The sequence below is a fragment of the Miniopterus schreibersii genome, assembly GCF_964146895.1.
Source record: "Miniopterus schreibersii genome assembly, chromosome: 10".
In the NCBI taxonomy this organism is placed as follows: domain Eukaryota; kingdom Metazoa; phylum Chordata; class Mammalia; order Chiroptera; family Miniopteridae; genus Miniopterus; species Miniopterus schreibersii.
Window position 1 is genome coordinate 57474672 of NC_138110.1, and position 120619 is coordinate 57595290.

General features: G+C 43.7%; 2 protein-coding genes across 5 annotated transcripts; one reads left to right on the plus strand and one right to left on the minus strand.

The window, feature by feature from the left end:
- Positions 1 to 14689: 14689 nt before the first annotated feature.
- Positions 14690 to 66100, minus strand: RPRD1B (regulation of nuclear pre-mRNA domain containing 1B). 3 transcript variants are annotated; one of them, XM_081149802.1, is made up of 8 exons: positions 65520 to 66070; positions 65168 to 65308; positions 60118 to 60247; positions 51362 to 51495; positions 43951 to 44063; positions 43395 to 43521; positions 36920 to 37095; positions 14690 to 17263 (listed from the first exon to the last, which is right to left on the minus strand). In XM_081149802.1, the coding sequence occupies exons 1-8, from the start codon at positions 65668 to 65670 to the stop codon at positions 17114 to 17116; spliced, it is 1122 nt and encodes a 373-aa protein (XP_081005928.1). In that variant the 5' UTR covers positions 65671 to 66070; the 3' UTR covers positions 14690 to 17113. The 3 variants fall into 3 exon arrangements, with proteins under 3 accessions (XP_081005928.1, XP_081005930.1, XP_081005929.1); XM_081149803.1 differs by lacking the exon at positions 14690 to 17263 and adding an exon at positions 25180 to 25289; XM_081149804.1 differs by lacking the exon at positions 65168 to 65308 and having other exon boundaries at positions 65520 to 66100.
- Positions 66086 to 106124, plus strand: TTI1 (TELO2 interacting protein 1). 2 transcript variants are annotated; one of them, XM_081149800.1, is made up of 8 exons: positions 66086 to 66220; positions 77848 to 80185; positions 84773 to 84979; positions 87877 to 88025; positions 90937 to 91077; positions 93030 to 93234; positions 93523 to 93610; positions 105371 to 106124. In XM_081149800.1, the coding sequence occupies exons 2-8, from the start codon at positions 77884 to 77886 to the stop codon at positions 105552 to 105554; spliced, it is 3276 nt and encodes a 1091-aa protein (XP_081005926.1). In that variant the 5' UTR covers positions 66086 to 66220; positions 77848 to 77883; the 3' UTR covers positions 105555 to 106124. The 2 variants fall into 2 exon arrangements, with proteins under 2 accessions (XP_081005926.1, XP_081005927.1); XM_081149801.1 differs by lacking the exons at positions 90937 to 91077; positions 93030 to 93234; positions 93523 to 93610; positions 105371 to 106124 and adding an exon at positions 90115 to 90186 and having other exon boundaries at positions 66174 to 66220.
- Positions 106125 to 120619: the final 14495 nt, after the last annotated feature.

The window sequence follows — 120619 nt, forward strand, 5'->3', positions numbered from 1 at the left end:
CATGGAGCAGTAGAGCTGCTGTCTTTGGAGTCAGACAGCCCTGAACTTTCCAGCTACGGGATCTCAGACCTCAGTTTGCTCACTTGCGGAATGGGGCTAACAGGCATTCCCACTTTCTCAGGGTTATTAAGGGTCGAATGAGATGGTGATTGTAAGGGCTCATCACACAGGGGCTGCTCCATACACGTTGGCTGCGGTTATGGGCAGCCTCTGGGGTCGGGATTCTCAACACAGCAGAGCTGGAGCCACGAGCTCGGGAAGATGTTGCAGCCCAGGAGGTGAGGCAGGCCTGACCCTGCCTGGGACACGGACACGGACACGGACACGGACACTGCCGTCGCCTCACTGGCTCTATTGCAGCTGGCACATTGAGGGCAGATGCAGAGCGTGAGGCTGCTAATAAATCTGTCAGTTTCCAGAATGCCCCTGCTCTGGGCCCTGCTCTGACAGGCACCACAGGACGGCCGACAGCTGGCAGCAGACCCAAATGTAGGCTGAGCCAGCAGATAACTCCGTAATGGACTGCCCTCAAGCTGGAGGCATTAACCTTGCTGCTGACCCCCTCCTCCCGCCCCAGACCTGGGCTCTGGGGTTAACCCTTCCCTTCCCGGGCCCAGGGGAGCTGAGAGCACAGCTTACGTGAGGGAGGGCTGTATTGATTATCTACTGCCACCTAACAAATTACTACCAAATTAGCAACTGGAAACAGCAAATAGTAGCTCTCAGTTTCTGTGGGGCAGGAATCTGAAACGCGCTTCCCTGGTGGTTCTGACTCAAGGTTTTTCACGAGGTTTCAGTCGAGGTGCCAATCTTGGTGGCAGTCATCTCTCAAGACTCACTCACCTGGGCCTCGCCACAAGGCCACCTCTTGTCAAGGCAGCTGGCCTCCCCCAGCGCGAGCAGTGAAGAGAGAGCAAGAGGCCCACCCAAGATGGAAGGCGCAGTCCTTTTATAACCCAACCCCTCATCCCCACTGCTGACGTACTTTGTTCGCTCACTGCAAGTCACTAAGTCCACACTCAGGAGGGAATTACACAGGGTGTGAAACACAGGAATAGGGGGTCATTGGGGGCCATCTCAGAGGCTGCCTACATCGGGGGGCTGCTCCTGCGACACACACACAGATCTGAGGCCAGCTCACTTTCAGGTGCACCTGCCCAGAGAGCCAGGAATTGACTCCTCATTTCATCTGCTCCCAAGTCCTGTTAATTCAGGAACCTAAATAGCTTTCAAGTCTGACCACTTGCTCTCTCTTGATTGTCTCAGTTCTGGCCAGGCCCTCATTATATTGCACCCGGATGTGGTCACCATGTCACCACTTCCTCCCTTGTCACCTCGGTATCTATTCTGCTCCCCTCAATCACCACCCATCCCTTCTACTATCACCTGAGTCTTCCTAATAGTAGTCAGAGGAGTCTTTTCAGATCGGACCCTGCCTTTCCTTGCTGAAAACCCTTCTGAGGCTCCCCACACTCTCAGCATGAGGACCCAAGTTCTCTTTAGGCAAAAAGATGCTGCGAGGTCTGGCTCACCCCGAGCCTTGACAGCCTCACCCCGCAACAACACTGTCTCCTTTCAGTGCATTGAACGTGCTTTGTGCCCTCCTGGTACAGACTTTGCACATGCTGTTCCTCTTCCAGGAATGCTTTTCTTGTCTCCTTCTCCTAGGTGACCCCTATCACCCTTTGGATCTTGGCTCAAGGGTTGCTTCCTTGAATGAGCTGCCCCCATCTAGCCCTGACTCAGTTCCAGTCTCCTGTTGAAAACTCGTCATAGCTCTTGGTGAGGCACACTGTTCCTTTATCTGGTTGGTCACTGTCTACACCCACTCCCTACCCCCCAAGACTGTAAGGGCAGGGACTGTATCTGGTTTTGCCAGCTGCGCCCATAGTGCCCATCACCAGTGGGTACGTAAGTAACATCTGTTGAATTTTTTAAAAATTAAAATTCTTGTGCAGATGATAAAACTACAACTTGAAAAACATAAATTTGTTAGAATCACAGATCTCCAGGGCTTACAGGAGACTCAGAAACCAGTCAGCCAACCTCCTTGTTTTGGGAAGAGGAAACTGAGGCCGAGACAGGGAAGGGCTTCCCGGGCTACAGAGCGAGTGAGAACAGCAAGGAGAGGCCAGGCCTCTGGTGACCCCTCACCTGCCACTGTCCATCTGTCATGAGCCCCATTTGCCTTCTATCACCGCCTAAAGCTCCCCACTGGCACCTGGCAAATGCTAGCGGATCACCGCCATCAGCCCTGATACCTTGGCGCAGACTCAGAAACCTCCTTTCTGGTAAATTCTTCTCTTAGCTTTGGAACTACTTAAAAATGCATGACGGGCCCTGAAAACAGCCATTTCACCCCAAATCAAGAACCAGCCCTGCCTTTGAAAAGTCTCCATTTTGGGCTCCTCCCACATGGAGCCCTAGACCCTTTGAGCAGGCAGGGACTGAGGTGACCTGGGCCAGTGGCAGAAGAAACTGAGGCCAGAGAAGGCCAGTGACTTTCCTGAGAAGGTCGCACAGGGAATCAGTGACAGGGCAGAGACCGCGATCCAGGCCTCCCCCTCTCAGGCCAGTGCTCCTGCCTCTGCAGCCGGTTGCAAGAAGTGGATGGGATTGATTTAAGGCACCTGCAGGCTCTGATCCGAGGCTAACAGATCCTTCTTAGCATCAGGGCTCCCTCCTCAGACTACGGTCAGCTTTGCAGACTCCTGTCTCAGAGCCTCTGCAGAGAGTTACTCTCGACGTGCAAAAGCGGCAAACTAGCATTTCAAAACAAGCAAACAACAAGCAAACACACCAAGACTGCAAACAAACCGGTATTGCAAAAACAAAGTGGTATTTAAAAAATTCCCCGCTCGCATTCAAATTTTTGCCAGCATTTAAAAATCGGAGAGGTTTTTACAAATCCAGATTTCCATCTTCTCAGAGAAAAATCAGACCACCTGGCAACACTCATTCTGCCTCCTGTCATGCCAACACTTGGCTGAACTGCGGAGTGGTTGTCACACACGCACCTGTCCACAGCTGCCCAAACTCCCACCTTTCCATCGCCTTCTCAGGCCACGAAGGCACTTGAGTTTGTGGCATCTATTCTACCGGATTTGAGAATCACCTCTGTAACCTGTTCCCTGGATAAGTGGTCCCATTGGTTCTGTTTCATGCCTCCAGGAATGGGGAGTTCACTACCAGTCTGTTCCATGGCTGGTCAAGAAGATGGTGGTGGGAAGGGAGAGCTTGATATAACAGGTCATGCCAGAATGTAATTCCAGAGCCTATAAACTTTAATTGCCTCATAACCAGGTCTCTCACGCTTGTTTTGGCCGAGGCAGGTAATAGGGCCACTCTTGGGAATGACTTCACAGATTTCTAGGCCACGGAAATGAAGTCCAGATGCCATTGCATTCTGGGCAAACTAGGGGCCAGGTCTGGATGGCCCTTTTGAAGTTTCAAAGACGGCCACCGCTGATATCAAAAAAAGGGGTTGGAGGTCTGTCTTTGGGTTCTTGAGCAATGGCAGCTCTCAGATTGCCTTTCTGACCTCACCAGGGGCTGTCGCCACCACCCATGTTTCATAATCTATGGGAGGAGTGTGTGGGGGGGTCCTCTAGCCATGTGAGGCCGCTGAGCACTTCATCAAGAGGCAGCCTGGGGAATCTGGGCAGATACTCTTAATAGAGTTCCTGGCGAGCGTCAAACTTTGGAGCTTTAAAATAGCAATGGCTTCGTTCCCACCACACTTATCAGTAGTCATACCTCAAAGCCAGCAGAATTACTAGAGTCTGGGACTATTAGCTCTGGGAGGGGCCTCCTATGTTTTATCTCGTCCTACTCTCTACCTGCATCACCAAGCTCCCTATAGCACCCAAGACAAGAAGAGTAGGCCAGCCCGGCGGGGCAACAAATCTCCCTGAAAATGAGCCAGAAGTAGCTCCCCACTAAACTTCCAGCTCCTGCCCTCAGAGTAAGAATCAGGCCTGTCTTCATCTATAGCCCATGAGCACCACCAAACTTGCCCTCCCCTTGCCTGCAGACTAACCCACTCCAGGTCATCTATTCCATCCTGGGAGGCCTTGATGCTGAAGCCCGGCCACCCTCCTGCAATTAGCCAGTGTCCCTTTTCAGCACCTTCACATCAGTTGTGACTTTAAGTGGACATAGTTCTAAAAAAATAATAATAATAAAATAAAATAAGTGGACGTAGTTCTTGCTCCAGGACCTCCAGAGAAGAAAGGCTGAGCCCAGCTGTGCCACATCCTAGGCTCACATGCCCAGAGTTTGCACAGATTGTTCCGTTTCAGCAAACAGATTGTATTTATTTAACAAATACTTAGTTAGCTCAGCTTACTTTAGCAATATTGATTCATTAAATTCCCATAACCCTCTGAAAGAGAGTCCATTACTCTCATCCCCAGAGTACAAAGGGAGGTGAAGTCACTTGGCCAAAGTGCCAGTTAAGTGGGGAGGTTGGGAATCAAACTCAGGTCACTGGAGTCTGCAGCTGGTGCTCGTAATCAGTGCTGCCTCTCCATGTAGTTGTCAGGGTTAGACATGGGGATTGAAGGCTTCCAGGGAGATCTGGAAATACCAAGTGTTCCTGATTAGTCTGCCCCATCCTGACTTCTCCGCAGTGATGGAGTTGGGACTTCACCTGAGTTCCAAAATCAGGCTCTTCGCTCTAGCCTAGAGCATGCTGAGTGAACTAATCTGACTTAACTGAAGTAGAATCCTCTAGGGCAGCAATATCACAAAGATCCTCTTCAGAGAAGTGGCTGGCTTGGAGTCCACATGCATATCTGACAGGACACAATTACCCGGTGGGTCCCTGGGCCAGGGAGGTAACTACCCAGCCTAGGCATCTGACATTTTAAAAGTGCAAAAAAAAAAAAAAAAGTGCACGTCAGTAGACTCACCCCTGGGCGCCGCTTGGGGGTGGGGGTGCGGGTTGAGCAGAGTCCTTCTGATTGAGGCCAAAAGAGAAAATAAGAATAAAAATAAATAAAAGTGCAAGTTAGGAAAAATAAATGGAGACGCCATTCATTCATAGCCCAATGATCCAGAAGTCATCATGGTCTCTTGGCTGAAGTGCACATTACATTAATCCAAATACGGGCAAACTCTTTCTTGCAAGAGGCCAGGCAGTAAACATGTTGGGAAAGGCAGTCATACACAGCCTGGTGACCTTCGCACAGTTGCATAAGAGCGCACCCGGGACCTGAAACTTTCCTCACAGGAGGATGAGGAGCCCTCACTGCCTGTGCTGGTGAATCTCCTTGGTGGGGAATATCTTTCCCCCACTAACAGGCTGCATGTGTACTTTTTTGTGCGTCCTACGGCACCTGGAGAACCCTGCTGCTGTATCTGCTCCCAGCAGGAGGAACCAGGGGCCTCCATCTGCAGCACCAGAGCGGAGGGGTGTGTCTACATGAGTTGTGTTTTTCTTGGTGACTTTGACACCTGAAACCACGCACTTTAAAAATCTTACCATCTCTGCCTTTTATTTTTTTAAAAATATGTCTTTATTGATTTCAGAGAGAGGAAGGGAGAGGGAGGGAGAGAGAGAAACATCAGTGATGAGAGAGTCATTGATCAGCTGCCTCCTGTGTGCCCCCAACTGGGCATCGAGCCCGCAACCCGGGCATGTGCCCTGACCAGGAATCGAATCAGCATCTCCTGGATCCTAGGTCAACGCTCAACCACTGAGCCATGCCGGCCGGGCCCATCTCTGCGTTTTGAGATATTTGGACTATTTAGATTTTATACGATTGCTGATAGGATCAGGTTTTAGTGTATCTTGCTATTTGTTTCCTGTTTGTCTCATCTGTCCTTTTTGTCTGCCTTCTTTGGGAACAATTGGGTAATTTTTATGATTTTACTGCCTCTCCTTTGTTGACTTATAGCTACAACGCTATTTTTAAATTTATCTTTATTGTTGAAAGTATTGCACATGTCCCCCTTTTTCTCCTGCCCATTGACACTCCCCCCACTCTTGCGCCCCCCAGGCCTCCACCACACTATTTTCGGTGTCCATGGGTTATGAATAGATGCATGTAAGTTCCTCGGTTACTGTCTTCCCACTGCACCACCCTTCCCTCTGAGATTCGTCAATCTGTTCCATTAAGCTATAACTCTTTGTTATTCTAGTGGCTACTTTAAGTTTTTAAATGTACATCTTTAACTTACCACGTTCTACCTTTAAGTGACATAATACTCCATAAATACTATATCTTTATAATGATATACTTCCATTTCTCCTTCTTCTGACTTAGTTATTCTTGTCATACATTTTGCTTTCCTGTTATAAACCCTAAATATGTTATTTCTGTTTAAATATTCAATTATTTTTTAAAGAAATTTAAATAATAAAATAAAATTATATACTTCTCTCCCCAAATAGTTATCGTCTTTAGTGCTCTTCATTCCTTTGTGTAGATCCAGATTTTCATCTGGTATCATTTTTCTTCTGTCTGAACAACTTCCTTTTTAACATTTCTTCTTTTTTTAAAAAATGGATTATCTCAGAGAGAGGAAGGGAAAAGAGAGAGAGAGAAACACCGATGTGGGAGAAAAAGATCCATCAGTTGCCTCCCGCACACGCCCCGACCAGGTTTTGAACTTGCAACCTGGGTACGCATCCTGACTGGGAATCGAACCCACCACCTTCTGGTGTGTGGGAGGCAGTCCAACCAACAGCCACGCCGGCCAGGACTCTCAACATTTCTTGTTGTTCGGGTCCACTGGTGATAAGTTCTTTCAGCTTTTGCTGCTTTGGAAAAGTTTATGTCGCCTTCATTTTTGAAAGAACTTTTTTGCTAAATACAAAATTCTAGGTTGACAGGGTTTCCCCCACCTCTCAATGCTTTAGAGATGTCAGGCCATCCTTTTGGGCCTGCAGAGTTTCTGACGAGACGTCTGTGGCCTTTCCGATCTTCATTCCTGTTTATGTTTCTTTTCACTCTTTATCACTGGGTCAGCAGTTTGGCTATGATGTGTCTTAGCATGTGTAGTGTTTTTTCACTTATTCTTCCTGAGGTTTGCTGAGCTTCTTGGATCTGTGACTTTATAGTTTTCATCATATTTTGGAAATTACCATTATTTCTTCAAATATATTTTCTATCTCTTTCCCTTTCCTCTCCTGTTCTATATTTTTGACACTTGGTATTATCCCTACAGGTTGTTCTGTTTATTTCTTTAATTTAACTGATATTTTCTTCTGCAATGTCCAATATGCTGTTAATCCCATTCAGTTTATTAATTTCAGATATTGTATTTTCATCTCTAAAAATTTGATTTGGATTTTAAATACATATATAGCCTATGTCTTTCCTTATTGTGTTCATGATTTCCTTTATATCCTTGACTATTTATTATGTGAATAGTAGCTGTTTAATGTCTGCTGGCTAACTTTATAGTGCGTCACTTAGGACCTATTGATTTTTCTCCTAGCTCTGGCCATTCTTTTATTTGCATGTCTGGTGACTATTTGTTGAACGCCAAACATAGTAAATTTTACATTGTTGAATCCTGGGTTTTATTGTGTTTCTTCAAACAATGTTGGACTTTATTCTGCGAAGAAGTTAAGTTACTGGCAGATCAGATTGAGGCTAATTATTAAGTTTTTATTGGCAGGCTGAGAGCAGCCTTTACGCTAGTACTAATTTAGCCCCACTACAAAGGCATGACCTTTTTGAGGATTCTACCTAATGCTCTGTGTATTACAAGCCTCTCCACCCTAGTTAGCAGGAACTACAACTATTCCCAGACCTATGTGAGCTCAGGGAATTATCTGGCCTACTGCTTTCTGTTTGTTCTTTCCCTGGACTCATGGAGTTTCATCCCACACACACGTTCTGATCAGAACTCACTTAAGGATCAAGATTTTCAGCTTTGTCTCTGAGCAGCTACCTCTTTTCTGTTATTTCTCCCTGCAGATTCTAGCCACATCAGCCTTCCTGAACTCTGATCTCTGTCTCCTCAGTGCAGCGATACAGTGGGCCTCTGGGTCCCCATCTCTGGGCTGCAGATTGGAAGCACCCTCAACGAGAAAGATGGGGTAATCCTCTCTTCCCTGTTGGTTTCCCTTTTCTCAGGGCCTCACAGGTCTGTGCTTCCTGATGTCCAGTGTCTGAAAACATTTGTCTTAAATATTTTGTCTGCTTTTCTAGTTGTTTATGGTGGAGGGCCATTCCCATAGCACCTAATCCTTTGTGGGTAGAACTCTACATTAGTTGTTTTCGTTATTGGTTTATACTTTAAAATGTTATTTAACTAATAGATGGTGATTCGTCAAAGATTGTTAGAGACCTTTAAGGAAATTATGTTTGGAGTTAGTTCATGAATATTTTTGTTTTATAATTCTACCAGGAAGCCAGGCTCTGTCAAGATTGTTATAAAATGTTGAGCTAGGCCTGGCCCACGTGGCTCAGTGGTTGAGTGTCGACCTATGAGCCAGGTAGTCACGGTTCGATTCCCGGTCAGGGCACATGCCCAGGTTTCAGGCTCAATACCCAGTGTGTGCAGGAGGCAGCCGATCAGTGACTCTCTCATCATTGATGTTTCCATTTCTCTCTCCCTTCCCTTCCTCTTTGGGAAATCAATAAAAAAATTTTTTTTAAATGTAGAGCTAGGAAATGATCTTCAAGGCTAACCTGAATAATCAAAAATTAACCATTACAGGCTTACCTTGGTTTATTGCATTTCACTGTATTGTGCTTCACAGATATTGCGATTTTTACAAACTAAAGGTTTGTGGCAACCCTGGGTCAAGCAAGTCTATTAACACCATTTTTCCAACAGGCTCAGATGATGCTTAGCATTTTTTTAACAATAGAGTATTTTTTTTTATCAGGCATGTACATTGTTTTTTTTAGACATAATGCTATTACAAACTTAACAGACTACAGTATAGTATAAATATAACTTTTACGTGTACTAGAAACCAAAAAAATTGTGACTCACTTTATTGCCATACTCGCTTTATTGTGGTGGTCCAGAACCAAAGCCACAACATCCCCAAGGTACGCCTGTGCTTAAGCTAATTCTGAAATTCACTTTTAAAAGTGTTCGAAATTTTGACAAAGGTGCCAAGACCATTCAAAGGGAAAGAACAATCTCTTCTACAAATCGTGCTGGGGTAAAGTTGAACTCTAGAATTCAAGAATAAAGTTGAGGAAGTGCAAGAATAAAGATGAACTCACTCATACCATACACAAAAGTTAACTCAGTGGATCAAACACCTAAGCACAAGAGCTAAAAGCATAAAATCCTAGAAGAATATACAGGAGTAAACCTTCATGACCTTGGATTTGGCAGTGTTTACTTAGACGTGAGACCAGAGCACAGGCAACAAAAGAAAACTTAATTAAATAATTAAAAACTTAATTTTGAAGTCACCCAAATTAAAACTTATAGACATCAAAGGAAACTATCAAGAGTAAAAAGACACCCACGGGTGAGAGAAAATATCTGCAAACCATGTATGTGATAAGGGCCTATTATTCAGGACACATACAGAACTCCTATAACTCCACAACCACCCAATTCAAAAATGGGCAAAGAACTTGAATAGACATCTCTTCAAAGAAGAGATACAAATGGTCAACAAGCACGGAAGACACTCGATGTCCTCAGTCACTGGGGAAATGCAAATCAAAGCCACAAGGAGGTATCACTTCATACCCACTAGGAGGGTTATTGTCATGGACCGAGTCGTGTTCCCTCGCAAAACACTGTATGCTGAGGTCCCAACCACCAGTATCTGTACATGTGACCTTATTTGGAAATCAGGTCTTCACAGGTTTAACAAAGTTAAGATGAGGTTGTTAAGGTGGACCTTAATCCAATATGACTGGTGTACTTATAAGAAGGAGTTAAATTTGGACAAAAACCCAGAAGGAGGTGGAGGCAGAAGCCAGGGAATGATAGATGCCTGGGCTGCAAGAAGCTGACAGGCGCGGGAGGGTCCTCCCCTAGAGCATGGTTCTGCAAATGCCTTGATTTCCGATTTCTAGCCTCCAGAACTGAGACAAGAAATTTGTTGTTCTAAGCCACCCAGTTTGTGGTACTTTATTACAGAGCCCTAGAGCACTAACAAAGGTATAATTTTTAAAATGGAAATAACAAGTGTTGGAATATGTTAATGGCTAGTTTTGTATCAACTTGGCAGGGCCATGGTGCCCAGATATTTGGTAAAACATTATTTTGGATGTGTCTGTGAAGGTGTTTTTTGGATGACATTAATGTGGGTGTTCCTCATCTAATCAGTCAAAGATCTTAATAAAACTGACATCCTGGCCCTTGAGCGAGAAGGAATTTCTGCCAGCAGACTGCCTGCCTTTGGGCTTGAACTGCAGCTCTTTCCTAGGTCTCTAGCTGCTGGGCCTCCCCTATAGACTTTGGACTTACCAAGCCTCATCAATTGTGTAAGCCAATTCCTTGAAATAAATCTGACCCTCTCTCTACATATGCACGCCCTGTTTGGGTTCTAATTCTCTGAAGAGCTCTGACTAACACAGCAAGGACATAGAGAAATTGGAACCTTCATACATTGCTGATAGAAAGGAAAATGGTGCAGCCACTATGGAAAATCATATGATGAGTTAATGAGTTAAACATAGAGTCACCATATGATCCAGCAATTCTACTCCTAGGTATGTACCCACAGGAATTGAAAATAGGTATTCAAACAAAAATGTGTACAAGAATGTTCACAGCAGCCCTACTGACAATACCCAAAAGGTAGAAACAATCCAAATATCCATCAACTGATAGATAAATAAATATGGCATATCCATACAATGAAATATTATTCAACCATAAAAAGGAATAAAATCCGGACAATACTAACTACCACATGGATAAACTTCGAAAACACTGCTGAGTGAAAGAAGAGAGGCTAAAAGGTCACATCGCGTAGATTCAATTTATATTATATGTTCAGAACAGGCAATTTCATAAAGACAAAAAGGTTAGTGGCTGCCAGGGTGGGGGGCTCAGCGGAATGAGAGTGACTGCTAATGGCTGTGGGGTTTCCTTTCGAGGGGTGAAAATGTTCTGGAACTAGATCGTGGTGATGTTCGCATATCACGAATACTAAACGCCACTGATTCACACTGTTTAAATGGCTAAAATGGTACATTTATGTAATGTGTATTTTACCACAATAATAAAACCATGTGTCCCAAGTACACGCAGAAGGGTGATTCACAAATTCACTAAGTAAGAAGCCAGCCACAGCTGTGGAAGCGAACGTTCCAAGTTCACACCAACAGAACAATGAAGCGAGAATCAATCATGTGGGTAACCATCGCAATGAATAAGCAGGCTTGTGCAACTCCATTCACAAAGCAACTTGATTTTCATTTTTATATTTCTTTGCTAATCCTCACCAGAGGCTATTTTTTCCACTGACTTTTTTTTTAGAGTGTGGAAAGGAGGGAGGTAGGGGGGAGAAGGAGGGGGTGGAGAGAGGAGGGAGAGACACATCGATTGGTGGCCTCCTGCACGGGCCCTGACGGGCTGGGGATCAAACCTGTAACCCAGGCACATGCCCTTGACCGGGAATCAGACCGTCTGGTGTGTGGGCTGATACTCTAACCACTGAACCACACTGGCCAGGGCCACAGAGCAGCTTTATTTTTGTTTCCATCTGTCCCTTAAAATCCAATCTGTGGGGCTTGTACACCTGCTAGCTCTGGAAGAAAACTCAGGTCTCCACAACTTCCCGAGTCAATCTTATTTAGTAATAACAGTAGTAGAAAGTCCCATAGTTACCCTTAAGGTGCAAAACAGCTCCAATCCAGAAATTTAAATGTTCAAGCCCATGTTATAATCAAAAATAGCTTACCCCTGGAAGCTGAGCTCTTCTGGGCCTGCTCAGGGCAGCGGCAGGGAGGAAAGGCAGGCGCCGCAGAGGAAGTCCCTGCTCGAGGTGTTGTGGCTGGGCACCGGCTCGGCCCCTTTCACTACTTTCTCGAGTGTGCTCCTCCGACACCCTGGGAGGCTCATCCTCGCCCAGGCGCCTCTCAGGCATGGTGCCTACCCCTTGTGTCTTTATTTTCTGCCTGTTGCTCGGCACGGCCAGTCAGTTCACCCCCATGAGCCAGGCCCTGGCTCTTGGTCAGGCTCCGAGATGACCCTCGCCGGCTCCCCAGCGTGCCGCCCACGCCTGGCCCGCAGGAGGCAGGCTCTAGGAGTGGAGGCTGCACCCACCTCTCCCTGGCTCCATCCTCAAAGCTCCTGGCCAGCCGCTGGCATCTCAGCCTTTAGGTTTTCCCAGGCAGGGGTCCAGTCCACCGGATCACCTCCCTACACCAAACATACTAAGCTCCGCTGAGGCCCCTTGCCCAGCCTTGCGGTCAGAGGCAGGTGGCATTTGCTGCCCTCCCTTAGGAGACTCAAAACTCACAAATGGTTCTCTTCAAAGAAATCCTCGCCCAAAAACGCCTTCCTTCAACTCTAACTCCTCTTTAATACCCTTAATGTGGGTGACCAGGGTTCAAGGCGGCTACAGGTTTTTGACCATCTCCATTGTAAAAATAGCATATGGTGTAGGCATGTGGTATCTACTGCTGCCTTACAAAAAAAATCTATTTTAAACTCCTGTTACATGTGAATTTAAATGCCTACTTTCATTGCTGAATGTACCAACAGCTACCATTGAGCCCCTAATTTGTCCCACACATGGTACTAGGCCCTTTTTACAAACATCTCATGTAAAGTTTATGTTTCTAACTACTTTATCATTTTCCTAACTAGGAATTATGGTAACTGGCATTTAAAAATCTGTGGAGTGCATTGTTAGTAAGATTTTCGGTAGAAAAATTATTTTGAAGCCTAGTCATGGAACTTCACACGTGGAGAGGATTCCAGAGGTTGTTGAGTGACCCTCACTCATTTCCTCAAGAAGCTGCGGGGTCCTGAAAGGCTGGAGGTTGAGGGACTTGCCAAGGTCATCGCAGTGAGAGATGTGGGTTATCACTGGGCACAGCTGCCTCTCATTCATAAAAAAATATTAGATAAATGCTGATTTATACTGCTAATTTTAATATTTATCAAACCAGTGGTAGAAATGAATTTCTAACACAAACTATTTCAGCGTCTAAAAAATTGAACTGGGCTTGCAACACCACATAAAGCTGTAGGGATCCCAATCTACTATGTGGAAGAACGGATTCTTAATTGAATCTGTGCCTCAGAGTGGGAGAGGAATTGTTAAATGGAAATCTTGTGGAGGTGGCAATGAGAATGAGTGGAGCCAGATGAATGATCCCAGGAGAAAGTAAGATAGCAAACCAGGCTGGAAAAGAGCTTTTTCTTAAAGATCTGAAATAGACCAAATGCAGATTGTTTGTGCCCAATGAATTAAGATCTTTACTCCCCATCTTCCCAGTCTTGGCAGGCTTCTGTGTTATGATCCTTTTAGATGACGATCTCCAGGGTTTCATATATGCTTTCTACACGTTAGCACAATGGTGATATTATTCATTGATATGGGAACCTAGGACATGCCATCCAGCGTTGACTTCGGCCCTGCATTCTTCTCATGCAACACAACAATCATGAGATTTTAGGGTTGGCAGAGAGCCTAGAAATAACTGAGTCCACTACCACATTTCAAAGATAAGAAAACTGAGGCCCAGAGGGACAAACTTGGCCCAGGAAGGTCACACAGAGAGCTAATGGCTCTAATCACGAAAGTTAAGCATTTTGACAGATTCATGGACTCTTGGGTAGTTCCATCTTCAGCTCTGAGGACCTTAGAGTCACATTTTGTAGCCTGAAGTGCTAATTAAACTGGAGGAATTATGGACTTACTATTTATAGGTAGGAGTGAAGACATTAACTAGGCCATGAAACCAGGGGACACAGAAGGAGATCTTGTCTCTCGAGATCCACACATTACATTGAACCTTTATATTTTAAGACAGAACCTGGGTAATGCAGTCTCCTCTCCTAACTCTGGACTCCAGCTTGAGTTGCATTTAGTCTTGAAGGACCAACCACTGCAGTTTTCTGCATCAGGAGATAAATGGGTAACCCTACTCCTGGCAAATGCTGCCCTCACCCAGTGGAAAGGTTAAAACCATCTTTCCAAACACCAATTACTTCAAAAGGAACTATTTAAAAACATCTATTATTTTGAGTTTTAACCAAAAATACTTAGTCAACACGCTTCACTGAATTTAAAAGTGAAAAGGAGAAAGGAAACCCAGCAAAAATGTTTTTAAAGGCATGCCACTTGGGCTTGAATTACCTTGCCTCTTTCCTCTCACTGCTCAGAGTGACTTTCACTGTACTGCCAAAATCAAATCTCTCAGGAGGCCTGGTGGTGCAAACAAAAGCTCTGGAATCAAAGAACTTGCAAGTCTTAACCTGTCAGAGACTGTGGTACTGGGGAGAAAGTCATTCAAATTCTCTCCACTGGTACCCACTTCCCTACGAGGATAAAACTGCGGAGGTGCCTCTTCTGGGTGCTGTGTGGGCTGCCTAATTAAAGCTAATTAGGCCCCTGGAAAATACCTTGTAAATGCTGAGTATTTATGGGCCACTAAGGGCCACAAAAACTCCTAGGGGACAAGATTCTGTGCAGACAGCACAATCCCTATTGGTGATTTCTAATTACCCACTGCTCACAAAGAGAGCACTGAGTGTTCTGCAAAAGGGCAGGGAAAGGAAACATCACACAATGTCGTCCAACAACACCATCTTTATTCAAAAATATATATCTATGAGACATTTCAGAATATACTGCTGCCACCAAAGACAGCCTATACTTCTAAATAAAGTCCTAAATTAATATACAAATTTAAGCTTTAAAAATATTCTTTAAGAAAAAAAGGGGGAAGAACGGAGACTTTCTGAGGAATACGACCTAAAGGAAAGGTCCTTTGAGGTCTACCGATGCCCTAGGTAAAGAAGAAAAACAGAACAAAAGCCCTCTCCCCCCAACCAGATCCTTAAATTAAACAAATGAAGTAAAGCACACTTGGGGAGGATGTGGAACAATCAGATTTAAAAAACAAAAGCATTTCATTAAAAAACAAAACACCAAAACTAACCTCCTCACAGGAAGTCCACTAGTAGTAACAGGTGATAAGAGGCCAACACATTCATTTACATAATTGCTAGTTTCATTTCTTGCTCTTGCTGTAATAATTATGCACCAATGGCTGGTTAGGCTCAATCGGATAAAACATCAGTGTGCAAGATTCATTCTGTTTTAACATTTCATCTAGCCGATCAGAACAGCATCTACCATGCCCTTTTTTAGGCTGGTTTGTGGCTAGTAAAACTTTGCTTCCTTGGTGAAAGCACACAGAATGTCCGGGGTCTGTTCAGAAGCATGCTTGGGTAGGACTGAAGCAGCACACGCATGGGGAGGGGCACCTGTGCACAAACAGCAAAGACTGGAACTCATCTCGCAATGTTAGTAAAGTCACCACTGCCCTATGGCCTCTGGGAGGGAAACTTTATACAGAGACTCATTAATTTAACCATGACAGGACAATGGGCAGTGTCAGTAAGAAACACACAGTCCATACTCAAATCTGAAAGATAGCTTAAATGCTACTAGGCTCTACACAGAGTTAAACCGAGTACCTGCGATGACTTTCCACTGTTCTCACTGGCAGGCAGGAGGGCTCCTTCAAGGGAAGCCTGCTGTACTTTTAAAAACATAGGTTATGTTTTAACATGTTTAGCATGTAAAATTACATGTAATTGGCTTTTTGGTAATCCTCAGAATAATGGAGAATCTGAAGCCCCCTCCACTGGATCCCTTTTTATAGCTTTGGGATTTCAGCCTCTGGGCTATTAATTCCTATTACACTATTGGGGCAAATTGTTTTCTGCCCTTTCCAATGTCAAAAATAAGCCTGCCAAATTAGAATGATTTATAGCTAGCAGGCCTAACCTTTACTAAAAGCAAGGTAAAAATCCTCTCTAACTACATAATATAGTAGTAATGTCAACTGGCATGATAATAGAATTAAAACCCAAAATTAATATCCCCAACTTTCCCCCTTCCCCTGCCCAAGATGAGCTAGTCAATAACATCTGTTGCAAAGTACTCCTGGGCACGGGGACACGTGCAAGGGCGTGAACTGACAGGCAGATGAACACGCAGTATCATATTTGCAAGGGAGATATTCAAGTTTAGTCACCGTCCTGAGGACACATGCCCACACAGTGAATTAACTGTTAGTGTGTGCCCTACTCCCCAAGAGAAAGGGCCAAAGCAACACCCACACAGGCCCAGGCTCTCAGCATGCCGTTAGCTTTCGGGGCCCACCACTGCCATTTCTAACACGCACCTTCACAACCAACTGGGGTCAAAAGATTGTTTTTAGGAACGTGCTCAATGACATTGGGTGGGTCTTTGATAAGGGCAGCCTGGGAAGGCTGTGTGTAGGAACCTGAAGCAAGTTACTTAGTTTTAACTCATCCTTGTAATTCCTATTACTCTGTCTCTGAACTATGATTTTATGTCCCAGATCAGCTCCGAATTTTCTTGCTAGACTCTCTAGTCTGCTTACAAAACAAATGCACCTAAACCCTTGACTATACATCGCTAGAAGTAATGGTAAGGGAGAATCATATTTGGCAAACTCCTTATGACAAAGCTGCTCGACAGCTGTGCCTCCCTTTGAGGTTGATGGAGTCAGGAGAGCCAATGATTCCAGGGCGAGCCCCTCAGTGGAAGCCTGACTCAACCTGAATGAGCCCAGCTCAGACAGAAGCTGCTTTTGTGACACAATGCCATCATCAAGGACAAGATTCTTCTGAAACCATCCAGAAGTACACATGATTTTCATAACTTCTTGAGTATAAAGAGAGAGCTAAAAATGGAAAACCAACAGGGGCATAAAAACACAAAGTGGGAGAGTTTGTATTCTTTCCAAATATCAACCTAAACTGGATTCCACTTGCCACGGTTCTGAATTGTGCTCAACAGGAGAGGCTGGAGAGGAGAACCAGAGTCTGTGGTTCTTTCTGGAGGCTGGGGGCCAGGCGGAAGGAGGGATAGAACCAGGGGCTACAAGGTTACTTCCAACCATGACTTGCCCTCTTCTTTCTGCTGGTAGAGATGGGAATCTGGGGCATGGCACCTGCCCTAGTCAGTAGAAAACAGGTCACCAGCAGAGGGCAGGGGGGCCAAGCCCCCTGTGACGTTGGGCAGCAATGAGAGGTCTGGCAAGCTCTGAATATGGGACTTCAGTTCCTTGCGGACCTGGGTTACCCGAGCAAGCTTCTGTTTATATTCCTAAAAGACAAAGAGAAAACAATGCGTTAAGTCTTTGGTGCTGGCAGTCAGGTCCAAGGAGCCAGTACAGACACTTGCGCCCTCGTGTTTCACTTCCCTCCCACCACACCATCCCCCCCACTCAGCTAAAGGACAGTGCGGGTGCTTTCAAACTCTCAAAAGACAACTTTATATACACAACCCAAGGACATGGACAATGGTGGGGAGAGGGACTGGGGAGGGGGAAGGAACGGGGTGGAACGCGTCAATGGGGAGAAAAAGGGACATCTGTAATATTTTAAACAATAATAAAATTTAAAATAAAAAAAAATTTTTAAAAAGACAACTTTATATGAAAAAGAAAAGCAGATTTCAATACTGCTAACAGCATGAAATGCTATTTCACTTAGCACTTGATATTTGGGAGTAAAAAGAAGTGACATTTTGTATTTGCAATGTCTTTTATTTGGTTCTTAGCTATTTCAAAATGCCTTATAAAATAAAATATAGACACTTATGGTTTATAATTGTTTTGAAGGCTACACCTAGACATGGCTAGAAAAAGCACTATAAAACTATACTTTCTGTGTTAAATTTAAGAGATTAAACCAGATTTATCATTTTCGCAATGACTACACGAGCTCAAAACACCCAATGCCACTACCTGTGTCCAGGACTTCCTTATTCCATCCCTGAGTAACCAAACAAGTCCCTGAGGGGGCTTCTAGTCTCCCCTACACAAACCAGCTTATCTTTCCAAAGCCCAGCTTTCATCAAGTCACCCCCCCATCCCGAGAAAGAAGAAAGGCACCGCACCATCTCCACGACTGCGCAGAGCTCAAGAGCTTCTAAAATGAGCTCCTGCCACCCGTGTTCCTCACACCTTCCCACGCCCTGATGCACAGGCCACTGCCAGCAGGGCCATTTGTTCAGGGTTCTCCTCAAACCCAGAGGGGAACACAATCTAGACATATGTCTTTATTTTCCTGGTCCCAGGCAAAGTCCTGCCTCCCTGAGTCCCACTTCTCTAGGAAAATCTTCCCTCCTCACCCAGGAGACTGGTCCCCATCTCCGCCTGCTCTGGAATGCTCCTGGGCACTGAGTGTACACCTGGGCCCCTAGCAGGCTGCTCTTAGGTACTCTCTCCGTACATGTTAGACTTCCATGTTCCTCTGAACTATGACTCCCCTGATGGCGGGAGCTGAGTATACTGCTTTCTTTCCCCAGCTCCCAGCGCAGGCCCTCTTGGTAGATCTGTACAGAACCACCACCAGCCATGTGAAGTCTGTGTTTATGGCCCCCGTGGGGCTTGTCTTTTTTCCCTCTAGCTATGCCACCCTCCTTAGTGTTCCCGCAAAGACAAGGATGCTCCTGAGACTGGGTCCTTGCTGACTAATGCCTCTCTTGCAGGAACATAACAGAGAGCACTGGGCTAAGACTCAAAGACCTGGGTTTAGTTCTGGCTCTGACCCTAACGTGCTGTGTGACTGTGGACATGTTTTCTCTCTTCCTTCATCCTCACCTTCCTTATCTGAAAATAAAGGAACTGGGTCACCTATAAGATCTTTCTTTAGGCTCTAGATTCCTTTGTGCCAACACCTTACGCACTCTTGGAGAGGCAGAGGCTTTGAGGGCATTAGCACTCCTGAGAAGAGTGATGAGACAGGAAATAAGTTCAATGAAGAACACTCAGTTCAAGTTGTAAGATGAAGTCCAAGCAAGGAGTGGGAGAGGGGAATCAGGCATCGGGCAGGGAGGCTCTGCCCTCACATTCCCTCAGGCAGGCAGCCTTCCCTTGAAATGATGGCTGCTCACACAGGTCATCAAATGAAGAGACAGGGAAAGAAAGTAAACTCTCTTGGTACCCCATTTCTTTCCATTTGTATAATTAATACAACTAAAACCATGACATATAAGTTATTAATAAAGACTCCCCATCAAACTTGAAAGCTTCAGGAGGCTAGAACCAGACCCATCTACTTTCACCCAGCATCCACCATGCCCAGCAGGGCTCTAAACAGTACGTGTCCAACACCATTGCCCAAAGAATTAATAATATATAAAACATAATATTATGAGCAAGTACACAACATTAATCAGCTTTAAATCTTAAACTGAAGACTATTTTCAAATGTGAGCATCTAAAACGTCAAGGTTCCCTGTCCTTCCCTCTACAAACATTTTTCTTCCTTGGTTTTACGTACTTCAAGGGAAATTAATAGAGAAGACCAACTCTCTATTACTAGACATGGATTCATTTAATTCACTTCTCCTGAATTTTAGGTAGAAAAAGGGTAAACTAGTTACTAAATAGCTACCCCTTACTCCCTTCCCAAATCCTCTGACCAGAGCTGACAAATGAAAGCTGCCTCAACTTGGAGCCATGCTCTCCTGGCAGCCACAGGGCACTTTAGTTGAAGGAATTCCTCAAGAACAGTCTGAAAGTCACTGAGTCTCTAGTGAGCTAAGCTGGGATTAGAATCCGAGGCTTCTCACTCTTGGGTGATCCTCAGACTGATTTAGCTAGTCCATCTGAGGTAAAAGGCAGCTCTGCCCAGCCGGTGTGGCTCGTGGTGGGACTGACCCAGGAACCAGGAGGTACCAGGTTCGATTCCAGGTCAGAGCCCATGCTTGGGTTCTGGGCTCAGTCCCCAGCAGGGACATGCGAAGGCAGCCAATTGGTGCTTCTCGCTGTCCTTTCCTTTTCCTCTCTCTAAGATCAATTAAGACATTAAAATTAAAAATAAAAAAGGAAGAGAAAATGCGCCCTTCTTTAAGAAGAAAAAAAGGAAAGGCAGCTGATCGGCTTAGACACCACCTTAAGTTCAAATAACTCTCTCCCAGGCAACCTTTAAAACAAACAAACAGAAATCCCATTTGCTCTTCTCGGGTGGGGTTATCTCCTCATAATTAGGCTACTATTGTAGTACCCTATATCATAAAAAATCCTTCATTTTAATAAAAAGAAATACATTCCACATGAAAGTCCTCTCTGCAGGCCACTCTGAAAGCTGAGGGGTCCTGCCCACACCTCCTCATGCTGTTGGTTACTCTTTCCATAGGGAATTCTAGTTGAGAGCAGATGCATGAGCCTAGGTATAGGGCTGTACTAGGAAAGAAAGGGACAGTCACTGACAAGGGTTAAAAAACACGGAGTTGCAAGATCCAAGGTTAACACACACAAGTCAATCGCTTTGCTATATACCAGCAATGAACTGATATTTGAAATTAAAACACAGTCTTTATATTAGCAGCCAAAATAATGAAATACTCAGGTAAGTATGTACAAGATTGTATGAAGAAACTACAAAACTCCGATAACAACAGAGGACTAAATAATTGCAGAGAGATTCTATGTTCATGGTGAGGAAGACTCAATACTGTTATGATGTGAGTTCTTCCCAACTTTATCTATAGATCCAATGCATCCCAATCAAAATCACAGCAATTTTGTGGAAACAGACAAACTGATTCTAAAGTTTATAGTGAGAGGGGAAAGACTCAGAATAGCCAAAACAATATTGAAAAAAACAAAATCAGAACTACCTGACTCCAAGACTTACTATAAAGCTACAGTAATCAAGACAGTGTGGTGCTGGCAAAAGAACAGACAAATAGATCAATGCAGCAGAATGGAGAGCCCAGAAATAAACCTGTATAAATAGAGTCCACTGAACTTTGGCAAAGAAACAAAGGCAATACAGTGGAGAAAAGATAGTGTTTTCAACAACTGGTGCTGGAACTGGACACCCACGTGCAAAAAAACAAATCTAGACATAGGTCTTACATCCTTTATAAAAATTAACTCAAAATGAATCACAGGTAAAAATGTAAAGCACAAAACTATAAAACTCCTAGAAGACAACATAGAGAAAATCTAGATGATTTTTAATTTTGTGATGACTTTTTAGATTCAACACCACAGGCATGACCCATGAAAGAACTAACAAGCTAGACTTTATTAAAATGAAAAAATTCCTGCTCTGTGAAAGATACTGTCAAGAGCATGTTAGCAAAAGACATCAGAGAAATGCAAATTAAAACAATGAGATATCACTACATACCTATTAGAATGGTCAAAATCCAGAACACAACACCAAATGCTGACAAGGATGTGGAGCAACAGGAACTCCCATACGTTGTTGGTGGGAATGCAAAATGGTACAGCTACTATGGAAGACAGTCTGGTGGTCTCTTACAAAACTAAACATACTCTTACCATAGGATCCTGCAATTATGCTCATTGGTATTTAAGCAAAGGAACTGAAAACTTATGTCCACACAAAAGCCTGCACATGAGTGTTTACAGCAGCATTACTCATTAATTGCAAAAACTTGGAAGCAACCAAGATGTCCTCCAGTAGGTGAACGAATAAGTAAACTTTGGTATACCCAAACAACAGAATATTATTCAACACTAAAAAGAAATGAGCTATCAAGCCATAAAAAGACATGGAAGAACCTTAAAAACATAAGACTAAGTGAAAGAAGCCAACCTGAAAAGGCTAAGAGTCCAACTACATGACATTCTAGAAAAGGCAAAATTATGGAGAGAGGAGTTGGAGAGGGTAGGGATGAATAGACAGAGCACAGAGGCACAGAGAATTTTTAGGGTAGTGAATATACTGTAATGATGGATATGTCCAAATCTGTAGAATGTACACCAATGTAAACCCTAATGTAAACTATGAACTTTGGGTCATTAGGATGTGTCAGTGTAGATTCATTAATGGTGACAAATGTACCATTCTGGTGGGGGATGCTGATAGTGGGGGACACGGGAAATCCCTGTACATTCCTCTTAATTTTGTTGAAATTGCTCTAAAAAATAGCCTTAAAAAAAACCCTATGGGCCAAGTGGTGTAAGTGCACCAGCAACAGTGTGTAGGTATTTTATATACTCTGAATACCCAAATACAGGCAAAGATTGTCTTTAAAACTATTAAAACGTGTTACTTGTTTATGCCTTGAGGAGAGATGAGCAGGTTAGAATTCACAGCAAGCTCTGACTAGGTCAAACTGAGGCTGTAGTAATTTTATAGTCCCTAAAGAGATTCAGTGGTAACTGACTGTGATCTCCCCCACCTCTGCCACTTTTCAAAAAAGATTTAGCCTTTTTCCATATAAAGTCATCTATAGTTTTATATGTTTCCATAGACCAACAAAAAAATTAAGAGTGAATCCAAACAAATCTATCACCCAAATACAACAACTCCCGCCTTCAATTCTTCCCCTTCTTATGCTGCCTTGGCTGGGTCACAGCACTCCCTCAATAGCTGCCTTTCCAGTTTTCTCTTTGGTTCTAGACAGGTTAAGGAAACAGACCTCAAGAAAATCAGAACATCTTTGTTCTCAACCTACCAGCCTGCCTTCTGGTTAAAGTGTGATCCACAAGCTCTGCTGCTACAAGGTTCTAAACTGCCCTCAGCAACTCCTGTTCTCAGAAGAAATCCAGGCTGCTGCTTTTCCACCCCCCTTCTTTTTGTAAAAAAATATGTCTTTATTGATTTCAGAGAGAGGAAGGGAGAGGGAGAAAGAGAGATAGAAAGATGAATAATGAGAGTGTCACTGACTTGCTGCCTCCTGCATGTCCCTCACTGGGGATGGAGCCCACAACCCGGGCCTGTGCCCTGACCAGGAATTGAACCACAATATCCTGGATCCTAGGTCGATGCTAAACCGCTGAGCCATGTCTGGCCACGCCAGGCTTCTTCTCACGATAAAAAAAAAAAGTTAACTTCAGTGTGATGAGACCGTTCAAATTCTTCTGACTCGCTTAAGTGTGCTGCGTCCCACAATCTCTTTAGCACACGAGCACCAGTCAGGTTGAGAAATGATGTGGGGCAAGGTGGTTACATGTGCCTTGTGTGAAATACCTTACACTTGTGTGTGATAGAGCACTAAGCCTTTAATCTAGCACTCATGCTACCTGCCTGGTACAGGAGTTCGAAGGATCAAGACACAATTTCCATCAGCAGGATGACACTGCTGCACTGCTCCTGCTCTTCACTCTTCTCTCCCTATCGGCTAATTCATCTCAACCACAGTTCACATCTCTTTCTTGTATTCTCGTCTTCAGGCACTTGCCTTTCCTCCACTACCAATCTTAAAACACCTTGCTGATCAGCTATTTCGAGCCAGAACTCCCCTGGGTGGCCGGCTACTTTTCTTTTAGTAGTTCCGGCAGCCCATGGCTCTCCCTCATTGCTCCACAGACCAATGTCTTGTTCTTCTTAACAGTTCAGCTGTAGATACCTGTTGTAGTAATTATCTTGGTAAATATGATGCTGAGAATCAAGAAAAGGCTGTAAGATGGATAATACAGTCTGTTGTGACTTTCTGCCCTCACCCATATATATCTCAAAGTTGCAAATTACAGCCACTCTCACTTTTACAAAGCATCCTAAAACTCCGTATTTTATTATTTTTGCCAGATTATACGTCTCTTGGATCTGACGCGTCCTCTCCATGGAATCACTGCTTCGAGCAATAACTGCTGTTTTGGTATATATAAAGATTTAAATTTCGAGATAAAGTGATCCAAAAGAGGTCAATGACATTTGGGAATGGAAACACGAGTTAGTTCGTGACCAGTGAACAACAGGCAAGCAAAAGACAAGGCAAACTCAAGCGGTCTTGTTGCTTTTTCTTTCCTGTTCATGTATAATTTATAGTCGGGTGGTGGTAGAGGTGAGGGGTTGAGCTGAGTCCTCCACCTGGCTACATGTACTTACTGCAACGAATTCTACCTCACCCCAGAGAGGCCGCGGGGAGCCGTGAAACAGGTAAGAGTTCTATCAGACTTCTGCTGCTACCCTTGTATCTGGATCCTTGAGGAGGAGGTGGAGGGGAAAGTGGGCATCTGTGATAAACTGCCTGCGCTTATCTGGCTGCCAAGACATGTTTAAAATGAAGAGGGTCAAGGCCCAATATGTAGTTCTGAGATAATGCCTAGGATTTATGCTCCTGGCAAAGCTTTGGAATCTCAGCTCATAGGCTGTCCAAAGTTGCAGGAGAAAGTGTCTCTGACATCACCCTGCTCCAGTGGATCCAGCCGACACTGTGTGAACACAGCCCATTACAGACCACCAAGACAAGTGGCTGAAAGGAGCGAGGCTTACACATTCTTTGCCATTTTTGGTTAGAGCAGTAAGCCAGACCAGATGCTGCAGACCAGCTCTGGGATAAGAGGGTTAAAAACGATCAAAGGCTGACATTGCAATGACCCTTCTGCAGGAATTTCATTTTCAAAACAAACAAAATTGTAAGCATTTCCTCTAGCAACTCATGTAAGAAATACTGAGCAAAATGTAAACATTGTCAAGCCTATATTTTTCTTGCTAGGAAGTATTTACGTAAGAAAAATTGTGTTAGAAATAACACCACAGGCAGGGGCTTGAGTTGATGAAACAAGATTTCCAGTATTAAGACTCATGTTTTCCTTTATCTTGCCCTCCTGGGCTACAGGGCATATGGTACATAAAAATTACCCATTGTTCGGCTACTCCTAGTTAAGAGTCCTGAAGGGTCATTATGCATGAAGCAATTTATGAAGGACTTGTTTTAAAGGTGACCTGCCACACTGAATTTAAGTCAAAGAACTGCTTCATCACACGAAGGCTGGGAAAGCCGAGCAGAGGGGGGAAACTGGCTCTCACTCCAACATTAAAATGCCCACTCAGCACCCCCTCATCCTGCCAGGAGGCTTCTCTCCAGCCAATAAGGCTCACAAGGACCTATGCTTAGAAATCACAGCTTCTACTTAAAACCACAACTTAATTTTTTTCTTTCTTCCCTTCTCTTTCATTTGTTTTTTGCTTATTTGTTTGTTTTCAAGGAAAATACAACATATAAATCTTTGGACTGAAAATAAAAATGCCACTTCTAATTTTTCTTCAAGGATCTATGCAGGAACAGACGACCATCACTGACCTGCACCTTTCTCCCAGCAAGCTCCACGCTCCCATATGACTTAGTGGCAGCTGCGACATTTCAAAATGATACATTCTGGGGTGTCACAGCAAGGCTGGAGCTGCTGAGTAAGATGCTGGGGAAGATACAAGGAAAGAGGAAGTTGTCGCTCCAATTCCAGTGCTCAGGGCTTCTCAGCTCCATTACCAAAACCAGTAATAAAGGCACACACAAAGTATTTCCCAGAAGGAAAAAAGAAAAAATGGCTACGACGAGAGAAATGTTCTCAGAGCAATCCACCCACCCACTGGAGGACTCAAACAAGAACGGGCTTTTTAGGCTTGAAGTCACCACAAACCAAGTGTTTTCTTTCCCCCCAGAGAACCCTTTACACAGGGTTCACAGGAAGCTTATATTGCTGCCACCAAACCCCTCTGACAGGGATTTGCAAAAGCAAGGAAGAATAAAGAGTTAGTACTTACACATAACTAAAGTAACAAAAATAAAATCAATTTTAGGACTGGGCAAATATAATTATAAAGATAAATAATTACCAACTTAAACAGATGTCCATTAAATGCCTTGAAAGAGACTTATTTTAAAAAGCACATGGGCCTTCAAAAATGTTTACATTACAGCCCGGCTGAGCGTGGCTCAACGGTTGAGCATCAACCTAGGATCCAGGCGATCGGGGTTTGATTCCAGGTCAGGGCACATGCCCAGGTTGTGGGCTCGATCCCCAGCAGGGGGCGTGCAGGAGGCAGCTGATCAATGACTCTCATCATTGATGTTTCTCTCTCTCTCCCTTCCTCTCTCTGAAATCAATATATATTTAAAAAAAAAAGTTTACATTACGTATGTAACAGGTCCCTCATTATATAAGACCAAACACTAACGCACAAGAACTATTTATTAGTTGTAATTAGCTATCTATCTCTTATCAAAGTTAACTGTCAAAAAATTTAGTTTTACGCAAGTAACAAAGCCCCACAAACTGGCTTCCTTTGGGACCACTTGAATAGAAAGCCAGGTTACTGATGTTGTGTGGACATACATCAAAGGCAGACCTTTCAGCTGTTTCTCCTTCTGAGCCAAACACTGGTAGTCCAGCATTCCTGGGGAGCAGCTGAGAAGCAAAGGGTAGAAAGGAGAGGCACCCTTCTCACACAAAATATTTTGAGCACAGTTTACTACAGTTTTAGGTGCTAGAAGGTCTGCCTGGGGTAAGGCAGTCAGTCTGTAGGTTACTGCACTGTATTTGAATACAGCTCTCTCTACAAGTAATAAAAAGACGTCAATTCCTTTCCACTAGCAAACAAAAAAGGAGAGAGGCTGCTATGATAGAACAGAAAAATACTCCAAGTTGGAAAAATCCAAGTTCAAATCCTACCCTACCACTTGCCTATAGTGACATGACTTCACTGTGTGAGGCTTAGTGTCCTTATAAATAAGACAGGATTAGAAATCATGTCTACACCATGGGGTGGGGTTTGAATGAGACCAGGCACTTGCTAAACTGTTCAATTTGAATTAGCGGATCTGAAGGGGGAAAGAACACTCCTCCTATGTTTATTATTTTATGAGCATTATTTAATCTAATTTATATGTTAGAGTTGAATAAAAAGAGAATTGCTAATGGGAAACAAAACCTTCCTCTCTCAAACTATTTGAGTGTGTCCTGAAACTTCAGCACACTTACTAGAAGATGGCTTGAGAAAATGAAAGGACCCCTGACCTCCAAGATGGGGGAAAAAGTCACAATTAGGTGGCACCCTAGTCCAATCCTATCAATCTAAGGCGAAGAGAGAAGAAAAAATTTGTGTACAGAGTAAAGCCTAGATCTTGTGGGAACATTCTCAACGTGGAAGGAGTCCCCATCAAAGGTACACAGGTGACTCGAACAACATGGGGTAGGAGCGCCAACTCCCCAAGCAGTTGAAAACCTGCATATAACTTTTTACTCCCCCCCAACTGCTCAAGTCCCTTATATAAAATGGAAAGAACAATGCATTGTCAGCCCCCCACATCCATGGATTCCCAATTATGGACCAAAAATACTGTTTCTGATCCTGCAGATGGCTGAATTTTCTAATGCAAAACCCCAGCATACAAAGGGCCAACTGTATATTTATTTATTTTTAAATCTGAGTATAAATGGACTCACACAGTTCAAATCTGTGTTATTCAAAGGTCAACTGTACTCTGACCTAGCCTAGAGATGAACCGAGCTGCCACCTGAGATCATGACACTGTCACTGGGGTAGGACTGGTGATGAAAGAATGACAATACAGAGAGGATTTTATGATCTGGTCAGAGAAATAACCAAATAGCCCATAAACAGAATGACAAACTGCATGGTGCTCTGAAAGAAAGACAGAGAGCTATGACAGTATGTATGGGGATGGGGATGGGGATGGGGTTGGGGGGAGATGTAGCTTTAGCAGGGGTGGGGAACGTCTGGCCTGCAGGCCATATACGGTCTGTCCCTGCCAAGGCCTCACCGAAGAGAAGCAGTTCCAGCCATCACACTGGGGGTGAGTTAATTAAATGTTCGACCAAATATAGCACGCTAATTTTTAAGTTGCTAATTTTGTATGGCCTGAGAATAATGTTACAAATATCCAAATGGTCCCTGGCAGAATAAAGGTTCCCCACCCCTGCTTTACAGGGTAGAGATGGGAGTGGGATGTCGGGGAAAAACTCTCTGACTTGGGATATAAGATGAACAGGAATCAACCAGGTAAGGTTAACTGGTGGGACATAAGGGCAGAGAGTTCTGGGCAGAGGGATTAGCACAGGTAAACCAGAGACAAAAAAGGCCAGCACAGAAGACATGCAATGGAGCACAGCAGGAGATATGTGGCTGATGAGGTCAGCAGGAGCCAAGTAATGGGGTGTGTGTAGCAGGGGAGACCATCAAGGATTTGGGCCTATGTTCTAGGAGTAATGAAAACCCATTTAAGTGTTGAAGCAGGGGAATGACATGCTCAGTGCTGCATTTTGAAAACATCATAGGGCTGCCATGTGAAGAATGGATTGCAGGACATAGGAACAAATGCAGATGGAGCAGTAATGAGGCTACTGCAGGGGATCAGATGACTTTGGACTAAGGTGGTAGAAGTGGAGACAGAGACAAAGACAAGAAGAACAGATTCAAGAAAAACGGAGGAGATGAAAATCACAATGGCTTGGTGGTTACTCCAATATGAAAAACGTATGATGGGAGGTCGTACGGCAGACGTGCAGCAGAGGAGCTGAGGGAGAGTCTAGGGTAAGAGGAGGCTGAACTGACTGATTTGGGAGATGAGGAAAATAGGGGAGAAACACTGGATGAGGCCTAGTGTCTGGTTTTGATGAATGGCGATGCAATTCTCCAACGAGACAGGGAAAGAGAAGGAAAGGAAAGGTTACAAGGAAGGCCATATTAAGTTTGAGGTGTCTGTGGAAATAAGATATATGGGTCTAAACTACAAGGAAGCGTCTGGGCTAGAGATCTATATTTAAGCCATCAGTATGCCACTCAAGCAAAAGGTCCAGAATGAGAAAAAGGAAACAGGAATCAACATTAACAGGACAACGATGGAGAAAAGCTTATTAAAGGGTAAAAACAACAGAAACTAGAGCTAACAGAGAGTGGGTATAAGAAATTGGAGACGGAAAAACAATAAAGGGTAATAAATAGTATTAAATGCCACAGAAAGGGCCAAGAGGAGAAAGTGAGCCGAGACAGAATGAGAAGTATCTCTTGGTTTTTGAAATTACCGCAGGTGGGGGATTCTGAAGACAGCTCCTTCAGAGGAATGTAGGTATGCATGCCATGCTGCAATGGGTTCAAAAGTAGAGGCAGCAAGGGAAAACAGATACTGTCATAGTTAAAAAGGGAGAGCGGTAGTGGTGCAGGGTGTGCTTGTGTGAATGAGATCTTAAAATATATGTATATATCATAGAGGCAAAGCATGCTGTCTGTGAGGACACCTTCAGCCAGTCTACTGGAGACTTCTTCCGCAGAAAGGAAAATAAGTTGGCCTTCAAGGCCCTGCATGATAAGGAAAAGCAGATACTAAAAACTTCATGTCAAACAAGTACTGGAACCTGTTTGTCCCAAGTGAATATAAGGTTGTTGCCTTATAAATGAAAAACCAAAGCAAAGATAAAAGGCCATAAGGGTCACTGGCCTCCCCGAGAAAGCAGAAGGAACCTGGCATGGGCATTACAGATGCTCACCACTGGATCACAACTGGGGTAATAGTAGCTTTATGGGAATCACTCCTGCTAAGTCTATGCCCAGAATAAAAACGCTGGGCAAAACAGGACTTGAAAAAGCACCAAATACATCATACCTGACATCATGAAGGAAAAGAGGGATATGTCCATTCAAAATCACTACCCAAATTCCAAGAATGCTTAGAAAGCCACTGGTAAATTTTTGTTGAGCTGAAATTCGCAAAGTTACTCTGCTTAAAATCTTCAAAGTAGCTAATGGAAAGAGAACTGCCCACACTTTTTCCTAAAGGTGCTTACATGATCTGAATATGGAAGAGAACAAATAGGGAGGCCAGCAAAGCCCTAAGGACAGCTGGCTGGTACCACCACTCCAGCACTTGAGGCAAGCCACGCCCCAGAGCTCGTGGGCTTCATTGGCAAAGGTTTTTGACTCCTGGTTGTAACCATGAACATTTTTACCCTAATCATGGAAAAAGACTTTCTGACTTTATTTCAAGCCCCGAATTTCATGGAGAGGAAAACAAAGTTAGAGATGTAATTTTCAAGACTGCAAAGTACACCAATTTGACTTTCTTCAAAGGTCACAACTTGAAGTGGGAGTAGGAAGCCCTCCGTAACAGCACGGGCACACTTTGGAGATGCTGTGGGTTCATCTGCAGACCACAATAAAGTGAGTTGTAATCTTTTCGCTGGTGGAGGGTCTTCCTTTCAGTTTGTAAAAATCACAACATCTGTGAAGTGCAACAAAGCGAAGCACAGTAAAACGAGGTGTGCCTGTAGTAGGGATACTCATAAAGTCTAAAATTAGATCTTCGCTTAAAATAGCATGTACCCATTGGGTCAAATGGACACTCAGACACGAGCTCAAATTTCTGTAATTTGAACTCTGCTCTCAAAGTTATGCTAACTGAAGTTGATGTTATAATAAGTATGTGCTATTTTTCCCACAGCTGCTTCAAATGTAAACAGATAATTTAAAACTCAGAAGAGAGGTCCAGTTGTCTAATTAAACTATTCACTGTTCTTTCCTTCATAAAACAAAGATTAGTCTTTACATAACATGTGTGTATGTATGTATATGTCTACACACACATTATCTTCTGTTTATAAAACTCAATGAAATTCTAGAGTGCTTAAGGTGCTTTGGGGAAAAACACCAAAAAAACAAGAATGTCTAAGATACTGGTGGCAAAGACCTTGAAATATATACGACCTCAGCATACTATAAGAGAGGCAGATAGCTGCACATACACCTAGAATCTATATTTAGAAATTTACAGGGAAAAAAATAATCCAAATATTGAAAGCTAGTCCAAAGGAAATTAAAAAAAAAGAAACACATAAGCTCAATAAAAATAACCATTGAATACCCAACTACAGGTATTCAGTCGTTTAAAATGCTTATAAAGTTTTTGTTCATATGGGAACATGATCTAGCGGGGAAAAAAGGCATGAGAGAAAACTGTACACACATTATGATCATTTTAATTTTAAAATAGGAAGGAAAATAAAGGAACTATACCAAAATTAAAAGTAGTTATCTCTGGACAGTGAGATATGATTTTTCACCCTCAAGTTTCCTGTGATGTGTTTCTTTTATAATCAGAATAAAAGAAATAAAGAAAGAACTGACTAAGGATTACTGTTCTGACAGATGAGCCCAGTGACAAGGGGCCAAGATGATGTTTTGGCTTTACATGTATATACATACTTTACAAATATAAAAAACTAGTACTACATACACCAGCTAAAACTCAGTGGAGCTGTTCCAGAAAGGAGGAGGAACCACCAAAAGTTGGGCTATACATATGAAAACAATGCTATGGCTAAAAGCACATAATTCTAGGTGTTGAAATCATGTCACTTTTTTGATGGGAAGTCTCATGCCCTTAGGTTAACCAGTATGCAAAGTACATTATAATGTGTCTTCTTTTTCCTGGAGTGAAGAGACGAACAAACATTGTGATATAGAAAGAATACACATGCACATGCACCTTGATGTTCTAGCTGTAAATCTGGCCTGAGCTATAAGGGTCAGTGGTGACTGACATGAAAGGAATCTAAGGCCCCAACATACAGCCTCTAAACTCCGTATTACTCACAGAAACACAACTCAAGAAAAGTCTTCACCTACTGGAGGAAAACCTGGGGGGGAAAAGGCTCCTATATCAAAGCAGGGATGAAAAAGCAGAGTGCAAACCATGGCCTGCTATGTAAGGAAGGATGAATACAAGACCCCATGACCACCTGACCAGTATAAGCAGACTGACCTTTTCAACAACTGTTCTAACAGCCCATGGTGCTGATAGCACTGTTAGTGTTGGGAGGGAAGAATTATATGTGAAGGAAAGGCAGTGAGTGCAAAGGACTAATGGACAGGTGGGCCAGGCTACAGAGCTGTGAGAGGCAGCTGTAGGCAGAGCCTCTCAGTTCCTTCCTAGAGTCAGGAGTCAGGAGATTGGGGTTGTGGTCCTTGTGATCTCCTGTCACCTTAACTGCTCATAGAAGCCTGGAGCTTTGTTTCCTCATCTAAAATGAGGATTAGATCACCAGGTCCCATCTGTTCCTAATGGACAATGAGATACTGGCCTTGATGGCCAGTCATGGGAATTGGGGAGAATTTACTCCAAAGTTGATTCTGTCTCCACCTATTGCCTATCCCATTACTGAAATGAATGCTTCTAACCATTTGCATCCTGCAGGAAGGTGGGGGATGCTGCCAAAAACAACAGATGGCCATCAGTTTGGTTTAGTACTCCCGCAGCTATAGCCAAAGAATTTCTCAAGTTGTTATAACCAAATTACAAACAGAAATATGAAGAATCACAAGGCACTTGGGCCATTTCCCTTTTCCCAGCTGTGTTGTCTGAAGTATAAGGCTCTACTCCTGAGTACTTATTACAACCAAGGGGGAGGTGCCAAGCTGAGGGAAAACAGCAGCAGTTTTAAGTTCAATGAGCCAATCCTCCCCCTCAGAGCAAAAACATGCAAAGTCACAGGGAGAACCAGGTATTTAGAATCTTGGTAGCAGAATGGGTACTCTCAAGCTTTAGAAAGGTATATACTAGAGGCCACTCTGGAACACATGATGCAACCATTTTAATCCCCCTACATAAGATGTCATTTCTTTAAAACAAGATTCTTGCGAATTGTTGAAATGATTCAACTTTAGTTACTCTTCTGTGTAGGATGTCTTCCGGCTGCTGACCTTATGGAATTAAATTTAGAAGTAACAAAACAACAAACAAAAACACAAACCTGACCGAGTTACCAAGATGTCTGCCTTGGATTCTATTCCTGGTCTGTGGCTAACTCCCATCTCTGGGTCTTGAGTTTCTTCACCAATTTGGAAGTCAGACTACATGATCTCTAGTTACATCCAGCTCAATAATCCTGTTAAAGGCTTCACTTAGACATCCGGGCCTCTATGTGCCAAAGCTGGCTGTCATGACTGTGCCCTAGTAACTTTGTTGAGCACACATGCATATGTACTTATTACCTTCTAGAGGTGGGATCAACACAGCCTACTGAAAGGTGACATGCATTACTGCCTTGTACAGTGGTCCCTGACACCTACAGCACATAAACAGGGCTTTTATAATATCAAATGCATCAGTAAGTGGCACCCTAGCATACTTTTAAAAAATTCTGCAGCAGAAATTAAAGATCTGAAAAATGGAAAGAAATCTCATGCTCATGGATTGAAGACTTAAGATTGTGAAGATGGCGAAGAGTCCCCAAAGCCATCTACAGATTCAATGCAATCCCTATTAAAATTCCAACAGCCTTTTTTGTAGAAATGAAAAAGCTGATCCTCAAATTCATATGGAATTGCAAGAGGCCTCTGATAGCCAAAATAATATTGAGAGAGAAGAATAAAATTTGAAGACTCACATTTTCTGATACTAAAATGAAGCTATAGTGATCAAAATAGTGTGACACCAACATAGGATAGACAGATCAGTGGAATAGAATGGAGAGTCCAGAAATAACCTCATATATCTCTAGCCAATTGAGTTTTGATAAAAGTGCCCAGCATTCATTCAGTGAGGGAAAGAACAGTCTCTTCCACAGATGGTGCTAGGACAACTGGATATCTACACGCAAAGAATGAAGTTGGTCCCTACCTCACATCATATACAAAAATTAACTCAAAATGTACCAGTGACCTAAATAAATATAAAAGCTAAAACTATAAAACTCCTAGAAAAAAATATATGAGTAAATTTTCACATCCTGAGATTTGGTAATGGATTCTTACACATGATACCAAAACACAAGTAACAACAACAGACATATATTGGAACTCATCAAAATTAAAAACTTACATGTTTCAAAAAGAGCATTATTAAGAAAGTGATTAAGACACAGAATGGGAAAAAACATTTGCAAATCATATAGCTGATGAGTCTGTTACCTAAAAAGTATAAAGAATTCTTGCAATTCAACAATAAACAACCCAATTAAAAAATGAGCAAAGGACTTGAATAGACATTTCTAAAAAAAAAAAGATATACAAATTGCCAACAAGTACAAGCAAAGATGCTCAATCAGTAGTCACTAGGAAAACGCAAATCAAAATCACAATGAGTTACCACTTCTTATGTACTAGGATGGCTGGGATTTTTAAAAAAAGACAGTAACAGGTGTTGACTTGGATGTGGAGAAACTGGAAATCCCATACATTGCTGGTGAGAATGTAAAATAGTGCACCTGCTGTGGGAAACCGTTTGGTGGTTCCTCAAAAAAATTGAAGACAGAATTACCGTATGACTCTAATTCCATTCCTAGGCATACATATACCTAAGAGAAATAAAAACTTGTACACAGTGTTTACAGCAGTATTATTCACAATGGCCAAAAGAGAGAAACAATCCACATATACAACAGATGAATGGACAAACTGTTGCATATTCAAACAATGAACAATTTAACCATAAAAAAGAATGAGGTATTGATAAATGCTTAAATGTGGACGAACCTCAAAATCATTATGATAAGTGAAAGAAACCAAATGCAACTTTATGAGGTATCCAGAATAGGCAAATCCATACACAGTAAGCAGACTGGTGGCTGCCAGGGGCTAGGAGAAGGCAGGGCACAAGGTGTGACTGGTTAATGGGTTTGGAGTTTTCTTTTGGTATAATAAAATGTGAAATGTTTTGGACTATAAAATGGTTACTTTTAATGTTCTGTGTATTTCTCAATTAAAAAATATCTGCAGAAAAACCACTTTTCAAACTTAAAACCCTCTTCTACACAGAAAAAGATTATATCAAGTGCTGAATTCCACTCACAAAACAAATATTTATAAACTTTTATAAAGAAAAAATGAGTTAAGAAATTAGAACTTTGGGAAGAAAATAGGCTCTTAAATAATTACATTCCCAAAGTTCTAAGAATTCCATGTATTTATACACTGAAGGCAATGAAGCGATGAAAATGTAAGATTTCATTAGCATTCTGATGTGGCAGTTTTAAAAACAAGAATGGGCAGTATTAAAAATGAATGTTGAAAAAAGATAGATGTGCTTTATGTGCTGTCCTCATCAATAAGAGTCTTTTGGAAGATTTGGAAGAATTCATAGTAATAATGTATCTTTCAAGTGGCACATATTAGCAAGTTTTACCACCACCATGAGGAGATAATGAAATAGGATCAGTCTATTATGGGATGTGAGAGAAAAATCTTAGAATCTAGAGAGCAGACTGTTCACATTTTTAGCAAGCATAAGGAAAGAACTGAAACCTCTCTCAACATCTTATGTTGTATCTAGTCATTTGCTTTTTTTAAATGCAGGAAATTTAGCTCCATTTTTACAAAAATTGATTTTGCTCAAATGGCTGAGAGACATGGTTTGGGATAGAAATCTTTAGTTCAGAATCTGTACTTTCCAGTGGTGGGTCCTTCCTGCTCTGATTCTTAAGAAATGGAATTCCAATGCCTAGATAAGTAGTGAAATTTGGGCTGGAAAGCTACAGAACTGACCCCAATCTCTGATCGTCCCTCTGCCTTAATGACCCCTCATGGCATCTAGCAAACCAGAATAATCCCCCCATATAAGGAGAAAAGTGCAACTGTGAGGAAGGGAAATGAACAAAGAGTTAATCCACTCTACCAACCCAATATCTTTCTCAAAGACTGTCCTCTATGGTTGCATGACACCCAACAACAGCTGCTCACGATAATCAATGTCTGACAGATCAGAGAAAGCCCTTAATGTGCCGCCGCCAAGGGGGCAGTTCAACAGATGGCATGGTGACTTACAACCAGAATCATTAATTACACTCTCTTATTAGTCCCAGGGCACAATGCTGAAAATGCTTTCTCAGTGAAAGACGAGCATTTCAGATAAATGACCGTCTGGTACTGCCTGCGAAGCTCCCTTTAGGATTTTTGGTGAGCGTCAATTTCTAAATCTAAGCCGTACTATTTTTGCAGCTGTTTCCCATCTCCCACTTTCAAGCTGGCTAGGAATATGAAGTTCCCAATACCCACTACCCATCATCACTCCCATAATCACTGCAGGTAAGGATAGGATGAAAAGTGTCCATCATTCAATTCCCCCCTCAAGTCAGATGACTGTGTTCAAAGGCAAACATAATCTCAGCCACAGGACTAGCACAATTTTCCCTCCCTAGGTACCAGAGAACAGTGTTTCCTGAGTCAGGGTGGGCTTATCCCCTCTCTCCCTCATCTACTCTGGTATTTCTTGTAATATGTGATTGATTCTCCAACTCAAAACTGTCCCCTTGTCCCAAACCACTGGCTGCAACTCTTCTTCATGTCTCTTTTTAAAAAAGAGATGCAGACACTACTGAAAAGGAAGCCTAGTAGCCTGGGGCAAGCAAAAGTTCCCAAAGGCCCACACTGGAGGCTGTTATCCCAAGGGACTAAGCACGATGTTGAACCACCATGTACTTAATTAAGAAGCCAAATAAATGCATGGTGAGGAACTAGTTCTTAAGCCCCTTCCCAAAGGTATTCAGACTAATGTCAACTCAGGGTAAAAATTAGTTCCTTCTCAATAGTTTCAGAACTGGGCTCCATAAACATGACAGAAATTTTAGAATTGACTGCAGACAGGGCTTGGAGGCAGACTACTTATTGGTTTTAGCATGATTCAAGTGAGAAATAAATCTCAATATAATCCAAAAGAAAGAAAAATTTTAAGCATTTCCTAAACACCACCAAATAAAGTCTTTGATTTTGCTGACTCCTGTTCTTTTTGTTCCTCAATTTACGATTTTTTAAAAACTTGAGTTCAAACTAAAACAACATTAAGATCCTAAACACTGTGATTTAAGAGTTCATTGTGTGTTTCCTGCATTCCAATTTGTTCTTTCTTGGATATATAAAAATGTGACTTCAATTTTCAATTAGGTTCAAATAACTGCAGTATCTGAATGTTTTCATCTCATGCAGTTTTAGAAGATAAAAAGAAAAACAAAGTGCTAATGAAGGCATAATAAAAACCTCCTAAAGTGGTGTACAGGAAAGGAAACTTGGGAAGTCTAGGTCTGCCTTGCAATGTACTCACTTCTAGTTTTTTCTCCTTTTCTGACAAAACATCTTTCTGGTTCTGGGTGTACTCCACCAACATCCGAGCCAGTTGGCGCCGGTCTTCCAGTTCTGCCGCCAGGCGCCCGTTATATTCTGCTAGTAACAGACATGCTTCATCTACTGTTTTTGAAAGACGTTCAGCTGCCTCTTTGTCTAAGTACAAATAAGACCAAAAAATAGAGACAATATACAAATCACATAGGAACCATTGCAAACATTTCTGGGGGAGGTTGACAGTTTTTCTCTAAAAGTAGAGAGTCCAGAATAAGCCAGAACCTGCGGATAAAAAATGGACTGGCCAATGGAGAGATCCAAAGGTACTCACTCCTGTCAACAAGACAGGACATTTCTGAATTACTTGGCGTGAGGCAACTGTACAAGGAGGGGAATCTGGCAAACATTTCTAGGTGTCTATTCCTGCAAAAGCTCTACAAATAAACAGAAAAATATTTAATGTCATACATGAAATAATTTTTCCATGCCTCTGAGAATTTAAAAGGACTTTCAGTCCTATTATTTTGTTAAGTATTCTTTGAACAATCCTCTGAAATGCAAAATACAAGCACTATAAAGAATACAAAAGCTAGCACTCCTTAGATGTGGAAACTGTAAGAAAAACACACACGACGTAACAGGTTTGATATCAGGTTAGCTAAGGAGTTGGGGCTCAAAACCAGGTCTCTAAAATAGACCTATAGGATTCTACCTCTTAAACTATGCAAACTTTGAAATGGTATGAGTTCTCTTGCGTTCAGCAAAATATCAGGTCTGATAAAACAGAGGCTTTTAAGTGCTTTTGAACATGACCCACAGTAAGAAATATACTTTATATAAACACATAAAAATAAAAGAAACAAAAGTTTCATAAAACAGTACTTATTCTTACTATGTGTGAAGTGTTCTATCTTCTATTCCATTAAAAAAAAAAATGCTAGTCATTACCTACCAGACTGATTCATTTCTAATTAGTGGGTTGCAACTCATTGTTTGGGGAAACTGTGATGAAGTATCAAAGCGTAAGAAAGGGTGTTCTTAGAAGTGGTGAAAGAGGTCCAACACCAGGAAATGAGAGGGAGACAAAGGGACGATTTATATTTAAAAGAGCAAATATAATTATTACAAATGGGTAGTGATAACATGAGATCTTTAAATATGTATAGCTCATTTTTTAAAAAAGGCCTTTAAAGATCGAAACAGTAGATGGGTGTTTGACACAAAGAGCACCAGGGACTCCAGTAGTTCTATGAGACTAAAGTGAGTTGTACAGTGATACAGATATGTCGTACTATCACAAGTTGTCAGAGGTGAGACCTCAGCACTCTCGTAGGTAATTGGGAATTAAGAATTCACAGCACCGTTTCTCTGGCAACTGTTTGGCTTTTAGGTGCAGCCTTCCTTTCTTTTGGTTAATCCTCACCCAAGAATATTTTTTCCACTGACTTACAGAGGGAGGGAAGGAGAGAGAAACATCGATGTGAGAGAGACACACTGACTGGTTGTCTCCTGCACGCACCCCGACCGGGGCTGGGGATTGAACCTGCAACCCAGGTACATGCCCCTTGACCAGGAATCAAACCCACGACCCTTCAGTGCGCAGGCCGACATTCTAACCACTGAGTCAAACCGGCCAGGGTGTAGGTGCCTTCTTAATATAAATATTGGGAGATGAAGAGTTGAGGGACTCTGAATTAAGTCTGATGCCCATGATCAGGCACTTCTATTCCCTTCAGGGATAGGGAAACAAAAAGATGGTCTTGATGAAGGAGGAGTGAGCCAGAAGGAACACAAAGAAGCAATCTCAGTCACAGAGGGTAAAGAGGACAGTGAAACTTATTCTTCTATAGTGGCTGTCCAGTCTGAGAATAAGTTGCTGGGGTGGTTAGGCTTTGTTTAACTATATGAAAATTTTCAATTCATTAAGGTTTAATTCATTAAGATATTTAAGTACTCATGGCAAAAAGTGACAACACAAACACAAATATTTAAGATTTTTAAAATATCAATTCTCATTCTCTAAGAACTTGTACAAGGAAGATAATTCATTCACACAAATAATTACAACCCAGAAAAATAACTTGTAAAGTTTTATAAGCTATAGAAAAAATGCAATAAAAAAGTAGCAGCAAGATGCTTACTTCAGAAAACTTACCTGTGGCGGTCCTCAGGTGCTCCGCCCTCCCTGTTTCATGGATGAACCGCTGTGTGCCTTTTAGCCAGCCATCCACTTGTACACAAGCATCCCATTACCTCTTGTTTTCCAAGATTGTTTCTGCAAATGTCCTCCATTTCCCCATGTCTGATTTCTTTTCCTCTCCTGAAGCACCACCAGCAGCACACAAACACAATGCTCTACCTTCAGACCACAGGTCACTCTCCAATTACTGCCCATTTCCCTGCTCTCTTTACAGCACTCCTGGTACCCACCCTCTCTCCTCCCACGGTCACTAAGCCCACTCCAATTAGACTTTTACACCTGTCAGTCCTCTGCTCAAAACCTTCCAATTAGCTTAGCAAATATCTGGACTTCTATTGAGTGCCCCGCACTGTTCTAGGCTATCAGTCAGCAGGGAACACAAAGGACAAAACCTCTCTGCCCCCAAGTTTACATTCTCAGGTAGAAAGAGAAACTACACACTATATTTTCCTTATTTATCAGCTGAAAATAAGAACTCTGGGGAAAAATTAGGCAGGAGAGGAAGAACAAAGCATTGGAAGGGAGAACTGTAGCTGTGGTTGGGGTAGGCTTCACTGAGATGATATGTAAACCATGGCCTGAAGGAAGTTAGAGAACTACCTGGGGAAGAACACAGGACTCTTTGCGGAAGACCATTATAAACAGAAGGAACAGCAGGAACAAAAGCCCTAGGAGGGGAGAGTGACTGGCAAGAAGCCCATGTGACTGAAGCAGCAAGCGAGGGGAAAGTAGTGCAAGTCTATGTGGTAATGGGCCAAACTATGGATGCCACTGAATGTCTGATTTTTATTCTAGGGGATTGGGGGAGCAGAGGGAGACATGATCCAACTTCCATTTAACAGATCACTCTGATTACTGTACTGAGAAAAGAATGATGGTGGGGGCAAGGAGGAAACAAGAAGACCAGGTAGGCGGTGACTGCTACTCCAAATGAAGGCGGCAGTGCCTCCCACCAGGTGGCGGCAGCGGAGGTGGTGGCAAGGTGTCAGATGCTGGTTTTGGTCCCAATCAACAGAAATAATGGGGGGGCCATTTACTAAGATGGAGAAGATCATGAGAGAAATAGGTTTTGGAGGGGAGATCAGAAGTTTGGTTTGGGCAAGTTAAGTTTGAAATGTCTATCAAGATAGCCAACTAGTAACACTGCATAGGAGGTTGGATGTATGGGCCTTAGTCAAGAGAGAGGTTAACACTAGAGATATCAAGTAGGGATCCTTAGCAAAAAACAAAACAAACACCTGTTATTTAATCAAACTGGATGAGCTCAACTGTCAGTGAGCCTGCTAGAGAAGAGGGCTAAGGACTCAACACTGAGGTCAAGGAGAAGTGAAGAAACCAGCAAAGGGAACGCAAAGCGCAGAGCCAGAGAGAGGAGAAAACTAAAATACAGGTCCTAGTTTGCTGCTGTGGCAAATTACCACAAACTTAGTGGCTTAAAGCAACACAAACATGTTATCTTAACATTTATTATTGGGGCCCCTTCCTCCATCTTCAAAGTGCATCACCCTGGCTTCTGCTGCCATAATTGTATCTCCTTCTTTGGCTCTTGCCCTCCTACCTCCCTCTTATAAGGACCATGTGATTACACTGGGTCCACCCAAATAGTTCAGGACAATGTCCCCATCTCAAGATCCTTAACATAATCACACCCACAAAGTCCCTCCTGCCAGGTAAAGTGATATATCTGCAGGTTCTAGGGATTAGGATACAGACATTTTGAGGGGATCATTATTCTGTCTACCACAGGAAGTGAGAAAATATTTTCAGGAAAAAGAAAAATGACCAACTGGGCCGAATGTTACTGAAGGCAAGTTAAGATGACCTCAAGTTAAGACTGGGCAAAATATTCACCATGGAATTTAGCAACGGAGAGATAGGTCATCAGCAACACTGGTAAGAGCGGTTTCAGTAAAGTAGAATCAAAAGAGAATGAGAGGAGGAAAAATGCAGCCAGATGAACACAGGCAATCTATTTAAGATATTCTGCTAGGGGAACATACGGGTCAAGAAAATTTTTTTCCCACATGGGAAAAAAACATGTTTTTATGCTATGAAGAATGATCCAGTAGAAGAAAAAAATTGGAAGATGCAAGAGAAAAGGAGAGATCTGTTGGAGCAATGTCTTTGAGTAGGTGAGAAGGAACAGGTCTAAGGAACAAGTAGAGGAGCTGGTTTAGAAAAGAGCATGCCGTCCACACAGGCAGCCAGCCAGTGTGTGTTGTTTTCCTCAGCCACATTCAGCTGCGCAGATCCAGGATAGAGATAGATGAAAAGCTGGATCTAAGCACGGTGGCCTCCAGGGGTGGGGAATGGGATGATGAGTTGTTATTTATTTAGTGAGTACAGTGTTTCAGTTTTGCAAGATAAAAAGAGTTCTGGTAATTGGTTGCACAACAATTGAAATGTACTTAATACTTCTGAACTGTACTCTTAAGATTATAAAAACGCTAAGCTAAGTAAAGAAGAAAATGAGGACATAAGGGGAGTGAAGGTTGGGAATCCGGTAAGGTTTCACTGTCAGGGCTGGGGAAGCAGGGAGAGTAAGCTGAAATGACTCTTGTATGATTTTTTTTTTTGTAGAAAAGCAAGCAAGAATTTATTGACCACAGTAAAAACAGACTTAGGAGAGTGAAGGAAGAAAGGGCATAGAAGAAGAGATAGGAGAGCCTGGGCTGGGCTGCCTTGGCTCACAGGGAAGTCGGAGAAAAGGGGGCCTTGGAAACAGGTTCAGGGGGTTAGCCCAGGACCAGCTGCGCTGCCCATTGCTCCCCTGGTTGCATGTTTCATGGGGTCCCTTAGAGGTTAGGGGATACCTGTCAGTGGGAGAAGGAGAGTGGGAAGGAGGGGCTGGGGGAATAGTACAAGCCTGCTCTCTGGAGGGAGAGTATCTACTCTTGTATGATTTTGAAGGCCTCTGTGTTGTGTTCTCCAGCTAAGTAAACTCCTGCCTAAAGGTCTCTCCATGTACTGTTCCCTCTGCCTGGGAGCATGTCTTCCCCTCAGATAACCTCATGGCCTGCTTCCTCATTTGGGGGGCTTCTGATCAAAGATCATCTCACCAGAAAAGCCTTCCCTGACCAACTTTAAAATAGTACATCCTTCAATTATCTCCACCATCGCACCCCTGCTTTATTTTTCTTTTTGGCACTTAAGCCATGAGGAGATATGGGTAGGAAACCAAGAGCATCTGCTACACAGTATGCTTCAAATATTTGTTGAATGAAGGAAATATTTCATGAGCAACCTCGATTTCCTTTAAATGGATATGAAGGAAGTTAATGAAGCAGCCAAGTCAAGGGACTGAAAGGGAAAAAACAGTGGCCATCAGAAAAGAGTGGAATGAAAGGTTTGAGCTTTCGTCATCGGAAAAAAATAGGCTTTGCAGCCTAGGTTGAAAACCCAAGAGCCACTACTCATGCAAGACCCCTAACATCTCAAAGCCTCAATTTCCTCCTATGTAATACAGGGACTTACATTCAGTTGTCTCCAAAGATTAACTAGCACGAAGAGTAGAAGTGTGTGGCACAGAGCTTCATTCCTTCCTCTCAATTTCCCATGCATAAAGCAAGGATAATGTCAACTGCCCCTCCCTGTTTAAACTGGGAGTGATCATCAATAGGGCAAACTGACACAACCACACACACCTAGAGTTCTTGGCACTGAAGACACTATCATCTATGCAGGGGTGGGGAACGTCTAGCCCATAGGTCGTATAAGGCCCGCGAAATCATTTGGTCTGGCCCATTTGGTGAGTTAATTAAATGACCAAATATAGCAGGCTAATTTTTAAGCTGATAATTTTGTATGGCCCATGAGTGATGTTATAAATATCCAAATGGCCCTTCGCACAAAAACGGTTCCTCACCCCTGATCTATGGGGTGTGTCAATGTGCAATGTATAAATTACACAGCACTGAATTATAATTTTTTTTTTTAGTAAGAGGGTCATGAGTTCAATGCCTTCCCCCCTCTGTCCCCAGCCCATACAATTTGCACTACGTTTTCAACAGACCTTAGAGTGCCACAAGTTGTGGCACACCAGCATTTCTGCAGTAATTCCTAGAATCTCTAGTCAAGCTTGGACTATTCCAGCAGCTTCACTGTTTAGCATGGAGCTATGTGTCCAAATCCCATGATGGCAGAGCACCAAATACTAAATGGAGAGTCTACAAGTGCAGACCTAAGTATGCCATAGGGTTTGATGAATTAGAGATATGTCCCTCTTCCCTCATCTTTTACCCAAATTCTACCTTCTCACCTGTTATTTTTTCCAATAGAGAAACATCTTGCACTTCCTGGGGCAAAGAAGCAATTTTCTGTCGGACAGTAGCATCCCCTGATGCGGCATTTTCCAGGTCCTGCAAGGCTTTGATTAGTTCCTCAGTCTATACAATAAAACACAACACTATCTGTTAACACATGGGGTTTAAAAAAATTAGTTGGAGTTAAATGAGGTGGAGGCAAATTCTAAAAAAGATCATTCCTGACATTTAAAAGCCCATTGCAGACCATGAATAAAATTCTACATCCTGTCACAAAAATCTATTTTTAAAGAATATTTTCAATTTCTAGGAGTGAAAAAATGCCAAGTCCAAGTACACTATAAAACATAAATCCATGCCGAAGTCCTGGCCTGCAAAGTCAAGCCTGCTGTCTGGCAAGCTTCGCTAGGTGGATCTTGCACCCAGTGCCCTGAGAGCTACCCTCTGCGGATTCCACAGTGCTGGTCGCCTGCGCCACCTTGTGGTCATAATCTCCAACTAGAGGTCACTTCACCACGCTACTGTGCCCTATCCTCTGGGGGCAGGACATACCAAGAGGGGTCCTGCAGAAGGATCTTGTGGGGAGTAGCTTCCAGGGTAGTCGTCGTCCTCCTCCTCTTGTATCTGCTGAAAAGTTCGCTTCAGAGATTTCTTCTCCTCTGTTGCTACAGGGAACAAAAAAGTGACAAATTTGAGTCACCAAAGCCTGCAAAGGTAAGAGTCAAATGTTATGTACAATGGTCACATGCAAAAAAGAGCAGGAGGGGTCATTTCCAGAGATAGTGTAACATTAACCTTTATTTTAAATTGGTAGTTCTACATTACTGAAAAGAGTCAAAATGGCCTTTGTCATCTCAGATTCACTCACTGGAAAAATTACTACTCAAAACAAGCATTGAAAATCATGTGAAACTTACCAACTCATCTTAAAAAACAGTTAACAGAAGAAGTAAAATGGTAAGAAATCCATCAAACAATGTAATGAAGTAAGCCGATGTGTGCAAGGGTTTATAGAGAATATACTGCGTATAAATAAGATTCATTATGCTTTCTAGGATAAGTTCAGAAAATAAATAGTAGAGAGAAACCCATCAATGAAATTGTGTCAAAAATTCTAAATACAAATATCCTTTAAACTATCCCTTTAAAAACAAAACAATCTTACCTTAAAATTAAAAATAACCATTAATGAAAAATATGATAGATATCACTAGGAGAAATTACTTCAGTTTCCATTTTAAAATTAACCACTTTTGAAACTAACAGGTTACATTTTTAATTATCTGTACTGTGTGCTTTTATCTTGTTATGATAGATGTGTTAATTCCAAGATCATCCATTTTGCATCAAATTGTACAATACAAAATATATGCCAAACAACTGTGGAACATAAATCTAAGTAATAAATTTAGGTTCAGATACCTAACATGGGCCAGGCATTGCCATAGTTTTTTTACATTTAATCTTTCCAACAATTCTAAGATGTAATATTTCCATTTTACAGGTGAGAAAATGAAGACTCAGGGAGGTTAAATAACACATTTAAAGGTCTGACTAAAAAATCTGTGCTGTTTTCAAGGCAGTCACATTGACTTAGCACCACACAATTATCTTCTCATCTGTTAAATGAGGGGTCACAATGCACCTACCTCAGAACTCTGGATGTTATCAACAGAACATATTCTTGCTTAATTGAACATTTTCTTCTACAACCAAGGACATAGTTCCTGTTTTCTACCTTACACATTAACTGGACAAGCTATGTTTGATATGAAAGCCAAGTCAGTATCATGAATTTTATTTTTTCTTAATGTGTGTGTTTGTTCTACTAAAATAAGAAACAACTTTTGCAATTCAGGCAGTCCTCACTTTGTACAATTCTAGTATGCACAGATTTGTTACCATGATTTAGTTAAACACCACAAGTTCCTCAACAACATGGTCCAAATTTCATTTACCATGGCACATTAACTATGAGTAATTGCATAAAGAGCAAGCTTTGTGACTAACTTCAGTCCACAAATCACTATGCAAATAACGGAAGTGCATCATGATCAGTGACCATATCATTTCTTCAAGGTCAGTGACTGGTCAAAGATGAAAGAGCAGCAAAGAAATTAAAACTAAAACTAATGCTGGAAGTGCAATCTGAAAGGACCGTCAATGGAGCTGTAGCAGAAATGGCTGGCTGTGGGAATGCTGGCACTGCCGCAGGCTTCTAGAGACTCTAGATTCAAAGCCAGAGGAACTTAGTGAAGGCCAACTAATCAACACAAATGAAGAAAGTGGCTGTGATGAAAACGACAGCGTCCGGGGGAGTGCAGCTGGCAAAGAGCTGTATAGCAAAGGAACTCTCCAAGCTATTTTCATGACACTGAAAATAAAGAATAAAATGTTGGAAGCTGATCCAAAGTTAGAAAGCAGTATGACAATTCATTAAGACAGAAAAGATGCTTGTTCTGGATCACAAACTGTACAAGCAAGTTCTGCTAAAATCACTTTTGATAAGTTTGTTACAAAGAAATAAACACTTCAATTCTCAATGTTTCTAATTTTTTGTTACAGCACCCTAATATTAGTTTTACTATCTTTGTTTATATATACAATTGTAATCAACAGGGAGATTTTAATTCTTTAACAGAAAAAATCTTAAAAGTTGCAGAACAATCATAACTTCCTCTATTGATTATTAAAATCCCTTGGTATGGTGGTTTCAGCTTCCATGGTCACTTTTACAGTCCTTGACTACTATGCGATGCAAGGGCTGCTGTATTTTTAAAACAGAAGTCTATTAGGATATACTTTGCATATGAAATATCTAGGGGCAATCTGCACACAGTAGCTGCCTAATGAATGTGTAGTATGTGGTATGACCCATATAGGCATTTAGCCACTAAGAATTTCAGCATAAGAACAAAAAAAACAAATTTGTATTATTTTGTTCACTTCCAAACACCTAGAAGAACGCTCAATAAATTGTTAAATATACTAAATAAAGTAGAAAAAATTTTAAAACTTGAATCCTTCAGTTTTCAAACTCTCATACAAAAATGTTTATATATAAAAACCACACATCACTGAATACCTCAAGATACTCAGAATCACTGACTGGGCACTGGCAGGCCTTAGATAAACTCCTGTCTCTGCTTTCCCCACCTTATTTCTCATGAGTATCAAGGCCCACAGGCTGTGGTTTGTCCAAAGTTTAAGAACTCATCGGTCTGGGTCCTACAGCCAGTCATCTGTCTCCTAATTTGGAGTTTCTTTTTTTTATTTTATTAAATTATTTTTTAATCCTCACCTGAGGACATGCTGTGTGAGAGAGAGAAAGTGAGAGAGAGGGAGAGAGAGAGGGAGGGAGGGAGGGGAGAAACATCGATCAGTTGTCTTCCGCACCTGCCCCAACCAGTTATCAAACCGGCGACCCAGGTATGTGCCCTGACTGGGAATCAAACCAGCAACCTTTTGGTGCACAACCAACTGAGCCACTCTAGCTGGGCTGGAGTTCCTTTTACCACTTCATGCTGCCACTGACTCGCAGAGTGACACAGACTGAAATGAAATTGACGCAAATAATTTTAGGGGCATTTCTGACCTTTGCCATTCTGATGAAAGAGGAAGCAATAATAGGAGATAACCATTATTATCCTCTTTTTCCAGTTCTCACCAATCTCCACTTGGAGGACCTACTGGAAATGAATTACTCATCATTTCCCCCATAGGGATCATCTTTTCCGAGCTACTTTTCATTATGAACACTTCTACTGGCCTCACCTTCCAAGTACGATACCTTGGAACCACCAGAATATTCTCCCAAAGTCCCAACTTCTAGCAGATTCCACAGCTCTGAGGGGTCTCCTACATATCTCCTCTCTGCTCCTTCCCATAGCCCCTTACCATGCCTTGTCCAGACCAATATCCCAACTGGTCTCCCTGCCTCTAGCAGCTCCCTTTCCAACTTAGACTACACTTTTATTAAATTAACGTTCCTAAAGCTGAGCTCTCACCCCATTGTGCCTTTATTAAAAAACGTGGAATGTCTGGCCACTTAAGTGCAAAGCCTACTTACACATGGTAATGGTAATACCATCTTGAGTACTCCCTCTCTCTTTCAGGCATCATCTCCCTCTAACTCCCACAGTATGTGGCCATTGTTACTTTGCATGGTCACAGGCAGACACTGACCTTACCTCTGACAGAAACATTCCTTTACATCCCTATAACACCTAGGAAAGCGTCAACAGGCCTGAGCTTGAAACCCCTTGAAGGAGAGGAAGCACAGAGCTTGGAAAACGCTAGTGCTGCACCAGAAATGACTATCATTGCATTCCTTTACACAAATAGGACAGCCTGCTCTGGTGACTACCCTGACTCATCTGTACAAAGTTAGCAGTCATGACGCCCAGTATTCTCAATCTAATCACACAGCCATTAGAAATAACCTAGGAAATCTGTCAGTCCCCTTCCTGCATCTAAATTTAAGAAAAGGCACCCTTCCACTATCAATCTGGCTTCTGACCACAGTATTTATACTCTTTTTACTCACTCAAACACTGTTACAGGCAGGGCAAACACTACAAGTGACCGAAATCTTCTGCCTTCATTCTGCACATCTTCTCTTCTATCTTCCAACCTGTCCCTGTGTCTCCAGGGGAACTTGTACTCACCTAACTTTCAAGTAATCCTGGTTACCTAAGTGTTTATGGTATGCCTCTTAGAGACCTGAATTTTGGTAGAATTTCAGACATTATGACAGACTATGAAACTAATTTTAAGGCAAAAAGTTAGTCTGAAGGTTCTCAAGTCACATTACAAAATGTAGTCATCTGCCTATAAAGCTGGATCTTCTAAAGAATGCACTTGAAATTTTCTGGGGAAAAGGAAACAAAAACCCATAAATTTTGTATTTCTTTTATAATGAGAAAATAATCAGGAAATATTGTTTGCAACAGCTTCCTCATTCTTTGTTCCCTCCCTGCAAAATAAAGAAAAAATTTAAAAAGCACATTAAACTTTGCTCACAGAAAGAAAGAAAAAAACTGCAACAAACAAAGGGCTGACACTTGAGGCATAGCCCTGAAAGCACTTTATCCAGATCACCTCACTGAACTGAGTGGCCAGGGCCAGACTTGAACCCAGGGAAGTGCAACCTAGAGCTTGTGCTCTTAACCACTATGCTTTCTAGTCTTGCACAAAATCTGAGAAACTAAAAATACTAGTAAGTCTCCTTCTACTTTTGCTAGAGTTCGTATTTAGGAACTCAGGATATTAAATATTAGAATGGGGGGTACAAATAAAAGTCACATCATCGCTTAACATCTTACCTACATTATCTCAAGTAATACTCACAAACACCCTATAAAGTATTACTATCTACAGCCATAAAGTACACTGAAGAACCTGAGGCCCAGATAGGTCAGATGTGTTCAAGGTTAAAAGTTTGGAAATGACAAAGTTGGGATTCATACTCTGGAAGTCTGATGTCAAAACCCTGCTCTGAATAGCTAACGTAACCACACTAAGACCCAGGAAAGTTGGGTGACTGCTCATGAATTCTTACCCTAATTCAAATCTGCTATGCTTTCAGAAAAAAGTATGATATAAAAAGCACAGGCTTTAAAGTCAAATAGATCTGGATTTGAATTCTCCATTATCAATTATATGTATTTGGACAAAATTACTATACTCTTGTGAGCCTTAGTATCTTCATCTGAAATATGAAAATACCAAATTCATAGAGTAGTGGTAAGGATCTAAAATAAACTAACATGAAAAGCAGTGAGCAGAGAGGCTGATACCTAATATATGCTCAATAAATGCTATTTCCTTTGTATCTGCCTTTCCTTTCTAAATCCCTCTACAACTATACAATATTGTGTGATTCATGTATGACTCAGGTAAGTAATAAAGTTCCATTCAGTCAAGCAAAAGCTTGAGCATTTCCAAAAAGAGAGGCAACCTTAGAAACCCTGGGTCTTGCACCTGGGGAGACGGGTATATAATTCAAGAACGCTCTAGTTCTAAAACAAAATTCCTAATCTCACGCATTCTCCAATGTTAGAACTGTCAAAGTTACACAGGAAAATTTTTATTTCAAAGATAAATTCTAAAGTTATGAATTAAATCTGAAGTATAAGAAGACTTTAAATTTGGAAATAAACTTCTGGAGAGATCATCAATATTTTGAAAGGATTGTGGTAAAATATTCTGATAACTCGGGTCCAAAGAAGACAGTGAGAAGACAGAGTGGTTGACTGGGACTAATACACATGTTGGACCCTTACGATGTGTGTTTCCGTCTTTATAGAACAGAGGAGAAACTATCTTTAGATCAGCATTATCCTCCACACAGAGGAATACTGCCTCTCTTGTTGTTAATATCAAGATGCTCAAAAGACTGAGAAACCCAATGGAGGTATTTTCAAACCTACCACGGCCACAAATTCCCCAATTTGTCTGACTGCTCCCTAAGTGCAGAACTATTTCTCACTCCTCTCTTTCCTATAGCATAGCTGTTTACTCAAAGCACATGTCTGGCAACTGCTTGTTTAACTGAAATTCAACACTTAGCTTCAAACATTGTATTTCAGAGCTCTCCTACTTGCCCAAAGGTATTTTTAAAAATCAGCACTGTTTACCAATGAATTTGAAGGCAGAGTCAAGAGTGCTGAATAATTTCTCAATGCTGTGCAGAACACCACCACAGGACACAATACAAACATCACCAGATTCCAAGGTAGGAAATATCTTGCTTTTCAGAAGCTACTGTGCAAAGCGGCTCCAAAATTGTTTTTTGGTTTAAATCAATTCCAAGTAAAAGAACAATGACCTGCAGTTTGAAAGCACTTGTATCATTCTTGGAGAGTCTCTAACTTCTAGTTTCACAGGAAAGCTATCCCACTTCAAATGCATATAAACTCAGACCTGGAAGAGATCACAGAAGGTACACAATACGGGTTGCCAAATGAATGCTATTACTATGGTTGTATTCTACAGCAGAGTCATGTAAGAAGTACCAGAGGAACGTGGGGGGAATGGCCACATGTGCGAGACGAACTAGGGAAGGTGTCAGGATGAGTAGCATTCTCGAAGAATGAGTTCACCACACAGTGAAAGGGGCAGAAGGACATCTCAGGCAGAGGTAACAAATGCAAAGGAAGAGGCACCAATAGAGCATCCAGAGGGGAAATTACTGGGTGTGGCCAAAAGAATATGGTATACAAAGAGGAACGGCAGAAGAATCTAGGAAAGCAGACGAGCCAGACTCTCAAGGGCCCTAGAGAACGTATTAGTACGTGGACTTGATCCTCTAGGCACGAGTATGTGTGCAGGCCACTCCATGTCAGCTAAAATTAAACCGCAACTAACTAGAAGCCAAAGAACCAAATAACATTTGTCTTTACTTCTCTTTAAAGAAAATAACATAAGCTCTCAAGGACTTGGTAAAACTCGCATACATGTATACACTTCCCAAGAATATCCCGAGTTCAACAGAGACCAAAGTCAATTTCAGACAGCAAGGTGACAATCATCAGAAGTATGGTCCAAAACAACATTGGTAGTTAATGAAACCAAGTTCTGAAAGGGCTAAAGGACTTATCCACGATCCTACAGTAATTAGGGGAAGAGCTAGGACAGAATCTTAGTCCAGGGTACTTCCTAGTTGCTCACAACTCTAAAAAATGCTGTTGTGTCTTTCCCTGGTACACAGAAAGTCTGAAAGGCAGGAGAGCCAAGGAGAACACAGAGCAAAAGTGAGGGTGTGAGATGATGAATAGCATGAATACTAGAACCAGGCTTGCACGCTGCGAGCACTACATAAATTCTCACCATCGTTTATGATCATCTCTTTGAAGAATCATATAATCGCTGGTGGTTCACAGCAACCCCCACTGCAGCTTTTCATATTTGATTCGAAAGTAGGCAAAGACCAAGAGCTGTAAACATGTGGTGATGTTTCTACCTTTGGGGGGAGGGCTCTTGGAGTCCTCCATAGACAGCTTCAGCTGCTGTATGAACTCGCCGCCATACACACTTCTTTCTTGCCAGATGTTCAGCAATCTTTCTAAAGGTTTTTTACAGCCTTCATCTGCCTCTCTGCCCAGAAAAGATGAAAAGATATATATAAGCTTAAGATTTTTTGTTTTTAATTAGGATAGATGTACTTAAAAAAATAATCAACAACTGACTAAATGATTTACACATTTAAAACAGAAGGAAAAGTAAGGTATATATTGTAATAAGTGGATACCCAAAACTTGACCAGGAAACTATATTCTTCTTGTGTCGGAGTGAGAGATTAATCTGTGTCTTTTATCCCCTTTGAAAGATGGGGCAAATAGGGCAAAAAGCCAATGGCGGATTTTTACAGACATAATAATCAGACTTGATACCATCAATTGTGACAGCCTGCTTTTCAAGAGGACGTTAACTGAAATCTAGTGCCAGACATTCTGCTGGAAATTAAAGGGGACCAAAAGTTTTAAGGATAGAAAAAAAAAAGATTAAAAAAAAATACAAATGTTTAAAATGGGGAATAAAGTCACTACTACTCATCAGTGTTAACACACCAATACCTCTACATGTACAAATACAATCATATATACATACATGCCAAGACTGATTTCAACTTTAAATTAATTGCTTCATAATTATCTTAATTCTGGGCTAGGTTTGTATTCCATGTTCACACAAAAGTATTGAATAGATAATCTTAGAACACACTGAGCATAATACAGTCCTTAGTAATTTAGACAGTTTTTTCTTGACATATTACACTCTTGAAACAGATAGTTTTTCAATGAGGTAACTGTAACTAGCATTCAGAGTGAACTGGTGGCTTACCTAAAGTGTGAGACAGCAAGTGGAAGAGTGGGGAAAGACTTTCTTTCTTTTAAAAAAAAATAGTTATTGATTTCAGAGAGAGGGAGGGAGGAAGAGGGGGGGGAGAGGGAGAGGGAGAAGCAGAGAGAGAGAGAGAGAGAGAGAGAGAGAGAGAGAGAAACGTCAATGATGAGAAAGTCATTGATTGGCTGCCTCCTGCACGCCCCCAACTGGGGATCGAGCCTGCAACCCGGGCATGTGCCCTGACCAGAATTGAACCTCGATCCCCTGGATCCTAGGTCAATGCTCAACCGCTAAGCCATGCCCAGCCAGGCAAGGCTTTCTGAAAGGGAAACAAATTCCCTCACCTTCCACTTGTAACTATGAATTTTTCTGGACTGTAGAGCTATCTGGACGTCAATGATCTTACACTGAATGACAAGGAGAGATAACCTGACATCTGCATAACTAAGTCAGTATCTTAAATTTAATGGAACTTTAAGAAGAAATCATCCCAAATCAACTGAGATGAGAATTTCCACCCTCAGCCCTGACAGCACTTTTCTCAAATTTATGTCAATACCTAAGGTGAGGTAAGTTTTCAGCCTAATCTGGTCAGACTATATTAGTTATGAATTATTAGTGTCAAATTTAACTGAATTGTGATTAAAGTACTAAATCAGGGTACATACAAATTAATTTGTTGCTGTTGTTAACCCTTTTTCTTTTCGTCTGAGGTGAGGGTAAGAAAAAAATTCCACTAATAGTTTATAAAACAAAGGTATAAACTAATTATTTGATATCTGTGATAAAACACTTTTACTCCATCTTCAAAATATATCTAGAAACAAATTACTTCTTACCTCTTCTTCTGCTATCAACCTGATCCACGCCACTATCATCTCCTAACTGATTATTACAATCCAGCCTCATTACTGGTCTCCCTGCTTCCACCCTTGTCCTCCTACAATCTATTAACAAACTTAAAAAATAGAATTCTAGCTGTTGCGTTAAAGCAGACCTTGTCACTCTTGTTCAAAACTGCCAGAGCTCTTCCCCGTTATCCCTCAGAATAAAAGTGTGAAAGTCCTTATAAAGCCTACAAAGCCCATTAGTTCTCTGGCCTCACTTCCTCCCTCCCCTAAACAGCTACCCTGGCCCTCCTGCCTCAGGGCCTTTGCATTTAAAGTTCACTTTGCCTGGAACCACATTCCCCCAGATGGTGGCATGGCTCATTTGCTCTCCTCTAGGTGTGTATTAGCTCACACAACACATTTACTGTGAGTCCTTCTCTAATGCCCCTATTTAAAATTACACTCCCTTCTCCACATTGCTTATCTTCCGATATGCTATATAGTTTACTTGTTTCACTCTTTCCATTTTAATATAAGGGCAGGGATCTGTCTTCCCCCCCCCCAATGCTATCTACCCTAGAACAAGTACAATAACATTTGTCTAATTGTAATCTTTTAAAAAAATTTTAGCTAGGTTTCAGTAAGCCATACAATTAGTTAATTTAAAGCAATCACCTTACTACATCAAGGTCATTCATGCCAGACATCAACTAAGCACTCACCTGCTCATTCAATAAAGTTTATGAAATACTGTGCTTGGAATACAAAGAATTAGGCCTAGGTCCTGATCTCTAGGGCTTGACCCAGTAGCCTTTCACCTTTCCATACATACCCTACCTGTGACTTCACATTCTAGCAACATTGGACCACACTGATTTTCTACTCAGAACTTGCTCTTTCTTGTGCATGTGCCTTTGCTCATGTTATCTCCCCTCCTTTGAATGGAACCCTCAAAGTAAAACAAGGAGAAGAGGGACAAGTTGTGAGTGATTCAGGTAGCTTAAGTATATAGGGAGTGTACCGAAATAGCAGAGAATCTGGTGGGACAGAGTGGAATTAGAATATAGAGGGCCCTGAATACCATAGTAAGCATGTGGCCTTTATCCTGACGGCAAAGGGAAGTCCCTGATGTGATCAAATGTAGGGTTTAGAAAAACAAAGTCATTACAAATAGTATAACCAAATCATAACTAATCAGAACTTAATTAACTGGTTGGTACTTTTAACATAAAATTGTTCTCTGCAAATTCTCCTTTCACTTAAAACAGAAACCTTAATCATGACAACCAATTATTATCTAAGATTTAGTTAAAAAGGAGGGGGAGGGAGGGGACAGCACCCACCCACCAACCATCCCTGGGGATATTTGGGACTCAATCAAGACTTACAACTGAGCTTCAGCCATGTTACTATACAATGGAAACTGATGCTCAAACCTGCTATAACCTAAGGACATTTTCAATAGGCTTTCACTACTAAAGGCTAAATCCAAAAGGGAGCTCTAGTTTAATAGGTAATTCACCAGGATAGCTTAATTCTTTGAGAACTATATTAAGTCAAGGTTTTGCCAAATAAGTTTAAAAGTTACAGATATAATAGTCAAGAAATCTTTTTACTGATGAAGTTTTGCCATAGCTCCAAAAAAAGGAAGTCACTTTAGCATCTAGAACTGGATACTGCTAAAGCAATAAAGTAGTTTTGTAATAGAAGGAGTTCTCTTTTCACGTTGCACTAACTCCGTTCTAAATTGAGAAATCTTTAAGTGAAAAAACACAAAAAAATCATTGCCACCATCAATGAATACACTGGAAGGTGATAATTACATACATAACTTGTTATGTTGAACACAACTTAGTATGTATTTTAATTCTGATTATAAACTGAATCACTGTAAAATTGATCTAAAAAGCAAAAAGTGTGTATTATACACACAGGATTGCTGCTTGAAGTATCAGGCCAGCTTGGGGGCCTTTTCTTTGGTTTTTAAAAAAATGTCTTTATTGATTTCAGAGAGGGAGAGAGATGGAAACATGAATGATGAGAGTTATTGATCAGCTGCCTCCTGCACGCCCCCTGCTGGGGATCAGGCCCGAAACCTGGGCATGTGTCCTGACCAGGAATTGAACCCCAACCTCCTGGTTCATGGGTAGACAACCACTGAGCCACACTGGCCGGGCTTGGGGGCCTTTTCTTCCTTTGCAGTTTTAATGGCACTTCCTTGATACAGCTGCTATAATTTCGGTGTTTCTGTCTTATCCCATGTACTGTAGGCCTATGGTAGCCTACTAAGGGCAAGAATTCTAAGTATCTACAACACTTCCAATAGCACCTCATGTATAGTTGGAGCAGAAATGTTCCTCTGCAACTGTGCAGAAAAGAGTTAACATAGCAAGCCTGAGACTGCTGCCCTTAGAAAGGCCTGCTTATAAGGTTGGCCCTTGGCAGGCATCTGAGAACCTGGGTTTCAGAAGTGTTCCTGCCATTTCCTAACTAATAAGGGTGGTTTACTGTGCCTAAATTGTTCAAACAATATTGTTTATGTGCTGAACACCTGCTTTCTTTTTGAAATATTAGCAGAGGATGCCTGTGGCACATCCCAATAAAAACTGGGCACTGAGTCTCTAATGAGCATCCAGGTATACATTTCACACGTGTTGCCATAATTCAATGCAGGAGGAATTAAGTATATATCCTGTATGACTCCACTGCAGCAATTTTCAACCTTTTTCATCTCTTGGCACACATAACTAATTACTAAATTCTTCGGCACACCAAAAAAATGTTTTTGCCCATCTGACAAAAAAAATAAAGTATAGCTCTGGACGGGTGGCACAGCTGATTGGAGCACTGTCCTGTACGCCAAAATGCTGCATGTTCAATTCCTGGTCAGGGCACATACCTAGGTTGGGAATTCGATCCCCAGTTGGGGCGTCTATGGGAGGTAACCAATTAGTGTTTCTCTCTCTCTAAAAATGAATATAAACATATCCGCAGGTGAGGATTTTAAAAAAACAGTATAATTTTGATTCATTGACACCACCGACTATTGAGTACAACTATATACTGAGTCCTGTGAGTACTCCTAACAAATCACCAAACCTAGGAATGGTCTTCAGGACTCATGGCACAATGGTAAATAAACACGTACATGGTGCTAACTCCAAATTTGTCTACAGAAATTAATTTCCTACTGAGATTCAGATGACAGGCATGCCTCAGAAATACTGCGGCTTTAGTTCCAGACCACAATTCAGTAGCTATCTCAATAAAGCAAGTTGTATTCTTTTTGCTGGTGGAGGGTCTTTTTTTCTTTTCTTAAAATCCTCACCCGAGGATATTTTTTCCATTGCTTTTCAGAGAGAGTGGAAGGGGGAGACATCGATGCGAGAGAGACAAATCGATTGGTTGCCTCCCGCTTGCTCCCTGACCAAGGTATGTGCCCTTGGCCAGAATCGAACCCGAGACCCTTCAGTCCACGGGTCGACGCTCTAACCACTGAGCCAAACCGGCTAGGGCTGCTGGTGGAGGGTCTTGACTTCAATTTGTGAAGAACATCTGTGAAGCATAGTAACGCAAAGCACAATAAAACAAGGTATGCCTGTATTTTATCCATCTGCCTATGTGGCACTGCCTCTTGGAATATCTACCATCAAACTTAACATGGCAAAACAAAACTCTTGATTTCCTCTACCACCTTTTCCTCAAACCTCATCTCAATAAACGGTACCACTGGCCATCCCCTTAATATTAAAAACCTAAAAATATTCTTTGATTTCTCTTTTCCCTCACTACCAACTCCTACTCCACTCCCATAAACCCTATCAGTTTACACTTGGGGGGTTGGGGGAAGCAAATCCATCTACAAAGTCAACATTCAATAAACAGAAGCTATTATTAATCTTCTCACTGCTTCTGAGTCCTAGCCATGTCACCTCTGGACTGTCTTCGAGCAAGACCCTCCAAACTAATGTCCCTGCCTCTCCCTTGGCCCTTATAATCCATTCTCCAAACCAAGCCAGAGGGATCTTTTAACAATGTGATGGAATATATATCATTCCCCCGTTTAAAACACTTCAGTTCTGACATCCCATCAGAACAGAATCCTCTCTTGCAATACTTACAAGGCATATGTGAGTGGCACCTGCCTACCTCTCTGATATCATATGGATGCCACTTTCCCCTTTGCTCAGTGCTCTAACCACACTGGTCTTCACTCTGATCCTCTTAATGTGCCACAATTACTTCTACCTGAAGTTCCTACTTCACACAATTACCTCGAATGTCATTTCCTGAGAGGCCGCCTTCACCACACTAGAGAAGATCCTGCTCTAGAATGCTATTCTACTCTATCACGTCCACCTTATCTCTCTCAAAGTATCTTGTTCATTTATTTGTCCTTGCCTGCCTTACTCAGGGCTGCTCCCGACTGTCTGGATCAGTTCTTGGCACACAGAAGGCACTCAGAGACACGCTGAATGAAAGAAAAATAAGGTGCACAACCATCTCCAAACTGAGAAGAAAACAAGAAGCATGTGTGTGGTTAAAAAGTGCAAAATCTGGTTAATTAAACCGCTATTCAAATTAAACCTACCCTATGAGCTTGGCAGCTTTCTCTGATTTGAAAGGTTTGGTTTGGGAATTTTTGGGGGTGAGGGAAGAGGTAGAAAATTATCATAAAAGATTCCTAATCAATTTTGGTCAATATTAATAGGCCAACTATCTTTGCTCATCAATTGGCCACAAGAAAACCATACAGAGAGCATGTCTAGCTGTTGATAAGTACATCAACATTGAAGTGGAGTGGTTGGCCCTTCTAACAAGGGGCGAGGAGGGGGCTTGGAAACATGGGGATCCCAAATATAATACCCAAATAGGACATTAAAAGAACTAGAGGAATGCAAAAAATAAATAAATAAATAACAATCAAGTGAATAAATTAGGGTTTTTTTAAATTAAAAAGGACCAAGTTTATTTTCTCCACAATGCCACAGTTCCTCCTAGATAGGTCGTAAGATGTTACCAAGCAGAAAAAGGATTTTCAATCCCAGTGTTGTCCATTCCCCTTCTCTCACCCCTTTCTACTTACCCTTTTCTGGATTTGGGGCAGCTAACAATTAGTGTTCAATTTTTACATAAAAATGTTATATTTATTAATGCTGTAGAAGACTATTTTAGTCAATTTCCTATACCCTAAATTAATTAATAAATTCATCAAATATTTATTGAATCCCTCTCTGTGCCAGGGCAGACCACAATGTTGCCCAGCTCCTGGGACACCACCATCCATAGCAAAGCTACATAAATGGTATCCCCTAAAGCCACATAACCCAGCAGCTCTGTGCCAGACACTTTACTAGGCGCTTAGGATACAGAAAAAGGAAAAAAAATAACACAGAAAAGAAATGGCCCTTCTCTTCAGTTTATAATTTAGTAATATTCCTATGAAGGAGCAAAGGCCTTAAATCAGTCACTGAACTATGTACTTTCAAACATACTTTGAAAACATACTTTATTTTTTTCTTGTATATGCCCTGACCAGGGACTGAACCTGCAACCTTGGTGTATCAGGACAAGGCTCTATCTAACCAAGTGAGCTACCCAGCAAGGGCATTTTTTCCCCTATTGATTTGGGGTGGGGGGTGGAGGAGAGAAATGTTGGTTTGTTGTTCCACTTATTTAAGCATTCATTGGTTGATTCTTATATGTGCCCTGACTGGGATGGAACCCGCAAACCCTGGTGTATCAGGATGAGGCTCTAACCAACTGAATTACCCAGCCAGGGTGAGCATACTGTTTTACCTTAGCCTCACAACTCTAATTAGGAAACTTGGGCTCAAAAAGCTAAGTATCACATATAAAGTCACTCAGTGTTGGAGGCAGAGCTACAGCCAATGCCTAAGAAACAGAACTAAATCTCAAAACAAGAAAATGCCTGTCTTGCAGTTTTAAACAGCTACTTTAGTAGCTTGTTCTAGGCTTACCCTCTATTATAAGGACACAGTATTTATTCAAATTCATAACACGTTTTCTTCAGCGCCCACGTTCATCAAAAGAGTGAGCCAGCTATGTAGTAGACAAACAAAAGTCTTTTTTTCCATCTCTAGAAAGCTAGGTGTCATTTCTTTCTTTTGGGTCTCTCATTTTATTCCTTCAAATGTTTCAAATCTTCATGGAACGCCACTTATTTTCACATTTAAGACCTTTCACTTACACTTAAGACACTAGAACAATTTTTATTTAACCCACCAGTCTCCTCTGTGCCCTTCCCAATTTCCTTTTGCAAAGACGTTTATTATTTTTATATGTTTATTGAGTAATAGTCTAGTGAAAAATAGTTTTTCTCTGCTCTTCCTAGGCAACTAACTTGTGTCTATGGAAAAACCATTTGTTTTTAAATGAAAAGAATGATTCATGAAACTTTTAATAAAATACATGTTTTCTGTGATACTAGTTATATGTGTGCTCTATGCTCCAGGCCTCTCTGTTATAAAACATGACAGTGGCAGAGACTTCATATGATATAGCCAGAGCAAATATCTACTTTCCACACTAGTAATTATCTTTGCAGTTATAGTAATGACCACTATTTCTAGTAAACCAGACATCTAGACATCCAGAAGGAAGGAGGTAAAAATAAATGCCTAAACAACTAATTTCTTGCTAATAAGGTTTTGTTACTGGAAGATTCCCTTGTACTATTTGGCTTTTTGTTTTTTGACAATAAGCTAATGAGACAATTCAGCCAAACTAAGAAAAATATACCATATTCAAGAAATGAATTCAACAAATGACCACATCTAGGGAAAGGATCTTTCAAGTGCTAGACTGAATCCCCCAATGCATCAAAATGTTTATATGTCTGAGGTAGTTTTTAATGGCCCAGCAAAACATAAAACCATAATTTAGCTTTTGCACCACCCTGTAAAGCACATCTCTATAAAGTACAAGTTGTCAATTAACAAAAGTTACCTTGTAAAAGGAAAGAACAAAAAAGAGGAAAGGTAATGTACTTAAAACCAAAACAAAAAGAGAGACAACATACCTGGCAACATGAGAAAAAGCGTCCACAAGGACAGATTCAAATTCTCTAGTGAACTCAGGTCCTTTCCTTTTACTGTTTTGGATGACGTCATTTGCTAAGTACAGAAAGGTAAGCTTTCTATTTGATTTGGCTGGAAAAAAGAAAAGAAGACAATTTAACTTACACCAAGGAAATTCTCAATTCACAATTATTTCACCCTAAGCTACGCCTAAAATACACATTAAGACAAGCATTATCTACTTGAGGCCAAGGCTGCTACAGGTTTGAAAAACCACCTTGACACCTCTGACAAAAGAGGTTTGAGAACACGATTTTGGAAAAAACAAAACAAGAATGGGCCATCTTTACTTCAGTGCTATTTTAACCAGGGTATTAATGAGCAGGAAAGATGAAGATAACCTGAGGAAAATTCCTGAAGGATAAGCAGTGAATATTCTCCAGGAGACATGTTAAAGCCAAGGTTTTCATTTACTCTACTGTAAAAATGAACTTCTCTAACTCACTCTTAATTATCAAATATTACAGAATGAAAGACTGAGTTAGGGTCTTATAATTTATGTTCCTAGACTGAGAATTTCTCTTTGAACATTCTAATAACCACCATCAGTCAATTACATAAACTCTACAATCCAGAGGAATCTCTAGATGCACCAATGGACATTTATCTCAAATACAAATATACATTAATGCTACATTATTAATGAAAATTTACACATCTGAAATCTGAATGTGCAAAATCATGACTCCCACAAAAACAATAATTTTTCACTCTTATACATACTCTATGTAGTACTTCCTATTACTCTATATGGTATCATATATTAAACCATAAAAACTTCATGCACTATGTCTGAGTTACAGTTGCTTGGGGGAACATTACTGAATTTCCTGGCTACTATGCACATAACTTCTCAACCGTAAAGTTACATCATTACAATTTTTGATCCCAGTTTTCTTTGAAAAGAAATAAAAACACAATCAGATAGTTCAAAACACTAAGTTTTCTCCAATGCCAAAGTACTCAGAAAACTCAAGCAAGCCCTGTGTCAACCTTTACACACACCTAGCCCTTCCTCTCAGAAACCGCTCGTCCTTTTGAAATGCACACAGTATGTATAAGTTCTGACACAGCAGGTGTAAGATCTAACATTTTTAAATGTAGCTACAGAAGAATAACCCAAGTTAAAAACAAGATTTAAAAAGCATATTACAGTTTAAACTGATGACTTAGAGTGCTCAAAAAAATGAAACCTGATTTTGATGACCAACTGGTGAGAAATATTGGAAACCTGGGGCTATGTTGCTATAAAGGTGTGATTATAAAAGCAAACCTTGTTCTGGGATGTCGCAGCCAGTAAAACTACCAAGTCTATAATGCCATGACAGTTAACAGGTTCAAAAGTAAAACAGAACTTCAACAAAGCAAATGTAACTTCACAAAAGCTTTACAGATTCCATATACTTCCATGTACTTTACAGATTCCATATCTGAAGCTTTACAGATTCCATATACTTAATGGTTAAAAAACCCAGAATTCATATTATAAAATGTCATGGCCATTCAAGAAAGACTTGATATATTTTTTAATACTACAAATATGATAGCTAGGAGGCCAGAGAGCCAAAGTTTTCACTATCTACAATGCCAATTAATTTTCATCATCCCTAAATTTAGCAATGGGGTCTTATTTAGGATAAAACTTTATCCCTCCACAGTCCTGAACAGTCAACATAAGCATCATGAGTGTAAAGGTGATATGACAAAGCCCTAGAGCACCTGAACACACAGTCATAATGCACACAACACATACACCTTCCAACTCCAGCCCCAGGTGACAGCTCACTTGTTCATATGTCTCTCCAATATGACAAAATAGATCTTTTCACACTCTACCTATGCCTACTCCAAACCGGGTGGAATAAGTTATTGAGCAAAGTTTAAATAACTAGCTAGCCAAAAAATTTCACTTTTTGGCTGGTTTTGACATCTAGAAAAGTTTGGAAAAAAAGCTTATTTGCATTCAGGCCAAGATACAAAAACATTAGCAAAAAATATTCATCTAAGAGCATTTTATACCAAACGGCTCCATAAAGGAGAGAACAGAGCTCAAAAAGATAAATTAAGAATTAGTCCTATAAAATAATACATCAGCAATCGAAGTAGTATTTAAGCAAGAAAAAGTAATTTTTGTAAGTCTAGTAAATATTTCTGAAGGCAGCTAAGAGGAAGTCTGTGAAAATCTTAGGGAAAATGACTTGACCATTGATAGAAATGTCTGCTTATAAAGACTCAGGGTGGGCTAGAACCAAAGGGGCTGGTCAATTTGAACATTAGGGCACAAAATCTTTTCCACTTTAGTGTGGGGGCATTTTCAATTCATGAAGACAGCCTGGATATTAGGAAGCTGTATCCTGATACTTGCAAGAGCATCCTCTAGCTCTGCGCTATCCAATATGGTAGCCACTAGCCACACGAGTGAACACTTGAATTGTGGCTAGCAAAATGGAGGAACTAAATTTTTTACTGTATTTACTTAAAACTTTCATTCCTTAGTCACACATTTCAAGTGCTCAATAGCCACCTATGGCAAGTGGCTACCTTGCTGGACAGCACAGATACAAAACATTTCTATCATCACAGAAAGTTGTATTGGTGCTGTTCATTCAAAATGTCAGAGACCACAATTTAATTCCTAACCTACTTTTTAACTGTAACAGGCACCATGCTAAATACTGTAGGTGTTACAAAGAAACAAGAGGCCTAGTTTCTCCCTCAAAACACAACCTAGTGAAAAAGACATAGCTAGAAAGAATGAAATACCGTAGTCCCTGGTATTATGTGTGGAGGGATTAGTTCCAAGGCCTCCCCACCCTCCCAACCCCTGCACCAATACCAATATCCATAGATACTCAAGTCCCTTATATAAAATGATACATAGCATTTGCATGTCCTAAGCAAATCCTGTATATTTTCAATCATCTCTAGATTACTTATAATACCCAATAAAATGTAAACACTATGTAAATAGTTGTTACATTGTATTGTTTAGGAAATAATGACTAGAAAAATAAAAGTAAGTACATGTTCAGTACAGACCACGATCCTAGGCCTAACTACACAGTACACTTAGTCAGCTACAACATAACTTTTTTTCTGGAATATTTTCTATCCATGGTTGGATGCAGAACCTACAGATACAGAGGTCAACTGTAAATGCTAAATTGGTGTGCAATGGAGGCAGTGATTAATTCTAATAAACAAAAACACTACAGGTTTGGTTGGAAGGTTATGATCACTTTCACTTATTAAGTGCACTGAGGCACTGGGTACTTGAAAACACAAGTTTTGGTGTCAGAGAGCTCTGGGCTCACATCCTAGCTGTGTGGCCGTGAACAAAGCACTTAATCTCTCTGTACCTTTATCTTCTCATCTATAAAATGGGGATAATAATGCTGGCCCATTTATAACATAACTTTCCATCACATGAGATTATGGTTAAAGGAGCTTCATAAATGAACGCACGTTCTAAATTGCCCCCCCCCATTAACTCAAGTAGGGTGAGGTGGGGAATCAAGAAGGCTTCACAAAACAAGTGACATTTGAGATGGACCCATTTCAGATCCTACCAGATAGGATCCTATAGAGGTGATTCACATTTTTTCCCATCTCAGATGTTGGAAATATTTGAATGGCACAGTGGGCTACATAAAGGAGGTTCTGAGAGCTCTAGGTTCTATCCCCTAACTTCCCAGAAGGCTGAAATGACCCCTATCTCAGGATAGTAATGATATTTGGGGGTGGGTGTCTGCTAGAGAGCTAGAACTGAGTCTCCTGAAAGAATCTTGAATTTTGGTGTCTGTCAGCCTGATATAGTCTGAGCCTCATTAGTTGCAAGGCCTTAAAAATACCACTCAGCTGCCCAGCCAGGTGTGGCTCAGTGGTTGAGTATTGACCCAGGATCCAGGAGATCCTGGTTCAATTCTTGGTCAGGGCACATGCCCGGGTGGCAGACTCAGTCCCCAGTTTGGGGCGTGCAGGAGGCAGCCGATCAATGACGACTCTCATCATTGATGTTTCTATCTCTCTCTCTCCCTCTGCCTTCCTCTCTCTGAAATCAATAAAGATATATTAAAAAATATATACACCACTTAGCCACTTTAGTTTCATCTGTAAAACAGAGTGGAATCCCCGCCTCAAAAGTAGTAGAGAACATGAGAAAGGTTGTTTCCTATGCTATAAAGGGCCTACCACACGTACAGGCTGTCCAAAACAGCTCTAAGCTTCTTGTCCTCAGCTTTCTGCTGTGGAACTCATCGGGGTATCCGAGAACTGTGTAGGTAACCATCTTTCTCCACCAGGCTGTAAGCAACTTGAAGGTGAAGACCATGCCTCATATTGAGCAATCAGTAATCCCCTCTCACCATTATTTATTGAATGCTTATACTGTGCCCAACACCAGGCTAGATGTTTACTTACATTATTCTCTCTACACCTCACTATAGCCTCAGATTTTCCTCATCTGCAAATTTTCTACTTCACAGGACTCTGACAATTAAGAAAATGACAATGTATGTAAAGATATCAGTACTGGGCCTGGCACATAATAAAGGCACGGTAAACACCGTCATCTCCATTTTATAGGTTAGGAATCAGAGGGGCAAAGAGGTTAAGCTGCTGGGGACAGTAAATGTCCAAGTCAGGCTGAAATTCCAGATAGTTGGCCTCTGGAGCCAACATGCTTTCAAGCACCCAACCTAGTGCCTGGTACATAACAGGCTGAGCTCAAGGGATGTCTGTTAGATGTGAGCAGGGTCGAGAATCGGTGAAAGATGCATGAGAAGAGGAGCCTACGTGGTGTGGTCCCTTAACCTCTCTATACCCGGAGTAACTACCTTCTTCACTGGGCTGTTCTGGGGTCTGAGTGCGAGGAGATACGTACAGGCCTTGGCATAATGGACTGGCACAGAATAAGGGCTCTGTAAGTGGCAGCTATCCCAGTCCTCATTTTACAGATGAGACAACAAGAGGCATAGAGATGGAGAAACTCACCCAATATCGCCCAGTGAGTGGCTGAGCCAGGACTCGATGCAGGCATTCTTACTCCAGAGTCTGCTGGCTCTCGCTCCAAATGCCCAGGAAAGCGCCAGGCACACAAGAGGCCAGGGCCAGATATCCCCAAGGCGCCGCACGCTGCCCGGATAATAATAGTACCAGTGTCAAACGGCTGGCTAACCGGGCGTCTGGGCGACGGAACCTCGGACGAGTACCTAAAACCTTCCCGGGCCCCCATTTCCTCTCCCGAAAAATAGGGATAACACCGTCTCCAATCTCAGAGGCGCAGTCAGAGGCCCGGGGAGAGGACAGGCCGGGAGGGCCCCGGAGGCGGGGAGAGGGTGTTTACCTTTGCGGAGCTCGCGGTGCCACACCGAGACGATGGGTCCCGCGTGCTTGCGGTGGTGGATGAGCCACAGGGACAGGGTCTGCACGCTCTGCTGAGAGTTGCTCAGCTCCGAGAGCTTCTTCTCTAGCGCCGATTCCGAGAAAGAGGACATGGTGGCGGAGACGAGGCCCGGCGGGGAGCGGCCTGGGCCGCCCAGTGCGGCGGGAAGAGCGACGGCACGAGGCCGAGGCCTCACCGGACCGCCCGCGGGACTCTTTACTCACTGACAGACTGCCAGGCCGGCCGGGGGTAGGGGGGATGGGTCTCCGCAGTAACAGCCTCCCGCGCCCGCCGCCACAAGATGGCCACCGACCTCTCACCCCGCCGCGGGCAGGGTCAAAGGGCACGGCCGGAGCAGCTGGACGCCGGGAGGTCTCAGAGCTGTAGAAACGCCCCTCCAGAGGCGGCGGCGGCCTCCCTGAACCGCGTTCAGGGCACTTCGAAAGCGACAGGCCGGGAGAAGGAACGCAGTTCGGCCGCCTCCGGAAGGCGCTCGGACCACTCGCGCGCGCACGCCGGCGCAGTGCGTCCCGCCGGAACCCTTTCCGTGGCTCCCGCAGAACCTTTCTGGCGCGGCGCGGCGCGGCGCGGCGCGCGAGTTAGCGCGTCACTTCCGGCGGGGCGGAGGAGGCGGGAGAGCGAGGGCAAGGCTGGACGGCGAGGTAAGGGAAGGGAGGCGGGAGCCCGAGGGAGACCAGCCACTGGGAGCGCCTAGAGGGGGATCCTGAGGGCGCACTGAAGCTGAGAGAGCAGAGCCTGGGTGTGGGAGGGGGGCTTTCTCACCTGACCGGGTCCAGGCCGCACTCTTCCCCCATGTACACTGCTCCCGGGCTGCCCACCCCCCCAAAAGCTCTTTGCTCTGCCAAGCCACCCACGTGCATGCACTTTTGACGCCTCCATGCCGTGGGTCTTGCTGTTCCTTCTTCAAAGGTGGCTCCTCTCCTCACTGGGCCCACCCTTTAATGTCCAGTTCTGACCTCAGGTCTGACAGCACCACCATAAAACACTCTATTCTGCTCTTGGCTCTTAATTGGTTGCTTTATTGGGGAAAGTACATGCTGCCCTCTGGGAGCCCACTTACTGTTCCTTATATTTAAGTAATACTAACTTTGCGAGGGAGTTGGAGGCAGAGAAGTCAGTGGGTCCATTGACTTCCTTTAAGAAATAGTGTTTCATGCCCTAGCTGGTTTGGCTCAGTGGTTAGAACCTCGGCCCATGGACTGAAGGGTCCCGGGCTGAACTCCAGCCAAGGTCACATACCTCGGTTGCAGGCTCAATCTCCAGCCCCAGTTGTTGAGTGCGGGAGGCAACCAACAGACACATAGATGTTTCTCTCTCTCTCTCTCCCCCTCCCCTTCCCCCTCCTCCCTCCCCTTTCCACTCTATATGAAAAGCAATGGAAAAGACATCCTCGGGTGAGGGTTAAAAAAAAGAACAAGAAACACTGTTTCAGACTCTGAACCCCTGAACTGTTATTAAGAAGTTTTAGATTCCAGTTATCAAATCAGCAGAGAAATTTGCCCTTCTGGTCTGGGGATGGTGGTAGGAAGTTATTTCCTGATTGTCAAGGAACTTACTTGTGGGTGGACTCCAATTAGGAGGCGGTCTTCTAGTTGATGCCTGTTTTTGCTTTTAACAACACTATTGTAGTTTTTTGCTTAGATGCTTCTCCAGACTAGAATCATAATCATGGCCAACATAGGGAACAGTTGCTATGAGCCAGACATAGTAACTCATTTAATTCTTAGGACAAAGCTGTGAGGTAGGTATTTGTAATTCCCATTTGGCAATGGGAATGAAGAAACAGGCTGAGAGAGATTAGGGGACCTACCCAAGACCACATAACTAAATCAGAGGAAAAGGACTGCATCTTTCTATCTTTTTTTACCCCAGCACCTGATTCATGGCTGATTGAGTGAATTACTATAAAAGAGATGAATAGCCTAAATTCACACAGTCAACATCTAATTATAATTATAACCTATTGTCTTTAAGTCCAAATCTAGTGTATCTATCTTTGTGTATTAAGTAACACTGTCATATACTGAGCACTTTTATTCCAAACCACTTTGTATTAAGCACATTACATACAATCTTTTATTTAATCATTACAACAGTCCTATGGGGTGGAGAGTGTTATCACTCTTGGATAAATGAGAAAACATAAAACATAGGTGAGTAATCTGTCCAATGTCACTTGGACGTAGGAAGGTTATCTGATGTCAGATCCCAAATTCTTCACTCCTGATCCAGTGGTTTACGCATTCATTCAGCGAATAATTTTTCGAGTATCTATGTCTGAAACACTATTCTTGGCAAACAGTCAAAATCCATGTCCTTGGAAGCTTAACTTCTATAGGGGAAGGTACATAAACAAACATGCAAGTATAAAATGAGTCAGAAAGTGATGAGTGCCTTAAATAAAAATCAAAGAGGGTAAGAGGGGTGAGGAATGTATGTATGGGTGGATAGGAGGCTATTGTATATGCTGGGCAGAGAAGGCCTCACTAATACAGTGACATTTGATCAGAACCCTGAAAATGAGAGAACAAACCATATGCTATGTGGTGGAATATTGTTCCAGACAGAGGGAAAACCAAGTACAAAGTCCTGAGGTTAGACCACTTTGGGTATTTTTGAGGAGCAGCAAGGAGTACAGTAAGGCTGAAGTGATATGAACCAGAAGGCTGGAAATGAGCTCAGAAAAGTAGCCAGGGACCACATCACTTGGGGACTTGAGGCAATATGAGTGAATGAAAGTCCATTGGATGGTTTTGAATAAAAGAAGAGCATTGTGGTTGTTAAGTAGAAAATAGACAGCAAGGACAGAAGCAGGAAAACCAGTTTGGCAGCTGTTGTGATAACTCTAGTGAACGGATAACTCAGACTAGGATGGAGGTGGTGAAAAGGGTCAGATTCTGGGGATATTTTAGAACCAGTAACAGAATTTGCTGGCAGATTAGATATGAGGTGGAAAAGGAAGACCAGAGTTTATATTGCCCCAAGGGTTTTAGCCTAAGCAATCATAAGAATGGATTTTTCATTTACTGAATGGAGGAAAGAGCTGGTTTGGGGAGTAAGAGCAGGAGTTTAGATTTGTACACATCAAGTTGGAAATGCCTATTCAAGTAGAGATGTCTTGCAGGCAGTTGGATTTATGGGTCTGGAGTTCAGGGGAGGGATCTGGGTTAGAGGTATAAATGTGGGAGTCATGAAAGGGAATAGGTGTAGAAAGAAAAGGGGCCCAGTGTGACTGAGTCCTAGAACACTTCAACATTTAGAGGTCTGAAAGATGAGGATGATATAATCGTGATTTTTCTTCTTTAGCCTGTTAATATTAATTACACTGATTGATTTTCAAATATTGAGCCAGCCTTTCATCCCTAGAATAAACCCTACTTTGTCATGGTGTATAACTTTTTTTACATACTGCTGATTATATTCTATTTTGTAATATTTTGTTTAGGATTTTTGCATCTATATTTATGAGGGAAATTGGCCTGCAATCTTTTTAAATTTTTGTATTGTCTTTGTTAGATTTGAGTGGTATCATGGTGATACTAGCTTTATAAAATGGATTGGAAAATATTTCCCCCTCTTTTTTCTCTAGGAAGATTGTGTAGAATTGGTATTCTTTATTTTATTTTTTTAATCATTTTTTAATTTTTCCAAGTACAGTTGACATATAATATTATATTAGTTCTTGGTGTACACCCCAGTAATTAGACATTATATGACTAAGTGATCATCCTGATAAATCTTGTACCCATCTGACACCATACATAGTTATTAGAATAATATTGACTATATTCCCTATGCTGTACTTTGCATCCCCATGACTATTCTGTAATAGCCAATTTGTACTTCTTTATCCCTTCACTTTTTTCACCCAGCCTCCCTCCCATCTGGTAACCGTCAAAATGTTCTCTGTTCTGCTTCTTCATTTATCTTGTTTTCTTTTTAGATTCATTTGTTAATAGATATGTATTTATTACCATGTTATTGTTCATATTTTTTATCTTTTTTTCTCCTTAAAGAAGAAAGACCCTTTAACATTTCATGTAATACTAGTTCAGTGGTGATGAACTCCTTTAGCTTTTTCTTGTCTGGGAAACTCTTTATATGTCCTTAGATTCTAAATGATAGCTTTGCTGGGTAGAGTAGTCTTGGTTGTAGGTCCTTCTTTTTCATCACTTTAAATATTTCTTGCCAGTCCCTTCCAGCCTGCAAAGTTTCTATTGAAAAGTCATCTGACAGTCTTATGGGAGTTCCCTTGTAGGTAACTAACTGCTTTTCTCTTGCTGCTTTTAAGATTCTCTCTTTGTCTTTAACCTTTTACATTTTAATTACGATGTATCTTGGTGTGGGCCTATTTGGTTTCATCTTGTTTGGGACTCTCTGTGCTTCCTGAACCTGTATGTCTATTTCCTTCACCAGGTTAGGGAAGTTTTCTTCATTATTTTTTCAAATAGGTTTTCAGTTTCTCACTCTCTCTCTCTCCTTCGGGCACCCCCATGATGCAAATGTTGGTACACTTGAAGTTGTCCCAGAGGCTCCTTACACTGTCTTCATTTTTTTTTTTTTTTTTTTTTGGATTATTTTCTTGCTGTTCTGCTTAGGTGTTTTTTGCTTACTTATATTCCAAATCACTGATTTGATTCTTGGCCTCATCTACTCTATTGTTGATTCCCTGTAAATTATTCTTTATTTCAGTTAGTGTATCCTTCATTTCTGACTGGTTCTTTTTAATGGTTTCTATGTCCTTTGTTATGCTGTTGACATTCTCACTAAGTTTCTTGAAGTTCTCACTAAGTTCCCTGAACATCCTTACAACTATTGTTTTAGATTCTATTTGATAGTTTGCTTGCTTCCATTTCATTTAGTTCTTTTCTGGAGATTTTTCTCTTGTTCTGTCATTTGGGACCTGTTTCTTTGTCTCTACATTTTGGCTGCTTCCCTAAGTTTGTTTCTATGTATTAGGTAGAGCTGCTGTGTCTCCCAGACTTGGTAGAGCGGCCTTGTGTAGTAGGTGTCCTGTAGGGCCCAGTGGTGCAGCCTCCTCAGTTACCCAAGCTGGGCACTCCAGGTGTCTTCCTATGTGGGCTGTATGCACTGTTCTGTTGTAGTTGAGCGTTGATTGCTGTTGGTGTCACTGGGAGGAATTGAACCCAGACTGATCAGCTGGGAGGACCAGCTGCCAGTACAATGGAGGAGCAGGACTTGCTTCAATGGGATTTTGGTGCGCTCCAACTCTGCCCCTTGAGTGTATCACTCGTGGATGTGGTTGGGTTGTAATTCAGCATGGTCTAAAGCTGTCCACTGGGTATACTGGCTCTGGGTCCACCCAGGAGGTGCAAGGTCACCACCACCTGTGCCCAGCCTGGGGTCACCCAGAACAACCTACAGAGTGATCTATAGATGACTGGTACTTGTGCTGGGCTTGGAGGTGCCCAGGAGAGGTCAAGCTGCAAACCAAGGCTGGCTGTTCTTAGTGCCAGGCCTGGGGCCACTTAGCAAGAGGTATTAGGTATGCAGAGGCCAGATGCTGTTTGTTTGAGGCAGGAGAGGCCATTTGTATGAAAAAGCCTCTGGGTACAGCCAAAATCTAGAGCTATGATTGCCCCTGAGAATGCATCTAATAAGATCTTCCCATAATGGGTCAGATCAACGACTATTGGGAATAACTCCTGCCAAGGGAAGAGTGTGGCATTTTTTTACCCAGAATCCAGTTCAGACATAGCTGATATTAAAGTTCTACCAATGAGAGAGCCAGACCTTAGACTATGGCTGTCGGTTCAACAAGCATTTACTGAATACCTGCTCTGTGCCAGAAGCAATAAACAGACCTGTCAAATATCACTCCTTTCATAGAGCCTGTATTCTAGTGAGGGGAGAGAGACAATAAATAAATTGGTAGATCATCCGTTTTGACAGATGGTGTTAAGTGCTATGGAGAAATTTGAGAGGCAGGGAAAGGAGATAGGGAGTGTCAGGGTGAGGAGGCGTGAGGATAGGTTGCAGTTTTAAATAAGGGTGGTCAGAGAAGGTTTTACTCAGAATTCACATGTGAGCAAAGCCTGAGAGGAGAGAGAATGAGCCATGAGGATATATGTTGGAATAGCAAGTGCAAAGGCCCAGAACAAGTCGTCAGATGTCATGCCTAGGTGAGGTGTGGCTCACTTGCCTCAATGGCACCTTTGTCTTGTCTCTTTGGCTCATTAGGTACTATGAGTTTTCTTCTAGCCTTTGCTTGTGACGGGTATTTTACCTTGAGCAGCCTCCTCTATAGCCCCAAGTATTTAGTCTCCTAACCCCAACACAGTCTCCTCCTTCCATGAACACTTACCTGCTGGTTTCATTCTTTGTCCAAATTCCTTTGCAATTCTTTTTTTTCTCCCTTTTTCACTTCTTGATTGTATGATACAGTAAGTACCTTGTGATCTACAATCTTATCCTTTAAGTGCCTATAAAGATAGCAATCTGTACAGACTGTCCCATTTGTCTTCACCACCAGCACCATGGCCCAGGGATCTTACATAGCCGGCCCGTGAAGAGGCAGACAGAGATGGGGAGGAGGGGATAAGGCCACCCGCCAGGGGGAATGGGTCCACTCCCCTGGGGCTGCTTTCCACCACCGCAGCAGAACTGTGAACTAGGAGAGGTTTTGAGGGCCATCAGCAGTCAAGAACTGGTTATTCAGGCTTTGTTTATTCAGCCACTTTCCGCCGCAGTCGAACTCTAGTTTGTTTTCTCTGCCCACCCAGAGAATCGGCTTGTTCTGAATGCCTCATCCTAGTATCACTTTCTGGGCCAGAGTGCTCCTGTTGCTGTCAGTTATATCAACATCAAACTTTGCAGCACTATTTTGAATAATCAGAGTTGTATTTTATAGGAATAGAGTCTAGGACTCCTAAGGCTCTAAATCTCTAAACAGTTCCTTCTGTAATTGACATATTGTCACACAAGTGTGATTTCATGGCCATCCTATAAAGGTATATGATTGCCTTTTATAGTCATGTCAAAGTAGCAGTTTGTTATACTGTCTTCCTCACAGAAATCTAGTTTATGTGTTTCCGAGTCTGTAACCCATTCTTCTGAAGATTTCGATTGTGGTAAATCTTCATCTGTATAGTACTCCGTTGAGAGACTATAACAGTTTCTCCATCGTAGATGAACATTTGGGTAGTTTCTGTTGGGAGGCGATGGTGGATGTTGTATTCCAGGGCACATCTTTTGATACGTTTGTGCATGCATTTCTGTTGGGTATGCATGAAGGAATGGAGTTACTAGATCACAGAGCACTGCATGTTCACCTTTAGAATAATAGGTGCAGTCCTGCCAGCACTGAATGAGGGTTCTTGTTGCTTCATATCCTTGCCAACGCCTAATATTTTCTTTTTCTTTCTATCCCTTTTTTTCAGCTTAACCCTTCTGGCAGGTGTATAATGGTATTTTATTGTGATTTTAAATTGCATTTTCCTGACTAATGGTGTTGAATGTCTTTTCATATGTTTATTGGGCATTTGAATAGCCTCTTTTGTGATATGTCTGTTCAAGCCCTTTTCCATGTTGGATTACCTTTTTCTTTCTTTTTTATTTTGTTTTTGGGGTGTGTGTGTGTGTGTGTTGGGGGTGGGGTGGGAGAGGTTTTTAGGAGGAGGAGAAGGAAGCACTGGATTGCCTTTTTCTTAATTTACTTAAAAATCTTTTATATTATAAATATGAATGTTTTGTCAAATATATAGGAAATCTCTTGCCTCACTATAGCGTCTATTCCCTTTATTATTGGTGTCTTTTGATGAACACAAGTTCTTAATTTTAATGTAGTCAGATTTATTCTTTTTTTTTTTTTAAGGGTTAGCCCTTTTCTGTATCCTTTTAAAGAAATCTTTGCCTACTCCAAAATCACAAAGATGTTTTCTATTTTCTTTGGAAAGCTTTATTTTTTTTACATTTTACATTTAAATTTGGTGTGAAATGGAACCAAGACACATATATTTTTTCATGTGGACAGCCAAGTGACACAGCACCTTTAATTGAAAAGACCATTCTTTTCTTCTTCTTTTTTAAAATCTTCATTGTTGAAAGTAGTACAGATGTCCTCAGTTCATTTCAGTATTACCTTTGTCAGGTATGTGAGTCTATATATGGACTCTCTATTTTATATGTGGGGGCTATTTCTGGGCCCTTTTCTGTTCCACTAACTTGTTTGTCTTTCTTTATGACAGTAACACACTGCACTGCCTTAAATTATTGTACATTTACAGTAAATCTTGAAATCAGGTGGGGTCAGAACTTACACTGCCACAGCTTACCAATTTAATTCTCCTTTTTCAAGATTGTCTTTGCTGTTCTAGATGCTTTGCATTCCCATATAAATTTGAGAATCATCTTGTCACTTTGTACAAAAATCCTGCTGGAGTTTTGACGGGTTATGTTGACTCTACACCAGTGGTTCTCACCCAGCAGCGATTTTTGCCCTCCATGGGACATTTGGCAGCGTCTGGAGACATTTTTGGTTGTCTGCACCTGAGGGGATGCTGCTTCCATCTGGGGGACAGAGGCCAAAAATGCTGCTAAGTATCTTACAATGGACAGGACAACCCTCCACCAACAAATAATTGTCCAGCCCCAAATGTCAATAGTGCCTCCGTTGAGAAACTGAATTAATATCACTGTTTCATTAGGGCTCCTGCCAACCATCTTCTCCTTTTTTGTTGCTGCTGTTCATCCTCACCTGAGGATATTTTCCCATTGATTTCTTTAGAGAGAGTGGAGGGGAGGGTAAGAGGGAGAGAGAGAAGCATCGATATGAGAGACACACACATCGATGGGTTGCCTCCTGCACATGCCCTGACCGGGGCCGGGGGTTGAGCCTGCAACTGAGGCACGTGCCCTTTACCAGGAATCATCAGTCCGCGGGTGGCGCTCTAACCACTGAGCGAAATCGGCCAGGGCAGCTGGTGTCTTATTTGTTTTCTACTTGACCTACTGGTTTTGCTTCCTTTTTTTTTTACCCTTTTTGGTGGGGATAAATCAGTAATATTTGTCATCTCATTTTTACTGTTCTCTGAACTTGTTAGGTATATATTCTTTTACAGTATTTTGGAGCTTACCCTACAGATTTCATCACGCATTCTTGACAGGTTATAGTCTAATACAAATTATTTTACCACTTTCTGATGCTGCTAGACTCTTAATACACTTAATTTGTTAATACCTCCCACAACCCTTTTGTGCATTATTGTCTTGCATTTTGGTTTTGTGTGTGTATATATATATTTAAACTACAAAAGACATAATAATTATCTTTTTGTACAGTTAATACTCTTTTATATTGATCTATTTTTATTGGTCTCCATTCCTTCCTACATTTCTATGCTTCTGTTTAGGTTCATTTTCTCCCTTTATGTTTTTCCTTTGGTGCAGACCTGATAGCATTGAATTCTCTCAGATTTTGTTTGTCTAAAACATCGTTATTTTACCTTCAGTTTTGAACATTGTTTTGTGGAATGTAAAATTCAAGGTTGGTAGTTATTTTCTTTCAGCACATTAAAGATGTCATTCTGTTGTCCTCTGGATTTTATCATTTCTGTTGAGAAGTTGTCAGTCTTATTGCTCCATTACTTTAAAGACTTTTCGCTGCATTTTTGGTTTTCAGTATTTGACTGTATTTGGTTTTCAGCATTTTCATTGTATTGTCAACTTGGGGTTTGTTGAGCTTCATGAATCTGTGGGTTGATCTCTTCCATTTGTTTGAACATTTCTCAGTCATTTCTCTGCCATCCTTCTCCCAGAAGTCATGTATTTTGAGATCCCTGAAGACTGCAGTTCCCCCCCACCCCAACCCCGCATGACTGTATTAAAAGCATTATAATTTCTCTTCATTTAGTAATAGCCCTTGACCTGGGCCACACCAGAATCCTGAGCTCATGTCCAGGATCAGCAAATGCACCAAGGGGGAAAAAGAAGCTCCTGATTGTTGGCTCACTCTGAACATTCACCCTCACTAGAGTATCAGTCCATCATGTTGCTGCTTCCACTTCTATTTGATGCTTTAAGAAATGATTTTTGTAATTTATCTGTTTTTTTAAAGTTGTCAGCAGGAATATTGGCCTGCCACACCCTACTATATCCTACTTGATCACAGAATATGTATAGTTGTTTTTTGAGTGCTTGTCAGGTGCCAGATGCCCTTCTAAGAAGGCTGAAGCTGTAGGTATGCCCAGTCTAAAGTAGGTAAGACAGACGTATACAGAGTAATACAGGATGCTAAATACGATAGTAGTGGTGTATACGGTGCAGAACAAAGGAGGCGAATGTGAAATAGCGTCACCTGTGTGGGAAATTGCAAGTTTTATAATTTTACATGGATACAGTTTTAAGTTTGATGGGTGAAGCGATAGAGGTGAGGTCAGTAAGATAAGTAGGGGCCTGATGGTGAAGTGGCCTGTGTGCCATGGTAAAAAAGTGTTTTCACTTTCGGCAGGCACGGAGAGCAGTTGAAGAATTTTAAGCATGAAAAAAGGTGATCAGATTTTTGTTTAGAATGATTACTTACATGTCATCATGAAATGTGGACTCAAGAAGGGCAGGCACACAAGGCAGGGAACCAGAGAAGAAACTGCTATAGTCAGTCCAACATTAAATAAATGATCATCATCAACATATTTGAAGGACATTGAAGGGGTGGAATTGGTGAAACTTACCGAAATGGTAGAATTAAGAAAGCAGAGAGTCTAAGGTTTGTAGGTCAGGTGAGGACCATCATTCGTAAAGAGAATACAGGAGAAAGAGCAGATAAGTTTAGTTTTAGACATAATGTTCCCACTTCATTAGCTCTATTACAGTTTTTGTCATATAATCTGAGAACATAGTTCAGCACACCCAAGGTTATCTTGTTGAAACTCCTGAGATGAACAAGAGAGATGTCTGGTCCATCATCTGTTCAGAAGCCCTAGCAAGTAGAGCCAAAAGAAAGGAAGAAAGGAAGGGAAATGGGGGGGAGGAGAGGAAGAGGGAAGAAAAGAGTAAGAGAGACACCACCAGACTAGATGGTCTCTAAGCCTCCATCCAGTGCCTGCATTTTACAGTTGTACACATTTATGGTCTCCAGCTTCTGCTCAGTCCTCAGTACCCTTGGGCCACACTTTTATGTCTTCCCAGCATGCTCTGCTTCCCCAAAGGGAATATTTGAGACTTTTCTTTCCCTCCTCAAGCCCTCTGTTTACCCTTCTTCTTGTCCACTGTCAGCCCATGACTTTGAGTTTCTCCTCACAGAGAAAAGAGACTCTCTTGTATTAAGTGGCTCAGCTCCTTCGTTTACCTTAAACCTACCTCCTTTCATTGCCTGCGCGCCTGCCTGCCATCCATCTTCCCATCCTGCTTGAGTCCCTTTCTCCCATGATTTCTGTGATAATGTGCACTCCTGGCTTTTCCATTTCTCTGGTCACTCTTTTCCATTTTGTTTCTGTTTTCAGTCTCAACGAGTTCTGATTCTTCTCCTGAATTACTGGCTGCCAGGGGATCTTCTCAGTGCATGAAGTTGATCTTATCTTCCCCTGCTTAAAACTTCTGGTTGACAAGAACAGGCAAAACTAATCCATAGTGATAGAAGTCAGAATAGTGGCTCCCTCTGGGCAGGGGAAATAGGAATTGATTGCAGAAGGGCATGAGGGAGCTTTCCAGGGTGCTGGAAATATTTTGTATCTCTTTACGAATGATGGTCCTCACCTGACCTACAAACCTTAGACTCTCTGCTTTCTTAATTCCACCATTTCTGTAAGTTTCACCAATTCCACCCCTTCAATGTCCTTGTTTTGGGTAGTGGTTACATGGGTCTCTACATACATAGAAATTCCTTAAGACTAGTATATTTCACTGTGTGCATGTTATGCCTCAAGTTAAAAAAAACTTTAAGCGGTGCTTCATTAGTTAAAATCCAGACTCCTTAGACTAGACCACAGATTCCTGTTCATTCCTCCCTCAACTCTTGGCTCCAGCATTTCCTATGAAACCCATCCTGGCCTCTCCAGGGCTCTGGCCCATGGGTCTTCCACACTCACTTAGGACCATAAGCATGGGCCTATCCTAATTCTTAACAGACTGTGTTGTAACTGTCTCTCTGCTTCCCGCACTAGACTGGGAAGAACAGGGACCATCTCCCCTAGCGCATTGGGCAGCGACTGGCACATAGTCCCCCCTACATGCCTGTTCAATGAATGAAGGCAAGTTCACTTTGTATTTTCTTTGAACTTGACTTCTTTACTGAAGAATTTCCTTCCTCCAGCCTGCAGGATGTTTCCTCTGTGAGGGAAAGTGCACAATGGCAGTGTGTGATACTCCTGAGGAGGCCTTTGGCATCTTACGCCCCATCTGTGTTCAGCTCACGAGGACGCAGACCGTGGAGAAGGTGGAGCAGCTGCAGGCACAGCTGCAGACCGTGAGTGGCTCGGCCCTTCAGGAACTCCAGCAGTATGTGCTCTTCCCTTTGCGGTTCACCCTGAAGGCCCCAGGTCCCAAAAGGGAGCGCTTGATCCAAAGCGTGGTGGAGTGCCTCACATTTGTCCTCTCCTCGACATGTGTGAAGGAACAGGAACTTCTCCGGGAACTCTTTTCGGAGCTCTCCTGTTGTCTGTATTCCCCCAGCTCCCAAAAACCCGCTGCTGTGTCCGAGGAGTTGAAATTGGCTGTGATCCAGGGCCTCAGCACATTAATGCACTCGGCCTACGGGGACATCATTCTGACTTTTTATGAGCCCTCCACTCTGCCTCGTTTAGGGTTTGCGGTATCATTACTTCTAGGCCTAGCGGAGCAGGAGAGGTCAAAGCAAATTAAGATTGCTGCCTTAAAATGTTTACAGGTTCTACTCTTTCAGTGTGACTGTGATGCCCATCCGCGGTCCTGGGATGTGCTTGAGCAGAAGCAGCTGGGGGACTTGTTTGCTTCTTTTTTACCTGGAATTTCAACCGCACTGACCAGGGTTATCACAGGAGACTTTAAACAAGGGCACAGCATCGTCCTATCTTCCCTAAAGATATTTTACAGGACAGTGGGCTTTGTTATGGCTGATGAGCAGCTCGGAAGAACCTCCGAGGTCCAAGCAGAGCCTGCGGTGGAGCACAGAGTAGCAAAGCTGATGGTTCATCGGGAAGCCGATTGGGTAAAAAATACTGGCGACAAGTTGACTGTCCTTATTAAAAAGATAATCGAGTGCATTTCAGTTCACCCACACTGGAAGGTGAGGATGGAGCTGATAGACCTGGTTGAGGCTCTTCTTTTGAAGTGCAGTCAGTCACTGGTCAAATCAGCTGGTCCCCTTCTGAAGGCTTTGGTGGGTCTACTAAATGATGAGAGTCCTGAAGTTCAAGACCAGTGCAATAAAGTTCTGAGACATTTTGCAGATCAGAAAGTAGTGGTGGGTAGCAGAGCCTTTGCTGACATCTTGTCAGAAAACCTACATTCCCTTGCCACCTCTCTTCCCCGCCTGATGAACTCCCAAGATGATCAAGGCAAATTCTCTACTCTTTCCTTGTTACTTGGTTACCTGAAACTCTTGGGCCCCAAAGTGAACTTTGTCCTCAACTCTGTGGCCCACCTCCAGCGCCTTTCCAAAGCGCTTATCCAAGTTCTAGAATTAGATGTGGCTGACGTCAAAATTGTTGAAGAGCGGCGTTGGAACTCCAGTCATCTGATTGCTTCTCCGAAGACCTCAGCTGCACAGCCAAGGAGCCAGATCCAGAGGAGATATTTCCGCTTCTTTACTGATGAGAGGGTTTTTCTGCTCTTGCGACAGGTCTGTCAGCTTCTTGGTTTTTATGGGAACCTCTATTTGCTTGTGGATCACTTTATGGAGCTGTATCATGAATCTGTGGTTTACCGAAAGCAAGCCGCCATGATCGTTAATGAACTGGTTGTGGGGGCTGCTGGGCTGGAAGTGGAAAATCTTCATGAAAAACACATTAAAACAAGCCCAGAGGAACTGAGAGAGATTGTGACATCTCTACTTGAAGAATACACAAGCCAGGAAAATTGGTATTTGGTCACTTGTATTGAAGCTGAAGAAATGGGAGAGGAGCTAACAATGAAGCAGTCAGGTCCCCAGGCCATCACATCTGGCGCACACACCTGCCAAGTTACATCTTTTCCAGCCTTCTCAAAACCAAGTCCCACTATTTGCTCCATGAACAGCAATATCTGGCAAATATGCATCCAGTTGGAAGGGATTGGCCACTTTGCATATGCACTAGGAACAGACTTCCATTTGCTCTTGATGTCAGCCCTCTACCCAGTACTAGAGAAGGCTGGAGACCAAACCCTGCTCATCAGTCAGGCAGCTACCAGCACCATGATGGACATTTGCCATGCTTGTGGCTACGACTCCCCACAGCACCTGATCAATCAAAATTCAGACTATTTGGTGAATGGGATCTCTTTAAATCTGCGTCATCTGTCTCTGCACCCCCACACCCCAAAGGTCTTGGAAGTTATGCTGCGGAACTCTGATGCTAGCCTGCTTCCTTTGGTGGCAGATGTGGTTCAGGACATCTTGGCCGCCCTCGACCAGTTTTATGATAAGAGGGCTACTTCCTTTGTCAGTGTTCTGCACGCCCTGCTGGCAGCATTAGGTACATTGAGAGCCCTTTTTAGTGCTGTTTGGGGGAAGGACTAGTATCCTTATTTGCCTAACCTTGTTTTTTTCTTTGTGGTTATGCTATAGAGGACATTATTTGAATATTGTTTAAATTGGAATGTTATTTGAATTTGTCCAGCCCCACATGTTATGGTAGGGTTCCATTGTATGCATATGTGTGTGTGTATATATAGACACACACACATATATATACGTATATATACACACACACACACACACTTTTAATAATCTCTACCATCTATTGAGCTTCTGCTCCGTGCCAGGGACATAAGCCCTGCAGACTAAATGCAAATATTATTTTTGTTTTACAGATAAGAGCTAAGCCTCGGTGAGCTCCTACTTAGCCAGGGTCACACAATTAATAAGGAGAAAAGTCAGGATTTATGATTTCTTTTTCCTTTTCAATATACCAAGCTGCTCCTGACGATACTTAAGAATGAGCAGTATCTATGCTAATGGAGAACAGGCATAACATGAATTATTCAGTCCACAGATTATCTAGCACAGTACTGTCCAGTAGGACTCTGTTATGATGGAAATGTCCTGTACCTGTTCAGTCCAATACAATAACCACTAGCTATGTGTGGCTAGTGCAACTGAGGAACTGGATTTTTAAATTTTTATTTAAATAGCCACATGTAGCTAGTGACTGCCATATTCGACAGAGCAGCTCTAGAAAGTTTCTTTTAACCTTTTCATTGTGTGAGGTGATTTGAGATTCTCTCCTTCCCTTTGATCATGTTGGGGGTGTGTCAGAGGTGTTAGCCACCATTAAAATGGTAAAGTATTTGGATTATACAAAAAAAAAAAATACCTCAACTGGATAGTCAATCTTTGAATGAAAAAATAATGAGCTGTAATACCTGAGTCCCTTTTATCTAAATTAGAGCATAGCACCAGTACTTATTTCAGTGCTGCTAATAGCCTCCAAAGTATATGGAAAGGTCACTGACCTCCTCTTATCAGCTGAGAGAGCCAAGACCATGTAAGAAATTTTCTCTTGGAAGATTACTGAAACAGGGACAGCCCTCTGGTCCTGTAGCTAATGCCATTTCCAGTGTTCATTGACTCATTCATGAACATTCACAGGCAGTGTTCATTCATTTAGTAAGGAATGCCTGCCATGTGTCAGAACTGTGCTAAGTAACCAGGATATAGCAGGGAACAAGGCAAGTAAACTCACGGAGCTTCCCTGCTGCCTCAAGAGAGATGATGAACAACTAAACAAGTCATTAAGCTCATTTCAGAATCTTAGAAGCACTGTGAGGAAAATAGACAATACAAGAGAGTGTCAGGGACAGGCTATTTTAAGTAGACATAAGCTCTTTGGATAAAAGTAAGTGGTGAAAGAGGGCCTTTCTGAGGCAGTGGCACTAAAGCTGAGACCTGAAGACTGAGAAGGGCCCACCAGTACATACAGAGCTGTCAACATCCTCTTTATGGTTTTTAAGACATTCAGGCAAAGGGAACAGCAGGTGCAAAGGCCTGAGGGAAGGAAGGACTTGGGGTCTTTGGAGATGGAAGAAAGGTCACGGTGGAGGGGCTGATACAGGGTAAAATTAGAAAGGTGGGCAAGGACAAACCCTACAGGGCCTTGTAGACCAAGGGAAGGAGTTCAGATTTTATCTTGCAACCACTTGGAAGACCTGTGTACTGGACTAGTCCCTGAGATGTCAGCAGTGACCAAGAAGAACCTGGTCCCTGCCCTCCTGGAAACACTACTGAGACTGGCTAACTGCTTATACATTTTAGACTATGTCTGACTTCCATGATCCAAATACACTCAAGACTTATACCTTTAGTACTTTGGGGAACTCGACTACATGTTAATTTGAGATTTTAAAAATATATTTTTAAAAAGCCTATTAATTGGTAGCTCTCAGGAGCTATCTCAATTTGGGTCTTGTAAATTGAATTGCCTTGGATTGATGATGTCTTTGGTCATCTCTCAGGGAGGAATCCTGTGTAGCACTTTTTTTGTAAATTGAAATGGGGGAGGAGGGTGTCTCCAATGCAGAGAAGATAATCAGAGTGGGTAAGGTTGACTTGAAAGCATCCTAGGAAAAGAAGCACAGTTGGGGATAGCTTTTCTGAAAGTTCTGAGATAACCCGGAATACACTTGCATTCTGAATGGAGAGCAGTACTGAAGTGGAATTGATCAGTCTCGCACACATCAAAGTATACAGTTGTCTAACTGATGGTCACTCTTTTAAGATGGGAGTGGAAGTATGGTCACACAGAACTTCCAAAATGTCTTAAAAGAAACAAGGACATGTTTTAGGAAATCGGGTTACCATAATCACAGTGTTTCATAAGCACTGACTGAAAAATATTAGGTATCACAGTGAGGGCAAGAGCCATCACCAGTAAATTACTACTAAGCACCAACTACTGGTTGGCTAATTATTTATTCATAACAACAAAACAATAAGGTAGCTTTGAAAGAAAGCATCCCGCCCGGCCCGGCATGGCTCAGCGGTTGAGCATCGACCTAGGATCCAGGCAATCGGGGTTCGATTCCCAGTCAGGGCACATGCCCGGGTTGCGGGCTCGATCCCCAGCTAGGGGCCTGCAGGAGGCAGCTGATCAATGACTCTCATCATTGATGTTTCTATCTCTCTCTCTCCCTTCCTCTCTCTGAAATCAAAGATATATTTAAAAAAAGAAAGAAAGAAAGCATCCATGTCACATACCTCAGCACCTGGAGATTGTGCCACATCTGTACATGCAGGGCTGCCACATTGTTTTCATGGCTGCATAATAGTCTGTTGTGTGGCTGTACCATAATTTAGCTTAAGCAGCCCTTTCTTGGTGTACATTTTGGTGGTTTCCAATCTTTTACCACCTCAAAAAAAAAATGCTGCAGTGGATAGCTTTGTAAGTCATTTTGAACATGTCTAAGTATATCAGTAGAGTAAAATTCCTAAGATAAATGCTGGCTTAGAGAGTGTTACATTTAAATTTTGGATAGAGTATCAGATTGCTCCCCAAAGCATTCGTGCCAATTTAAACTCCCATCAGCGATGTAAGAGTGCCAGTTATGCCACGCCCTCACCCACACTGTATATTACTGGCTTTTTGATCTTTGCTGATCTAATAGGAGAAAAATAGCATCTTATTATAGTTTAATTTGCATTAAGAGTGCGGTTGAGCTTCATTTCATATGTTGAAAAGCCATTTGTGAGCAAAGACTTTTTAATGTCTGGCACTAGCCTTAAATCTAGAAAATAATCTTCGTAGCCTATCTACTTTTACCAGTGTGAATGCTGGTCCTGACTTTAACTCATTGGGAATGCAGTCCCTTAGGGTGCCTCACGGGACTGATTTATGTCTGGGGATGAGGCATTGAAGAAATGTCGTAATTGACCCCTACATGTAGGAACCTCCAGATTGAAGGCTCTCATCTCCAGCACTTGTTCTCTGCTCCTCCCAGTTGCCTGACCCAGCATCCCCACCTGCTGTTGCTTGGCTCTGTGCAGATGCTCCTTGATGGAAAGGAGATTAGCAAGTGCTAAAGGTTATCAGAGGCTTTTTCCCTGCTGTCTGCATGAGGAGAGCGAAAATCCTGGCTGTGATCTTTTCTTGTTCTTTCACTCTAAGTATTAAGAGTCTTTTTGAAATGAAGCCCCAGGACTCCAATGTACAAAAATTGTTGAAATTAGAGCTTCTCTGGATAAGAAGGGCTGGAAACCCTAGACCCACCCTGTTTAGCCTGCTATCTTTTGACCTCCCTGTTGTGACCCCAAGACATTTATGCAGAGCCCTAGGGCTCCTCAAGGCACAGTTTGAAAACCACCAGCTCAGTGATGTTTAAGGCTGTTTTGTGGTGACACATCAGAAGTATTGAAGCATCACTAAAGAAGGAAAAGCTGTGGGGAGAGAATGGCAGCCTTCGGAAACATTTTATGTCAGGAATACAGATGTGAGCCTATGTTCACACTCATGGCTCCGTAGAGCCTGTCTTCTGCTAATGTGTCCATTAGTGTCTCCTGTACTCAGAATTTTGTCACTTGTACATGTTCTCCAATCTAGTGTATTTATTCATTCAGCATATATTTTTGAGTACCCATTGTGTGTGGGCATGTTGGATTTCCAGTGGTGATCAATGGGGCCTAGAGCCTAATGGGAGATTCAGATACTAAACAGTACACACAAATATAGTTACAAATCATGATAAGTTGATATGAAAGCAAAGAACACGGCGCTACATAAGAGAGCATATAAGGGACCTAGGTTAGATTGGGGAGTCAAGGGATGGCTTTAGTGGGCAAGCTATATTTGCATCAAGACACGAAAAGTGAGTTGGAATTAGCCAGATGTGGCGTAGGGTCAAGTATTTCAGACAGCATATTCAAAAGTTCTAAGACAGGAAAACATCTGGCACATTGGAGAACTGAAAGATGGTATGACAACTGAGAGTGGTTAGAAGATAAGGTTAGAGACAGGTAGGGCCTGGATCATGCAGGGGCCATGCAGACCATGGCAAAGAGCTTATTCTACTTGTAAAGTATTAATGACTTTTCAATGACCAAGGTGATCATTCTAACACTTTATTTACAGCCCAGTGGTTCCCAGACACAAGTGATCTTGGGCAACTCCAAGAGCAAAGTGTAGGGGAGGAGGGAAGTCATTTGAACCAAAGATCAGCAGCTCTCCAGAACAGACTTGAGAACAACACCACAGCCGAAGACGTTGAACAGTTTCTGCTGAACTACCTCAGGGACAAGGACCTGGCCGATGGAAATGTCTCGGAGTTTGATGAGGAAGGTCAGTATAATTTATTTTGGCTCAGCCGGTTTTTTCTTTTTGAAGCAGATTATTGTAAAAACAATGAAATGTCGTTAAAGACAGTTTGGAAATAAGAAAAGTGACTCATAACTCCACCATGCTAACATAGGCATTCTCACCTTTTGTGTAATCTTTTTCCATTCTTTTTTGTTGGCAAACCTATTTTTATATGATTGCGGCCTCAGTTTAAATGCATTATGCCCTTTTTGCATTGTTATATAACAAAGAACTCTCCATGTTGCTATAGAGTTTTAATAATTCATGTTTTAATAGCTGCTACTAAGTATCCATTCCCCTGTGGGAAGTTTAGGTTGCTTCTAGCTTTTCACTGTAATAAACAGAGCTGCAGTGGATGATTCTGTGCACATGACCTTTTCCTTCTCTTTGCAAATTTCTTTATAAATCCCAGAAGTAAGATTTCTGGGTCAAGGAGATGAACACTATTTTATGCTTGCCAAATTGCCTTCCAGAAAGGTTGTATCAATTTACACCTTCCCTTCAGCAGTGCAGGATTGATACTGGTTTCGCCACAACCTTCCCAACATTGGCTATCACCAGTTTTACTTCTTGCTAAATTAAAATGGTTCTTGTTATTTTACTTTGACGTCTCTGATTAGTGGAAAGGTTGAACATCTTTCTCTCTGCTTCTTTCCTGACAATTTTTTTACTTATGCCCATTGTCTTCTCATATGCTTGTCCATTTATTTATTGGTTGGAGGAGGGTTCGGTGTTTTTCTTACCAATTTATATGATAAAGGAGAGGGGAGCTTAGGCTACCTGAAGCTCTGGCCTGTTGTTTTATTCACAAGCTCAATCTGGAGCTTCAGGTCACAAAAGGATTAATAAATTATTAGAATCTCCTCTGCAAATATAAAATGCCAAGTTATAATGAGCTTGGTGGTCTCAGAACTATCCTAAATCGAACTGAGTCCCAAATTAGTTTGTTAGGTTGGAATCGAGCAGATTTCTCTTTTTTTCTTCTTTTTCCTTTTTTTTACAATTTCTACTCTGAGACTCTGATGAACTGAAGTCAGTACTTCCAGGATAGCAGGAAATAGTATTTCAATGCAGCTAACTTCAACAAATTCCTTCTAAGTAGCAGGGCAGCATCACAGGGCCCGAGTAATGATTTACTCAGAGTTGAGTCATTGGTTTCCCCAAGGACGGAGTTTTCTGATCACAAATCTGTCAGGCTTCTTCTCCTCGGTTTTGTTTCTTGAACTAACCCATTCCTCCTTTTCATGAACTACACCTCTCGCTCAAACTGGAAGAAGGGGAGGCAGCTCGATCTCTCATAATCTGGATTTGCCACTCTCATTTGAAATTCTCGCAGTGTCATTGAATCCATTCTTTCACGATTAGGATCTTCTGGTTCTAGCTGACGTTTACTAGGAGCAGACTGACTGAATCAAACCTTTCTTCCAGGAACGGAAAAATCCGCGTCCCTCAATAACATTCTGCAGCAGGTGAATTTCAGACAACAAATCCTCTGGGAAGAGAAGCACAGCCTGTCCTTCTTATAATTGTCACTCATCAAGTACATGCCACACACTTGGCATGATAAAGAATGTTTGGCTTGATGTTGGTTTGACATGTGCTTTTTTATTTTAACCACAATAAAAGCACTTTGTGTATCTGGGGTCCCTTTCTCCAAGAAACCCAAGCATCGTACAAATGCATTTTCATTTATCTCTTCAGCATCTGGTAGAGACAGGTGTGGCCTCTACTGTAAGATTCTGTTTTTCCAGCAGAGGAAACTGAAATGGGAAAAAGTTAAGGGAGCAATGCTCAGCTTAATGGAAGTGAGCACAGCTGGTAGTGGGGGTCTGGGGGGGACGCTGGAGGCTATAAGTAAACAGAAAATTTTCAGGGTAGGGATTTTGGCCTGGGTTTCATGAAACTCTCAAGTCTTTTTGTTGTTGTTTTGATTTACAAATGTATACCTCTCTCATGCAACAAAGCACTCTAGGCAGTGAAAGAATGATAATAGCTGGCAGCTTCACCTCATTTAACTCTCAACAGGCAAATAAGGTATACATGCTTTATTTCTTTTTTCAGATGAGGTAATGTGTGGTGAGAGGATTGATAATAGGTTGTGCAGGCAAAACTTGAACCGACCACCTGTAACCAAACCCCATCCCTGTGTATTGCACCAGGCTGCCCTGGTGTTCTCTCTCATACAGAAATAAGTAAGGCTCAAACTTGGCCATCAAAAGATCTTGAAGGCTGGACAGACATGTACCCCCTTTGGTCAAAGGGTGAACCAAGAGGAAAGAATAGAGGGCCAGAGGCCACCCAGGGAACTCCGCGGCCTCAGCGCTCCACATTAGAGCCTTGCTCTCTTATGTTTTTATTGTAAATATTTACTCATGGAAATTTAGAAAAGACTAAAGGTACAGGGGAAAAGTAAAAGTCATCAATTATCTCATGACCCCATCTCTGTTAATACTTTGTTGTACTCCCTCTCACCTTTACATAAAGGTTTCTATAATAATGCTCTCAATGTGTGCAATTCTGTACCCTCCTTTTCTCTTTCTAACACAGTATTGTTTCATAACAATTCTTGTCATTAAAGCCCTTGGTAAACACAAATGTTAGGCCCCTTATTACGTGTTATTTATTGTGTGGCTGTACCAAGGTTTATAAAACCATTTTCCCGTGAATGGGCATGGAGGTTCCCCCCAGTTTTTATCTGTTACTGTTAATGCTTTGGTGGATATCTTGACTCACATCTTGACCCAGATTTAACATGGTTTCCTTAGGATCAGTTCCTAGACATTTTCCCTCATAAGTCCTGTTCCTGATCTGAGGCTGGGAGATCAAGTTGAAGTCGAGCATCTCCTAAAATACTGTCCCCGGTTGTGCTCTTTTTCCAGAGGAGCAGCCAGACCCTCCCAAAGTGGGGGAGAATGACACCAGCCCCCACGTGGAGCCCCCGCTGCCGTTGCACATCCAGATAGCCACGGATGTGATGGAGCGTTGCGTCCACTTGTTGTCAGATAAAAATCTGAGAATCCGCCTGAAGGTCAGTGTGTGGCCCTTTCCCTGTGTTCGCGGAGCAGCAGCACTAAGCTTCGGTCTGGTTGGCAGCAACTGCGAGGATGAGCAAGTGGCTGCCCTTATCTCCTGGTCCCTGCGTGTGGCCAGGAGAAGCATCAGGAGGAGTTTATCTGTGGGGTGACATTCTTAGGTCTTTCTGTATCAGCTCCGATGCCAAAAGGAGCTGAGTCCCCTTTGTGGGATTAAAAACTACAAAGTTTTGGAGATTCATTGAATTTCCCAGGGAAAGAAAGGGATATGCTTTGGAAAGGATGTCCTTTTCTGAGCTGACTTAATGCAAGATGTAGGTTTTAGTACTTCAAAGTAACGGTCATTCTTCCAAGCCTGACACTAGCCCTTATCTCTGTTTCTGTTTCTATTTTCATCCCAGGAAAAACACCAACACTTTTCTTAATCTTACATCTTCCCTTGCTGGCAGTTTCCCAAGCAGTGTTCCCACCAGCAAGGACTTAAACTGTGTGGTCGTGACTCCAACAACAGGGCAGTGGGGTGCAGTGTGGTGGGCACTGGGGACAGAGCTTTCAGAATCAATCAGGGGAAGATCTTAACATCCAAAGGAAAATAATACAGCCTGGCCCACTCCTCCCCACCCAGCAGGAGTCAGAAACCCAACTGCCTCAATGAATTACTGTTAGTGATGAGAGCACATTGCCCTGCTCAGGGGTGTGGACTGAGAAACCCTGCTCCACAGGTTCTCTGAACCTCAGCCTCTGTGTTTTGTGGAATGTTCAGTCTTCCCAGAGCCACTTCCTAGCATGCATCTGTTCCATTCAGGAGGCACTTTTCCAGTGCCTCCTCCCTGCAGGGCTTTGTCTGGCTGATCCATTAGGGAAGTGTCTTCCCCTGTATGGAGACTTTGTAGCAGTTGTGTACACACCATAGTTATTGAGATCTTCAACACTGGAGTCAGACCTAGGGACCTGAGTTCAAGTCCTGGCTCTGCCTCTTACTGGCCTTGTGACCTTGAGTAATTAATTCACCTTTTTGAGCCTCGGCATCTTCATCTATAAAAGGAGATGATGGTGCCTACCTCACTGGGTTATTGATTATAAATACAAAACAGTTAGCATCCAGTATGACATGCACACTCATTCATGTATTCATATCTTCACTCAGAGCTTATTGAGGCCTGCTGCAGGTCGGGCAGAGGGTGTAGAGGGAAGTGGAGCACACATGGCCAGTCCTCATAGAACTTCCTGTCTCTTGTGGTTTGGAAAGAGGCGATATAAAAACACACACTTGCAGGTTGAGGAAATGCTATGAGGGTGGTAAGCAGGTTCTATGATGGAAAACAATTCTCCCACATAGTAAACATGTACTGGGAACCTATCCTACAAACCCCTGTTGAATAAGACTTGGAGCTTACATTCCGACTTAGATCAGGTTGTCAGGAGTTCCTCTCTGAGGTGGTAATATTTAAACTGAGACTTAGAAGTTCGAGAAGGAGCCAGCCATGCAAAGAGGCAAAGGCAGAGAGAAGAGCATTTCAGGCAGAGGAGAAAATGTCTTTGAATCAGTAACTTGCCCAATTAATAACAGAACTCAAATTCAAAGCCAGCCAGGGATGCCAGGGCCCTTTCCGCTGTGCTACTCTGCTCTCCACTGTTTATGAGGTTTCTCTTACTCCCCTGCCTAATTGTTCACCCCTTGGGTGCAGGCCTCTTTCGTTCTTTGCTTCTGTTCCAGTCTCACTGTGCCCAGCACATAGTAGGCACTTAATAAAAGTTTACCGCTCAACGTTGGCAGACTTCACTCTGTCTTTCTGACTCAGACATGCACCCTCACCTGCTCTGTGAAGGTCGTCCAGCTGTGTGGGAGGGAGGCCTGCATGCTGACCACTGCCCTTGATGCCCACGCAGAGCATCTGTTTCTAGTGAGCCTGGAGGGACAAGAGATCAGGAAGGTGAAAAGTGCAGTTTACATCTAGGCCACCCCAGACCTTTCTCTTGAGATTGACCTGTATCTCGGCTGCCCACTTGACCTCTCCATTCAGGAGTAACAGCTTGACCCCCAACCCCTCGATTTTACTCCTCCGTCGTTCCTGTCTCATTCAGCAGCACCTGTCTCTCTTCACTTGCTAAGCCTGAACCCACACAGCTCTTTTTGATACCTCTCTTCATCTCCCCATTGTCGAGTCTGGCAGCGGTTTAAGCCATTTCATCTCCAAAACAGGTAACAGATCCTTTCACTTCTCAGCCTCCATCCTGTGGTGCCTTGCTTTCCTCCCCGCCTGTGGCTCCCTAAAGGGCCTCCTCCTTCTCGCCCCGCTCAAGGCCCTTCTCCTCCCAGCAGCCAGAATGGCCTTTTTAAAACATGAATTGTATCATGCCACTTTCTTGCTTAAAACATTTTGATGGCTCCCCACTGCCCTTAGTAGGAAATGAAAAATCCTTAACTTGACATGTATGTGGTCCAGCCCCCCCATACCCTCCTCTGTCCTCTTCCACACGCCCTGTTTGTTTCTAAGCCCTGCTAGCTCCCCACCTCTGGGTCTTCCTCACCACTATCTCCAGTTCTAGGAGCACCCTTTCATTTTACTCTGTGTTCATGACTAACTCCTACTCATCCCATGTGTCTCCTTTTACAGGTTTCCTTCCTCGCATCTGTCACAGTTGGAGATCTTCCCTTTATTTGGGTGGTACCTAATTCAGGTCTTTCTTCAGTTGACCATAAGCCCCACAAAAGCAAGAAAACACAGGAATTTTGTCCCTGTGTGTCCACACCGAGTACCTAGCCAGTGCTTGGCGTGTTGTTAGGACTCAGTAAATATTTATCCAATAATGAGTTTCTAAATTTTATTCTTTTAAAATGGGGACTTGATTACCGTGGTCTCAAGCCTTTCCTATCTCCTGAAGCCGTGCCCTCTTTCCTTTCAGGTCTTGGATGTGCTGGATCTGTGTGTGGTGGTTCTGCAGTCCCATAGGAACCAGCTCCTCCCCTTGGCTCACCGGGCTTGGCCCCCCCTCGTGCATCGACTCACAAATGATGACCCCCTGACAGTGCTCAGAGCCTTCAAGGTACTGCCCTGGCGGCCCACCACCATCATGGGGACAGAGGGGAGTGAGCACAGAGCTCACCAGTGTGTTTGGGGATTGGTTCTCTTTTTCTCTGATTGCAGTGTAATATACCTTGAAGAAAGTATAGAAAAAATCAGAAAAGCACATTGAAGAAAATAAACATCAGTTTCCATCTGAATTTGAAGCGGGGTGAACTAGTAGGCGCAAGGGCCACCAGTATTTATTGGGCACCCACTGTGTGCCAGGTGGTGTGTTTGGCACTTCCCCAAACATGTGCTCATCTCCTTATAACAGCCTTGCAGAGTAGATGTCATTAACAGAGGAGGAAACAAGCTCAGAGAAGCTAAGGAATTTTCTCAGGATCACACAGCAATCAAGTGATAGAACCCACATCTCTGAGTTCACACCCATGTTCTTTGCACTGCCCAAGAGTCAAGGTGAAGGGACCTGGATTCTAGTAATGGGCATCCTCTGCTGGCAAAATGACTTTGGGCAAAGCCCAGGACCACCCATTTTCAGGTTGAGCTTAGGAACATCTGTCCCGTCTTCCTCATAGTGTCGTCAAGGATAAAATGGAACTGTTAGGTAAAATGTTTTGGAAAATTAAAAGCCCTACATATATGTAAAGTATTATTCCCCCTGACTTAGTTTGGCTTGTATTAGCTCACCTATTTTAGCTGATTTATTTATATTCTTTCTTGTTCTAAAAAGCACTTAAGCATCCTACAGAGATACATATACCATGACAAGGTAGTATAAGTTAGAAGTAGGTGAACACAATGAAGCAAAGAAAGATGTGCAGGGATATAAAACGCCAAGAATGCAGCAAAGATACTGAGCAAAGGTAATTTGGTTTTCTGTAAGATTCTTCAGCATATACCAGATCAAAGCACAAGCCTACATTTAAAACATATACAATTGTTAATATTTTTCTCAGACACAAAGTGATGTGTGTGTGTGTGTGTGTGTGTGTGTGTGTGTGTATAGAGAGAGCAAGAGAGAAAGAAAGGGGGGGTGGAGGTCTTGCTAAATCTTACTCAGATGTGCTGCTTTCCTTGATGAAAAGTAATAGGTTACCTGAAATGACAGCAAGCATAGAAACATGAAAAAATATAAAGGTGTATGTCCTGTAACCGAGGCTGCTTTTCCCCTGCCAGGCATGCTGATGCCACCTGAGGCCTATAAGGTCAGTGCAGTTCAGCTGAGGACCTGAAATAAGTGCCTTACTCTCTGCAGAGTCGGCAAGCACTCTCTGCACTGGTTATGCCTTGCTTACCAATTTTTAAGGAAATTCCTGTTCTCCTGTACACTCAGTCTTGTGCAGCGGGGCACAACATTTCAATATGTTCTGCTAGAGAAAGTTTAAAATGAGACATGCAAAGAAACTGGCTGTTGTGAAAGATGGCATGAGGGTGATGTGCATAGAGATTGTGCAGTGGAACAGAAGGAACTCTGACTCGGTCCGACCATGGGGACACTGCCCTTCCTCAGCCAGGGGCCTCAGGCAGCCACACCTTCCCAATGCCCGCACATGGCAGCAGCCTGGCCTCAGTGTTTGTGTTTGTTCAGCTAGCTACAGTTAAAAACACAAGTCTTTTCTCCAGGGATGTTAGGAAGATTCAAGAGATGACCTATGTGAAGTGCTTTAAGGCCTTTTTTTAACAAAAAAGGGAGGAAATCAAGGGGTTAATCATGTCCATCCAACCCAAGACCCCTCTGAATTACTCTGTGTGTAATCTGTAGTTACAAATAGAGGCAGCCAGACCTTGGGAACAGAGACCTCCAAATTCATAACTGTCAGGATCTCAAACCAGGGGCAAGGAATTAACAGCAGTACTTCTATTTTTTTTTTTTCAAGCAGAGACCTAGATGGAGTTGTATTACCAAACATTCTTTAGCTCTCTTGCTGCCTTGGTGATGTTCAGTCACCAACTTGGGTGCTCTTTCTGCAGGTTTTGCGTACCCTGGGAGGCAAGTGTGGTGATTTCCTCCGAAGCCGTTTCTGCAAAGATGTCCTGCCAAAGCTGGCTGGCTCCTTAGTCACCCAGGCTTCCGTCAGTGCCAGGGCTGGACCAGTTTACTCCCACACACTGGCCTTCAAGTTGCAGCTGGCTGTCTTGCAGGGCCTGGGCCCCCTCTGCGAGAAACTGGACCTAGGTAGGTGCCAGCCAGTCTCACCTGGACACAGTCTGCATTTTGTTTCATGCCCACCATTGCACTGTCTGCTTAGCCATGCTCCCCCATCTCCCTTCATGTGCACGTCCTTTGACCTTACTTTGGCCTCATTTATCCACTTACCCTGATGTGTGTTTTGACTTGTGGGATGGAGTCAAGAGCCCACGGCCTCTTGCCTAGCCCTTCCAGTTTCACCAGACAGCAGTTGGTTGCTGCTCGTCCCAAATGAAGTCTGAAGGCTAGCGCTTGTTGTGTTTTTTCTCTCTGCAGGTGAGGGTGACCTGAATAAAGTGGCTGATGCCTGCCTGATTTACCTCAGCGCCAAACAGCCCGTGAAATTGCAAGAGGCTGCCAGGAGGTACGTCTGCTTGATCATCTGCATCTCTTTACGTTTGTCCTAAATTATATATGATTTGCTAATGGCGAGCAGAGTTGAGGCATCTCTGCGCTTTCCTCTTCTCTGTCTTCTTGCTAGGTTAGGATGATTTTTTTAACTGCACCACCTCTAGAGATGATATTTTTACTAGACGCATTTCTCTTTGCAAGTGACCTTTACCTCTACTGCAACATCAGCAACAATGCCAGAGGGGAAGAACGCAGAGAGATGGTGCACCCCAGGAGACAGGGCGCTCTCCTGGCCGAGGGCCACCTGCTTCTAGGCCCTGCTTGTCTGGTGGCCAGGTGACCCTGGCACCTCTTGGGGCCTCAGCTCCCTCATCTATTAAAGTGAAAGCATTGGGTTACTGATCTTGCTACTTTGACTCCAGGGAGCATCTTAATGGGCATCAGGTGCCATGAATCCTCACAAATTATATGCAAAATTGGGTGTGTGCAAGCAGACACATGCACCTTTCTCTAGATGGTGTCCTTGCCGTTCGTCCAATTATAATAGGAGTCTGTGAACCAAGACATGTTCAGAACCACTGGGCTAATGGCTTAAAGGGCCTTTTCCAACTCTGAAATTACGTGATTCTCATTTCCAAGAGTTTTGCTTACTTAAGAATAATTGTGCCACCTCTAATGGAAGAAGCTATATCTGGTTCCTTGAGTCCTAAAGGATTTTTCTCAAAAGCTAAAACTCTGAGCACAGCAGCGTTCCCCAGACTTGAGATCCAGAATGCACTCTCACCCCCTTTATCCAGCTTTCCTCTTAGCTGGAAGCAGCCTGCACCCTGGAACTGCGACCCCATGGATGTCAGCTGCTGGAGCAAAAGCTAGCCTATGTGTCCTGGCTTTGTGTCCCTGCAGTTCCACATGTCCAAGCAAAGAAACAGCCCCTCCCCCTTCTTAGGCTTCCAGAAACATGGCCCTGGTCCTCCTTGATGGAGTAGGAGTAATCCATCCCCGAGGGCTACAGGCTGCTCTGACTGTGAAATGAGGGTCCTCCTTGCTCCCTTATAAACCTTGCACTCTCTGGGAGCCATGGAAATACCTTTTTGAATTGATTTATTGCCCTTTGCAATGTTTTGCTCTTGATTTCCCCAGTTCCATTTTTTCTTTCTCTCTTTCCCATCACATCCCCTAGGCCAGACTCAGTCATGCTTTCTCCAGCATGGGGGGGTGGGGAAGGGGGGTGCACATCTAACCAGCTTCCTATCCCCACATATCCTGTTCCTTAGAGAACCAACTTAGGGTGGAAATGGTCACCCTTGGGCAGTGACCCCAAAGCCAATTGTGCTGTGATTTAAAGTACAGTTCAAGAACATAATGAGTTCATCTTGAAGGAAATCCTTTTGTGGGCCTGTTACAACTGAGAGTTACAAAGATCTGATCTTCACAGCCCCTGCCCATCTCCTTTTTCCACACCTGTCCACACTCACCTTTACGTTTAAACCCATCCATAAGCCACTATTCACAATTCGTTATCTTTCCATTTTCTTTTCTATCTTCCCCGTGAAAACCACAAGCCCACAATTGGGCTTTGCTGAATCTTGAGTAGGTGCCCAAGGTGCCTGGGTGGAGGAAAGTGCAGCCAGACCGCTGGACTGCGGCGCCTTTGTTTGCTCCATGGCACTCACTCCTCTGGGGTAGTCAGATGACCTCCCTCTGGCCGGCTGGGTGGGGAGGAAATGCAGGGTTGATTGCTTCACAAACACATCATCTGCACACTTATTTTGAAGTCAGGGGAGAAAACATCAGTGGGCCTTGATCCGGAGCTGATTTGGCATGCCGATTCAAAAATTAATAAGCTCTCTAAGCGGGAGAGGAAGCCTGAGACAATGGGAAGCCTGGGCTCTCCGTGAGCCTCATTACCGGGTGGGGAGAGGGAGGTGGGCGGGCGGATTAGCACGGAAGCAGCCCTACCTGCGGGGACTGATGAGCAAGGTCAGCGTGTGGCCGCACCAGCCATCCAGTTGTTTGTCCTTAATTCTCTTTCTTTCATACCCCAGAAGGGAAGCCTGTCTCTACCGCACTTACAAAACCTCTCTTCAAACTGTCGGCTTCTCTTTACCTCCCAGCCTCCAGGCCAGGCCACCCTCATCTTACCCCTGAAGGACTGCAGAAGCCTTGCTGGCCTCCTGCTTCCACACCTGCCCCTTAGTGCTCCCCATGCAGTAGTCAGTGCGCTGCCCACCTGCTCCTGGGAGAAGAGAAGGCTGCTGTGCTCGTTGCCAGGGCCCAAGGGGGAGCCCTGTCACCAGAGGGTTACAAAACTAGCCTTAGCTCAGTACTCAGAAGAACCAGTACGGCCAGAGCTGTCCAAAGAACCCCGGCTCCCTCGGAGGTCGTGCATTTCTGACGCTGGGCACATGACCCGCTTGCTCTGGAAGTGGCCACTCTGTCTGGCAGGGCTGATGAGGAAACCTGTGAGGGCCAGTGGCTGCTCTGAAAGGAGGCGGGTGAGCCCCAGCATCTGTACGTCTGCGTGTGGGTTGTTGGAACCTGAGGGGCAGCCTCCCTGGAGTTGGAATAGAGGCAAACTCGGCAGCTCCATAAAAATTCCTCTTTGTGTGCATTACACTTGGGTTTTTTCCTTCCTTTTGTTTGCTTTTCCTGGCTCCAAAGAATGACCAAGCCTGTGTTTGCTTTTTTAATTTGTCGTATTAAATATAGCCTTTGTGGCAGGCTTTTACATCAGGCTGTAAACTCTAGAAATGGAAATTGATCAGGGGGTGGTTGATATAACCAAGGCTGTAAACGCTAAGAACGGAGGTGCCATTCCAGTTTAATGCTTTTATCTAGCAAATGGTGCCTTGTAAGGAGGGGCATAAATCTTGCAACTTGGGGGAGGGATGGGGGTAGAGGGCAGGGTATAACCTTGCTGTCTGTTACCACCAGGTGTCACTGTTAACTGCCTATGCAGGAAAAAATACCAGCTCCCCCAAAGTGCATCTAGTTAAATGACTTCAATGGATAACAAATGAGAAAATCATACTTGGGGTCTGGAGGAGGGGTCAGCATACCACAAGGTATGAATAAGGCACTGTCCCTGAGGGTAAGCTTGGATTATGGAATAACAGGTCCTATCAGCCACGCCCTCAACCTTGGCATAGGCCAACTTCCCTGATTTAAATTCCCACGTAGCCCCTGAAGCCTCTGATTTATCTCCCAGCATGCAGTGGGCCTCCACAGTTCTGTGCCTTTTCTGGCCATGGAGCTTTTCCTTCCCAAACATGAAAGGAATTTGAGATGCGAGCACATACCCCAAATTTCTGTGTTTTTCCTTCAAGCCAGTGCATGCTTTCAGCCTGGTTTAACTCAACTTTGTTAAAACCATACTCCCCAGTCCTATCTGAGCAGCCTCTGAGGCTCCCTGTCTTTTGCAGGGAGGTCTTAAATCATCCAGTGAGTTTTCTACCCTGGGGCTATAAGAACAAACAGAATGATACCTATTTTTAAAAGATGAAGTCTGTGCCCAACAAGACTCACGATAAAGGAACACTTGGTCTTTACCCCGTGTCCCACCTCCACTTGCCAACCGCAGAATCCAGGTGGGGGTGCAGGGTGCTAGCAGGTAGTGACCAGCTGGCCACCTTCCGGTTGTGCAGGTACTTGGTGCTGCAGTCTTCGGAGTGTGGGGGCAGTGTGGGTACCCTCCTAGCATCCTCTGCCTGGCCATTTTATATGAGGGCAAGGGCACCAGGCTTGGAGGTGGTCAAACCTAGGTTCAGATCTTACTGGCTCTGTGACCTTGAGCATATGACTTAGTTGCCTTTCCCTCGTTTCCTTCCTCTATAAACTTGGGATGGTAGTAACACCTTTCTCCTGCAGTCATTGTGCAGATGAATTGCATGGGTTCACCCATTCCCCTGATTAGCTGAGTTGCTGCTGTGTGTCAGGCACTGTCCTAGGCACTGAGAATGGCGGGGAGCAAGAGAGAGGAGGCTTCTGCCCTAACAGTGCCTATGTTTCAGGTGTATGTTTACGTGCATATACACACCTATGTGGGAGATCCATATATAAATTCACCAAGCATGACTATTATGTATATGTTATACACACTCATATACACTTGGACATGGCATTTTTTGTTGCTTCATCTTGACTGAAATCGGAACAGCATTTCCACGCAGAATGGTCTTTTTCATGTTAATTGTGCCACCTCCCCCTACTGCCCGTTATGTTTGAGAAGTCTGGACTGGTTTGAAGGTTCATTTACTGACGGACTTCCCACTTTCTTTCTAGCAGTAGGATTCAGCCCATCAAAGAGCCAGTGATGCCTTCAAACCCTGGACGAGCAGACTGGCACAGGCTCGTTCATTTCATCCCTGCCAGAGCCCCAGTGCCTCTCTCTACCCACACCTGGGCCTATTATATTTGAACGGATCAGAAGCCACAGAGGTGATCCGTTAGTTCAGCTGAGCTTGAAATTAGTAGCTCATCCCCTCAAATGGTGTGGGCAGTTTGTTTGAGCTTGGACCGCAGAGCTGTTTCCCCCTTGGACTGCACCCAGCATGGAAATGAGGGCACTCCTGATATTTTTCCTTTCGACATTTGATTAATAGTTGACAAATCCAGACCCAAGTAGTTAGCTTTCCCATTATCCATCTTTTGACAGGCATTGCTGCTTTTCTTTTCCAGGCTCATTGTTCTAAAAATACACTCAGATCTGAAGCTGTTTGCTGCGCATATATAGGCATGATTTCCTGGTGTCACAGATAAGAGACATCTGCCATGCAGATTACAAACAAAGTGGGCTGCTGGGTTTCAGATCTGAAGGCAGGGACCTCTGTGCTACTTAAATCAAATGCTACCCATCCTTTCCCTGCTTCCTCAGTGCTGCCATGTGATTGATAGTCTGCCAATGCCAACCATTTTGCCACCCAGTGGGAAAGGCAAGCCTGGGCGTGCGTGTGCATGTATGTACCATGCTGGGTCAGGAACCAGGATGTTCTTGGTGCTCTGGTAGCTGGACCACCTGCACAGAGTGGATTTCAGATAGCACACGCCTTGGCAGACCACAGGCAGCCATGGCATCACTCTGCAGGTTCTGTGGTCTGTTCTGAACACCTGAGAGGCTGGAGTGAATGTGATGATCTCAGTACCTAGTAAAGTAGCTAGGAAAATGCCTTGATTGTCTTATATGGGTATTTATTTAAAAGACTTTTGGGGGTCCTAGCCAGTTTTCTCAGTGGTTAGAGCACTGGCCTGTGGACCGAATGGACCGGGTTTGATTCTGGCCAAGGGCATATATCTCGGTTGCAGGCTCGATCCCCACTGGGGTTGTGCGGGAGACAACCAACCAATGTCTCTCTCTCACATTGATGTTTCCCTCTCTCTATTTCCCTTCCACTCTCTCTCAAAAGCAATGGAAAAAATATCCTCAGGTGAGGATTTAAATAAATAAATAAATAAATAAATAAATAATAAAAGATTCTTTGGGGTGAGCAGGTACTGTGTTGAGAGTTGAAAGATCTCAAAGGTGAATACTGCGTTCGTCTGTCGTTGCGGCTCAGTTGCAGTGTAACCTTGGGCAAGTGATTTACTTCTCAAAGTATCCGTCTCCTCATCTACAAAACTAGAATAAGCATATCTATTATTTTCCACCTAATACAGTTACTATAAGGATTCAGTTAAGTCATATAGATTATTCTTCAGCACAGAATATCAGCACAGAGTAAAAAGTCAGTAAGTGGTAGTTATTATTACCTAAACTTCCTCCTGATTCCCAAAAAGACCTGGGGCATCTTACAAGTTAAGTGTATGCAACAAGAAAAATAGGAGGTGAGCAAATTTCTTAAAGGAAAACAAGGTGAAGCTAGGGTTGAGGTTAATGTATAAAATGCAGGCTTAGAGCCCTGCACCGTTGTTAGAGATTAGCCTTCATTGCAGCTCTGGGCTTCCTAACAGACAGAGCAAAGAGGGAAATGCACCTGTTGTGCAATTCTGGTCATTGCTGGAAGAAGAAAAGAAAGCTTTTCAGAAAGAAGCACAGCTCTCCTTGGTCCTGAACCCTAAGAAAATTTCTCCGTGGGTCATCTTAGAAGAACACTGGGTATTGTTGTGACTAATAGCCCTACCACCCTTGCAGTAAATACAATACATTTCCTAGAGCTGTTCCTTACAGCATCCGTCAGCAGAGCCTGCTGGCTTCATGCCAGAGCGTGGGTTCCAGGGAAACGGTTCAGGGGGAGGGGGCAAAATAGGTAGGCAGCTACGGAGATGTCTTTATTTTCAAGGGTACGAATTTTTCAGGGAGGAGCAGGAAACACTGCGTGTGGCCTGAGAGTGCAGCCAGCGGGAGCCAAGGCCCAAGCCAGCTGCCTCGGTCCTTGGCACACGGCCACTTTGGAAAATCTACGCCTAGCAGCAATGTCATCGTTGTGGGATATAGGCCTGTGGGAGGCTTGGAGGCAGGAGAGCTGGCCAGATGGAAGGGGCTGCTTTTAAATCCTGCCCCAGTGGGATTTAAACCCTTCTAGGTTCTGTTTTATTTTTGAATTGCCTGTAACAGATTAGTCCTCTCAGTGCCGTATCTTTTTAAGTATGCACAAAGCAATGGAGTCATTCCGCCGCATTTATGATACTTTGTCTTGTGGTACTTTAGGGGCACGATTAGCATCATAAGCTTCTACTGGTGTTTATGGTTTTAAATCCTGTCCCCATTGCACTTAAATATTTTAATATCAGTCTCTGTATGAGTATGTGGGTTGGAGTTAGATTGATAGATGGATGGTCTGGAACAGGATATAGTTAAGTCTAACGAGAATGTATAGCTGCAAAGGTAATTGGTAGTATTTATTTAGAGAGTAAATCGTTGCTTCGAGTCATAATCCTCCATTTCCAGCATTTAGAAACAAAAAACGATCTCTGTTCAGGGGGAGATCACTAAATTGAATAGCAAGAAAGGACAGGCTTGAAATACTGGTTAACCGGTGATCCAAGACCCATTAGAGTAAACTGCCGAGTATGGAAGCATCGGCTGGCCACTGCTTGCTGGCTAGGACACGTCGATGCCCCAAGCATCCATTTGTTTCAGAGGAAGCAGACAGCCTCATTTGTAGCATCAGCATGTATGGAGTCACAGGACAAGAGCTGGCCAGAGAAAAGCAGAGCACGGAGGCTGTTCTGCCAGAGAGGGACTAACCGCAAAGCTAAAATAACTGTGAATCTGCTTGCTTTCCAACAAGGGAGTTGATTTTCCGATTGCATTTCGTCCTGCCCATGTAGAGACAGCCTGCCTCATGTTCCTGAGGAGACATCTCTGAATAACTGCTTTAGGAGCCCTAGTAAATAAATAAATAAATCACAAAGCCACGGTTCTTTACCACTGGCATGTACACAGGCAGCTCGTGGGAGCGTTTTATACACGGAGGAAGAGACAACAGCGGCAGCTCCCTCAAGCAGGTAATTGACAGAGAAGGAATCGCCTGTCACCCAGGAGGCCGGGAGCTCTAAGTTTCCCTTACAGTTTACTTGGCTTTACTGGGCCTTGATTGGCTGCTGGTTTTCTAGAGCTCCCTTTGAGCAGATGTTGTCTAGACTGAGATGGTGAGGACATACTCGGTGGTATTTTTATCTGCAGCAGAGGGGTTTCTTTTCCATTTTGCCACATTTGGGGGGAAGGGCCTGCGATCCAGCGCCCATGCTTGGGAACCGCTGTGGAGTGTTGGAGCTGAGAGGGGCCTTAGAACTCATCTGATGCTTCACACTCTTACAGAGAAGAAAGAAACTTGCCTGGTCCCCTCCATCCTGGCTGCACCCCACACGTGACTTCTAGCAGGGCCCTCTCTGCATTGCACCATGGGCCCCTGCGATTAGTCTGTCCTCTCTACCAGACAGGGAGCCTGAGGCCAGAGTCTTTTTGTCCACCCACCCATCCTTGTGTCCCATACACCTGGCACAGTGCCTGGGCCAGACCCAGTGCTAGGAAACATTTGGTAGACCATAAAGAGATGGGACCCAAACTCAGCCGACCAGATTCCTACCATCCCAGGCCACCTCAGCCCCAGCTCTGTCACCCGGAGCACCCTGATATTGATCTCAAAGGAGTGAGCCGCTTCTGTTGATTTGCGTCTAGAGTTTATTAGGTACTTACTGATACCCGTCAATCGTAGGTAGGGCTGAAGTGCAGGGAAATGGCTGCCTGCATGAAGTGAAATTCAATAAAACCGCATTTTAAGTGAAAAATCAGTATAAACACCAGGCTTCTTTGCCATGGAAACAGAGGTTGCTTAGAAACTGCCTAACAGCGAGTTCTAAATTTTTTAAAGTCAAGTTATCATTTAAGCTACACGGCCCTACAGGTTATTGAGAGATAATCACTTGCCTCAGGACACTGGAGGCACGAGGCACAGCTGAGTGCCCCCCAGACTCTGGGACCAGATAATCTCCTGATAACTGTCCTCCCTGGAGCCATGGATTTGGGCCTGGGGGATGGAGAAAGAAATTTTTGTTCAGAAGTTAAATCGTGTACATACATATTTTTTTGAAGTGTTCCTTTTTGCGTTTGAAAAAAGAGGGATCTGGCCATTTGGTGTGTTCAGCAGCCATCCCTGCCGTGTCTCAAGATGTATTAGGAACATTTTCTGGGCAGTTGGTTCAAAGCAGAGGTTCTGTCTTTTCTTCTGGCTTTGGATTATGCAAAAAAGGGCTTTTGAGGTCAGCTTTCTGCTCTCCACTCTCCAGGAGACCCAGGATGGGCAGGAACTGGGCCCAGGACCAAGTGGTACCAGAGTTTGGAGCAAAGCTGGGCTACTGAGTACTGAGACAAGATTTCGTGGGGCTCAGGCTCAGCTCTCAGGAGCTTAAAATGCACAAGAATCCAGGTTCAGAATGTGTCGTTGTTTAGAGTTCAGGTTGCATACCTTTTGCCAAGCAAGGGCACAGCTACGCCTGGTTCCATGGCAAGGTATTTGCTCCTGACCTCAGGCATGCAAAGGGCAGAGAATATTGCATTCGTTTCTCCCTTAAAATAGTGGACAAAATTATAACCCACTTGGCTGAGAATTAGGACCCCCCAAGTCAGTATGAAGGAAATGAGGAGTGAAACAAGAGCCGTTCTGCCCTTTTCCGCGTGTCTGGGAGTTTTCCGTGGCATGGCAGTGTGCTGGGGTTGGTAGTGATAATTATTCCTGAGACACACACACCCTTTCTCTGGAAGGAACAGTGTTTTCATCATACACTTCAAAGTGTTTTCCTGCACCTCATCTCCTTAGAGCCTCGGAACAAACCTGTGAGAAGGATGGGGCGGGTGTGATAATCTTCCTTTAGAGAAAGGAAGAAACAGGTCACAGAGGCAAAATCATTTGCTCTGAGCCCCAGAGGTGGGAGAAGGAACTTCATTGTTTCCTGTCATTCTGCAGACTCTGCACCTTTAAGAGGGTAAGAAATGAGACCCAAAATAATTCTTCCAAGAGTTTGGCTCTTGCTTAATAAAAGGTGAACTTTGTGCACGTTTTTGCTTTGCTACCCTGTTAACATCTTATTTAGAGATCTCACAGGGCCAAGAGGGTGGCTTTTCCTTTCCTGCCAGCAAATACAACATTCACATTTAGCATGTTAAAAGGGCTTAGAAAATGAACGTTGCGACGTTTTTATGCCCCCAAGTCAGAGCAGAGCTACGGCTGAACTGAGCTGTGGCCCCACTTTGCTGGGAGTTGCCCAGATCAAAATATTCCTTGAAGATGAGAGTGTGCCATGCTGTCGCTTGAGAGATCGTTCCAGTTCTTGGGAAAAAAACGAACTGAAACCATTTGCATTCTGACAGTGTTTGGCACCAGGGAAAACTGTCAGCTGTGTCACGTGTCAATAGGAATCTGCTTCCCATTTTCGGTGCGGTTTTTTCATAATTCCCCTTGCCACTCTAATTATCAAAGATATTTGTTTTTAAACAAAACTTGTCTCCCACGCAGGCCCCATCTCCTTCTGCAGTGAAGTGGAGACAGTGAGTTGGAATTTTCTAATCACTTCTCCAGCGTCTACCGCTGAGGTTACGAACACAAGCTTATCCTGAGTAAAAACAACTTGAATTGTCTAGGTGCAAAACAGGCCAGAAAATTTTTCAAAGTGCCCCCTCCACCTGCCTCTCTTGCCTCCTTAGCATATGAACATTAAAACCTGGGAAGAAAACAAAGTGCACAGGCTTTTCAGATTAACATAATTAAAACCAGGATTTAGCTCCGTCTAGCAAGCATGTAAGTTCCTGTTTGATGCCCAGCTGTATGGGGAGGCTCCCAGGAATGATCTTTAGGAATAAAATGGGGTCCTCAAGTAGAGCCCATCCACTCGATTAGCCCGTAGGTGGGGATCGTGTGTGTGAGGCAATGTGCAGGCTGGGTCTGTGTTTTCTCATTTAAACCTCTGCAGAGCCCTGAGTGAAATACATTTGCATTTTTAGAAATGAGGAAACAGACCGAGACAAGTTGAATAATCTTCCACATCCACTTAGCTAGTGTTGTCTGTGGTCATGCAAGTCCTGTTAGTAACAGTCCCTAGTCCTTCCCTGGTGGTGAACAGTTGACCTCTCCTTTAGATCCCTTTATAGAGTAAATATTCCAGAGAGGGATGCCATCTTCCGTCATTAGTGTGCCATCTAAGAAGTCCTTACTCACTGTGAGAATCTGGGGCCCATCAGGTGCCTGGGGTGCAGCAGTGAGCCAGACAGACACGGTCCCTGCCCCCATTGTGAGGAAGGGAGATGGCCAATAGACAGGTAGTTGATAAGTTCTGGGAAGGCTGTCCTAAAAATAAATAAATAAGGGGCAACCACCGAGACACAGTGGTTCAGGAAGGCTGACCTCTCTGAGCACATGATGCTTGAACTGTGATGGGCAGGATGGCCGAGAGAGAGCTGCCCAGCTACGGAAGGGCCTCATCCTTCCTGGGGTTGAAAAGCCAGACTCTGGATCACTGAGTCAGCCAAGTATATGAGATTTACATTTGGACTGCCCACTGCGGTGGCCCTGGGCACACGACTGATATTCAGAAATGGGATATGAGCAGATAGGAGACAGGGTTGTGACCCCACAGCTCAGGCCAAAATAACCTCACCTGTGGTGGGTCTATAGTGTCAGGTGGTCACGGCCCTCCAGCTCTGTCTGTATTGTGTAGGGGACACCAGTGCCCTGTCTCTGCCAAAGGTCACAGGACAGGGCTCAGCTGGTCCTGTCCTAGGAGAAGAACGATCTGATCCCTGTACAAGCATGTCCAACCCACCTAGAGTCCGTGGCTGCCCGTGGCCAGAAAGGGCAGCTACAGTGTTCAGCAGTGAGCTGGGGGCTGAGTGAGGGCTGCAGACCCAGAAGTGGAGGTCTTGCCCAGGTTCCCCAAGCAGGACTGGGAGCCCACCCTGGTCCTGTGCGCCAAGCGGAGCCTGTCGTAAAGGGTGGCCCAGTCCGTTTTCTTCCTTCTGAAAACTGCTGTGGACGCCAGAACTTAACCAGTTTCTTTGCCAAGATCTTGTTTGATGTCAATATTGTTCTGCTCAGGCTAATTACTTTTTTTCTGTATGTCAAGGGATATGAAAGTCTTTACATCTGTTTCTGTTGGGCTTTGGGACCATCCAAATGGCCCTGTCGTATGAACTAGGTGGTTCTGTTACTCAAGTGATTTGATGTTTTACCTGTTTTTCTCAAATAGCCCAGTAAGTAGCCTCTTGGGTAGAACACCAGCAGGTTCCCCTCCCTGTATCCCCAGCCACCACCATTCCCTCTCACTGATGTCTGTCTCTCCACAGGGTTTTCTTCCACTTGATGAAGGTAGACCCGGACTCCACCTGGTTCCTCCTGAACGAACTGTACTGTCCTGAGCAGTTCATCCCCCCGCATCCTGCCCTCCACCCTGTGCAGCTGCGAGGGGCCACAGGGCAGCAGAACCCATACACAGCCAACGTGCTCCTCCTGCTCCAGGAGCTGCAGTGAGCTCCCCTCCTCCCTCCTCCGCTCCCCCCTCCCCCCCCCTCCTCCGCCTGTGGGTAGGGGTTGACTCCACCCTGGCTGAAGGCCATGGCTGCCGCAGAGAAGACCTCGAAGGTGGATTAGACACCAATCGATTTATAAACTGATCGATCACACAACTGCTTAGAAATTGGACTGAAGGAAAGAAGCTGACTGTTATTTATATTTCATACCTGGTGTTTTCAATTGACATTGTCTGGCAGCTCTTAAGGGCTTAACTCCTTAGCGTACTATCTTCAAGGCCCCAGCTGCCTCACAGGCCACCCCCACACACACACACAGAGATACACACCGGAGAGCTGAGGACACGTGGGCAGAGGCCTGTACTGCGTGTCACATTGTGTGTCCTCTGAGTGTCTGAGGACCATGAGGAAGTGTCCCTCACCCAGGAGTCTTCAGAACAGCCCACATGGCAGACGCACACACCTCCCTCGCCTCTAATAATGAGATGGGACTGAATCGTTGCACCTAACCTTTCTTGGGAAGAAAATGAAATAAAGACACTTCTTGGATGAAAAGTATGATCAAGAGCTCACTTTGAAGTTTTTTATTTAAATAGGGTGATTTAAAAAAAAAAGAGTGTGTGTTCTTGAATGGAAAATCCAGAGCCGTGGTATAAAAACCCAAGCAGCACAAATAGAAACAGTGGAAAGTTTGTCTCCCGTTTCCCAGACATTCGGTTTTTCTCCCCAAAAGCAAATGCTCATGACAGTTTTTTAGATTTAGGTAGATTGATTATTTTAACTTTTGATTGGGGATACCGGTATACTGACGCCCCAGGTACCCATAACGCAGCTGCCCCAGTTGCCAGCACGTGGCCAGCCTCGCTTCATCGCTCTCCTGCCCGGTGACCTCCCCACCCCACCCACCCCTGGGTTATTTTCAAGCAAAACCCAAATGTCATATCCAAACCTTTTTTTTTTTAAATACATCTTTATTGATTTCAGAGGGAGAGAGAGAGAGAGAGAAAGAGAGAGAGAAAGAGAAACATCAATGACAGGGAATCTAACTGATCTCCTGGATCCTAGGTCAGTGCTCAACCGCTGAGCCACGCCAGCTGGGCTCCAAACCTTTTTTTAAGCATGCAATCACAGGAGCATTATCACGCCTACAAAAGTTAACAATGGCCCTTTAATACTTTATTCAGTGTTTCCGTTTTCCCAGTGTGTGGGAATCGGCCCACATAAGGTATGTACATTGCTGTCGTCCATGTGTCCCCCCATGCGTTGCTCCTCATGTATAGATGCCCCCTCCCTCTCTTTGCCCTGTAAGTTTTACGTTGAGGAAACACGGCCCTCTGCCCCAGCGTGCCCCACAGCCTGGATTTACCCATTACATCCCTGCCAGGGTCAGGGCACAGGCTCCTCCTACCACCTGTATTTCCTGTCGGTGGGGAGGCAGAACAGGGGCCTTGATCAGGTTTGCTTGGTTTTGCTTTTTGGCACCACTCCTGCCTAGGTGGTGGTGCTCACTTCCATCAGGTGGCGTATAATGTCATCTCCTGTGGCACTAGCAGTCCCCGGCGATCCTCGGGGTGGCCCCGTGGAGCTGCGCTAGGCCCACCATGCCCGCTTGCTTTTAGCTGGAGTATTGTGTAAGGGCACCCTCCCTTCACCCACCATGCCGTAGCCTTGAGGGAGTTTGTGTGGAAAAGGCAGGATGAGTACTTGGTTTTTCTAGCTGGGTGATTGAAAACACGTAGATTATGTAAATTCAGGTGCACACGCGCACACATGCCGAGGGGTCCGGGAATGGTGGATGCTTCCTCAGCTGTGTGGTGAGGCACCGTCTAGCTAACTTCTCCAGTAACTTAGGTGATCCCCAAGCTCTAAAAGCCCCAGAAGGTGGTTGGCATGCGGACATATTGGAGCAAGGGTCCCCAGCCAATTCCAGGGAGGGCCCCCATTTCCTCATGGGGTTTCCCTGCAAGGGCAGTGGGATATCCAGCTTGGGTCTAGGTGGCAGCAGCCTGCCTCTGGTCTGGGGAACCCTCCCTCTCTTTGGACCTCACTTCTCCCGCCCATAAAGAGGAATTGAGCCAGAGAGAGAGACTTGGGACTCTGGGCCCCTCCAGGAATCTGACGAAATCTGAGGGCCCACTCCCCGGAAACATTCCTCCTCATTCCTGGTCCCTCCCAGGGGGGCACCGCATCCCCCAAGACTGCAGTCACACGCCGTCTCCTCGGCTGGGCCTGCTCAGCCTGCTTCACATTCTATGCACACTTCCAGAGACCTCACGTATGACTCCCAGGGACCCCAAGTTAAGAACCCCTGAAAGAGAGAGAACCATTCTTCCAGTTTTAAAGCCCTGGGATGATGTTCCTTTGGGAGAGGGGGGACATACCCTCTAATTGAGGAGATTGTAAAAGGATTCACAGCATTGTTCCTAGTTCCACCAGGGACGCTCTGATCGGCTAATTCAATCTCCAGATCCTGGCAGACGGGTCAGAGGTGGGCGGTTTATGGAGCATTCCCAGCTCCCAATGAGACTAAGGCAGCCGCTTTCCCAGGGCCCGGGGTGCACGGAGAGGCAGGGAGCAGGCACATGCATCCTGAGCCTGGGAAGCACCTGGGGTCAGGCTGGGCTCCGGCTGGGCTCGGGCTGCTCTCCAGGAGATGGTCTGCAGGGGAGGGTTTGCGCGGCACTCCAGGAACCCATCTCTTCCTCTGAGTTAAGACATCCTGAGTTGCGTTTGAATTCCCGAAGGCAGATTGTTGCACTTGATTAAAAAAAAAAAAGACAAAACTAATTAGGGTGCCTCTCCACTGATTAGATTCAGGCAACTTTGATTTTGAACCTGTCCAGCTGATTCAGTGCGTCCTTGTTAGCGGAGGCGTCACCAAGTGATCGTATCCCCACTAAAACCCACTGGGCGACGAGGGGCTCTCCTTTCACTCCAGATTTTCCAGTCTTGGCTTGGCTGGAGGTACGGACGGGTGACTAGGTGAGGGTTAGTAGATACTGAAGGCCCTTGGATTTGGGGTGGAGATATTTGAGCTCTGATCTGCAGGCAGTGGAGGGCTCCTGGAGGATTCAGGAGAGTGGAGAGCGGGATACAGGTGTCCTGTGAAGAGTCGTCTGTGGTCCTCAGGAGGCACCATATGGTGGAAAGAACATGGATGCTCTGGAGTTCAGCAGGCCTGGGGTTGACTCTGACTCGAGTGACTTGGGCGACTCACTTTACTTCATTTTCCCACCTCTGCCTCTGGGGGGCTGCCTGGGGAGGAACAATGAGTGGTGTTTACAGTGTCTAGCAGATGCCTGGGGCTCCGGCAATGCGTGTTTCTTCCTCCAGGGCACACTCCTCCAGGCAGTCGTAGCTGAGGAAGTGAATGGGTAAATCTCAAAACTACCCAGGAACTAGAGGGGGGGCCACTGCAGTGGCCGAGGCAAGATCGTGGCAGGACAGGCAGACTTTGGCAGGCAGAAAAGATACAGGCCATTCCAGATAACATGCCCAGAGGCTCCCGGGCATACCTGCCAATATCCGTGCTCATCAGAACTGCTTCAGCTGCAACTGACAAGAGACCCAACTCACACTGGCTTGAGCAAAAAGAAATGTCTTGGCCTCATAACCAAAAGGTCCAGATGGCTCCAGATCCCACAGCTGCCTCCCTCTTCTGATTCCGATTTCCCTGAGCTGCCTGTCTTCAGCCATCTCTCTGTGAAGTGTCAGAGATGGCCACCGTAGCTCCAAGGCTCTGTTCTTTCAGTTAACAGACCTAGGAGAGCCTACACATCCGTGGGACAGCGCCAGCTCAGATCCTGGGACTTGCTCGGGGGTTCTCTGCCCCACACTGAACCAGGCATTGTGCAGGCGTTAGCAAATTTTCTCTGGGAATAGCCAGCTGGTAAATATTTTAGGCTTTGCAGGCCATAGAGTCTGTCTGGCATGGTCTTTGATTTTTTTTTTTTTTTTTTACAACCTTTTAAAAAAGAAAAGATTATTCTTAGCCCATGTTCCTTCAAAATAGGGGGGGCATTTTTTTTTGCCTTAATTTTGGGGAACCCGTGATCTAGAGCATTCTCATAGGCAGGCCTGGAGGCTGGCGGGCAGGGCAGGTCACCCAAACCTTACGGAGAGAGAGCTGGGGTGGAGTGAGTGGTTTTCCCCAAAATGTAGTGCTGCATGGTCATCAGGAATGGAGATGTGGGGTGGGGAGGGGCAGAATTGACAGGCATCCATCCACCACCCCAAATCTGTGGGGCGAGGCAGGTGTGGGGGCCAGGAAGTCTGGGAGGGGGGGTATGAGAGGTTAGAGGCCACACTGACCGAGGGCCTCAGCTGCCAATCTGGGGATCCGGCCTTAAGAGATCAAGGAGTGGCCTTGGAAGGTTCTTGGACAGACGAGTAATGTATTGAAAGCAGCGTTTCAGGAATACTCATCTCGCGGTGGCATACAGGAGAAATTGGAAGGGAGAGACCGGTGATGAAAACCTGTTTCTGAAAGTCCCAGGACGAGAAAATGCACCTCTTCCATCAACCCCAAACTGTTTGACACGCCGCGGTTCATGGGCAACTTGAGGCACATAAATATGTTCTTTAAAGTTTAAAAGTAAGAAGTGAGATGGATGGGACCTCTGATGAGGCTTCCTCCGGCTCGGCTCGCTGCGGGGAGTCGAGGAGCCCTGGAAATAATTTCCCGCAGCCCCAGCTGAGATGAGCGGGGTGGGGGCGGGGGGCTCTCCCTTTGTGCGACTCACCCCAGCCTGTGTCGGGCTTGATTGGAAGCAAAGTGCCGGTGCTGCCGTTCCTCCCGAGTGAGGAGTTGAGGCCAAATCTCAGGAAATAATTCTGAGTGATGGCTGCCTCTGCCTCGGCGTTGATTGCTTTATAAATGGCATTCTTCTCTGCACCCCCGCTCGCGCCACCACGGAAGTTTGGAGGCAGCAGCTTTTCAAATTACGCTTGAAAAGCAGCCTGATTTCCCACAGGAATCATCTCCTAGATTAGGAGCTGTTCTACCTTTTCCGACAGTTTTACCCAGAGTACAAAGCCGTCCTCCCTTCAAGGCCTTCAGCACAAACCAGTTATGAAGATGTCTCTCCCCGCAGCCGTTCCCCCAGCATCTGGGCTGCCTGCCTCTGCAGCCAGAAAGGGTTAAAGAGCAGTGACGACCGGCTGCCTCCACCCCACGCCCCTGTCCTTCCTTACATGACGCACGTTCTTCTTGCACAACAGCTCCGGGTCCCCACCTGCTCTCTCAGTCAGTACCCTCAGGTCCTCAGCTCCCTCCCACACAGGCGGGCTCAGAAGTGAGGCGGCCCCGTGCAGGATCTCCGAGGCCGTTTCCAAGGGAAAGGATGTTGGGGGGGCCTGGGGAGACGGGGGAGGCGGGGGGAGTAGTGGAGAAGAGGCAGAAGTTTTTCTTCTTGAAACGAAACATGTTGCATCCCCCAAGGCAGAGGTGCGGAGTAGTCAGGCCTCAGTGCACCCACCTCCCCTTCACCCATCCTCACATCTTTTCTCACGGCATGGTCCCCACCCGGTGCTCACACATTTCACTCAGGACACTGCTCGGACATGGGAATGGAACTGTACCACGGCTCACAGATGACCTTGGCCACCTCCTCCCCCTCCTTGGGCCTCAGTTTCCCTGTCTGCTAGGGAAAGGGTTTGGACAAATAGTCTCCCAGCATGTTCCGCCCCCTTAAACATCTGTGATTGGATAGTAAAGTTGGCAAGTATGTGGGGAAATGGGTGTGTAAATTGGTACAAGCTCTTCAGAGGTCAGTTGGCAAAATCTGTGAAATTTAAACGCATGCCTTTGGACCAGCAATTCTACCCCTAAGAATTTCATACTCACACTCACACAAAGACGTGCATGCGTAGGCAATTCACTGCAGTGTTGTCTTTTTACAGAAACTCACAAATATTGAATGCCCAGTATGTGCCAGGCATTATGCCCAATGCTCTACATTAATATCTCAAGAGATTGAAAGCAAAAGATAGGAAATAACTTCATCACAAGACTTAGACGTGCATCCAGACGAGACTGAATGCCCCCCCCCCACACACACACAGAAATTCTATACTGAAGAATGGACATCAAGAGTCACCAACACTGCTGTTCACTATTTCCTAAAAGTAAAGACGTGGTTAAAAAGAAAGCTGGAGAGGGTGTTGGGGAGGGAGGAGGAACCGGCTGGTTAAATGAACCACAGAGTTGGGCAAAAGTGGATTTACAGTTGTTCTTATGGAAAATAAGACAGTAATTAATAAATAATAATTCAAGAATAAACTCTGTGTCATGTACTCAGGACTGAAAGCTCACTTTTGCCCCGCCCTGCTTGTTACATCCGTGTGACAAAATGAACTAAACGGCAGTAACTATCAGAACTTACACGGCTCATACCCTTCGGCTCAGCACTCCTGCTTTTAGGGATTTGCTTATCCACAGGCAAAGACCATAAATAAAATGTTCGTTGGAGCATTGTTTGCATTAATAAAAGATTGAAAACAATGAAAGGTTCACCCAGACAGGCCTGGCTAATTAAATGCCTTACGAACGTGTAGTGTGCCATGTAGCCTTTAAAAAGAAAGAGCTAGTTCTCTGCATATATATATATATATATATATATATATATACACACTCATATATATATATTATTATTAAAGCAAAAGGCAAGCAGAACAATGCTACTATGTATGGGGCACGGGGGTACAGTATGTGTGGAATTTCTCTCAAAACAACCAAGTGGCAGCCTCTAGAAAGGGTGACGGGACCAGTGATGAGAAATCTTTTTACATTATACCTTTAATACATATTTTTAGCCACATACGTGTGTAACTTACTTACTCACAAAACTGTTTATTATTAAATATAAGGCATTTGTGAGTCTAAAATTCTATGGTAAACACATTTTGATGTTAGGAGCCTAACATCATCTGGGCCCCTTACCTGTGCTTTGCATTTCTCAGAGAGAACCAGGGCTGGGGGGAGGGGAGCTTTACTTAATCTAAATAAGCAGAGAGGATACCCTTCAGGGGCTGGGCTGTGTGCTGTGCAGGTGGCCCCCCAAGAGCCCCCATGTGCATTCTGGGAGATGATCTCCCATTCATGCCCTAGATCATCTGAGCTCCTTAGCACCCTAAGAGAAGCAGGCTGAGCCTCAGAGCCTTTGTTGGCTGCCCAGGAAGAATTCAGGGATCCCAGCCCATGCCACAGCTGTCTGCAGCTTAGAGCTTTTCCCCCATGGAGGGGTTGCCATCATACCTGCATCTTCAGCACCTTGGACAGGGCCGTGGCTTGCGCCTTCCTCTCATTAGGATGACTGAGCTATCCATTGATGGGCCCAAAGGCATCAGGTAAAGGGGCAAAGGTAGGATTCGAACCTGAGGCCGCTAACATCACATGACGAGTCATATGACCAGTGACACCAGGGCTTGGGCAAAAGGATCCAAAATAAGCAGGTTGGAAACTTCAGTTCAACCAACATTTTCCCAGGCTTCCTAGGAACTCGGCTCAGAGTAGAGCTAAACAAGACGAGTCATCACGAGAAGGCCGCAATAAAGCCTGTATTGGGAGGAGGTCGGGAGCAGCAGTTGAGAGCACAGCCTCTGGAGACGATAGCCTGGGTTTGAATCCGGCCCCTGCTGCTGTGGGCAATTCTCTTCATCGATCTGAGACCTGGTGAAGTGGGAATAGAAATAATTTCTCCCTGAGAGCATGGTGAGAATTAGACTAATAAAGTGCCAGATTCTGGGCCTGGCCCCTGGGCAGTGCTCTGCAGGAGCTGGTCATCACGACAAAGACAATGAAGTTGAACTGAAAGGAAACTAAGAGGCTTCATGGAGGAGAAGCCATCCAAGCCAGCTTTGCGGTATTTTCTCATTGCACACCCAGGGAAGGGTCCCTCGGGGCCGAGGGAGCAGCGCATACAGAGGCTCACATAACACGTTTGGGGTGTTGCTCACACTAGTGGGAGGTGGGAACAGTCGGTGAGGAGACTGAAGAAAAGGCCGAGGCTTCTGTTCAATGTCCCAAAGGTGGGCTGGCGCTCTACTTCCAGTGGGCACTCGATAGGGGCCTGAGGAATGGGTTGGTGGCACTGCCCTGGGGGAGTTGCTCTGCAGGGCTTTTCTGCAGGGCTCTGGTTGGATGGAGGGCGGAGCTCACCCTTACCAGGCCACTGCCAAGGCCTCTCCTCCACCTTCCGTGAGGCCTATGGCAAGGACGGAACAGTCCTCCCAGAGGCGAAGTGCATGGGCTCTGAAGGCAGGCTGCCTCTGTCTTTTACCACGCTTACCAGTCGCGTGACCCTGACGAGTCAGTTTCCCCATCCATAAAATGGGGATAATAGTAGTAGCTCACCCCCCTAGAATTTTGGGGAAAACTCATGATTTAATGAGTTTTTTTCATGATTTAATGCATGAAAAGTAAGCACTGAGCATGGAGGCTCGTATGTAGCTAGCGCTCCGGCAAAGGTGACTGCAGAGCACCAGGTGCCTGGGTACATGGGGATGAGTAAGACTCACCTGATGGAGCACAGACGGGAGAGCAACCAGTTCTGTCTCGAGGGTCAGGGACAGCTCCCCAGAGGAGGCTGCTCAGCATGGGGAGGAGAAAAGCCTTGGGCAAGCGCCTCTTCCCCCTCAGCCCGTTTCCACATTGCAAATGCAGATCATAAACGCTACCTGGTTGGTCTTGCTGTTTGGATTCAATGAGCTAATGCAAGGCCAGGGTGAGCACACCAAGGCCTGCAAGCATGCTCTAAACATGGGCTGCTTATAAGGAGAGCGGAATCTGTTGGTTAACTGAACCAATAGAGTTCGACAGTGGTCAGATTACTGGTGGGGCTGCTGGGTAACGTTCTCGAGTTAGACCTGCGATGGGCTATTGGAAAGGTAATACCCAGGTGTGAGCTGACATTCCTGGCATGCAGCTTCGTCTAATCCTCACAATGAGCCATGACACTGAATATTGTGCCCATTTCACAGGGACAGAAACTGAGCTCAGAGAGCGCAAGGGGCAGGTTCCTCGGGTCTTGCTTTGAGGGAGGGGACTGGGGTCCTAGCCCAGGCTATTTTCAGCTTGTGAGCATGGGCTTTGCTGACTTCTGGCAAGTCTATACAAAAGAGGGGGTGAAGCCCTTGCATTTATACTCCAGTGTGGGAGGCCAGACTTCCCTGAGAAACATTTTCATTTATTCTACTAATGGATTTAATGAGTGCAGAACTTCCTGTTTTAAACAAACAAGTGATTAGCATTGACTACAGACGTGAAAATGGATCCTAATGAATTGCTAATTAGCCCCCTCCTCCTGGGGTCTTTAGCTAGTAGATTCTTTCTCTGGCTACTGGGAGTCTTAGTCAATCTGACTGGAATTCATTCATTCACTTATTCATTCATTCACCTAAACATGCATTTCTTGAAGACCTACTATGTGTCACCATAAATAAGAGAAGCAAGATCCCTTCCTTAGTCTCGTGGGGAAGACAGTGTTAATTAACTATCCTCACAAACATATAATGACACACTTGTAGGACAGAGAGCTGGGACCTCACGCAATAGGACTTGATCTTGTCCTTGGGTGGGGCCGTGGGGTCCCTCAGAGAAGGGGACCTAGAGGAAGGGATGTTTGAGCCAAGATCTGAAGAATAAGTAGGACTTAACTAGATAAAAAGGGATGGGAAAGACTAGAAGAGTGTTTCAGACACACAGAACAGTGTATGCAAAGGTCCTGTGGTGGGAGGGAGCAGGGCGAGTCTGAGGAAAAAGAAGAAGCCAGTGTCAGAGGTATGTAATCAGAAAGCGCGCGTGTGTGTGTGTGTGTGTGTGTGTGTGTGTGTGATGAGGCTGGGGGTTAAAGATGTTGGGTTTACTCTTTTGTAGCAGACAGCACTGAGTGCCCAGCCATATCCCTCAGGTCTTACCACCTCACCACCTCAGTGTGCTCCAGCCAACTTCCAGCTGCCTCATGTTTGCATCTCTGCTTGAGGACTTTCTACAAGTACAGAAGGCCTTCTGCCTTCCTACTTGGTAGACCAGAAGTCCTGGCAAAATTAACACCCTGGGAGCAGGCCTCAGCTAATGACAGGTGAATGTTGGTATATATAAACCCCAGCTCCCCCACCCTCGGGCAGGATGACTGAGCTGCTGCTCTGCACTGGCTCCCAGATCCATGGCAAGCTGGAGCCCACTGTTCACAGTCTCACTTGCCTGGCCATGAACACTCCCTGGCTCACTTCCCCACTTCCCTGCAGGTCCTTCCTGGTTCACCTCCCAAGTAAACTGCTTGCTCTTGAGTCTTTGTCCCAGCATCTGCTTCTGAGGAACCCATGCTCACTCATCCTTTAAACAAGACACAGATATGTTTCCAGCCCCCTCTGCACCCCAGTTACCCTTGCCTGAACCCCTTCCCCTCTCTCATTTGTTTCCCCTGCAGAGCATGGAACCCATGGACCATGGTGATCCCACTGGGCTCTGCCTGGCACAGTGTAAACCAGGCCCCTCACCTGCCTCTTTCTCAGTACTCTACCTCTGTCAGTACTACCTGAGGTGTCTGTCTTCTGGGCAGTACTGTCCAATGCAGCTTTCTTCTGTGATGGAAATGTTCTGTATCTACACCATCCAGTTTGGTAGCCACCAGCCACAGGTGTCTACTGTGCATTGAAATGTGGCTAGTGTAAATGGGGAAGTGAATATGGTATTTTATTAACTTCGACTACCTTATTGGACACACAGGTCTGGGACATGCCTGTCCCCTGTAGTCTGCTGAGTTTCCTGGAGCCCAAGCCTGATAGACAGTGGGAAGGGCAGCTGAGTGGACCCAGCTTCCTCAGGTAGAGCACCCAAAAAGGCAGCCACTCAGTCCCAGGGAGGTCAGCAGTGTGGGCTGGGCTACAGAGCCCATCATTAACTCCCCCTTCTGTGAATGCATCATCCTTCAGCTGCTCCTCACCCCTGTAACTGGAGCAGGGAGGGCCTGGGTGGGGTGACTGATCTGGGTTGTGCTGAGGAAGATGATGGCCTAGAAAATGGCCTTTATTAAAATGTGCCCACAGTTAACACTACCTACCAACCTACCTTAATACATAGCTAGACAAACAGTGAAAAAGGAAAACAAATTACAGACATTTTCAGACTTTCATAGATTAAGAGAGTTTACCACCCTTGTCTTCACTGAAAGGATTACTAAAGCATGTACTTCAGCAAAAGGGAAACTGAAAGAAGGAAAACATTACATACAGAAACTGGCCAAATATATTGGTAAATCTAATTAATTTTTGACTATATAAATACCTTTTTGTGATAAATAGTGGAACTAAAATTCTCAACAATAACAAGGAAGATGGGATGGGGCAGTTCAGTTGGTACACTGTATTAAAGAGGTTGTCTTACAGAGAGGAAAACAGAGATAGTGAATAACTTTATATTATTAGGAAACTATATAGTTAAGTACTCTGTTAAAAAATTAAAATGAAATCATTGAAAGAAATGTGGTTTACAGCCTTCAAATCAGTGGGGAGGAAAAGGGATGGGTGCTAAAGAATATTATTCATTAAAAGTCAATAAAGAAAAAAAGATAACCACATGTGCTTCCCTTACCCCAAAAAGAAATCTCATGGTAATATAAAACACAATACACACACACGCACACAAAGATTGTAGAAAATAAGTCCAAATAAATCAGTAATCACAACAAATATAAATGGATTAAACTTACCTATTAAAGACAGAGACTATCAGGTGAAATCTTTTTTAAAATCAAAATTCAGCTATAAACCATGTAAAGAGATATACCTAAGACAATGACACAGAAATGTTGCACATAGACAGAAAAAGATATCCCAGCTGAATATTAACCAAGAAAATTGGTCTAACAATGTTAATATAAGGTAAAATAGAACATAATGTGAAAAGCACTGCTAGGGATAAAGTAAGTCAATATATTTCATTATGTTGAAACCAAGAATCTCACCAACAAGGTGAAAACTCATGAACTTAAAGCCTTTCCTAGCATTTGGATGGAGTCCTTTTGCAGCTACACTTACTCAAGGATTGATCGTTAATCAAACTGAATGTTCTTGTAGGCCTAAGTCCCTTAATGTGGGAAAGGATGAGGCATGAGGACAAAGGAAGATTAAAAAATAAGGTTGCTTACTAAATTATTAACCACAATGCTACAGGCTAAATCAAAATAACTGCAACTAGAACAATAAAGGCCCAGCACACCCTAAATCACTTGGGGTACATTTGCATATTAAATTGGAACATTTATTAGCAGTAGCCTAGAAAATGGCCTTTATTAAAATGTGCCCACAGTTAACACTTTCAGATACCAAACCCATGTGGGTGCAAATGCAACTCAGCAATCCTGACCTCCTTTGGGTGGGGGGGAGAGTCAGAGCAGTGAAAGGGCTGAATTTCAGATGGAAGAGAGATTGGAGGCTCAAGAAACCTGGGACATTTGACAAAAATCACATTTGATGACCTTGTAGACAAAAAAGAGAAATGAGCTGGATGAGGTGCAATTAGGTAAATTTGTCTTGGGTCCCAAAGGGCAGCTGATTAATAGATGCTGTTAAGCAGGAGGAGAGTTCTTAATTACAGAGTTCTATAACCCAGGCTCAAATCCTGGGTCCCTCATTTGTTTACCAGCTGGGTGACCTTGGGAAGTTTTGTTCTTTATTTCTCTGGGCATCGGCCTCCCCAGAAACAGATAACTACCCATTTCAAGCGTTCTTATGAGAATTAAATGAGATAACTCATTAAAGTTCTTGGCACATAGCTCTGGCCAGTGTGGCTGAGTTGGTTGGGTGTCATCCCATGCACCGAGAGACTGCCGATTCGATTCCTGGTCAGGGCACATGCCTGGGTTGCAGGCTTGATCCCCCGTAGGGGGCCTGCAGGAAGCAGCTAATCGATGTTCCTCATATCGATGTTTCTCTCTCTCTCTCCCTTCCCTTGTTTTCTCTCTAGAAATCGATAGAATAAATCTTTTTTAAAAAAAATAATAGCCCCTGCCTGGCCAGCATGGCTCAGTGGTTGAGCATTGACCTATGATCCAGGAGATCGAGGTTTGATTCCAGTCAGGGTACATGCCCAGGTTGTGGGCTCGATCCCCAATAGGGGGCATGCAGGAGGCATCCGACTAATAACTCTCATCATTGATGTTTCTCTCTCTCTCTCTTCCTCTCTCTTCTCTCTGAAATCAATAAAGACATATTTTTTTAAAAAGCCCTTGGCACATATCAAGCACTCATCCAGTGATGCTTCCCAGTCTATAGAGTACAGAGAGAGTTTAGGAGCCTTGTGTACATACAGGTTTTCAGAGTTTTGGCAACAGAGTTCAACAGTATGACAAAGCACTTTGTAATTTAGACTGAAATAATAGGAGCATACTGTTGACATTGAGGGAGATGATACTTCCACTCTACTTAGCACTAATTAAACCCTATCTCGAGTAGTGGTCTCATTTTGGGGAACCATGTTTTCATAGCGACCTAGACCAGTGGTTCTCAAACTGTGGTCCCCAAGACCAGCAGCATCAGCATCCTATAGGAATTTGTTACAAATGCAAATTATTGGGACCCACTCCAGCCCTGCTGAATCTAAAGCTGTGGAGGTGAGACCTAGAAATGTACTTTGACAAGTTAATGTTAACAAACATTAGCATAATTCTGATGCATGCCGAAGTTTGAGAACCACTGACCTAGACAGACAGACATGTTAGGGGGAGATAAAGGTCTCAAAACCATGCCTTTTGAGTCCAGTTGAAGGACCTGAAGATGTTCAGCCTCAAGGAAAGAGGATTTGACCAATCCAAATAAGGGTCCAGATGGAAGAAGGAGCTGGCTTGTTTCTCCAGGTCACCCCGATGACAGGACAAAGCGTGGAAAACATCAGAGAACAAAACTAGCATAGTGGGGGTGGAGGGGATCAAAGCGGGGGGAAAGGGGGACATCTGTAATACTTTCAGCAATAAAGATAAATTTTAAAAAAAACTAGCATAGTGGACTAGAGAAGGTGCTCTTGGCTGCAAGTAGATGACAACTGATCCAACTGGCCTAAATCATAAGGGGTCTATTGATAACAGGATGTAGAGAGGTTCCATATCTGGCTAATTCACCAGGTCAACCGTGTCCTCAAGGACCCAGGCTTTTCCCTTGGGCTGTTGCTGCATCTCAGTGGGATCAGCTTCTCTCCTATGGTTACCCAGTGGTGGAAGAAATTCCAGGGCTTGTGCTCATACAGTCAGAAGCAGAGGAAGAAAGTATGTCTTCCTCGACTTCCCTTTCAAGGATCCTTTCCCAGGAGGACTCCCCTCTCCTTCCAGCAGATGTCCCCTGGCATCTCATTATGAATTTGGTGTTTTTTTGGTTTTTTGGGGTCTTTTTTTTAATTCTCACCCGAGGATATTTTTTCCATTGCCTTTGGGGGAGAGATAGAGAAAGAGAGAAAAACATCGATGTGAAAGAGACACATCAATTGGTTGCCTCCCACACGCACCCCAATCAGGGCAGAGACTGAGCCTGCAACCTCTGTACGTGCCCTTGGCCGGGATTGAACCTGAGACCCTTCAGTCCAAGGGCCGACCTTCTAAGCACTGAGCCAGACCAGCTAGGTCTCATTATAAATTTGACACCCCAGGTCACATGACACTTCCTAAACTAGTCCCAGGCTGGGATAATGGAATTACTGGCATTGGCTTAGAACAATGTTCACCCACCATTTCTGGGCCACGGGCCCCTTTTACAGTCCGGCTAAGCCCATGGACCCTTCTTATCATAGTGTTTTTAACTGCATAACACATTTAGCTGCATAAAATAAAATGATAGGATTACAAAGCAAACCGATTATATTGAAATATGGTTTTCAAAATATATTTTTTGAAGTGTGATATAGGAATAAACTCTCTTCTTTATTAGCACATTAAATAACAAAATCCAGTGGCAGAGCTAATAACAACCATAAATTTGGAGTAGTGATGAGTGTAAACAACGTTCTGAGATACCTGCAATAACTGTTTTGTGATGTGATGATATCTGTGCTTTCTATCGGTGACAAATCACAAGTTACTG

Bases quoted from the DNA above. Each gene is read 5' to 3' on its own strand.
- RPRD1B (XM_081149802.1), bottom strand. From the start codon at position 65,670: ATGTCCTCTTTCTCGGAATCGGCGCTAGAGAAGAAGCTCTCGGAGCTG. The intron at 60,248-65,167 runs GTGAGTTTCTCC...TCTTTTTTCCAG, and splicing joins CACTCACTGGGCGATATTGG to CCAAATCAAATAGAAAGCTT. The intron at 37,096-43,394 runs GTGAGAAGGTAG...ATTTGTACTTAG, and splicing joins TCTATTGGAAAAAATAACAG to ACAAAGAGGCAGCTGAACGT.
- TTI1 (XM_081149800.1), top strand. From the start codon at position 77,884: ATGGCAGTGTGTGATACTCCTGAGGAGGCCTTTGGCATCTTACGCCCC. The intron at 80,186-84,772 runs GTACATTGAGAG...CTTTATTTACAG, and splicing joins CGCCCTGCTGGCAGCATTAG to CCCAGTGGTTCCCAGACACA. The intron at 91,078-93,029 runs GTACTGCCCTGG...CTCTTTCTGCAG, and splicing joins CAGTGCTCAGAGCCTTCAAG to GTTTTGCGTACCCTGGGAGG.